Source organism: Miscanthus floridulus, chromosome 2 (genome assembly GCF_019320115.1).
Source record: "Miscanthus floridulus cultivar M001 chromosome 2, ASM1932011v1, whole genome shotgun sequence".
Taxonomy (NCBI): Eukaryota; Viridiplantae; Streptophyta; class Magnoliopsida; order Poales; family Poaceae; genus Miscanthus; species Miscanthus floridulus.
Window position 1 is genome coordinate 16,674,897 of NC_089581.1, and position 143,818 is coordinate 16,818,714.

Sequence of the window (143,818 nt, forward strand, 5' to 3'; positions counted from 1 at the left end):
TCCTTAAAGACCTTTGATGCCTCCCATTCTAATTTCCACCACTTCATTCTAGCAACCCTAGCTTGTTTGTTCCCACATGCTTGCACCAGAAAGCGAAAGTCAACCACCACCAGCTTGTGTTGAGCGACCACACATTCTCCAGGTATCACCTTACAGTTCACGCATGTTCGTTTATCCCTCCTTCTTGTAAGGACAAAGTCAATTTGACTAGAGTACTGACCGCTACTAAATGGAACTGTCTCTTACGGAAGAAAGTGTTAGCTATCATCAGATCAAAAGCTATGGCGAAGTCTAAGATTTTCTCTCCCTCTTGGTTCCTACTACCATATCCGAAACCCCAATGAACCGCCTCGGAACCTGCACTTGATATACCTACATGGCCATTAAGATCACCTCCTATAAAGAGCTTCTCACTACTAGGGACAGCTCTAACCAAGCAATCTAAGTCTTCCCAGAAAAGCCGCTTAGCACTCTCATCATGGCCTACTTGGGGGGCATACGCACTAATTACGTTTAAGACCATATCATTAATGACAAGTTTAACTAAGATGATCCTATCCCCTTGCCTTCTCACCTCCACCACACCATCCTTGAGACTCTAATCAATTAAAACTCCTACTCCGTTTTTATTTGAAGTTGTCCCTATGTACCAGAGCTTGAAGCTGGTATTGTCCACCTCCTTCGCCTTCAACCCCTTTCATTTAACACCATACCCGGGTTTTGACATAGCGTGTCGCTAAGAGGGTTACGCCCCAACAGGATTCTTTTGGGTTTTATCTCCATTAAAGTGGCTAAGTTTTTACATTGGCTCGCCGCGCCTAACACAACCCTCCTCCTTCACCAGTGTTTGGGACCTGCTATGCTGGGACACCAAAGGCGCCCCACCATAGGCGGAGTTAACTTCTAATCAGAATAGAACTTGCAATTTAAGTTTGTTCTTGACTCCTTGGTTCTAGGACTAGCTTTTGTTTGCTCTTAGTTGTCTGTTATTAATTTCTAGACTATGCTTTTGTCTTTCATTGCATTTGTTTGTTAGGAATGATCAGTGATCACCTGTTCTAGGTCACGGATATTTTGGTGCTTATTAACATTTCACCTGGCCTAGGTCACAGATATATCACAGTTGCTATTTAACTACTATAAAACTATAAACTTCGGAGAGGATAATGGTTCTCATTTGACTTCTCCGGTATGAACTTCTACTCTAGCATGTCATCATACTTTTATCTGAATATGTGGCTAAAAGTATGATTTTTATAATCAGAAGAATACAAATACTGGGGAGACAGAGGTTTTAGGATCTACTTGTGAATTGCAAGAATCTCTTTATTTCAGGGGTCCTGGACAGAGAAAAATAAAGCCACCAAGGTGAATGATATTTTTTATTTCTACATCATAACTTTGTCATTGAGAAAAGTTTCCACATTTGAAATAATAAGATGATCAAAGGAAGCACCATTTAGCCATCATGTAGGATGTCAAGAGCACTTTGTACGAGTTCATCTGTGGATGTCACAAATCTTTCCTTTTAATTTATTTTGTTGCAAGAAGACAACATTCTTAGCAATCTTTCAAACATCCATATACTGTACCTGAATATGTTTTCACTGATTTTTTATTGAATATAGAGTTGATGGTTTTATTTATGATGGCAATGAAGTTGATTTAGATGCTTCAAAGGATGCAGACTTCTCGATGGAACCATGCTCTAAATCAAAGAAGAAGTCGTTGAAAAAGGTAGAGATTTTACACATTTATGCTGAAGTTTTGGTTTATTCTTTTACTTTGTAATAAAAGAGAAACCTAGTTGTTTCTTAACAAAAGGAAGAACCAATTATTCCCTCTGTTTTTAAATGGCACCGTTGACTTTTTACATCCCTTTGACTTCTAGAGTATTCGCCTTTCCTTTAAATATTTGTGCAAATAGACAAACATACCAGGCATGCTTAAAGTGATTTGGATGACAGATCTAGTGACACTTTTTTCACTTTCCTTAGCTACTAAGTAATTGAATAAATATTGCCGGTCAAAGTCTGAGAAAAAAATTAAATGGTATCATGTGTTTAAAAATGGAGGGAGTATCATGCTAAAGGTGTTTCGTAGCATAGTACATGACTGTTTTGTGTTTTCTATTTAACATTACTGTGTTTGTGATTCCAGACTGTAAAACCCAGGCATGAAGTAGTTGCTGTAAATGAACGAAACAGCACAGGAAATATTAAAGCATCATTGTCCTCCAATGGAGAAAGCAAATCTCTTCCTCTTATCATGGCAAAACAGTATGCTTGTCGTGCTGCCCATTTGTCTTCCCTTGTAGTTTCATGGTCTCCAGTTGTGTCATCAAGTGATAAAACTTCTTGTTTATTGAGGCATTGGTGCATTCTTGCTGTTGGCTCTAAATCTGGAAATAGCCAGAATATTACACAATAGATGCTGGTGTGGTTACCGGTGATCCAATGCTCATCGGGGTTTTGCAAGCTCACAAATCATGGGTCAGTGTCATAATTTGGCAAGCTCTTTCTGTGGGCTCTTCAAAATCCTCGTTGCTTTTAGCTACTGGATGCTCAGATGGAAGGTAATCGTGATTTATCCGTATTGTCTGTAAATGGTGATGTGCTTTCTTCAGTCGTACTATGTACCGTTTCTTGTTTGCTTACATGAATTTTGTGAGCTCTTCTTTACTCATGACATGGCAAAAGTGATATATGGGGATAATCATAAGCATAGTTTTGCTTCTATGTTTTCTGGAACAAGGTCAAAATTGGTCCATAAGCAGCAGAATGACCTGTATAGGCATGCAATGAGCTTGTCCTACCTCTGCCTTAATAAATAAAAATAAGAAAGCACTCTCGTCCCCCATTTATTTTTCTAATTTCTGTGCTTGATGTTAAACAATCATGCAACTCATTCTCTGCACGTACGAGATATCTGGGCGGTGGTGAAAATACTTTACCCATATGCCTCAAAGATTCTCATTGGTCTTTGCCTCATAATTTACAAACTTTGGTTATTCCTATGGTTATTTATTGCCTTTGGATAGTTATTATTAGTTTTCTGTAAATGTTACATATCTCATGTTGAAGATTTGGTTTGTTTTTCCAGTGTTAAGATATGGTTAGGGAATATTGAAGGGTTAAATCAATGTGCAAGTGGAGAAGAAGTGCCATTTGTGTTAGTTGCTGAGGTATGTAATATATACCTAGTAGAGTTCACACTTGACATGTACAATTTATGTGTGTTTTTTTAGATTGCACAACATCAAATCAATGTAGCATGCTTCTGTACCTTCAAGTTTCATCCTTCTGAACTCTGATGTTCTTCTGACTAAAATTTTCATTCCAAATGTTTATTTGGTCAGGTCGCCACTGATTTATCAGCTATAATGTCGTCAATCTCATTAGCCATACCTGCCCAGTCTCAACATGAGGTTAGTTTGGCAATTGGAAGAGTATCCGGGTCACTAGAAATATGGATATGGAATGCATCTAGCAAAAAAATTGAGATTTCCAGTGCATGCCATGCACATGATCAAGTGGTAATGCTTCACATTAGTTGAGGATATTTTATCTTTAGAAAAATAAAAAAATGTCTAACATTACCATAGGTGACAGGTTTACAATGGGCTATGGATGGCTATTGTTTATTCACTTGCAGTCAGGTTTGTTGACTTTTTTTCATGCCACCTATTTGATTGCTGCGCCTTGATTGTATATTGCATTTTAGCATGAGAACTTGTTCCCGAATATTGGGTTGATTGAAGCCATTGGATTGTTGAAAGTTTGAGAGTCTAAGTAAAACATCGAATAGAGGTGTGGGATGTGTGGTGAAAACCTCTTTGAGATGAAGTATGAGTTGACCTCTTTAGCCAGCTATGCTCAACCACGGATCACTACCTTTTGTTTCTTTCATATTCTTTCCATTCTCTTTTTCTTGTTAGACAATCATTCTTTTTTTTTCTCGAACATGGATGGGAATTGCGCATCATTTCTTTAAGAGAGAAAAAGAAGAACAGTAAAAAGGAGGGAGAAGAACCCCGCTCCCTAAGGGAAACACTAGACCAGAGCAAATAGCCTTAACATGACCTGTGATTGTGAGACACAGGGACAAATAAACTAGTCTAGTACATGCTAAGCGACAAAGAGCACCAACAGAAACTTAGGAGAAATATACCCACAACAAGCGATCCAGCCAGCAGCTCCTGGAGTTCTTTTGCACCAGCAGAGCGCCATAGGATGCATTCATTTGTGATTGTCTGCAGTAATATTGTGATGCTTGGACTTGCACCATTAAAGACGCTCATTCCTGTGCTTCCAAATTTCCCAGGCCACCAGGGTAATGAGTGTATTAAGCCCTTTTTTAGACAATTGTTCTTGACATTAACGTTGTTTCCAATACACCTTACAATGCCCTGTATATTGTGAGTAAAGAAGATTAAAATCATAGTGTTGAAAATTAACTAGTACCATTTTGGTATGATGCTATGTGGGGCAAGCAGTACTCTAGGTGCGCCAAGAGGGCAAACGCGCCAATGGCAGCATGAGGCAGCAGGAACATGCGGTGAGCGTGCCTTGAGTATATCTATCATGTTGTTAGGCTTCGCTTCAGACTTTCAGTTTCTTAGGAAGTTTGTTTGGATAAGTTATATTTCTTAGTCTCGAGTGCACAAGATTAGGAGAGCTGGTGTCATGTGGGGCTACAGCCCCTCTAGGAGGAGAGCCAGGGAACACCGCGCGAGAAGCGGGCAATGGAAGAGCACGCATGCGGACCAGGCAAGATCGGGCACATGCGCAGTTGCGGTCTAGGAGGCAGGCCGCGCCTATTCATGGAAGCAACGCGCCTGGGAAGTGGATGAGCGGCTTCATCAGCCATGCACTGGACAGGCTTGATCAACCGGGAAGGCATGCAGTGGACAGAGGACGCCTTCAACTAATTTTAGGAGTGTGAACTCTTCTTTCCTTTAGCCGGCCGAGTGCCTCTATAAGCTATGTATGAGATACCTTTGAGAATCAAGCAATGAAGAAGTATGCTTATAACAGGGCGCTGAGGAGTAAAACCTCGCCCCAACCCTACGGATCGAGGCTATGAACTACATAGCCGAGATCCAGCTACCGTAGGGCCCAACGCCCATGACAGCTGGCATATAGTATGCTTATAAGATGTACCTGTGTAAGGTTAAGCAATCCATGAACCTTCCCTCTATCTCCATTTTCTACCTCTACCCTTCCCATTTTCCCAACATAGGGCGTTGAGGTGAACAACGTCCTCCCACTCCCATCCAGGATCACGATTACCTCCACCGCCTACCCACACTTGTGAAAAAGCTAAATACTTCTCATGCTTATTTGTTTTATAAGAATATAAAATGCACCGTGGGTCCTCAAACTTGTTTGGGTGTCATCCAGGTTCTAAACTTACTAATCGTGTCACATTAGGTCCAAATCACCATAACTTGAGGTAATCCGCCTGCATAGCACATTGACTTCACAATGACATAGCACCATCGTGTGGGGCTCACATGCTCGGGAGGGAAGAGATGTGACTCACATGTGGGCCCACACGCGTTTCATGTCATCGTGCAGTCAGTGTGTCACGTAGGCAGATTAACTCAAGATATGGTGACTGACCTCACATGACATGCTTAGTAAGTTTAGAGATTTTGTGTGCATTTTCAAAGTTTGGGGGCCTACACCCTCAGCCAAGTTCGGGGACTGATGGTGCATTTTACTCTTTGTTTAACTACTGAAACTTTATGAGCCTCTTTTACTATTGCACTATCTGATGGTCTGGTTTCATTTTGATAAATATAACCTGTAACAACTTGAGTACCAAGGTGCAGCATGGTTAGTAGAACATCCAGTTGAGAGGCTGCCCATGCGATCTTTACCCAGGTGCTCGCGTGTCCTGGTTGCTTGATGTATTCTCCGTGGCAGTTTATTTTTCTTGTTTTTTCATAACCTTTGATGAATTTAAAAGCTGAAATCTTTCTTGATTGTTGATTAATTTACTAGCTCAACTTAATGTACTATACAGTTCACTCTGTTTTTCCTCCTGAGAAGTTGTATCACTCAGATTTTGAAAGTTGCGCCTTTCAGCCTGATGCTTTTCATTTTTTCTTCTTTTAGGATAATTCTGCACGTTGTTGGATCTCTCATGAAAACCACCTTGAAGAAATTTTTGTGCATTCAAAATTTCCAGAGCTAAGGGAGTCAGCAGATGTAAAACTAGTAGATACTTAAATGTTTGTTATCCTTGATGTCCAATTTTTTTCCCCATATAATTGGGTTCTCAATATGCATGCAGCTATCAGAAGTCTCTGATCGATGCTATGGTCTTACACTAGCACCTGGAGAACAGATGATTGCTGTGGTATGCCTTAGGCTTTTGTATCCGACATCTTTTTGTTCAACTGAACTGTTACTGTCGGTGAAGAGATATGCATAAGCTGCAATTGATGGCTGTCGTTTTTCAGGTACACAGTTTGGATCTGAACCTTTTGAACCAGATGTATCAAGTCAGGTAATTTTACTCACTAGTATATTGCCCGTGCTAACGCTACGATAATGTCTAGAAAAAAATAAAACATAAAACCAAAATAAATAGCCTCTTTAGGCTCTTGTGATTCCCTACGACTCGTAAAACATCTGTACCCTATGGATTTTAGGACTAACTACTAAAGCTCTCAATGCCATCATCTTCTAGTAAAACCATAAAGTTTTTGAGCACCAATTGGCCCATATAAGATGTAAAGATCTTGCAACATTATTAAAGAATCTCCAATAGAAACATTGATAATCACATATTTATGAAAACAAAAGGAGTACAATATGTATTAAAAAATATTTGAGTATACAAAGACCAAACTAATATAAAGGAAAAGATTGGAAAAGAAATAAAGTGTAGCATACCTTTATGTTAATCACTTTTATGCTGCTTGGAATTTTCTATATAACAATAGTTATCAATTAGAAGAAATATAATTATATTAACCACACATGAACCTGGGCGTTTGACACTCAACAGGTGCCTAAATCAATATCATGGCATCATCACTAACCACACATGAACCTGGGCATTTGACAATAGAGCATTTAGTCAGCTTTCAATTCAACGGTATGATCACAACGAAATTGCATTTGACACTCAACAGTTACCCAATACCCGTACATGGCCAGCACCAAATTAGCAGCTAAAGCAACCATCAGAGCATGGAATACGCAAAACAAATCAAATAATTGGAACCAGAGAACAACAGTGCTTACGATCCAATTCCTGGTTTCGGTAAGTCCTTGGGCGAGCCCATGGGTGCAGTAGGCAACATCTAATACCAAAGACACGAACGGAAGGAGGCACAGATGTGGAAGGAAGGGATCGACGAAGAGAGGACATCGCACCTTGAACAACATTGCCACCATACAAATGTGCTAGACAATAACCTGTATGAAGATAGAGGAACAAATTCAAGCAAAAATAGTATGCATGCAAGTATGTATGCAGATTCTTGGCGTTGCTATTCCATCTAGAATGTGTGTTATCTCTACTATAAGGGACTAATCAAAATAAGGCTTGGTACACCCAGAATTGCATCCCCGTAGAGATAGTCCATCCACTATGCACCAAAGAAATTGCACACAGGAATTCAACATCATTAAGATCAATGACTTCTAATCCTCCCTCAAAAGCTTCAACACAATCCGATGGCTAGAGTTCTTTGGATCATCCCACCTGGGCTTCAACGCACGCCCCAACCACTACACCCCCCGCCCCGCTTCCGCACGAATGGACGCGTGCGCAACGCCGCGATTGCCCTGCGTGACTCATGCACCCGATCTCCGCTAGCGCTCGCGTTCGCCAGGTCTCGCCGCCCCCTGTAACGATGGCGTGCCCGCTCGCTGCTAGCGCTCGCGAACCAGCTGGCCCTGCCGCGATCGCCCCCTGCCGCCATCGCGATCCCGCTGGCCCTGGCCACGGCTGCTGCTGGCCTGGCTACGGGCGCGCCTCCCCTGGCTAAGGGCGCAGCCGCCGGGGGCCTGCCGGGGGCGTTGCCATCGGGGCACGGCCTGCCCGTCCTCACCATATATTCATCTCACTTTCCCAGCCCACTGACAGCGTGGCCGCTGGCCAAGCAGATGGCCGGACGCGCTCCAGTCGCCCGACGCTGAGGGCACGAAGGCCACTTCTCCTCTAGCGGCGGCGGCAAGACCATCAGCCGCGCCACGAGCAGTCACTTCCCCAGAGTTGTTGATGGCAACTCCCGTCCCTAGCCCATGGTGGATCTGGTGGCGGCGCCGCCCCATTCTCCACTAGCGGTGACCCTAAGGTGACCGTATGCAGCCTCTAGGCGGTGGCACACCGCTCAGTCAGGCGCGACCTGCCAGTGGCACCCAGCGACTGCGTGGACATGTACTTGAGCATTAGTATCTAGATGCAGCAACTTCTTGAACCGGCATGGAGGTGACTGTGTACATGTGCAGATGATTTCATTTTTGTAATTTCCCTCGTGCTATATAACTAATATAGATGAGATCCTTGATGGAGTATGCGATTTATGCTGCCCTCCCTCTCTCAGGCCTCCCTTGATTATGATCTCTGAACCCATGCGAAGTAGCTTTTTATGGATGCATGGTAGTAATTTGGGGCAAAATTTAATAGTATTTGTAATTGGCCTCCCAGATCACTACTGTCTATGATCCCAGGTGTTAGAGGGCGCTTTACTTGATAACACACATTCTAGATGGAATAGCAACGTCGTCAAGAATCTACATAGATACTTGCATACATACTATTTTTGCTTGAATTTGTTCCTCTATCTTCATACAAGTTATTGTCTAGCACATGTGTATGGTGGCAATGTTGTTCAAGGTGCGATGTCCTCTCTTCGTCGATCCCTTCCGTCCACATCTATGCCTCCTTCCGTTCATGTCTTTGGTATTAGGTGTTGCCTACTGCACCCATGGGCTCACCCAAGGACTTACCAAAACCAGGAATTAGATCGTAAGCACTGTTGTTCTCTGGTTCCAATTATTTGATTTGTTTTGCGTATTCCATGCTCTGATGGTTGCTTTAGCTGCTAATTTGGTGCTGGTCATGTACGGGTATTGGGTAACTGTTGAGTGTCAAATGCAATTTCATTGTGATCATACCGTGGAATTGAAAGCTGACTAAATGCTCTATTGTCAAATGCCCAGGTTCATGTGTGGTTAGTGATGATGCCATGATATTGATTTAGGCACCTGTTGAGTGTCAAACGCCCAGGTTCATGTGTGGTTAATTGTAACACCTCTGGTGTTTTAAACCATAAAATATGCCATGTCATCATATGCATTGCACATCATTTTTGTGTTAGTGAAAATTTGGGTATGCATACACTAAAACAAATTTACCTTTGTGATATATGTGTTGACTTGTATGTATGAATCAATTTAAAAATCTTTGTATTGAATTGGAATTTCCGAAAACCCTAATTTTCAGCATTTAAATTCTACCCTGGAAACTTAATTCAAAATCTAAGCACATTTTGGGGGTTGAGCCTAAAAGCAAAAGTGTAGAGCTTGTCAATGTGTACAAAGTTGGTTTTTGGAGTTTTTAAAGTTGTTATATAAAATTTGAAGTAATTTGAAAATGGATAAATTCTTAAAGTGTCCCCTTTTGATTTTAAACTTGCATTTCAAAATATAGACATAATTTGGGTATAGTTATAAAAGCAAAGTTGTAGGAAGCTCTAGCAAGTTCTAGCAGCTGGAGTGCTGCAGCGCCGCCGTGTACTGCTCGGCCGAGCCGCCATGGCCGGCGTCGAGCTCGGACCAGTCCGTTTTCAGTGTAGCTGGTACCACCAATCGACGCGTTGTGTTGTGGGGAACATGGTAGTACCTTGGCGGTGGCCTGAGACCTCGCCGGCGGCGAGAAATCACGGGTCAGAGCCTCGCCATCGCGCTGCTCTCGCTGGCGAGTGGGGTCACTCTGTCAGTGACTGTTTAGTTTGAAAATGAATTTTTCTATTTTTGCAGAATTGTTTAAATAGTGTTGTGTTTTGTTATTTTTGTATAGAATTTAATAGTGCTCCAAAAATTACGAAAATTTTTGTGTGATCTCTCTGAGATGTAAACTATTTAGGAAAAATATTAAATATTACTTTTCAGTACATTTTGAATATGATAAAAATTGCTCAAATTAATTAATAAATAATTTCCATGATTTTTCTAGGCTTAAATAATTATTCAAAAATTATGAAAATTGTTTTGCCACTTAGTTATCATGTGATGAGTCTTCACAAAATTTTTGAGCTCATTTAGAGAAAGTTGATTTATTTTATAATTATTAATTAGTTATTAATTAATAAAAACAAATAGTAACCCTAATGATTTAGGTTTTTGTTCGAATTTTTTTATTGAGTGATGACCTTGGGTCATTAGCGTAAAATGATCCTTGGTACTTAAAGTAAGTATTTGAGTTTATGAAAAGGTTTAATTAGTTGTTGGTTTGCAACTGTACCGCGAAGGAAAGTTGTATTCAAGTTATTAATTTTTGCATCTATCGTCATGTACCATGTTTCATATCTCGCATCATACTAAACATGACATTATTACCACATGTAGTGAATGAAAGTGAGAGCGTGGTAGTCAGTCAAGTTATTGAGGAAGTTAATCCACTTATCGAGGTCGGGTCTGATATCTGTGGAACATCTCCGGAACCTAACTTTTCCGACAATCAAGGCAAGCCCCGGATGCATTTAAACTTACCTTGTGTTTTACAAATTTATATCGCTTTTACTTTCAAGTACTGCATTAAGTGATTAGGAGTTGAGTGAAAACCTAATTGGTGCATTACCAACCTTGTTTTTCTATATCAACCTCGTTACCAGTTTTAATGCCAGAATGCCTATTTATGCTTAGCCATGCTTATACCGATAAAAGTTAGATGATTACCTATCACCTATGAGATATAAATGGATTTCCGGATAAGACTGGTTATTTATGTTATCATGAGGTATAAGCTTGTGGAGTAATAAATCTAGACCGGACGGGCTCGATGTGTGAGAGCCACAAGACATGGAGGTCTTGTGAGCGGGTTCTTTCCGCCTATGTCGTTTAAGGATCGTCCGTTGTTGAACTATGTAAGGTGAGACTTTGTAGTACTAGCCACATACTCTGGTAAGCCTTAACTCGGCTATTCTATTATGAGAATGGCTACTCGCGTACTAGGAGTGGAGAGATGGCAAGAATAGCATGTACCCACGTGGCAATGGGCTGGATTGGTGGAGTACTATATTCTCGAGTGGCGCAGACCCATTCTTGTTTTAGAGGATCTGAGGGTAGGTTGGTATATGTAGGTCCGGGACCTACATATGTCGTGTGGTCGAGAATCCCTAGCTAGGTTATAATCAGTTTGAATCATCGTTGCTCCTCGGTTATGGAGACTCAACTCACTGTTCATCATCGTAGTTAATAAATAAAACTTGAGCAAGAATTGAGAAAGAGTTTGATATGAAGTTCATGATCTCAATACATATCATGATAGATTCATATATGATCTTTATAATGATTTAAATTTTGAAATAAAGAATCTTGTTAGAGCGCTTTTACGCAAAAGAACTTTATTTATTGCTAAAGCCTTACCTTGAATCCCCAAGCCTGTATTCTTGAGTCTTATCAATTTTATTTCGGTTAAGTCTTGTTGAGTACTTTTGTACTCAGGGTTCATTGACCCTTGTTGCAGGTGAGCCTCATGAGCAGGTTAGCTTAGGACCATGCTGCATGACGGTTGTTCAGATAGAAGATGATAAATAAATATGTGGCCCTTGGACAGGCCACTTTAATTGTGTGTTTTGTATTATGTTACTAATACACTCCACTACTATGGTTTGTAATAATAATCATACTTAGTTTGTAAGGTTTGAAACAACTGTTTTATAAACTAAGTTATTGTAATACTTCCGCTATTTCACTCTGATGTATATTAATGAATAAACTGTTGTAATACTGCAATGACTCTGTAATGGGATCCAGCTCGGAAATCGTAGATGATTCGGGGTTCTCCGAGGACACCCGACAGTCTTCTTAAGTTACCGGGAATATATGCATAGTCGTCAGAGGCCATTGGACAGTGATAGATGCATGTGGGCCCTATAACTTAGGAGGTTCTGCCACATTAATATAATTATATTTCTTCTAATTGATAACTATTGTTATATAGAAAATTCCAAGCAGCATAAAAGTGATTAACATAAAGGTATGCTGCACTTTATTTCTTTTCCAATATTTTCCTTTATATTAGTTTGGTCTTTGTATACTCAAATATTTTTTAATACATATTGTACTCCTTTTGTTTTCATAAATATGTGATTATCAATGTTTCTATTGGAGATTCTTTAATAATGTTGCAAGATCTTTACATCTTATATGGGCCAATTGATGCTAAAAAACTTTATGGTTTTACTAGAAGATGATGGCATTGAGAGCTTTAGTAGTTAGTCCTAAAATCCATAGGGTGCAGATGTTTTACGAGTCGTAGGGAATCACAAGAGCCTAAAGAGGCTATTTATTTTGGTTTTATGTTTTATTTGTTTCTAGACATTACCGTAGCGTTAGCACGGGCAATATACTAGTCAAGTAAAGCGTCCTCTAACACTTGGGATCCTAGACAGTAGTGATCTGGGAGGCCAATTACAAATACTATTAAATTTTGCCCCAAATTACTACCATGCATCCATAAAAAGCTACTTCACATGGGTTCAGAGATCATAATCAAGGGAGGCCTGAGAGAGGGAGGGCAGCATAAATCGCATACTCCATCAAGGATCTCATCTATATTAGTTATATAGCACGAGGGAAATTACCAAAATGAAATCATCTGCACCTATACACAGTCACCTCCATGCCGGTTCAAGAAGTTGCTGCATCTAGATACTAATGCTCAAGTACATGTCCACGCAGTCACCGGGCGCCACTGGCAGGCCACACCTGACTGAGCAGCGTGCCACCACCTAGAGGCTGCATATGGTCACCTTAGGGTCACCGCTGGTGGAGAATGGGGCGGCACCGCCACCAGATCCACCATGGGCTGGGGACGGGAGCTGCCATCAACGACTCTAGGGAAGTGACTGCTCGTGGCGTGGCTGATGGTCTCGCCGCCGCCGCTGGAGGAGAAGTGGCCTTCGTGCCCTCGACGTCGGGCGACTAGAGCTCGTCCGGCCTTCTGCTTGGCCGATGGCCACGCTATCAGTGGGCTAATCTCAGAGGTACGACAGCGCTGATGGGAAAGTGAGACGAATATATGGTGAGGACAGGTAGGCCATGCCCCGATGGCAGCGCCCCCGGCGGCTGCGCCCTTAGCCAGGGGAGGCACGCCCGTAGCTAGGCCAGCAGTAGCCGCGGCCAGGGCCAGCGGGATCATGATGGTGGCAGGGGGCAATCGCGGCAGGGCCAACTGGTTCACGAGCGCTAGCAGCGAGCGGGCGCGCCATCGTTACAGGGGGCGGCGAGACCTGGCGAGCGCGAGCGCTAGCGGAGATCGGGCGCGTGAGTCATGCGCGGTAATCGCGGCGTTGCGCACGCGTCTGTTCGTGCAGAAGCGGGCCAGGGGGTGTAGTGGTTGGGGCATGCATTGAAGCCCAGGTGGGATGATCCAAAGAACACTGGCCATTGGATTGTGTTGAAGCTTTTGAGGGAGGATTAGAAGACATTGATCTTAATGATGTTGAATTCCTATGTACAATTTCTTTGGTGTATATTGGATGGACTATCTCTGCGGGACTCACTGTTCATCATCGTAGTTAATAAATGAAACTTGAGCAAGAATTGAGAAAGAGTTTGATATGAAGTTCATGATCTCAATACGGATCATGACAGATTCATATATGATCTTTATAATGATTTAAATGTTGAAATAAAGAATCTTGTTAGAGAGCTTTTACGCAAAAGAACTTTGTTTATTGCTAAAGCCTTACCTTGAATCCCCAAGCATGTATTCCTGAGTCTTATCAGTTTTATTTTGGTTAAGTCTTGTTGAGTACTTTTGTACTCAGGGTTCATTGACCCTTGTTGCAGGTGAGCCTCATGAGCAGGTCTGCTTTGGACCATGCTGCATGATGGTTGTTCAGATAGAAGATGACAAATAAATGTGTGGCCCTTGGGTAGGGCACTTTAATTATGTGTTTTGTATTATGTTACTAATACACTCCACTACTATGGTTTGTAATAATAATCATACTTAGTTTGTAAGGTTTGAAACAACTGTTTTATAAACTAAGTTATTATAAGACTTCCGCTATTTCACTCTGATGTATATTAATGAATAAACTATTGTAATATTGCAATGACTCTGTAATGGGATCCTGCTCAGAAATCGTGGATGATTCGGGGTTCTCTAAGGACACCCGACAATCTTCTTAAGTTACTGGAAACATATGCATAGTTGTTAGAGGTCATTGGATAGTGACAGGTGCATGTGAGCCCTATAACTTAGGAGGTTCTGCCACAGAATGGTATTGGAGCGACCCTTACAAAGGTTTTTGTAGTATTGTTTTACAAAAACTTCAAAACGATTTGGAGCAAATAAATTTAATCTGTTAATTTGATCCAAATTGCTTCCGACTTATCTTAATTCTTTCTCGCCATTCCTTATTTGATTAAAAAGGCTTTATATGGTGGAGTAGTAATCTTATTATGCCCTATATAATATGAACTATTGTTTATGTACCATAGAAGCTTTGATGTTTGAAGTTTCATAAGAACGATTCATGCATCATGATTAATTCACTTGTTACTTACTTTCCCTCTTAGTCCGGGTTGAGTAGTGTAATCCATCCTTGCTACTCTTTGGATTTTTCTCAGATTTTCTTACTATTATTAAATCTTGCTTTCTACAGTATGGCTCATACCAAGGTAACACCCCGTAAGTCCGTCGGACCCAAAGGAGTTCCTCGTCACCAGCTTGCCCCTAGAAGTGATGGTGCTAGCGGTAGCCGCATTAGGCTTGATCCCTAGGCTGAGGTACAGAGGCTTTCAGCAGAATTAGCATAGGCTACTAGAGATAGGGCCTTGGATGCCATCCAGGTGGGCAAGTTATAGGATCAATTGAGGCGTCGTACCACCGCTCATCAGAATTGTGAGCGTATGTTAGTTCGTATGGTGGAAGGAAGAAATGAAGCTTGGCATAGAGAAGATGTAGCTAGAGCCCGAGCTCATGAGTTAGAGTTCTATGTAGAAAACTTAGAGGAATACTATACCAATCTATATGAAGAAGTCCATAGGTTGAACAATCTACTGAATCCAAATCATGAGCCTTAGGCAGATGCAATGGACCCAGGTGTCATCATTGCAGATGATGATGAACTTGAAGAGGAAGAAGAAGAGGATCTAGAAGAATTAGTGATAGTTAATGAAAGTGATAATAAAGGCGGAAACATTTTTGGAATGGATACTGATCACGAGGTTTGATGTGATCGAGGAGAAGAGTAGAGTGTAGTTTAGTGAGTTCTAGTCTAGTTGGGTAGTCTTGCTTAAGTGCAGACTTGTGTATAAATAAGTGAGCCCAGTATAATGCATTTGTAGTAAGCTCTTTTAATAGTTCAATAAATGTTGTGAGTAAAGTTTGGTTTGTCATGAACAGATGCGTCGTACTCGAGCTTCGAATATTCCTAGTTCTTCACAAGACGAGGATGGTATTCCTCATCCACCACCAGTTCTGCCAAATTTGGCTGATGCTATCGCAGCACTAGTCAATGTGACCGTAGATAATGCTAGGTTGCTTCGGGAGTTAGCTCAAAGCAATCAAAATATGATGCAAGGGAATTGTGGTCGTAATTATCAAAGGCGAGAAGCTACATATGTTGACTTCATGGATACATGACCACCAATATTTACCAAGGCTGATGAACCACTTGAAGCTGATGATTGGCTTCGTACCATGGAGCAGAAGTTTGACCTCATTCCATGTACTGAGTTCCAGAAGCCTGTTTTTGCTGTCCAATAGCTTAGAGGTGCAGCAGGTGCTTGGTGGGCAAACCTTGTGGCTATGTAACCAGTCGGTATTCAGTTAACTTGGGCCGAGTTTCACACTACTTTTCGTGCCCATTATATTCCAGAAGGAGTTATGGCCATGAAACTTGATGAGTTTCTTGCTTTAAAGCAAGGTGATCAAATAGTCATGTAGTATGTGGGCAAGTTCAATCACCTTTCACAATATGCACCTGAGCATGTTAACACAGATGTCAAGAAGAAGAAGTGGTTCATGCATGGCCTTAATACCAAACTTCAGACCATGATGACTACCTATACCAATGTCAATTATCATGAGGCAGTTAACATTGCTATTGCTTCAGAGGAGAAATATCGACAGCATAAGGAGATTAAGAAGAAAAAGAGCATGCCATCTGGATCTTTTGGTGGCAATCAAAAGAGACAGAAGATAATCTATCATCCAGTGAATCACTATCATCCTCCTTATCGTCTGCCGTAGTTCCAAGCTAGACAATGATCAAATGTCTGTCCTGCCGTGACTTATCCAAACTCACAACAGACAAATGTTCCTGGTGTTCGTGCTCCAACACCCTAAGGCCACAATTACCCATGCTTTAATAGTGGAAAGTCCGGTCATTTCTCTAGAGAATGTCCATATTCTAAGTAGTATAATCCAATTTTTTAGAAGGCTCCAGGAAATCAACAACAGGGTCAAGCTCAGGACAAGAACAGTAATCAAAATGCCCAGAAGGGCAAAAATGAAAAGAAGACAGGGCGAGTTTTCTATATTCAAGCTAGGGAGATTCCAGAAGGAGAACCCATGATGCTGGGTATGTTTCCTGTCACCGATCATCCTATAGTTATGCTTTTTGATTCTGGTGCATCTCATACATTCATCAATAGAACCTTTGTCATAAAGCATGAAATTCCAATTAGGGCAACAAAGGAAAATTTCTATATATAGTCGCCCGGGGGACGTCTGTGTACTAAGGAAATGGTGTACCAGGTACCCATAAACATGGGTGGGCACATTTTTCCCACCACCATAATTATTCTAAAAGATCAGGATATAGATGTGATCTTAGAAATGAACTAGATGTATCAGCATGAAGCTATTGTAGATACTTTGAATAGGACAATAAGGTTGAGTTTGCCGGATAGTAATTCTCAGCTTCTTATCCAACTTTCAATCTTAAAGAGATCAGTGGAAAAGTTTGTGCAACTTTCGTCAAGGAGATTAGAGATATCCCGGTAGCTTGTGAATTCTCAGATGTTTTTCCTGAAGATTTATCCGGTCTACCACCTCATAGGGATATTCAGTTTGGAATAGATCTAAAACCTAGAATAGCTTCGATCTCTCGTAGAGCTTATAGGATGCCCCCAAGGAATTAGCCGAGTTGAAGACTCAGTTGCAAGAGTTGATTGATAAAGGGTTTATCCAACCTAATTCATCGCCTTGGGGATGTCTTGCAATTTTTGTGAAAAAGAAAGATAAGACCCTGAGATTGTGTGTTGACTATCGTCCATTGAATGAAGTGACAATTAAAAATAAATATCCCTTACCTCAGATAGATTTACTTTTTGATCAACTGGCTGGAGCCAAAGTTTTCTCCAAGATTAATTTGAGGCCAGGTTATCATCAAATCAAAATTAAGCCTGAAGATATTCCCAAAACGGCATTTACCACCAGATATGGATTATATGAATACCTGATAATGTCTTTTGGTTTGACGAATGCACTAGCTCATTTCATGTATCTGATTAATTCAGTATTCATGCCTGAGCTAGACAAGTTTGTCATGATCTTTATTGATGACATCTTAATTTATTCCAAGAATAAGAAAGAACATGCTGAACATCTCAGAAGTGTTCTAACACACTTAAGAGAACATCAGTTATATGCCAAGTTCAGTAAGTGTGACTTCTGGCTAAAGGAAGTATAATTTTTAGGACATGTCTTGTCAGCTGAAGGAGTTGTAGTAGATCCAAGTAAAGTTAAGGATGTACTAGATTGGAAACTGCCAACCACTGTTCATCATGTTTGGAGTTTTCTAGGAATGGCTAGTTATTACCGTCGTTTTATTCTAGATTTCTCTAGAATATCCAAGTCTATCACTGGATTATTGAAGAACCAAGCCAAGTTTGTCTGATCACCTAACTATGAAGAAGCTTTCTAGACTTTGAAGAGATTATTAACCACTGCCCCAGTGTTAGCACAGCCAGATATCGAGAGGCCGTTCGACGTTTATTATGATGCTTCTGGTATTGGTATTGGCCTATTGGGTGTGTATTGATGCAAGAAGGCTGAGTCATTGCCTATGTTTCTAGACAACTTAAGCGACATGAAGAATATTATCCAACTCATGATCTGGAGTTAGCAGCAGTTGTCTATGCTTTGAAGATTTGGTGGCATTACCTGCTTGGTAATACTTGTCATATTTATACAGATCACAAGAGTTTAAAGTATATCTTTACTCAATCAGAATTGAATATACGACAAAGAAGATGGTTGGAACTGATTAAAGATTATGACTTGGAGGTGCATTACCACCCTGGTAAGGCAAATGTGGTTGCCGATGCACTCAGTCGTAAGAGTCATTGCAATTGCTTGACAATAAAAACAATGGATCTGACTTTATGTCAAGAGATGGAAAAGTTGAATATAGAGGTAATTCAACAAGGTAGTTTGACCAATATAACTGTTGAATCAACTATTCGAGACCAGATTATTGCCACTCAAAAAGAAAGCAAGGGTATAGCCCATATCAAAGAAAGAGTCAGGAAGGGAAAAGCAACATGCTTTAGGATAGATGATGCAGATGTTGGTTCAAGGATCGCCTTGTGGTACCAAAGGTTCCTAAGTTGCGACAGTCAATTCTTAAAGAGGCACATACCACCAGGTTGTCTATTCATCCGAGAAGTAATAAGATGTACCATGACTTGAAACAGAGATTCTGATGGACCAAAATGAAGATAGAGATTGCTCGGTATATAGCCAAGTGTGATACTTGTAAAAAAGTAAAAGCTATACATTTGAGGTCCGCTGGAGAGTTACAGCCATTGCCTATTCCAGCTTGGAAGTGGGAGGATATTAGTATGGACTTTATCGTTGGCCTACCCAAGACATCGAAAGGTTGTGACTCAATATGGGTTGTTGTAGATCGACTAACTAAGTCAGCACATTTTCTTCCAGTCAAGAGTACATATCCCACTATCCGATATGCCAAGATGTATTTAGCACAAATCGTGAGCCTACATGGAGTACCAAAGACCATTGTGTCAGATATGGGTACACAGTTTGTCTCTAACTTTTGGAAACAATTGTATTATTCGATGGGTACCAAACTTCTATATAGTATAGCTTATCATCCACAGACTGATGGTCAGACTGAAAGAGTAAATCAAGTACTTGAAGATATGTTAAGGTGTTGTGTCTTTAACTATTCTAATAAGTGGGATGAATGTTTGCCTTTGGCTGAGTTCTCATACAACAATAGTTATCAAGAGAGCATTAAGATGGCTCCGTTTGAAGCACTCTATGGTCGTAGATGTAGAACATTGCTAAATTGATCTGAACCCGGGGAAAAATAGTTATTTGAAGTTGACCTTGTGAAAGAAACAGAAGAGAATGTTAGGCAAATACAAAGTAATTTGAAGATAGCTCAGTTCCGATAAAAGAGTTATGCGGATAAACGACGTAGGCCATTGGTGTTTAACTAGGGAGATTTTTTATATCTGAAGGTATCACCAATGAAGGGAATTACCCGTTTCGGTGTTAAAGGAAAGTTGGCACCTCGTTATATTGGACCATTTCAAATTTTGGAGAGGTGTGGAAATGTGGCATATCGCTTGAAGTTACCAGAATATCTCTCAGCTGTACACGATGTGTTTTATGTTTCCCAATTAAAGAAATATCTTTGAGTGTCTGATCAGAATGTTGAGGTTCAAGGAGTTGAACTTGAACCTGATTTGACCTATTCTGAATATCCTATCCGAGTTCTAGATCAGAAAGACCGTGTCACTCGAAGGCAGTGTTCGTCTAAACGAATTAAACGGTCGTTTAAATGGCCAGTAAACGATAAACGGTGATAAACTGTTTTATTTAGAGGGTAAACAGAAATTAAACGGTTGACCGTTTAAACGGTCAAAAAAACGGGAAAAACGACCTAAATGGCCTAAACGAAACGGAGATAAACGGCATTAAACGGGCTAAACAGCTGTTTAAACGACCGTTTAGGCGAACACGAGGTAAATCTAGTTCAGTTTTGTATGGATAAATTTGTATACTTAAGTTTATTATATTTATAAATGTGTATACTTGATATGTTACATGCATAAATATCTATATTTGATTCTTTTCACATGCATAAATATATATACATATCAAAATAATTGATTTTTACTCGGATAAATATGTATAAATGCTAGAATACTTGATTTTTTACATGCACATATATAATTATATGTATTTTTTTAATAAAAAGTACAAAACCATTTAGACCGTTTAACTCCGTTTAAACACCGTGTAAACAGCCTAAACGCTAAACAAAGGGCGACTGTGTAAAGACCGTTTACCGTTTAGGAAAACATTGCTCGAAGGAGGACAATCAAGTTCTACAAGATACAATGGAATCAACATTCCAAAGAAGAAGCTACTTAGAAATCCAAAGATTACTTACTAGAATAGTTTCCAGAGTTTCTTGTGTCAATATAGAATAATGTTAGTTGTGCTCTGTCGTTACGAATCATGTTTTGTAAAGGGACCTTAGCTATTTTATGGTCAGGTTTTGAATGTTTTTGCTTGACACATTTTCTTTTCCATTACTTACCCTATGACTTTAAATCTCGGGACGAGATTTCTTTTAGGAGAAAAGATTGTAACACCTCTAGTGTTTTAAACCATAAAATATGCCATGTCATCATATGCATTGCACATCATTTTTGTGTTAGTGAAGATTTGGGTATGCATACACTAAAACAAGTTTACCTTTGTGATATATGTGTTGACTTGTATGGATGAATCAATTTAAAAATCTTTGTATTGAATTAGAATTTCTGAAAATCCTAATTTTCAGCATTTAAATTCTACCCTAGAAACTTAATTCAAAATCTAAGCATATTTTGGGGTTGAGCTTAAAAGCAAAAGTGTAGAGCTTGTCAATGTGTACAAAGTTGGTTTTTGGAGTTTTCAAAGTTGTTATATAAAATTTGAAGTAATTTGAAAATGGATAAATTCTTAAAGTGTCCCCTTTTGATTTTAAACTTGCATTTCAAAATATAGACATAATTTGGGTATAGTTATAAAAGCAAAGTTGTAGAACTTTGAATTTGGAACAACTTTTATTTTTGGAGATTTTTGAGTTACCATACAAATTTGGGAGTAATTTGAGAAATTAGACGAGTGGCAAATCGGTAAATATTGTGAACAGTGTCTTCGGGTGACACCTCACCGACGGCGAACTTCCTCTGGCTTCCAGGCGCGCCCGTGGCCACCTTTGGCTCCGCGCTGGCATGGAGAAGCTGCCGCGTGTCGTCTCCGTGTGCCTCGACCACGTTATAAAGACCGGGACTCCGACGAGCTTGTGCCATCGCCGTAGCCCTTTTCTCTACCTCGTTTAAGCTTGTCACTGGTACGCCTACTCCTTGCGAACCCAGCTGACCAATCCTTAAAGCCTGACTCCACCGGGAAAAGCTATGCGTTATCTTTCTTCCTCGCGGCCGGCCGCATCACCGACAACCTCGCTTCATCGTGGCCAGCGCTCTACGGTCTGTCCCTGCCCTTGCGAAGCATACCTTCTGCTTCCCTATGTTGCTATGATGCTCTGTGCCATGTTGATTGGTCTGTTTGTCCGAAAGTCATGCTTGCCGTTGCCGTCGTCGCCATCAACGCCGCCAGACGCGACCTTTGCTGCTCACCGTCAACCGAACACTCTAGCACGAACTAGGTGAGCCACTGATGCTATTCAAGTAGTTGTAGGAAGCTCTAGCGAGTTCTAGCAGCTGGAGCGCTGTAGCGCCACCGTTTACTGCTCGACCGAGCCGCCGTGGCCGGCGTTGAGCTCGGACCAGTCTGTTTTCAGTGTAGCTGGTACCACCAATCGACGCGTTGTGTTGTGGGGAACATGGTAGTACCTTGGTGGTGGCCGGAAACCTCGTCGGCGGCAAGAAATCGCGGGTCAGAGCCTCGCCGTCGCGCTGCTCTCGCTGGCGAGTGGGGTCACTCTATCAGTGACTGTTTAGTTTGAAAATGATTTTTTCTATTTTTGTAGAATTGTTTAAATAGTGTTGTGTTTTGTTATTTTTGTATAGAATTTAATAGAGCTCCAAAAATTACGAAAATTTTTGTGTGATCTCTCTGAGATGTAAACTATTTAGGAAAAAATATTAAATATTACTTTTCAGTATATTTTGAATGTGATAAAAATTGCTCAAATTAATTAATAAATGATTTCCATGATTTTTCTAGGCTTAAATAATTATTCAAAAATTATGAAAATTGTTTTGCCACTTAGTTATCATGTGATGAATCTTCACAAAATTTTTGAGCTCATTTAGAGAAAGTTGATTTATTTCATAATTATTAATTAGTTATTAATTAATAAAAACAAATAGTAACCCTAATGATTTAGGTTTTTGTTTGAATTTTTTTATTGAGTGATGACCTTGGGTCATTAGCGTAAAATGACCCTTGGTACTTAAAGTAAGTATTTGAGTTTATGAAAAGGTTTAATTAGTTGTTGGTTTGCAACTGTACCACGAAGGAAAGTTGTATTGAAGTTATTAATTTTTGCATCCATCGTCATGTATCATGTTTCATATCTCGCATCATATTAAACATGGCATTATTACCACATGTAGTGAACGAAAGTGAGAGCGTGGTAGTCAGTCAAGTTGTTGAGGAAGTTAATCCACCTGTCGAGGTCGGGTCTGATATCTGTGGAACATCTCTAGAACCTGACTTTTCTGACAATCAAGGCAAGCCTCGGATGCATTAAACTTACCTTGTGTTTTACAAATTTATATCGCTTTTGCTTTCAAGTACTGCATTAAGTGATTAGAAGTTGAGTGAAAACCTAATTGGTGCATTACCAACCTTGTTTTTCCATATCAACCTCGTTACCCGTTTTAATGCGAGAATGCATATTTATGCTTAGCCATGCTTAAACCGATAAAAGTCGGGTGATTACCTGTCACCTGCGAGATATAAATGGATTTCCGGATAAGACTAGTTATTTATGTTATCATGAGGTATAAGCTTGTGGAGTAATAAATCTAGACCGGGTGGACTCGGTGTGTGAGAGCCACAAGACATGAAGGTCTTGTGAGCGGGTTCTTTCCGCCTGTGTCGTTTAAGAACCGTCCGTTGTTGAACTGCGTAAGGTAAGACTTTGTAGTACTAGCCACATACTCCGGTAAGCCTTAACTCGGCTATTCTATTAGGAGAATGGCTACTCGCGCACTAGGAGTGGAGAGATAGTGAGAATAGCTTATACCCATGTGGCAATGGGCTGGATTGGTGGAGTACTGTATTCTCGGGTGGCGCGGACCCGTTCTTGTTTTAGAGGATCTGAGGGTAGGTTGGTATATGTAGGTCCGGGACCTGCATATGTCGTGTGGTCGAGAATCCCCAGCTGGGTTATAATCGGTTTGAATCATCGTTGCTCCTCGGTTATGAAGACTCAACTCACTGTTCATCATCGTAGTTAATAAATGAAACTTGAGCAAGAATTGAGAAAGAGTTTGATATAAAGTTCATGATCTCAATACGGATCATGACAGATTCATATATGATCTTTATAATGATTTAAATGTTGAAATAAAGAATTTTGTTAGAGAGCTTTTACGCAAAAGAACTTTATTTATTGCTAAAGCCTTACCTTGAATCTCTAAGCCTGTATTCCTGAGTCTTATCAATTTTATTTCGGTTAAGTCTTGTTGAGTACTTTTGTACTCAGGGTTCATTAACCCTTGTTGTAGGTGAGCCTCATGAGCAGGTCTGCTTTGGACCGTGCTGCATGACGGTTGTTCAGATAGAAGATGACAAATAAATGTGTGGCCCTTAGGCAGGACACTTTAATTGTGTGTTTTGTATTATGTTACTAATACACTCCACTACTATGGTTTGTAATAATAATCATACTTAGTTTGTAAGGTTTGAAACAACTGTTTTGTAAACTAAGTTATTGTAAGACTTCTGCTATTTCACTCTGATGTATATTAATGAATAAACTGTTGTAATACTGCAATGACTCTGTAATGGGATCCTGCTCGGAAATCGTGGATGATTCGAGGTTCTCCGAGGACACCCGACAGTCTTCTTAAGTTACCGGGAACATATGCATAGTCGTCAGAGGTCATTGGACAGTGACAGATGCATGTGAGCCCTATAACTTAGGAGGTTCTGCCACATTAATATAATTATATTTCTTCTAATTGATAACTATTGTTATATAGAAAATTCCAAGCAGCATAAAAGTGATTAACATAAAGGTATGCTGCACTTTATTTCTTTTCCAATATTTTCCTTTATATTAGTTTGGTCTTTGTATACTCAAATATTTTTTAATACATATTGTACTCCTTTTGTTTTCATAAATATGTGATTATCAATGTTTCTATTGGAGATTCTTTAATAATGTTGTAAGATCTTTACATCTTATATGGCCCAATTGGTGCTAAAAAACTTTATGGTTTTACTAGAAGATGATGGCATTGAGAGCTTTAGTAGTTAGTCCTAAAATCCATAGGGTACAGATGTTTTACGAGTCGTAGGGAATCACAAGAGCCTAAAGAGGCTATTTATTTTGGTTTTATGTTTTATTTTTTTTCTAGATATTACCGTAGCGTTAGCACGGGCAATATACTAGTCAAGTAAAGCGTCCTCTAACACCTGGGATCCTAGACAGTAGTGATCTGGGAGGCCAATTACAAATACTATTAAATTTTGCCCCAAATTACTACCATGCATCTATAAAAAGCTACTTCGCATGGGTTCAGAGATCAGAATCAAGGGATGCCTGAGAGAGGGAGGGCAGCATAAATCGCATACTCCATCAAGGATCTCATCTATATTAGTTATATAGCACGAGGGAAATTACCAAAATGAAATCATCTGCACCTGTACACAGTCACCTCCATGCCGGTTCAAGAAGTTGCTGCATCTAGATACTAATGCTCAAGTACATGTCCACGCAGTCGCCGGGCGCCACTGGCAGGCCGCGCCTGACCGAGCGGCGTGCCACCGCCTGGAGGCTACATACGGTCACCTTAGGGTCACCGCTGGTGGAGAATGGGGCGGCGCCGCCACCAGATCCACCATGGGCTGGGGACGGGAGCTGCCATCAACGACTCTGGGGATGTGACTGCTCGTGGCACGGCTGATGGTCTCGCCGCCGCCGCTGGCGGAGAAGTGGCCTTCGTGCCCTCGGCGTCGGGCGACTGGAGCGCGTCCGGCCTTCTACTTGGCCGGCGGCCACGCTGTCAGTGGGCTGATCTCGGAGGTACGGCGGCGCTGATGGGAAAGTGAGACGAATATATGGTGAGGACGGGCAGGCCGCGCCCTGATGGCAGCGCCCCGGCGGCTGCGCCCTCAGCCAGGGGAGGCGCGCCCGCAGCCAGGCCAGCAGCAGCCGCGGCCAGGGCCAGCGGGATCGCGATGGCGGCAGGGGGCGATCGCGGCAGGGCCAGCTGGTTCGCGAGCGCTAGCAGCGAGCAGGCGCACCATCGTTACAGGGGGCGGCGAGACCTGGCGAGTGAGTCACGCGTGGCAATCATGGAGTTGCGCACAAGTCCGTTCGTGCAGAAGCGGGCCGGGGGGTGTAGTGGTTGGGGCGTGCGTTGAAGCCCAGGTGGGATGATCCAAAGAACTCTGGCCGTCGGATTGTGTTGAAGCTTTTGAGGGAGGATTAGAAGACATTGATCTTAATGATGTTGAATTCCTGTGTGCAATTTCTTTGGTGCATATTGGATGGACTATCTCTGCGGGGATGCAATTCTGGGTGTACCAAGCCTTATTTTGATTGGTCCCTTATAGTAGAGATGCGTTGTGAAAAGTACTGGGTTCTTGTGCTACAAATCTTCCTTGCTTTAATATAACATTTATAATTAATTTTGGTAATCAAAACAACAGGACACAAAAGGCGGTGGTTGAGTTCATCTGGATCGGTGGCCAATTTGTTGGTATTCCACTAGACAGGAGCATTGATATTTGCAGTCCACAGTCTGCAGATTTATCCTCAAGTAACCTTATGTGGTGGGGATCCAACATTTTGTGGTCGCTGAAGAAATATGAAAATGTTGAAAAGAGGCTTGTGTTATGGGATGTTGTAACTGCGCTGCAAGAGTTGAAGAAATCTGCACCTGCCTTTCTGGAGACTTTAGTGCATAGTTGGGTCTCAGCTTTATTTTCGGGCGACCCACAGCGTGTTTCTATCAATGCCCCGTCATGTTCAATGCATGACATGATGCCCTATGTCAGCTCGCGGAAGCTACACTTACTGAACGTAACAACAACAACAATATGGCCTTTCAGTCCCAAGCAAGTTAGATAGGCTAAAGTTCAAACCCATCGAGAGCCCAAGTCACAGTTCAGGCACTTCAATAGCTGTTTTCCAAGTACTCATATTCAAACATAGATCTCTAGGTATATCCCAAGCCTTACTGAACATAATTTGCAGAAAAGTAATGCTCAGCAATCATGCACAGCATGGTCCTGGTGTTCAAAACGGTAATGAGGAAACAACTGATTTCTGGAACGCTCTTTTGGTAAGGAGTGAAACAGAACTGCAAGAGAGGCTGGTGGGTTTCACCTTTGCCGCAGTCCTGAAACAGACAGCATGTTTGTTCAATGGTACCTCTACTGAAAATTGCTGGTTTCCTGTCGGGGTTGCTCAGATGGATTCTTGGGTATCCATGAATTACGAAAAAGTGCATAGCCAGCTGCAGTCTATCAGATCGAAGATCAAAGATCTAGGAAGCATGTGCATTTTCCCATCTCAATTGATCAATCATCTGTCATCCAATTTCATCTGTGAAAAGAGATACCGGTTCACTAACATTGGGCACGGAACCTAACTGTTTCCTCCTGCAGGATCGACGGATACTCTGATATAGAAAGCTGCCCCTACTGCTCTTCGCCAGTCCATTTCGAGTCGTCTGATGTAGCCATCTGCGGAGAAAGGCACACCCTATCGCTGTGCAGGGCGTCGATGATCCTGTGCTCCGTTTTGCAGCCAGTGTGGCACTGCGTGTGCTGCGGAGGCACGGTCGACAAGCTGTTGCCGGAGTCGTTCTTCACCATGCAGGCGTCCACCATCCATGATGAAGGATCGCTCGATCTGTCAGCAGCCTCCGTCGCACTCTGCACCTTCTGCGGCATCCTGCTGCAGAGGTCCATGCCAGCGTTCCTGCTCTCCACCTCGCCGGCTTAGAGTCTTTGGATGCTAGTAGTCAGCCTCCAGGTGTAGCATGCAGCGGTAATGTAATAGTAATATTGTACTGTAATTCATTAGAGATTAGTACCAACTACTAAGTTTGTTCTAGTTGATGCTGCTTGCGCTTACCAAGTATTGCTGGCAGTGGCACTGTGACAGTGCCCTTAGTGTGGCTCGAAATGTTTGTGATAGGTTCGGCGATGCTTAGCTCGCCGCCGGTTTCTGGTTAGTCTTTATGGCTTTATTCTCAGGGACATTTTGAATATGAAACTGATGGACTCTTTGGCTCCGTTTGCTGGTCTGAAACTTGGTTGAAACGGGCTGAAAAATACTGTTCCGGCTGAATTGTTGTGAGAGAAAAACACTGTTCTGGCTGAAAAAGAAGTCGAACAAGCCGAATATGAGGTAAGCCGAACATAGCCTTTGGTTTGATTTCTTTTGGACGCTGACGGTGCCTGATTACCAGGCCCAATTCAGCTATCTCGAAGCGGAGTGTCTCTCGATTCATGTTGCGGGCATGGAGTTCCACCAGTTCCAAGTCGCCCTGGGCATTCGGTTAACCGAAACCGATCGGTTCGGTTCTTCGGTTTCTTGACAAATTCGGTTCCTTAAGAAATAGTAACTGATCGGTTCTTTTGAAATCTGGAAACCAACCAAATTCAGTTTCGGTTAATTCGGTTCGGTTCCGATTATGACCGAACTAACCGAGATGCTAGGAACAGAGAAAAAAAATCACAGAATCGCACATCGAGCAACACAAATCACTAATTCCAGCAGTGATGAAGAACAAAGCATCGATTCGATTTCTAGGTTACACATCGAAAAACACATCTCCTTGCTCGCCCACGCCTGCGGCCCTGCGTGGCGCGCACCACCTCGCCTGCGGCCCGCGCCTCGCCCTGCTCGCCGCTGCGCCACTTGCCTAGCTCGCTGTCGCATGGCTTGCCTCGCCCTGCTCGCCGCCGCGCGGCTCCCTATCTCACGTGCTGCCGTCGTATGCAGGACGAAAGAGAGGGAGGCACAGGGCCATGCCGGAGCAGCGGAGCCGCCGGATCTGAGAGTTGAGAGAAGGAGGGGAAGGGAGATTGGCTGCGCCATGGCCAAGCTGCCCGAACGCTTCGCCTCCACGTCCGCGTAACGCGCAGCCGAGGAGCGCTGCCGCCGCGTGATGCGCCGCCGCCGCCACTAGCCTTCGCACCTTCGTGGGCAGGGGAGGGGAGGGGGAGCGGGGGGATTGGGGGCAGCGAGGTAGCGAGGAGCCGAGGAGGGGAGTGGGGAGCGGCGGGGTAGCGAGGGAGCCGAGGAGGGGAGTGGGGAGCGGCGGCCGGCGGGGTAGCAAGGAGCCGAGGAGGGGAGTGGGGAGCGGCGACGGCGGGATTAGGAGTGGGGACTGGGGAAGGATTAGGTTTAGGGGTGAGATGTGAGGGGCAGGCGGGGTGGGATGTGAGGGGCGTGGCCCGCGTGGGCGTGGGGCAGGCGGGGCAGCGACCAACGAGGAGGGGATTAGTTCGGTTATTTCGGTTATTTCGGTTAACCGAGCACCAGAACCGAAATAATCGGTTCTTCAGAACCTGGAACCGAATATTTCGGTTTCAATTACTTCGGTTCTCGATTTTCGGTCATTTTTTTTCCCAGACTTAGTTCCAAGTGCATATATTTTGCTTCAGAGACTTCACATAGCACTAGAGCAGAGCACGGATCGATAGATCTGGCAGCCGGAGAACGTGGACGAGGCAAAGCCGCAAAGCAACAGCGACAAACCAAGCTCCTCTATCTTGAAATCAACGACTGCAAAAATCTCCGATCACTCCCTTGTTGTGCTGTACTACTTTCGCTAACTATGGCCGACTAATTTGTTGCAAGAAAAAAATACTGTTTGTTGGTTAAAAAAATACGGCTTATAAACCCAACGAACAAGACGTTTAGTGGTACTTTTCAACGAACGAACAGTATTTTCCTCTCAATATTTCAGTATAAACATTAACCATACGGCCTGTTCGTTGGTTAATTTCTAAGCTGATAAGCCCAACTAGTACTGATTTGTTGTAAGAGAAAAACATTATTGACTAGCTAACAAATCCTGACTGAAACCAACACATCAACAGACTAATAAGCTAAATTTCAACGAAACGAACTGGCTAGGCCAGGGTTCACGACTTCAGGCTGCGTCGACGGACGTGTTCTCGAAAAAAAAAACTTCGTTGCTCATCTTCTCGTGGTCCGTAGCCCGAGATCGGCGTCTGCCCGTGCTTCATCCATGGCCGCTTCTGCTTCGTCCATGGCCGCTTCTCGTAGAGTCTAGAAACAGATGAGGGAGAAGGAGAAGCTGACGTGTGGGCCCTCACGTTAACGAGTGGAGGGAGAGAGAAACAACAGGATGTTTTGGTGCATAGGAAGATGCGTGCACCTCTACGGCACAGTGGGCCTGGGTATTCGGAAGACGTAGACAATAGCAAGGATCGTGTAAAAGAAAAATTATAATGCAAGTTTGGGAATAAGCGAATTGTAAGGATAAATCTTCAAAGGTGAAGAATTGCAATGGCAGGATAAAAAATAACCATAATTAAAGGGGTGCTCCTCGGGGAACAGAGGAGGCAAAGAGGAAGGAAGCGCAGCGGGAGCGCCAGACAGACGAGCCGAGCACCACCGCCACTAGAAAAGGCAGCCCAAAACCCTAGCTCCCGCGCGCCACCGCGCAGATCCGGGCCACCCGCGCTATGGCGGAGGCGGAAGCGGCGGGGTCGTTGTCGAGGCGGCGGATGGAGGGCGAGGAGGGGGCGGCGGCGATGGAGGCGGATGCGGGGCACAGGGGGAGGGGCGAGGCGGAGGATGAGGAGGTCGAGAGCAGCGACTACACGTCGGAGGACGAGGGCACCGAGGACTACCGCCGTGGCGGATACCACGCCGTCCTCGTCGGAGACTCCTTCAAGCAGGGCACCTACGTTGTGCAGTCCAAGCTCGGATGGGGCCACTTCTCCACCGTCTGGCTTGCCTGGGACACAGCCCACTCCGTGCGTGCCCTAACCCTTTTCTCGAGATCTCTTCGTGTCCAATTCCAATGATTCGTGTTGTCGATCTGGATGCGGTTTATCCAGTTTGCTGCTGCTGTTTGCCTCTGCCCACCAACTGTTCGTTACTTTCCCTGAGAGGATACTAATGCATAGATTCGTTGCGGATAAAATGATAACTACTATTCCATTCGGGATTCCCATTATTCACGAAAATTCCGATTTCTTTATCCCCTGCTATCTAGAGATTCAGGGAGCATCTGTCTTAACGTTTCTGGATTTGTTGATGCACTGTACAGAGATATGTGGCGCTGAAGGTGCAGAAGAGCGCTCAACACTACACAGAAGCAGCCATGGATGAGATCAAGATCTTGAAGCAGATTGCTGATGGTGACCCTGACGACTCAAAATGTGTTGTTAAGCTTCTTGACCACTTCAAGCACTCGGGTCCTAACGGTAACCATGTGTGCATGGTTTTTGAGTTTCTCGGTGATAACCTGTTGACCCTGATAAAGTACACGGACTATCGAGGAATTCCCCTTCCAATGGTTAAGGAGATATGCCGCCATGTGCTCATTGGCCTTGACTACCTCCATTGCACACTTTCTATTATTCACACTGACCTTAAGCCGGAGAATATATTGCTTGTGTCTACCATTGACCCCTCGAAGGACCCTCGGAAATCAGGTTTACCCCTGGTTCTGCCTTCAGCGAGGACAGACGAGCCACCTCCAAAGGTTCCTGCACAATCAGGAAATGGTGGCCTCACCAAGAACCAGAAGAAGAAGATCCGGAAGAAAGCCAAACGTGCAGCTGCTGCAACTTCAGAAGGAAGTACTGCTGTGGCATCTGCTGACACAGATGGGTCAGATGACCGAGGAGATCTGGGTACAACAAATGAGGGTAGCCCTAGCCAGGATGGAGCTAAGAAGAAGGCAACACGAGATAGACGGGGTAGCAAAGGGGCCAAGAAGAAGATGGCAATGGAGGCTGATCTAAAATGCAAGCTGGTGGACTTTGGAAATGCATGTTGGACATACAAGCAGTTCACAAGCGACATTCAAACAAGGCAGTACAGATGTCCTGAGGTTATACTTGGTTCCAAGTATTCTACATCTGCTGACCTGTGGTCCTTTGCATGCATTTGCTTTGAGCTTGCCACTGGGGATGTGCTATTTGATCCACATAGTGGCGATAATTTTGACAGAGATGAGGTATGTCTATTTTTTCTCATTGTCCTGATTTCATCTATTGTACTTTTCATGGAATCATATATCCAAGAAAAAAAGAAAGAGAATCACCCGATTGCAAGTGTACCCTGAACAAAAGGTGGTCTTGATAACCCAAAAAAAGCCTTCCATACTGACTTGGAATGAACACAATGTAATTTGCCCTCTAATCTAATTATTTTATGTGTAGTTATTCTGAAATTCATAACGAGTCATTGAACTAGAAGTGACTAAGTCTGTTCTGAAGAACTCGTTTTATTATTATACAACTTTGCTTTGGTTTCAGCTAACTCTCTTTTGGTTTGGTAGGATCCTCATCCTTACCCAGCTAAGAATAACAAACCAAAAAGGAACATGAACCTGTTTAAACTATGATAATCAGACATGAATCTTGAAATAAATGCAGTGTGCATCTCGTCTTGTCTTTAACTACGAAATCAGCTGGTTCTATTTCTTTTTTTTTCGTTAGTAGTAAATCCATGATGTTTTCAATTTTGTCCCTGCATTTGCCATGTTTTTTTTTTTTTTGCATACATCTTTCATGTACATATCCTTGGTCATATGTGTAATGACACGTTTTTTTTAACTTCACGTCACTGACACTGAACATCTGTGAACTACCCAATGCAAAGGTACTTTGCTTTGCTAGTTGGTGACAATAGGAGACAATGAGCTTAGCCAGTTAGAGAAGGATACAACTTTAGTGGTTGATCTTTACTTTTCCATACCATGTGTTCACAAATCTAAAATGCCAAATAAAATAGAATGGAGGTTCTTTTTTAAAATAACATAAAAAACTGAAAAGTACAGTAACTATCTAGTTTGTCAATATTGGGATGGCACGCACAACCACATAAGTTATTACCCACTTTTACATAATATTTTTCTACAGTTTGAACTGCTGATGTTGAGGAAGTGTCATTTCCATATCTGAATTGCTTTGTTGTAAGAGAAGCAAGTTGATGTCTAAAAAATAGATTACAGAAGAAGAACACGAAGGCTAAGTGGTAGAGCTAGAAACCGTTTTTTTTTTCAACTTCTGCCAACGTTGTTATGCCTTGTTGCTCCCTTTTGGCTCATGGCTTGCTGCACCCTGACTGGGCAGAATGAGTTTTTGTTTGATATTTTCTGTATCCTGGTAACAAGAAACGATGTTGATAGTAAATCATTTTTGATTTGCACATGGCACATGGTCTTGAACCACATGGAAAATTTTATTTGCGTGGATCGAGCAAGTTTGAAGTATTTATCATTTGGGTTTTCTAGTTGATTGGCCTCTGCATTTTGTTGGGGATCAACTGCTGATTACTCTACAAATTAGTCCTTGAACTATGTAAAATTTCTACATCAAGGTTTCTTCATTTTAATAGTATTTTTGCATGTGCCAAGTATGTGTCTCTAGACTGCAGCTTTGCAATTTCTTTTTTTGGGAAAATGATATGACTTGCTCCCTTCCCAAGATGGAGTTATATTCTGAGAAATTCTTCATAATACAGGATCACCTTGCGCTGATGATGGAACTGCTAGGAATGATGCCTCGAAAGGTTAGCAAGGTTTCAATTTTAACTTGCCATAGCTCTTAAGCAAAAGTCCATATTGTTCTTAATTTTGGCATACAAATAATGTTTCCCAGATTGCGTTGGGTGGTCGGTATTCACGTGACTTCTTCAATCGGTATGGGGATTTGAGGCACATCCGACGCTTGCGGTTCTGGCCTCTCAACAAGGTGCTGATGGAGAAGTACGGGTTCACTGAAATAAATGCTATTGGGATGGCGGATTTTCTTGTTCCAATACTTGATTTTGTTCCTGAGAAGCGCCCTACCGCTGCTCAGTTGCTTCAGCATCCATGGCTTGATGTTGGTCCCCTCCGACAGCAACCTAAAACACTGCCAGACTCAGCACAGAGTTCAGGTGATGGTGTTTCAGAGAAGCAAAAGAAGGAGAACGAAGAAAGAGACGCAATGGCTTTAGAGTTGAGGAACATTGCCATAGATGGTGCTGCTTCATCCAGGATGGCAAATGACCCTCAAGCATGCACAAATAAAGCAACTGCTACCCCTTCTAAGAAGTGAGCTGCATTTGATTTCATGAGTTAAGCTGTAAAACTTGTTTTCAGTCGAGAATTGTTCCATGAGTGGGAAACAGATGTTTTTTTAGGTTTGAAATATGTTAGGATAGCAACCGAGGGAAAAGAAGAGTAGGCCAAATATTTGGTGTATGGGGTTGGATGGACAAGGTTAGATTCGTTGGGCTTGCAGTAACCCTAGTCCTTTTTCTTTGAGAAAACATATTCTTTTGTACAATTAGAATCTGCAATTTTTTTAAGGTTAGCAGTGAACAACTGGGAACCTGGGATCAGTTTTACCATGTAATTCTCAATGGGTCTGGTATGAAATTTTCTGCTGGGAACCATATGGAAACAGGATGTGACTCCTTTGATCACTGTAACACTTTACATATTTTTTACCTGGTATATATGCATTTGTTCTGCTGCACTGCTTGAGCAGTCTCTCATAGCATTAGCATAAGTCAAATTTCAGCGAAACGAATGAAACGAACACGACCTATAGATTTAAACATGTGCTGTCTATGCATACAGCTACAGAGGAAAGTAGGGAGTGATTTATGTTTGGTTTATCTCGTTACCGACCAGGGAAGAGGGCCAGTGAGCCAGTGGCGTTGACAGCACTGCAGACGAGGCAATCAAAGTAGATTAGTTGCAATCAGATAAAAGAGCTGACCATAGCTACGATCAGGTGAAACGAGTTGAGTTGTGTCAGGTGGTCGGGCACTTGGGTCGTTAAGCACCAGCTCGAGCGTCACCCGAGCTGCTGGTGCATGGCGTGGTTTGGGTCGCGGTTCGTGCTCTGCTCCGACGGACCTGACCGACGTGCGGCGCGCACCAGAATCTCGGTGTCCTAGCGCGAGCACGGTCTACCGAGCGCGAATCTGGTGAATTTTTTATAACTTGGCCCTTTTTTAAAAGAAAATTTACATTTAGCCTTACAGGAGGCGTAAACTTATCTTTGACCATAGGAGTCGGCGTCAGAACTCATGGCGCCGAGGTAACACGTCTCGGCGCTAAAGATCTTAGCTCCGAGGTACCTAGTCGTGCACAGCAGGGCATCCACAGGTGGCGTTGACGTGGCCGGTACCTCGTGGCGCCGAGCTCGGCGCCACAGATCTTGGCGCCGACCTCAGAGCCATGTATTCTGATGCTGAGCATGGATTAACCGCGTGTGGCCGCAGCTCTCTCTCACGCTCTATCTCTTCCCTCTCACCGCCGCCGCCAGCCAGCCCCGCCATCGCCTGCGCCTCCTCCGGCGGCTGCCGCCCGCTCCACCGCAGCAGGCCACCGCCCGCCGTCCCCCGCGCGTCGGTCGCCTCCCTCGCTCCCCCATCCACTCCCTCAGCCGCCCTCGTCGCCCCAGAGCTTCCTCCGCGCGCACCGGCAGCGAGGGCGGCCCCTGCTTCTCCCCGGCGTCCCCGTCGGCCGGCGGGCCACCGACGGCCGAGTCTGGCGGCGCCCCCGTGCAAACCCCCACCGGCCCCCACCAGCTCCCTCGGCACCCAGTGACGCCACCAGCCCCCAGTGACGCCACCCCCTCCCTCTGGGAGCCATCTCAGGTATTTTTTTTTCTTTAGTTTTTTTAATTGAGTTAGTTTAGATAATGTAGTTATTTATTTTATATAGTTTTGTAGTTTGGTAAAGCTTTTTTAGTTATTTAGTGATGTAATTTAGTTAGCTAATTTAGGTAGATATTTATTTAGCTAATTTAGATAGATAGTTAGATAGTTAGGTAATTTAGTTATATAGGTAGTACTTGTAGTAGATGTAGTTAGATAGATAGGTGGTTTAAATTAGATACTTATTTATATAGGTAGAGAGTAGGAAACTTTTATATGTATGTAATTTAGTTATACCCATATTAGTTAAACCCGTAATAACTTTGGTGTTGGGCATACCAACTAGATGGACAACGTAGTCATCCTGTATCATGGAGGAAGTGTGGAGGAATATGAGTTTGAGAATGTTAGTTTTGTTGGAATGGAAAGGGTGCTAGTGATATTCGATGATCAGTCATTGTTTTCTGAGTTGTTTGGTAGGGCTCGTGATGAGCTTAAATGCAATTCAAATGAAGATGCCATCTTAGTTGAGGGGGTACTTCACCATGACATGTCAGGGACAATTTTGAGACGGTTGGTCCCAATTGCATCAGAGGCTCGATGGGACAAATATGTCAAAACTGTCATAAAGAATGAGTTTCAATATTTGGGTTTGGTTATACGGAAGTTGTCCAATGATCCCACCCCTCATGGGTATTCACCCCCTCATGGGTTGTCGCCAGCACCAGAGAATCCGACACCCTCTGAGCCTCTGTTACCCAACCGTGAGGTGGATGTAGAAGATGTGGTTGTGGTGCCCGATGCTCAATCCGCCCCGAATGAGGTTGGTGTATGTCCTGGTGTCCGTGCAGAATGTGGGACTGATGATGTTGTTGGTGCCCCTCAGGAAATCCCTTTGACCTAGAATCATCCTAGTAAGTGATTTAGTAACACTTTTGCTTTCCTTATTCTTTGTTCATTCCATTCCTTTGTCTCAATGCTATCCATATTTGTGCTTTAAATGCAGGAGACAATCCTGATAATGATGGTTGTGCTCCTATTCCTCCATCAACCAACGTGGACCTAGGGTTTATGGCCTCTAACAGTGTAGATGTTGATATTACGGATGATGAGGAGCCTTATGGCCCAGCAAGGGCCGTTGATTCTGATGATGACCGCCCAGTTGCAGCTTTGAGCGAACAAAAAATTGAGCTCATAAGACGCTTGTGTCCTGATCATAATCCACTAGTTCATGAATTCAGCGACTTTAGTCATTCTCAACATGCTTATGGAGAAGAAAGAGACGACGAGCTGCTAGAGGCTCCTGAGGCCGATGGCAATGTGGAAATTCAGAAGGACATGGTCTTCAAGGGCTTGCCCACCTTAAGAAGGTGGCTACAGGAATATTCTATGAGACGTAAGAGACCATTCAAGGTGAGGCACTCCTATGTGGAGCGTCGTTACACGGTGGTGTGCGAGATGTCATATTGCAATTGGAGGGTCTGTGCTCACAAACAGAAGGCCATAGAAAAATTCAAGATCACCAAAATTGTAGATCCACACACTTGTGCCCAGACAGATCTAAAACAGAAGCATAGACAATTGACCTCTGAAGGGTCGAGATGGCGACTAGAGGGGGGTGAATAGTCTTTTCTAAAACTTAATCGCGTCGGCTAACCGATACAAATGCGGAATTAAAACTATCGGTCTAGCCAAGACTATACCCCACTATATATGTTCACTAGCACCTCGCAAAGATAACAATTATGCAACAAAGGTGCCGGGCTAGCTAGAGCTCTCCTAAACAATTCTAGGAGCAAGGTCACACAAACCTATGCCACTAGTATTTTAAGCAACAAGGGAGCTCCTACACATGCTAGTAAGCAAAAGCACAAAGCTAACTAAGCTCACTAGCAATGCTCAATAACAAGGCAACCAATGCCTAATTAGAGAGCGCAAATACTTAGTTACACAAACTAAGCAATGTGACTAACAAGGTTACTAAAACCAAATTAGCCACGCAAGGGAGCTACTTCTATGCTACACAAGCAAGAAGGTAATTAGCAAGCTACACAAGCTATCTAATTACAAGAGCAACTACACAAGCTTAATATGTATAAAAGTAATGGCAAGCTTGTGTAATGGGGATGCAAACCAACGGGAAGAACAAGGTTGACACGATGATTTTTCTCCCGAGGTTCACGTGTTTGCCAACACGCTAGTCCCCGTTGTGTCGACCGCTCACTTGGTGGTTCGGCGGCTAATTAGCATCACCCGCTAAGCCCGCACGTCGGGCACCGCAAGAACCTATCCCTTGAGTGAGGGTAGCTCAATGACACGCTTTACTAGAGTTGCTCTTCGCGGCTCCCGCGGGGCGAGCACAATGCCCCTCACAAGCACTTCTCCGGAGCGCCGCACAAGCTTCTTGCGCGCTTCGACGGAGACCACTACCAAGCCGTCTAGGAGGTGGCAACCTCCAAGAGTAACAAGCACCACCGGCTTGCAACTCGATCACCTAGTGCCACTCGATGCAACCTCACGATGCAATCGCACTAGAATCGCTCACTCACACAATCGAATGATCACTATTAAGTATATGTGTGATAGAGGGCTCCTAAGCACTCACAAGCATGGACACTAAGTCCCTTGAGGTGCTCCACACCAGCCATGGCCGAAGGCCACTTCTATTTATAGCCCCAAGGGCTAAACTAGCCGTTACCCCTTCACTAGGCAACGGTCGGGCCGACCGGACGCTCCGGTCGTGTTGACCGGACGCTGGACCTCAGCGTCCGGTCGCCCGTAGACGGCCACGTGTCCCAGTTCCAACGGTCACTAACTTGACCGGACGCAGCAGCACTCAACTGACCGGACGTTGAACCCCCAGCGTCCAGTCGTTTCTAGTAAGCTCCCGAGCATGACCAGACGCATCCGGTCGAACGCGATCGGACGCAGCCAGCGTCCGGTCACTCTCCAGCTACTGCATCACCGTACGTCAGCCTGACCGGACGCAGCCTTCTAGCGTCCGGTGCATTTAGATCCAGCGTTCGGTCAGTTGACCGACGCTGGCATCTTCACGACCAACTCGTTTTCACTTCTAACTTCTTCACCCTTGCTCCAAGTGTGCTAACCACAAGAATTTGCATCCGGCACAATAGAAAATAGACATTCCATTTTCCCGAAAGCGCCGAATCCACTAAGTGTAAATGTGCCAACACCACCTACAAACACCACCTCCTTTGTAAATGTGCCAACACCACCAAGTGTACACCACCATGTGTATGTGTGTTAGCATTTTCACAATCATTTCCCAAAGGATGTTAGTCACTCAACTTGCCACGCCACTCGATCCTAGCAACAATGCAAAGTTAGATCACTCGAGTGGCACTAGATGACCGATATGCAAACAAGTTTGCCTCTCTTGATAGTACGGCCATCTATCCTAAACCCAGTCATAAACTTCTCTACACACCTATGACCGGTGAAATGAAATGCCCTAGGTTATACCTTTGCCTTGTGCATTCCATTCCATCTGCTTCAATGTCGATGCAACACATGCACCAACATGATCAACAATGATATGATCCACTTCATATCATCACATGATCATATTGGTTCATCGATCTTGACTCTACTTGCTCTTCACCGTTGCCATCGTCCATCGGCGCCAAGTCTTGCTCAAGCTTCACCGCCACGCGGTCCATCACTCCAAAGCCTTCGACTTGCCCTTCACGCTTGCAACCGGTCCATCAAGCCAAGTCTTGTCTTGATCTTCTCCACCTTGATCACATGACTCAATGTCATGTCTCATGTGCATTTAAGCTCCTTCATCATCACATGTGTGAGCTTTGCAACATCTCCAAGCCATTTTTACCTTTATGGCATATGTTGCTCACACACATGTACCTATGGACTAATCACCTGTGTATCTCACATAAACACAATTAGTCCATCTAAGTTGTCATTCAATTACCAAAACCAAACAAGGACCTTTCAACCTCTACCCTCATTGCTAGAAAGTTATACACAACTTTGAAGGGTCAGCCCAACTTAAAAGTCAGGACAATTATGGAGATGACTAAGGAGATATTTAAGTATGATATAAAGTATGGGAAAGCATGGAGGACAAAGCAACGGGCCTGGAAGATGATATATATGGGGACTAGGAGGATGGGTACGAGCAGTTGCCTGCAATGTTCAATGCAATGAAAGCAGCAAATCCAGGCATGCATTACGTGTATATCCCGAAGCCGAATGAATGGAAGGACGGGAGGTAGATATTCTTTCGTGCATTCTGGTGCTTTCCCTAGTGCATCGAGGCCTTTAGGCACTGTCGTCCAGTGGTATCCATTGATGGTACTTTTTTGTTTAGCAAGTACATGGGCACACTTTTTGTAGCCATTTTGTGTGACGCAGACAACACATTGGTTCCTTTGGCTTTCGCTTTGGTGGAGAGGGAGAACAAAGATAGCTAGGAATGGTTCTTGCGGCTTGTTAGGATACATGTCGTTGGCCCTCATAAGGAGGTTGGTGTCATATCTGATAGACACCAAGGCATACTCAGTGTCATACAGGAGTAGATTCTGGGGTATGCACCTTTGCACCACCGTTGGTGCACTCGACACCTTGCTGAGAATTTACTTCAGAAGGATGGTACGAAGGACAACTTTTGTGACAGAACCGCCTAATTTATAAAAGATCAAGTACGGCTGTCCCCACTTAACACGTTGACACGCACATACTCTCACTTATATAAACCCGGTAGTCCGCCGAGTGTCACGCAGGACCTTGATAAATCAACATCACAACCAAGATCACGTGATTAAGCAAATACACATCACATACATAGAGTTGCAGCGGAAATAATACTACAAATAGGTTCATAAATAATAGTACAAGTTTGGATTTCAAAACCGATTAGTGAAAACAACGTAACTTTCAAATGATTACATTAATATAAATTCCAAATACGTTGCTAGCATAAGTGACGTCCTCAGATAAAAGCATATAGATGAGATATAACATAGAGTCATCGAGCCCACTGGTGGTTAGCCACCATCTTCAGCAGGCCAAAACCTCACCTGCAACATGGTGGGATAAACCCTGAGTACTCGAATGTACTCAGCTAGACTTACCCATCATAACCAGAAATAAAATTGACTCCAAGAAGTATGCAAGGCTTTATAAGTGGAGGTAGCTTGACAATAATTTGCATAAAAAGCGATTAACTCAATTATATAATTATAATTCTGTCATCAAGTTAATTATAACTATCCATCTCTAGATTAGCAATTATCCTGTGCCAAACATGTGGTATATCTTTTTAGAGCATACAATAGTAACCATAGCAGGTATAATAACTCCATGTTTATCTGAACCATCACATTCCATAATCCAATTACTACGTTGTTGGGACTAGCCAAGTTTCTCACTATCCGAGAGAGACGGCGATTCGAATCGATTTCAACCAGCTGGGAATTTATTCCTAACACAAACCCAGGCAGACCCAATCAACGGTCACCTTAGGTCACCTTTGGTACAACTCAATACACATTTCACGGGTCCGTACAACACTGCACAATCTGGGACACCAGATGCCAGGACGTTCAGGCCTAGCCTGCCCTTAGGCTCAGTCTGATCGCCCCCTGCAAGGAGTGCACAACAGAACGGGGTCCGGCCTGAGTTGAGCTACTCAGCTTCGCAGTCGGAACGAGTTATCCGGCCAGCTAAGTGATAGGCATGCATTCAATCTTGTTAGAAGTGCCAACAACGGTACGGTCCTTAATCGACATAGACGGAATCACATGTGTCAACCTACACATAGACTCTGCCCGACCTCGATTTACTGTTACCCTATGGTTCTTTTCCACGATAGCAAATATAGCCAACCGTGCTTCGGTTTCCACCTATCTTTCGCAGGTGATAGGAAATCACCCGACTTCTACCGGTCTAAGCATGGCTAAGCATATGTTCGATCCTGGACCTACACAGGGTTAACGGTGTATATATTTGGACAAGAAATTTATATGCATCAAGTGGTTTCATTCAGTTCTTATAACCTAATGCAACAATCATAAGAACTTGAGTAATATTTTGTAAAATACTGGAAGACTTAGAATGCTCCGGGGCTTGCCTGGGATCCGACACAAGTCAGTTCAGTTAGCTTGCACCGACTTGGTGACATCTTCGGTCCTAGCACTTGCTTAGTCCTTCCATCTTCGGGATAGATCCACCAAACCCAATCTTCGAGTTCGGCTCCACACCACATCCTTCACGTGGTTCATCTAGCGTACCTAAATAAGATGCAAGATGCATGTGTATGAATGTGATGAATGGTAACACAAGATGCCTCACATAAGCATTCAAGACCAACACAAGATTATGCAAAACATAGACACCAATAGCTATTTAACTAACATCACACAACTAACCATAGAGAGCAAGTATATCAAGCATGACACAAGTTTAACAAGGTCACAAGTATCATAACTTGACCATCAAGGGCATAAGCCACACTTATCAACACATGGAGTAAACAACCACAACTAGCATATGTCTATTTCTGGACTGGAAACAACAGCTTCATGTTAGGATCATAACTAGAGTTATACAAATCCAATAGCCATGCAATAAGACATTATGGCAAGCTTATGAAATTTTCTACAATTCATATTTAATCATATTAGCATGATTCTCAAGTTAACTAAGTCAAATATACTCATTTACAGAAACTGGTCCACAATTGACAGAGAGCAGCCATTTCTGACACCCAACTTTAAACAGGCATAACTCACAAACTACTAGGACAAATGATACCAAATTTTAACAGCAGATAGATACATGAATTATATACAACTTCCTTATTATCATCTAAGTGTGATTCAAATCCTAAATAAATCAAACACTAGCATCTTTCAGATCTGCTCCGAATACAATCAAAACTTGACAGAAGACTTAAAAGTCATGTAACTCCTAAACTATCAGGCCTATGGTCTTACAATTTGAACACAAGCAAGATTATGAAATTTTCTACAACTTTTGTATTCACTACAACCATAGCAAACATCATTTACACCATGAAAATGATTGCACAAGCAAAACTACAAATGCAGCCCAACAGCAGTGGTACAGAAAACTGATAGAAACTTCAGAGAAGCATAACTGGAGTTCTAGACCTCCAACAAACATGAACCATAACTTTTTGAAAAGCTTAGGAAGTTACCTACAACTTTCTTATTCTCATATGAAGATGATTCTACAGTTATAAGGGTCAATTAATCCAATAATTGCACCTCTATCCAAAACATAGACAGAAACTGACATGCCACTTTAAACAGATATAAATGGAGTTATACATGTCCAATAAATGTGGTTCTAGACTTTTTAAAAAGCTTAGCAAATTATAAACAACTTTTATATAAACACCTAAAGCTAATTCTACTACTAAGAAGGCCCCACAATAAGAACAAGGAAACCCTTTCTGGTTTTGGGCAGAAACAGCCACAGAGATTTAAGCAAGTATAACTCAAGATCTACTTAGCCAAAAATCATGATATTTAACTTTTTGGAAAGCTTAAGAAAATTACCACAACTCATGTATTTTCACCAAGTCATGATTCATAACTTAACTGGGCCAATTAATTCAAACATGCAGAACTGTTCAGAGTAGAAGCAAAGCAATACAGGGCATTTGTTATTTTTATAACTCTTAAACTATAAATCCTAAACTCCTGAAATTTTTACCAGACAACAACAATCACCTTAGTAGCACTCCACAAAAATTTCACATTTATTTGAGCATAAAAACTTTAGTTATGAAAAAGACAAGACATGGCAAGTATCAAGAACCTAGCTGCATAGATCTATTTTTACAGCAAAATATTTAAACTAAAACATGCCACATTATAGATCTACTGCATAGCCAATTTCACAAGGATTCCAAAAAGTCCTCATTTTTCTATTTTACGATTTTTGTATGAATTACAATGAATTTTCAAAGTGGAGCATTCAAATCTGCAAAAAAATCAGAGAAAGGAAATTTAAATCTTGCATCGAGGTCCCTTCAGTAAACATAAATTAAACTCCAGCGAAAAGGTCCTCATGAGCACTATTCACGTGAGTCACAACTTCTTCACTTAACCCCCTGGAGAACATCAAATTCATGCGCGTGGTCCTTGGTCGGAAACCAGAGCAGAGGATGGCCGGACTCGCGGCTTCGGCCGGCAGGGACGTCACCGGTGCCGGCGGAGAATGGCAGCGAGAATCATGGGAACCACGCGCACCCGTGGGACCGCACGGTGTGGCCGGGGTCTGCCCGTGGTGGCCTGACCATGGGAGCAGGTGGCACCGGCGTCGAAGAAACGAGTAGCCCGGCGGTGACGGCCTTCCAGCGGCGGTGAAGTGGTGGTGCAGTGCCAGGGGGCCCGCGTGCACCTGCTGGTGCCCACGGCTTGCTCTACGATAGCTTGAGGCAGCGCGGCCATGCGTTTAGGCGACAGCCACGATAGGCGCTCCGGCGGCGGCGAGCTGCGGTGCTCGGCGGTTCCGCGGCGGACACGAGAGCGAGAGCTGGAGAGGGAGTGAGTGAGTGCGAGTGACTGAACTGGGCAGCGCGGTGTCTCAGTAAACGCATGCCAGCGCATGGCGTTGAGGGCCCGGCGTCGACCTACTGTGGCCACGCGGCAATGGTGGGAGCGCGCCCTGGTGCATGGCGTCCACGAAGACAAACTGTCGAGCACGTGGCGAGCGCCGGAGTTGACATGGTGGGGAGCCGATTTGGGCCACTTCCAGGCCGAATCAGACCTTGGGCCAAAAATGAAGTTTGTTCACCTCAGCCTGCTCTACATTTTTCATTAAGGCACTCTAGTCATTTGAGCAACATAACAGTGGGTAATTTAATCTCCAAAGTGGCATTGTCAATGCGTTGACGGCGATTAACAAACTCCAAAAATCGATGGTCAAGACAAGGTCCAACGAGTGCCATCTTTATACATGCTCTTCGCCATCATGTACACTCCAACTTTTATCTTTGGACCAAATTGAGTTGCTTAACAAAATTTGGAGAACACGAGACGTCAATGCCGATGGCGATAAATTTCTAGACTTAGAATATTTCTAAGTGCTGAAATCAGCAGCAGGTTCCAACTTTGAGCCACTGCTAGACTTAGTTCTGAGCCGATCCATGGTATACTCCAAAAACAAAGTTTCTTCTACATAACATGAGCTTCAACTTTTATTTAATGTCCAACTTTAAAACAGGTGCAGAAGCTATAGTTCTACTTAGACTAAAGTAGGATCATGATAAAGCTTAAATTATCCTTCGTGGTCCATTGAAGCATTTTCTTGGCATTTGCTCAACATGAACCTTTCATGACTTTTGTTGTAGAGTTCATCTAGAGTCATTTGGGCATGGTTGCAAGATTTGGTTGACGATCGAGAATTCCATTCACTTTATAAAATAATTCAAGCAAGGACATAACTTGTCATTTCATGTGACTTCTTGATTCCAAACTCCATGAAACTTTTCTATGGATCAATATAGAGGGATATTGATGCGAGACACATGAAACAAGTACATCCAACATTTCCCAAGCATACTTTTTTAGAAAAGGGCAGCATGTAAGCAATGGTGAATGGTCCAAGTTTAAGTGGTGGCTCATTTTCATATGTTTGACCTAACATCTCCATCACCACTTAACATGCCATGTTTGAGCTCAAACCCATTGCTTAACTGGTGGTAAACACCTAGGGTGTTACAGCTCTCCCCCCTTAAAAGAATCACGTCCCAAGATTTAGGACGAAAGACTTTTGTGGAAGAGAGACATGCTACCAGTTTCCAATATCAGCGATAGCTTTAGGCTACATAGCTTCAAGCATAAGAGAGGCTAATTTGGTCAAGACACTTTCTGATACTTGTCCTTTGTAGTAAGTTTTGTCTGAAGAATTTCCTTTGTTGGCCTTCATGAAGTATTGTTACTTTGGGAGGAATCCAAGATAGCAATGTCCTACGTACTTCGTCCTCGATGTACGAAGAGCGATACAAACGTAGACTAAATACTTGTGGCATCTACTTCCCTAGTGGATACAGCACATACCATATGGACTTTGCACTAGATCATAATCTTCTAAAGGATACTCGTTGTAATGGTTCCATGTGTGTAGTTCTCTTTCTCTGATAACAATATTGTATGGTCTGAGTCTGCTGAGTGAGTGGTAAACGTAATAGCTGACTCTGTCGGCTCAACGTTCTCGATGATCATTCCTTAGGGAGCCTTTGGATCCAAGTTGCAATAGTGATCTGGGTTGAATCTGATGCAACCTCTTGGGTAAAAACACATATAAGGTACCAAAGGCATGTCAGCATTAGAGAACCATTGACGCAGAAGGATGTTAGCGAGGCTTGGAGGACAACACAAGTTGCATGTAATCACAAAACTAGGGACTAGTTCACTACCAAGCAGGTTGAGTACAATTTGCCTTCGGGGTGCAGTTGCACAGCAAGTTGGGTTGACTTGCATCGTAGCGAAACTAGCTTTCTTAAACTATATTTGACGTCAAGGCTTCCATTCTTAGGCCAATCAATATCTCAAAACCCAAAAATCCAAAAATCTGTGGTTTGACACTTTTCCAATTACTTTTGAATCGTAAGGGCACAATTTGACTTCTAGAACACCTTGACTGCTCATGCATTGTTGATCTAAGAGGGCAAAAGCAAGGCACATAGGGGTGCAATTAGTGTTCTCAAGGGTATGGAGGGTTGTCTAACAGCAATACACCTACAAGTTGTAATTTCTTGGCATGAATTACAAACACAACCTTCTAATGCAAAGGATGATCGCAGTCACAGCAAAATTGCAGATTCTGTACCCTTTGGTTTTCTATTCATATTTCACAAACTAATGCTCCAATATGCACAAATTTTGGTGGGCATGTAGATCCATGGGTCTTCTAACTACTCACCAAAATTCAACTCAACCGGACACCGTTTGACCATCCAAACCATTCATCTACCAAAACTGCTCTGTTCTGAAATGACAGCAAACCGAGCCGACAAGATATCTCTCAAATCCAATGTTTCACTCAACCAATACTCAAACCAACTTAAGACATTGAAGGGTCCTAAGCAAGGAATGAGATCACCAAGTTTGGGGTCAATCCAACTTAGTTTGAGTCACTAATTGCCTGGCTTGAAGATAACCGGTTTAGTGCCACAAAATCTAGACAGATTTCTCGTTCTTCCTTTATAACCGTGGTAGCTTTCTCGCTGAGGATGGAGGCTAGGGTTTTCCTTACATGCCTCTTAGGAAACAACCTCAACCGTTGATTTAGACACCAACTCGACGATGCACAAACATTGGACTTGTGGGCTATTTTCATAGGGCACAAAGCATTACTCTACATGGAGGGCATCCCTATATAGATAAGGAACCGTTTCTGAATATTCTCTGGCACCTCGTCCAATAGAGCCTTGAACAAATCCGTTTGTGGTACCTAGGGGCACAATGATGCTGATCGAAACTAGGGATATGCTTTCTCTAGTTCTTTACTTAGCTGATACAACATCTTGCACTATATACATGATTGTCCAAGATGGAATTGACTTGATAGCACATTTGGAGAAGTAGCACTTGCATTGCAGGGCCAGGTTTGTTGTTTCCTTGATCAACATCGTTTTGTGAGATCTGGTCTTCATAGTTACCAACTAGTCGTTACCTAACTAAAGACTAACTTTTTTACTGGTAACTAATCAGTTGTCCCTCAACACTAAAAAGGTTCCAAATCTTCACTCTTGATAATAAAAATTGTGGTCGAAGCATACAGATGGTCGCCATTGAAGTCAGCAGAAAGGGGTCACACCAAGGAAGGTCGGTTCATCTACATGATCCTTATGCACCTAAAGATTGAGAACTTGGATAGGAACTCATATATACTAGGTGACCTATTATAGCACATAATATCTTGGTCCATTTATCATCCGACTGATAACTTGTTCAACCTTAAGTGTGGTGCACCTTTCTGATCCAACGAGAATGACATAAGTTGCTCACTAGATGACCGACATCATTACAGGGACAGTCATGTCAAGTCACTTGTCTACCATCTCTTGCAGTCTGTTAATGTTTAGGTTAGTGACCTGTTCTTCAAGGTTATCCTTTGGACGACTTCAAAAGGGAGTCCTATTGCATCTAGTTCAACATATAGATCTCTTGACATGATAAGGAGAGATAACCAAGGAAGAGCTCATGTGAAAATAACACATAGGTGCAGTTTTGCAATGGATCATGACTAGAAACCTCGATACCAACGCGTGCCGAGCAGCACAACCTTGTGTGCGCGCCCACAGGAGGCTCTTGGTTTTGTCATGGCACCGTAGATCGCTAATCGTGGCACCATTACTGAACATACAACCCACAAGAAATCTCATGTGGCACAATTTGGGTTGCATAGGAGCAAGCACCATGAGAAGGAGGGATAGCAAATAATGGTAGTCACAAGGTTAGGAGTCAACAAGGAGGCGATCTGAAGATCAAAACACAGCGCAAGAGAACATAGTCTAATTGCCGACGACAACTGAGCAGGCGACTTTTGCTAATTTCCATATATGTCTTGTGTCCACCCAAGTGATTACTAGATAAAGATTAACATGAGATTTGGTCTTGTCGAGTAGCAACATGAGATCAAGACTGATAAATATTCAGAGACTTGAAAGGGTTGGAGACAAAACAAACAAGATTCAAGGGACAGAGCCATTGCACTGACTAGGGATTCAGTTGATAAAGCAATGACAGAATCTACGAGGATAAGGTTCCAAAGCCAGGGTAGATAGCGATTAGCGTTGCACCAGATCATCTGTAGGAGAAGGAGCAATGAAGTCCGACAAGGATTTCGAAGCAAGGTCCTTCCACACAAGAGTAGGACAACCACGACACATGCAAGCATTCAAGGGAACTAAACTTGGGCCTAAGGTCAAGCAAAGGCATGGATAAAGGTCTTCATAGCACAACGTTCAATGGCTAGCAACCATGTGTACAAGCTCAGGCTGCTAAGAGAGAACTTAATTGAAAATGACAACCATGAGATTACCAAAACTTGGACGTTGTTCTAGGATAGCGCTCTTCAACACTCATATGCTTTCCGAGGACAAAAGGAGTGACAGCTACAGCACTACCTAGATTATGAGCATCCACACCTACATCATGGTCTTAAGCAAGCATTTCGAAATACTCAATCTAATTAGCTTAAGCGACTATTACTAAGCACAAAGCTCGCACCTAACAAGTAGTCACCTACAACAACATTGCTACACATCTCATGCAAAACATGGTGGTAAAGTATTGTTATCATTTATTTCCTTTGGAAGCAAACATATAAGGCGAAGCTAATCACACACTATCTTCAAACACAGCTATTCAAGCGGCATGGAACAAGGCATTTAATCTAGCTTCACATAGGGAAGATAGTAACCACACATGGATCACAAGTTACTTAGTATTAGAGCAAAGTGAGGGAAGCATATTTATGCACAAGCACAATCATGATGCATGCTCGTCCTATTCATCCTTACAAAATTGCCAGCCTAAGGTGGCAATCACGTTCTACGTCGATGGCATAACACATACTCTCTCGATATATAGCTAGTCGTCAGCTACATTCAATCTATGCATTCGTGGTTAGCATACGTGTAGGCAAATTCATTGCAGCCCATTCTCATAAGAGATAAATAAGCACACAATGAAAGCGGTAAACTAAGATACTTTCCCTATATACATCCCCAGATATATATACTTCGGTATCCATAGCTACCCGGTAGATATACCCACAATTAAGTACCTTTATATATACTTGTGTGTAACATGTAAATATTCCAGTAACCACAGCTAACTCTCCCCTAGACCGATAGTTGGACGGTCATGCTCTCACAACTCACACTTACCTGGGTGTAGAGGCAATTGATCCATACATTACCATTCAAGCGAATAGCATCCATACAATAGCACGCCGTATGAACGACGAAAGAAAAATTGCAATAAAGTATATCCCTCAAAGTTAGTACTTAGATAGCCACCTAATAGTCCTTAACTGGGCATAAAGGAGGATGTCGCTAGCATAGTTTTACAAATAAGTTTTGACAAATTTGCCTGTAGCTAAAGTTTTAGTTAAAATAGGCTTTTTAAAACCAAAACTTGGTTTTTAAAACTATGTACATGATAGTATTATGCTTAATCTCACTCTGATACCAGCTGTGACAGAACCACCCAATTTATACAAGATCAAGTACGGCTGTCCCCACTTAACACATTGACACGCGCATACTCTCACTTATATAAACCTGGTAGTCCGTCGAGTGTCACGTAGGACCTCGGTAAATCAACATCACAACCAAGATCACGTGATTAAGCAAATACACATCACATACGCAGAGTTGCAGTGGAAATAATATTACAAATAGGTTCATAAATAATAGTACAAGTTTGGATTTCAAAACCGATTAGTGAAAACAACGTAACTTTCAAATGATTACATTAATATAAGTTCCAAATACGTTGCTAGCATAAGTGATGTCCTCAGATAAAAGCATATAGATGAGATATAACATAGAGTCACCAAGCCCACCGGTGGTTAGCCACCATCTTCAGCAGGCCAAAACCTCACCTGCAATATGGTGGGATAAACCCTGAGTACTTGAATGTACTCAGCTAGACTTACCCGTCATAACCAGAAATAAAATTGACTCCAAGGAGTATGTAAGACTTTATAAGTGGAGGTAGCTTGACAATAATTTGCATAAAAAGCGATTAACTCAATTATACAATTATAATTATGTCATCAAGTTAATTATAACTATCCATCTCTAGATTAGCAACTATCATGTGCCAAACATGGGGTACATCTTTTTAGAGCATACAATAGTAACCATAGCAGGTATAATAACTCCATGTTTATCAGAACCATCACATTCCATAATCTAATTACTACGATGTTAGGACTAGCCAAGTTTCTCACTATCCGGGAGAGACGACGATTCAAATCGATTTCAACCAGCTGGGAATTTATTCATAATACAAACCCAGGCAAACCTGATCAACGGTCACCTTAGGTCACCTCTGGTACAACTCAGGTACACATTTTGTAGGTCCGTACCGCGTCGCACAATCTGGGACACCAGATGCCAGGACATTTAGGCCTAGCCTGCCCTTGGGCTCAGTCTGATCACCCCCGCAAGGAGCGCACAACAGAACAGGGCCCGGCCTAAGTTGAGCTACTCAGCTTCACGGTCGGAACGAGTTATCTGGCTAGCTAAGTGATAGGCATACGTTCAATCTTGTCAGAAGCGCCAACAACGGTACGGTCCTTATCACATGAGTCAATTTTTTGGAAAGCTTAAGAAAAGTACCATAACTCATGTATTTTCACCAAGTCATGATTCATAACTTAACTGAGCCAATTAATTTAAACATGCAGAACTGTTCAGAGTAGAAGCAAAGCAATACAGGGCATTTGTTATTTTTATAACTCTTAAACTATAAATCCTAAACTCCTGAAATTTTTACCAGACAACAACAATCACCTTAGTAGCACTCCACAAAAATTTCACATTTATTTGAGCATAAAAACTGTAGTTATGAAAAAGACAAGACATGATAAGTATCAAGAACCTAGCTGCATAGATCTATTTTTACAACAAAATATTTAAACTAAAACATGCCACATTATAGATCTACTGCATAGACAATTTCACAAGGATTCCAAAAAGTCCTCATTTTTCTATTTTACGATTTTTGTATGAATTTTCAAAGTGGAGCATTCAAATCTGCAAAAAAAATCAGAGAAAGGAAATTTAAATCTTGCATCGTGGTCCCTTCAGTAAACACAAATTAAACTCCAACGAAAAGGTCCTCATGAGCACTATTCACGTGAGTCACAACTTCTTCACTTAACCCCCTGGAGAACATCAAATTCATGCGCGTGGTCCTTGGTCGGAAACCAGAGCAGAGGATGGCCGGACTCGCGGCTTCGGCCGGCAGGGACATCACCGGTGCCGGTGGAGAAGGGCAGCGAGAATCACGGGAACCACGCGCACCCGTGGGACCGCACGGCGCGGCCGAGGTCTACCCGTGGCGGCCTGACCATGGGAGCAGGCAGCACCGACATCGAAGAAATGGGCAGCCCGACGGTGACGGCCTTCCAGCGGCGGTGAAGTGGCGGTGCAGTGCTAGGGGGCCCGCGCGCACCTGCTGGTGCCCATGGCTTGCTCTCCGATAGCTTGAGGTAGCGCGGCCACGCGTTCATGCGGCAGCCACGACAGGCGCTCCGGCGGCGGCGAGCTGCGGTGCTCGGCGGTTCCACGGCGGACGCGAGAGCGAGAGCTAGAGAGGGAGTGAGTGAGTGTGAGTGACTGAACTAGGTAGCGCGGTGTCTCTATAAACGCATGCCAGCATGTGGCATTGAGGGCCCGGCGTCGGCCAGCTGCAGCCACGCGGCAATGGTGGGAGCGTGCCTTGGTGCATGGCGTCCACGAAGACAAACTGTCGAGCACGTGGCGAGCGCCGGAGTTGACATGGTGGGGAGCCGATTTGGGCCACTTCCAGGCCGAATCAGACCTTGGGCCAAAAATGAAGTTTATTCACCTCAGCCTGCTCTACATTTTTCATTAAGGCACTCTAGTCATTTGAGCAACATAACAGTGGGTAATTTAATCTCCAAAGTGGCATTGTCAATGCATTGACGGCGATTAACAAACTCCAAAAATCAATGGTCAAGACAAGGTCCAATGAGTGCCATCTTTATACATGCTCTTCGCCATCATGTACACTCCAACTTTTATCTTTGGACCAAATTGAGTTGCTTAACAAAATTTGGAGAACGCGAGACGTCAATGCCGATGGCGATGAATTTCTAGACTTAGAATATTTCTAAGTGCTGAAATCAGCAGCAGGTTCCAACTTTGAGCCACTACTAGACTTAGTTCTGAGCCGATCCATGGTATACTCCAAAAACAAAGTTTCTTCTACATAACATGAGCTTCAACTTTTATTTAATGTCCAACTTTAAAACAGGTGCAGAAGCTATAGTTCTACTTAGACCAAAGTAGGATCACGATAAAGCTTAAATTATCCTTCGTGGTCCATTGAAGCATTTTCTTGGCATTTGCTCAACATGAACCTTTCATGACTTTTGTTGTAGAGTTCATCTAGAGTCATTTGGGCATGGTTGCAAGATTTGGTTGACGATCGAGAATTCCATTCACTTTATAAAATAATTCAAGCAAGGACATAACTTGTCATTTCATGTGACTTCTTGATTCCAAACTTCATGAAACTTTTCCATGGATCAATATAGAGGGATATTGATGCGAGACACATGAAACAAGTACATCCAACATTTCCCAAGCATACTTTTTAGAAAAGGGCAGCATGTAAGCAATGGTGAATGGTCCAAGTTTAAGTGGTGGCTCATTTTCATATGTTTGACCTAACATCTCCATCACCACTTAACATGCCATGTTTGAGCTCAAACCCATTGCTTAACTGGTGGCAAACACCTGGGGTGTTACAGCTTTCCTCTATTTGAGGGGGTTGCTTGCATGCTTGAGGTGTTGTTCTTAGAGGAGAAGTTGGAGCAGCTAAAAACAGCAACAAACGCAGAAGGTAGGCAGTGGTTGAGAGGATTGATGAGAGAACCTAAGAAATAGACAAGAGCCTACGACGATGGTGGATGGAGGTACTGAAAACTCTAGTTTGGTTTTGGTAAATTAATGAAACCCTAAGTGCTAACCTAGTTTATCAAGTGATCATGAGATAGGTAGCACATTCCAAGTGGTGAAGCAAATGAAGATCATGCCATGATAATGGTGATGCCATGGTGATGATCAAGTGCTTGGACTTGAAAAGAAGAAAGAGAAAAATAAAAGACCCAAGGCAAAGGTATAAATGGTAGGAGCTATTTTGTTTTGGTGATCAAGACACTTAGAGAGTGTAATCATATTTAGGTTCGATAGTCGTACTATTAAAAGGGGTGAAACTCGTATCGAAATACGGTTATCAAAGTGCCACTAGATGCTCTAACTCATTGCATATACATTTAGGATCTAGTGGAGTGCTAACTAATGGAGACGGGGATCCCGATCTTCCGTTAGGTAGAGGTAACTATCATTGTGGCGGAGAATGACACACCGATCCGGCTTCAGATCGAAAGATCGAACCCCATAATCTTAACACCACAGCTCCTCTGGTTATCAACTAAGTCATGAACTAGGTTGACCTCATCAAGAAGGCTAATCCCTACCTACGCAATGAAGAACACAAGCAAGAACAAGAAAGAACACAACCAAATTGCAGATGAATGATTAATCTCACGAAGTTGGGGTCTCACAAACCGATGAACAGCAAAACTGTTCTTGACAGAATAATATAAGCAAAACCCAAAACCTAATGACGGTGGCGGCGTATGATTATAAAGGTCTTAGGGTCATCGCCTACCCTGGACGCGCCCCCTAATGGGCCCAAACATGATACACGGTCCAACGGACCAAAACAAGGTGTCGCAGCACCCTGGCAGATTCTGGATGCTGGCTTGTTTCGACAATTCCTATTGATTCTGAAGGTATTTTGACATGAGACCACTTGGATTAGCTTCCTTATCAAATTAGCTTTCCAACCATATGTGGATCGTCGAAAATGGAGTCCGAATGCGTCCTGGGTGACCAGTTTAAGGTAGACTGGTCCTGAAGGCCGAGGTAGACTCAAAATAATTCTGTTGGACGTCCACTTGTTTTATTTTTAGTACGTGCTGCTCCTGGACTCCGAGACGGGCTCGAACTTGAGTTGTTTTGGGCCTCCACCTCAGGGACTCGAACCGAATTAGCCTCGGGCCTCCTTCTTGACTTGGACACCCTTGCTGGCCTCCTACCCCTCCATACCATGTGCCAAACATAGTCGTATGCATGGGTGTCATGTCCTCATCATCCTCCCTTTCTTGACGAAAAGCCATCCTCGGCGTCGATTGTGCTTGAAACTGATCCTGCACAACATAAAGAAGAACGGGGTTGCGAGGACAAAGAAAACTAAAATAATTGTGAGAAAGAACGTGACCATGTTTCCAAGTTTCTAGCATGTCATCTCGCATAAAAATTTCAGCAAGCATGTAGACTCCATGATCCGAATGCACACGATGTATGTCAACGCTATCCTACAAAAGATTAGAACAAACCAAAGACAATGCAGGAATAGATGGTCGAGCAGACATAGGTAGCAACCAACAATGCTCCCCTTCTTGGAAGTGAACTTGTTTCTTTGAGGAACATGAGAAAATGTTTGTATTATTATAGCTGCCCTCTAAACGATCATAATCTTATACAACAAAAGGAGAATTCATATTATTACGAATATATACTTGATGTATCATATATTGTCCCTTGTTGTTATATCTACCAATAACATGATATGTGTGTTTAGAAAACCAAGGCAAATCAGCATATTTAAAAAGGCTCTCCTCCAAACAATCTAGGTTACACAAAACATCAAATTCAATGTAACCCAAAATATGTAAAGAAGACAACTATTTGAACTCATCAGTTTTAGTAGCAATATGAATAACATGTTTATTTTTAGCACAAGTGACTGGTTCTAAAACATGTGAAACTGAAGCATCATCAACCAATTCATCTTTATCACTAGGAACTTCAAGCAAATTATCATGGGACAGAGATAAATTAAGAGAGGGTTCCACTAATAATTGCTCTATGATAGCCTGGTTTGTGGAAAAATTTAGTACATTAAAACAATTCTCACCTTCCGTGAGTGTAGCACCATGGGCATTACATGTGTTCTCAGCAAGAGTAATAGGTGCATTGTGAAGTGATGGTTCTGAATTTGCATATGAGGTTGTGAGCTCCTCATTTTCTTCCATGTCATCCTCTCGCTTATGGACATTATCCTGCAGAAGGTTAGTCATAGCAAGAGGAATAACAATAGACTGTTCCTCTAAATGGTGCACCTTAGCATATTAAGTCAAAACAGGAGGTGGATTAACAAAGGTTTCTCGCATAAAGAGTTTCATATCATTCTAAGTTTGAGGTTTATCAGAAGGATCTAAAGACTCCCACCAAGATAAAGCAGACTATCGCAAAACACTAGTTGCATTATTTACCTTCCTCCTTGGACACATAAAGCGAGTAGAAAATATGTTATCGATGGCAATTTCCCACTCCATGTACTCATCAACACCTATATCATCATAAGTCGGTGGATACGAACAACCTGTTATTGTTAGAAGATAGCAAAAGACAACACAAAAGTATTATCCCTATCAACTACTTAGGTTGTGGTGTCACTTTTCACAGCAAGTGGAAGTGTCTTACCAAGCTCTTACAAAGTTCTTACCAACGCAAGCAGTGGGCGGTACAATCGATGGCTGGTTCGTGATACCTATGAGGTAGTGGCACTGAGATTGCAAGGACCTTTTTCTGTACTGATCTGAAGTATATATGTGGAGCTTAGGAGGCTTAAAATATGGTAGCAAGGAATAGCAATAATTTAATTCAGAAATTGCAAGGTTGAAAAGTAGTCCCAAGCTAGTCTATGTCGCTGGCCTAAACTCGTCGTGGACCTAGTTCAAGCAAGCAATACAATACAACTCAGCACAAGGACTCAAAAGGATGCAAGCACTTCTGATTTTTTTTTCTTGATGCGTCTTTTTTTTTGCACCTTCTGCCTTTTGTTCTTCTCTGATTTTTTTTGTGTGGCTCTCTTTTTTTTGCACTTTGCCTTTTGCTATTATTATTATTTTTTCAATCAGAAAGTGCCGCAATATATGAGCTGATAAGATAGATGATTAGCACTAGGAACCATGGCACAGAGAAAAAAAGGACAAAAAGCAACAGCAGATTGGCACTACCCTCTCAAGTTTTGTTGTCGCAAGCTAGACACAAAGCACAAGATGCTTGAGTAGAAAAATATGGTGTATAGTGCAGGAAACAAGCGGACTAAAGATTGGATTTATTTCTTGTTTGTCTCCCGCACGACCAATCAAAGATGGAATATTTTACTCATATAAACTGAAACATGCCTTTCCTTCCTTCCCTTCACCGTGAAGCTACTTTGCTCTAGACAAGGAAAAACGACCTAGTGAAAAATACCAATCGGGGAGGGATATAGGAACTGACCACTGGCGGCCAACTTTAGGTGCTCGAATAGACTCAAACAAGACCAACGACTCGATTAAACACAGCAACATGATGACCTACGAGGGACAATGGTTCAATAAAGCAAACGAAGTTAAAAATATTGCAATAGCACAACGGGTGATGGGATATGAGAAAAAAACAACGATGAACACAAATATTTTTGTGGGGCAATTTTCTGGATTTATAGGACAAAGACAAAAAAAACTAGGGTAATGATAAACCTGATGGTAATACCTAAAGCTCTGATTACCACGTAATGGAGACGGAGATCCCGATCTTCCGTCAGGTAGAGGTAACTATCATTGTAGCGGAGAATGACACACCGATCCAGCTTCAGATCAAAAGATCGAACCCTGCAATCTTAGCACCACAACTCCTCTGGTTATCAACCAAGTCACAGACTAGGTTGACCTCACCAAGAAGGCTAATCCCTACCTGCACAACGAAGAACACAAGCAAGAACACGAAAGAACACAACCAAATTGTAGATGAATGATTAATCTCACGAAGTTGGGGTCTCACAAACCGATGAACGGCGAAACTGTTCTTGACAGAATAATCTAAGCAAAACCCAAAACCTAATGATGACAGCAGCGTATGATTATAAAGGTCTTAGGGTCGTCGCCTACCCTAGACGCGCCCCCTAATGGGCCCAAACACGATACACGGTCCAACGGACCAAAAGAAGGTGTCGCAGCACCCTGGCAGATTCTGGACGCTGACTTGTTTCGACGATTTCTGTTGATTCTGAAGGGCTTTTGACGTGAGACTACTTGGATTAGCTTCCTTATCAAATTAGCTTTCCAACTATATGTGGATCGTCAAAAACAGAGTCTGAATGCGTCCTGGGTGACTAGTTTAAGGCAGACTGGTCCTGAAGGCTGAGGCAGACTCAAAATCATTCTATTGGATGTTGGACGTCCACTTGTTTTGATGATTACTGTTGACTCCTATTTAATTTTAAGGTGGGACTGGTTCCATTGTAAGCTTCATGAAATTATCTTTCTATCCATATAAAGAACGCCCAAAACGGACACCGTATGCGACCTGGGCATCATTTTTAGTACGTGCTGCTCCTGGACTCCAAGACGGGCTTGAACTTGAGTTGTTTTGGGCCTCCACCTCGGGGACTCGAACTGAATTAGCCTCGGGCCTCCTTCTTGACTTAGACACCCTTGCTGGTCTCCTACCCCTCCATACCATGCGCCAAACATGGTCGTATGCATGGGTGTCATGTCCTCATCACTAACACCCTTGAAAATGTTTGTGAAAATATGCTAACATATGTGCACAAGTGATACACTTGGTGGTTGACACATTTGAGCAAGGGTAAGAAACTTCACCGGTGGAGTGTCCTAAATGCACATGTGTTATATGGTGCCACCGGCGCCATAGATAGAAAAGACGGAGGTCACTGTAAGTGATCGGACGCTGGTCTCGGCTGGACCGGCGCGTCCGATCAGTGGTAGCTGAGGGCGCACAACGTCGGTCTCTGATCGGACGCTGGAGGGTTGCGTCCGGTCCCACTTATGTGGTAGTACACAGAGGAGACGCCGAGTGACCCGACATTGGGAGAGTCCGGTCAAGCATGACCGGACGCGTTCGGTCGTGAAAAATCATTTCTGGATGCTTACTAGAAACAACCAGAAGCTGAGGTCCAGCGTTCGGTCACTTCGCAGCAGTGCGTCCGGTCATCACTTGACCGTTGAGATCGGGCGCTCAGTATTTAAAGAGAGGAGACACGTGGCGTGCATCACACGATCGGATGCTAAGGTCCAGCATCCGGTCAATCTAACCAGAGCGTCCAGTCACCCCGTGTTGTGCCCAGTAAAGGGGTACAACAGCTCTATTTCGTGGAAACTTCTATTTGAGCCCCAAGGCCGGCTCTAGCTCACTCTCTTGGCCATTTGTATTGACATAGCAACCTTGTGAGCTTAGCCAAAGCCCTCCCACTTATCTCCATCATTGATTCATCATCTTTGTGAGATTGGGAGAGAATCCAAGTGCATTGCTTGAGTGTTTGCATCTAGAGGCACTTGGTGTTCGTGTTTCGCTATGGAATGTGCTTGTTACTCTTGGTGGTTGCTGCCACCTAGACACCTTGGAGCAGTGAGGATCGTTGAGCGGAGGGTGGTGATTGTCTCTGGCTCTGATCGTGGTGATTGTGAGGGGTTCTTGACATTTCCCCAGCGGAGAGCCAAAAGGTACTCTAGTGAATTGCTCATGGCTTGTGTGATCCTCATCTTGTGTTGGTTGTGCGGCACCCTATTGAGGGTTTGGCGTGTGATGCCAATTAGCGCATGAACCTCCAAGTGAGTGAATCGCCACAACGAGGAGTAGCTTGCCGGCAAGCAAGTAAACCTCGATAAAAAATCGTTGTGTTCATTATTTGATTCTGAGGTGATTGGTCTTCATTGGTATTCATTCTTGTGATTGTTTGGATCCTTCCTCGACACGGCGGTATAAACATCTTGCTCACTCTCTTTACAGTACCGCAAACTAGTTGTCAAGCTCTTTAGTGTAGCTAGTTGTGAGAGCTTGTTAGTTTGGTTAGTGTGGCTCTTTAGTTAGCTTTTGAGAGCACACTAACTTAGTGTAGTGTCATAGCTATTGTGTGGATAGAAACTATATAAAGTAGAATTGTGGTAGGTGGCTTGCTATTTTAGTAGGCTAGCACAACACTTGCTTCACCTCATAATTGTCTAACCGGTTTGTTAAGTGTTGTTGTAGATTTTTTTAATAGGCTATTCACCCATCCTCTAGCCATTAGGACCTTTCAGGTATGAGTTTCAGACTAGCAATATGGCGGAGTCATTTAATAGTGTACTCAAGGGTATACGTGCCATGCTCGTCAATGCCATTGTATCATTCATCTTTTATAGGCTAGTTGCATGGTTTAACGAGAGACACGCTCAAGCAATGGCACTACAGAGTAATAATCAGAAATGGGCACCTAAACCTAAGAAGCATCTTGACAAGGCAAAGGAAAGGACTGCCACACATGACATCGATTGCTTTGACCACAGCACCAGTAAGTACCAGGTCACAGAAAGGGGTGGTACAACGTCCGATGGTGAGGTCCGGCCATCAAGGAGTTATATTGTGGTACTTAATAATTTCTCATGTGGATGTGGGAAAACTAGGCAGTATCACTTTCCTTGTTCTCATTATGTTGTAGCATCTTAGCATCGCAACTTTGCCTATGAGACCCAGATATCGTGGGAGTTTAGTGTTGTCAGCCTTGTACAGACTTGGTCTCCCTATTTCGAGCCTTTCCTAGATGAGGGTCAGTGGCCACCTTACACTAGGTCAAAATATATTGCGGATCTAGGTACACATTGGGACAAGCGTGGAACCTAGAAGAGGACGAGGCACAAGATGGTCATGGACCAGGTTTCTAGTAGAACAAGGCGAGGGAGAGCAACCCGCTTTCTTACTGACCCCGAGCAGAACCAATGTGACAAATGTGGTAGACTTGGGCATAATTCACGTACATGCCATTGGCCACTTAGTCAGGTGAAAAAAACTAATGTTTCACATGCATGTTTACTAGTACCAAAAAGTTATTTATTTGTTCATATAAAACAAATCTGTACTTTCTCATTATATTTTGTAGGATGGAGCCGTTCCACCTGTTGGAGCCGTACTACGAGGAGAACCACCGAGGACGATTTGGGAAGTATGTAGTTACTTTTTGGTAACTATTTAGGACTGTATGGACATTGTGGACTATTTAGACTATGCAGTACATGTTATGTTGATTGTGATGTTCGATGTGGTTGTATTGTGCTCTTTGGAAGATTAAATGTTTAGATTATATAATGATGTCTCTGTTTATAACTGTGGATGTTACTGAAACAAGGGAAACTCTTACGATTTTTTTCCCGTGAATCATTAATTATACTACACTGCTAAAAAGGAACAAATGTAGTACACAGATTAAATGTAAATTCATTAGAACATGTATAGTCCAATCGTATCGTACAAACGCTTTGCAGATAAATCTAGGCTTTTCAGTAACAATGGACGAATCTAGGCTTTCAGACAATGAAAATAGACTTTTCAGTTACAAGGATGAGGAGTATGATGACATCATGTGTATTCCGAAAGAATTGTACAGAGGAATGGAGGTTTGCTCAAGATAGGAAGGCATGCAAGGAAGCACAACTCCACCCCATCTCCACCATCCATCTTATGATTGTTTGATCCAAGGGCTGAGGTGAAGAGGCACATGGATCGCTGACATGGCACATTGAGAGACCTCCATTCCTCCTCTCAACCTATAAATAACCCCTCACTCCCTCTCATTCACACACACAACAAGGAAGAAGAGCACTCCTCAGTATTTTCTTTCGTTGCAGTACCAATGTCTAGAGGGTCGTCCAGAGGGAGAGGAAAGGGGAAGGAAACTATCATTATGTGGGAGGGTTCTCTTCATCCCAATTTCTTTGAGAGAGCTCTTTATGAGAGGTTTCCAGTTGAGAGCAAAAGTGATTTCATCAAAGAGACACCACTAAGAGGATACGATGAATGGAAAGAACAGTGGCCAAAATGCATGCATGGCGAGGACTGCCTAGTGCAGATGTTCACTGAGGGAATAGATGGAGGTCATCGTTTTTTCAAAAGCCCATGAGCATGGGTAATTTCTATTACTATTTGTTTCTTCAATATGTTCCTCTTCTATACTTCTATACAACTTACATGACATACTTATTGCAGTCTTCCTTGGCCGAAGAAAACTGTGGGTTCACTAGGTGGGTCGATCCTCGACCTATTTATTCGCATGCGGAGTACATCTACTACCTGCAGGACCATATATTCGATCTAGAAAGGGAAGTTAGCTATGGTTATAAGGACGACGAACAGGATGACAACAACAATGGTGCCAGTTCACAGGAGGCACTCTGCAATAATCCATATTGCACCTGCCCTAATCACATGAACAAGGGTCCTCTGCCACCCCCCTCCGCCACCACCACCAACAATGGGAAGATACTGTGGCGAAGGTGCAACACAATTTGCTATGTGGCCACACTACTAGGACAAACCAATCTTTTTAACGGGCCACATCCATGTGTTTGTTTTTTAGTTTAATCACCTAAGGCATGTTAGGGTTAGTCCAAGGAAATATGTACCCTTGTTTGGCACATGTTCTCACATGACATTTCATGTGCATGTTGTTTGCTTCAATTACCTAAGGCATGTTAGGTTTAGTCTAGGACCTCTGTACCCTAGTTTGGTACATGTTATCATATGTCATTTCATGTGTTGTGTGTGTTGAATTAGGTAATCCACTACTTCGTTACGTTTTATTTGCACTACGTGAGCTCGTTTCACTACCTATGTAATATTAAACTCAATATTATGACAATAAATAATAAAACCAACAACACTATGAAATGTCCAATAATAGAGCACATTAATCAACATAACAACATTTGAAGTACATGATGACAAACTAAATAACGCAGAACATACCCTAGGTACGTCCATACTTAAAGTGCATTACATGACAACATAATGCAAAGTCCAAGATTAGACAACATTGTTCATGAATAAACCATAGAACTAGCAAGTCATGAAGACTACTGAGTGCAACGAGGCCACTTTCTCTTCCTCTGGGCATCGGGATTCTCCCCCATCGCTGCCTTCGCTCGGAGCGCATGCTCAAGCTTCCTCTCCCTCTCCTCCATGTACGAAGCAACTCGCCTCCTTTCCTCCTCTTCCTTGTGCTCCTTTTCTAGAGCCTCCTCTTTGTGTCTCTTCTCCATCATCTCCTTGTCCTCTGCCTCCCACCGTAACAGTTTTCTGCATCCACTCCTTGTCTTCTGACTTGATCTCAGTGTCGATCCACTGCTCAAAATCACAGAGCAGTGGAGGGGTCTGCAACAAATGCAATTGTTACAAAACAAATAAATCATGCAAGACTTCATTTGACACAAAATAAATATTAAACAACATCAATTTCTCACCATCTTATTAATGCGGCGCTGACAAAGTGTAGGCTCAAACGCAAAATTGGCACACATCCAATATATCTGCCTATACATGTCCTCTTCATCGGACTTGGCTACTTTGCAAGGATCGTCGTAAAAGCACATGGGCACTGGAACACCACTAGGCAGAGGCAACGGATTGAAGGCATTTCCGGTCATCCGGCCATAACTACAATTGAACCAAATTTGTTCTAAGAACCGAAAGCAATGAACATTAAACCATAAACCTAGGGTTTTTCTATTTGTTGCACATAAATGAAAACATAATATAACACCATGATAAGAGATTACCTTGGCTTACTAGCTTTACCACGTCTTGGCATCCTACCGTTACATAATACAAAAAATAAAAAAAAATCACTTCAAACATTAGGTAATAATGTATCTAGGGTTGCAAAATAGACGTAATATATACCAAATTAATGCGTAAAGATGATAAGGGGAGAGAGGATACCTTGCTCGTGAAGATGTATGGATCAAATCCAAATATCCAAGGTCAAATTCGTCGATTTAAGAGATTGGGCGGGTTAGGAAGAGAAAGAAATCGAGAGGGGGAGGAAGAAATGAGAGTAGCCTCGACAAGGGAAACTTGGCCATGGGTTTTGAATCCATGCTCGGCGCCAGAATACATGGCTCCGAGATCTACGCCAAGATTTGTGGCGCCAAGCTCGGCGCCATGTATTCTGGCACCGAAGTACCGTCACGTCAACGCCACCTAGGATGCCCTGCTGTGCACGGCCAGGCACCTCGGAGCTGAGATCTGTGACGCCGAGACATGTTACCTCGACGCCATGAGTTCTGGCGCCGATCCCAGGGTCCAAAGATGAGTTTACGTCTCCTAGGGGGGCAAACATAAATTTTCTTCAAAAAAAAGGCTAAATTGTAAAAAAAAATGGGGAATTTGGATTAGGGAAGCCCAGCAAGACTAGTGACTGGGCCAAAAGCCCGCGCACAACAGTCGTAACGATTTGGTGCTGTTGGCTGGAGCTCTGCCAGCAGCCACAGCCTGGGAGGGAGGTCAGCATCGTCCGTCGTTGGCTTCATTCGCGCCGTGATTTCCTCCATCGCAAAGCTCTTTTCCTTTCCTCCCTCCACCTGACAAAGCTGTCGGATAGGAGGGGTAGCAGCCTGACCCTGACGTCCGCATGGACCGCGCCAGCTCGGCCGTCGATGACCCCCCGGGCCGCCGGGCGCAACGGAACCCCTTACCAAGGATTGGATTGTCGCCATGCCAGGCCACGACGCCGGTGCCGGTGGCGACCCCTTCATGCAAAAAGAAACCATGGTCGCAAAGCGAATTCTCGGACCAAAACAGGGATTAGGTAACCGATTCCGCACGACGGATCAGGTGCACTATTTCTAGCTCTGCGCATACATCAGTTTATCTTGAGATGAGAATTATCTTACAGAAACGAGAGATGATTCCAGGAATGCGCTAGCGAAAAGATAAAGCTATTAACAAAATAACAACTGGTGTAACATTTACGACCATTTGGTGGCTGCATTCGCCCTCGGAGTTTAAGTTAACGACGAAAAAACAAAAGAAGGGGAACTATCCTCCACATTCTACATGCTGACTTTTCAGCTGCACATCAAGTTAGCTGGCTGGAATTAACGCTTCAGTACTGCACAGGCTGATTCTTCCCAGGCCGACCGACGAGTCAATTGAACCGTCGATTTCTGAGTAAAAACTACAGGGGTGCCCCAGCAACTAATAATCTGCAAAAAACCGCAAGCCTCTTTCTGCCAACGGATGGATGTCATGCAAACTGCTGAGTCAAAACTCAAGAGGTACAAAAACAAATGGAGGCTTCGTCCATGTAAAAGCTTGGGGCCCAGAAAGCTTGCAACCAAATCTTACCATCTGCAACAAAGATTAAAAAAAAAAAAAAAGGTCATGAGACACATGTAATGGTAATGGAATGATACGAACATTTACAGCTATCTTGTGGCACCCAACAAAGATATCTACCACCATCACCCTATACAGCAGAATATTTTAACTAGACTACGAAATAAAACTAGGTGGTTTGTCTCAACATTGTAATATTTACACAATTGTATCAATATCTCAACCAAACATGTAAGCTTTACTTGCACTTACCAAGAATGGGGAGATTGTTGTGAAACAGCACCGTTGCAAGTACCATCAGCATTTTTGCTGTTGTCCCCATGCTCTTTGACCCCTAAACCTAGGGGATCAGCACTTGCATCAGAGCAAAGAGAATCTTCATTGGCTACATCAGGTGATTTCTCGGTTTTGTCTACAGAGGAAACAGCACCAGCTGTATAAATGTCTGATGACCATTATACAGAAGGAAAAGAAAATAATTGGGATATCAACAAGGAATATGGTGTCTGCTCTGACCTCCTTGAGAACTTTGATCTCCGTTAGGTAAGGAATTCAGCAATGGCTTTTGGAGAAGACCTGTACCAGGAAAAACTAACATGCTAATAGATTTCACTTCTTCCTTCTCAGAATCCTCAAGTGGACTAAATCCAAATCTAGATGTCCAGGTGTCCACAAGTTCTGTGATAGCAGGAATGATCAACTTCTCAACATTGAGAGAGCTCAGGATCTGACATAGAAAACAAGGGGCAATAATTAAACACCATCAGAAAAGTGCAACTAAGCAAGATATCAGATCAGTTAATCTAACCTACTATGGTAATCATCAATGTAAGGTGTATAGACAGGACAACTATGCTAGACTGGTAGTTGCAGACATTTCTGAAAATACAAGTAATGCTCCACAGTGGGTTCAACCATGTAAGGCGGCGTAGACTAGTTCAGCAGTACAAGGATTGTACAAATCAGAAAAAGCACACAGAAGCTAAGGAATACCTTTGTAACATGCAAGGGGTTAAGCAATCGAACCCTATATATCGTGCTGGACTCGTACTCCTATATATAACGCCCATGGGGCTACTATTCAATACAAGTGCTACTAATAAAACTAGGGAACTATCACCGAAGGATTAAATGCATTTTCTGCAAATAATTGCTGTCCTACACTAGCAATAGCACCATCAAGCATGCATACCATTTTGATTCCAGCTACAAGTCGGCGGCACATTCCTTGTCGCCTATACATATTCCGGGTACCAATGAACGGCATCTCAGCTAACTTGGTTCCATGTATTCTGTTCCAGGATAAGATATGAAAACAAAAAAATCATATAAGGGCCCAGTAATTCAAGAATAGTAACCTACCTAAAAGTAGAGAGCCTGTCAGTTTATGTTAACTGTTCATCCAATGATGTAACAAGACAGCCACAAAACAGCTACAGAAAGTTCATGTACGAAAAAAAAATACAAGGTATAAACATGCCTTGACAGATGTGTATTAGCAAGCTACAGAAAGTTCACACACATGCATGATTAATTATGCAAACTATATTCGTGAAAACATGAAATGAACCTTCCTAGAAGAAGCATTCAAAACTTCTTAGTTAAGAAAGATAAAGGGAGGTTTGCCTCCATGAGACTGCAAATACCATAGATTATTATTCAGCGCCAAGCCATGACCTGTACAGCAAAATACTAGGCAAGTAGGCATTCCAGTAAGGATGTTCTTTTCTTTCAAACTGGAATATACAATGGTTACAACGATCATGTAAAGTAATTCAAGTGAGTAACGGGTACAGCTCTATACTAAAGTTAGGCACTAAACAAGATCACCAGTACTAGAAATATGCAAAGTCAAGTCACTGTGTTTGAAAATTAGTTAGAAATGAATTGATTCAACTCAAAGAACACCGGACCCCGCCATGGTTGCTTGTTTAGAATATCTTTTGCTGGCACATTGGGACAAACTTTGGCCTGTTCAAGGGTTTTTTAGAGCCTATAGTATGGTTCTTTCTTAACTCCGCCTATGGTGAGGCGCCTTTGGTGTCCCAGCATAGTAGGTCCCAAGCCCTGGTAAAGGAGGAGGGTTGTGTTAGGCGTGGAGAGCCAATGTAAAAACTTAGCCACTTAAATGGAGATGAAACCCGAAAGAAAATCGTTGGGGCGTAACCCTCTTAGCGACGCGCCATATCGGAACCCGGGTATGGTGTTAAATGGGCAAGGGCCGGGTCGTCACCCCCGTGACGCGCCGTGTCGTGATCTGAGCATGGTGTCAAGTAACCAAGGATCGGGTCGTCGCTTCCTTAGTGGCGCGCTACATCAGCGCCCGGGTGTAGTGAAAAATGAGCAAGGGTCTTCACATCAGAGTCAACGGGTGCGAAGGGTAAGAAAGCTAGTCGAACCAACTAGGATCCGTTTAGGTAGTTGGAATGTAGGGTCACTTACAGGTAAGTTAAGAGAATTAGTTGATACCGCGACTAGGAGGCGTGTAAATATATTATGCGTTCAAGAGACTAAATGGAAGGGTCAGAAGGCGAAGGAGATGGACAATATAGGTTTCAAGCTTTGGTACACAGGGACAGTCGCGAATAGAAATGGAGTAGGAGTTTTGATTAATAAGAGCCTCAAGAATGGTGTGGTGGGAGTGAGAAGGCAAGGAGATAGGATTATCTTAGTCAAGCTTGTCGTTGATAATATGGTCTTGAACGTAATTAGTGCGTATGCCCCCCAAGTAGGCCTCGACGAAAGTGCTAAGAGACAATTCTAGGAAGACTTAGATGGCCTGGTTAGAGCTATACCTAGTAGTGAGAAGCTTTTTATAGGAGGAGATCTTAATGGACATGTAGGTACTACAAGCGCAGGTTTCGAGGCAGTTCATGGAGGTTTTGGGTATGGTAGTAGGAATCAGGAGGGGGAGAAAGTTCTGGACTTCGCGGTAGCTTTTGACCTGATGATAGCCAGCACTTTCTTTAGAAAGAGAGAATCTCATCTAGTGACCTTCAGTAGTGGACAACACTGTAGCCAGATTGACTTTGTCCTCGCAAGAAGAAAGGACAAACGAGCATGCTTGGATTGCAAGATGATACCAGGGGAGTGTGTTGTTTCTCAACATAAGCTTTTGGTGGAAGATTTTCGTTTTCAGGTGCATGCCCGTAGGGATAAACAAGCTAAGATTGAAAGAACAAAGTGGTGAAAACTGAAAGGGGAGACGTCAGAGGTATTTAACGAAAGGGTTATCAAAGAGGGCTCTTGGAAGGAAGAAGACGACATAAACAATATGTGGGACAAGATGGCAACCAACATTCGGAAGGTAGCCTCAGAGGTGTGTGGAGTAACCAAAGGAAGAGGACGCGAGGCTAAAGATACTTGGTGGTGGAACGAGGAAGTCCAAAGGGCTATTAAGGAGAAGAAAGAATGCTATAGACGCTTGTACCATGACAGGAGTGTGCACAACATAGAGAAGTACAAGGTGGCAAAGAAGACTGCAAAACGAGCTGTAAGTGTGGCAAAGGGTAGAGCGTACGAGGATCTTTACCAACATTTGAGTACGAAGGAAGGAGAGAAGGACATTTATAGGATGGCTAGGGTTCGTAAGAAAAGACACGGAACTTCAACCAAGTTAAGTGCATTAAGGATGAAAGGGAGCATCTCTTGGTAAAGGAGAATGAGATCCGACATCGATGGCAAAAGTACTTTGACAAATTGTTCAATGGTGAGAATATGGACACAACCTTTCAGTTGGATGACTCTTTTGATGACACCAATAGGCGCTTTGTGCGGAGAATCTAAGAATCTGAGGTCAGAGAGGCGTTGAAAAGGATGAAAGGAGGTAAGGCGATGGGACCGGATGGTATCCCAATCGAGGTGTGGAGATGCCTCTGGGACATAACTGTAGTATGGTTAACCAAGCTGTTCAACCATATTTTTCGATCGAACAAGATGCCTGATGAGTGAAGAAGTATATTAGTACCGATCTACAAGAATAAAGGGGATATTCAAAGTTGTACAAATTACCGGGGAATTAAGTTGATGAGCCATACTATGAAGCTATGGGAGAGAGTTATCGAGCATCGCTTGAGAGCAATAACGCGGGTCTCTATGAACCAATTTGGTTTCGTGCCCGGAAGGTCAACCATGGAAGCCATTTTCTTAATAAGACAAGTTATGGAGCGGTATAGGGAGAAGAAGAAGGATCTACACATGGTTTTTATTGACTTGGAGAAGGCTTATGATAAAATACCAAGGAATGTTATGTGGTGGCCTTTGGACAAATATAAAGTCCCAACGAAGTACGTCGGGCTCATTAAGAACATGTACAGCAATGTTGTGACTAGAGTTCGAACAAGTGATGGAGACACGGATGACTTCCCGATAATGATAGGACTACATCAAGGGTCAGCTTTGAGCCCTTATTTGTTTGCTTTAGTGATGGATGAGGTCACAAGGGACATACAAGGGAACATCCCTTGGTGTATGCTTTTCGCGGACGATGTAGTGCTAGTTGATGAAAGCCAGACAGGAGGGAATCAGAAACTGGAGTTATGGGGGAAGACTTTGGAGTCCAAAGGTTTTAGACCTAGTAGAACTAAAACTGAGTATATGAGATGTGACTTCGGCACTACTCGAAAGGAGGAAGATGTTAGTTTGGAAGGTCAAGTAGTGCCTAGGAAGGATACCTTTCGATATTTAGGATCAATGCTACAGAGGGACGGGGATATTGATGAAGATGTTAGCCTTAGAATCAAAGTAGGGTGGATGAAGTGGCGGCAAGCGTCTGGTGTCCTATGTGACAAAAGGGTACCACAGAAGCTAAAAGGCAAGTTTTATAGGACGGCGATTAGACCTGCTATGTTGTATGGTGCAGAATGTTGGCCTACGAAAAGACGACATATTCAACAGCTAAGTGTCGCGGAAATGCGTATGTTGCGTTGGATTTGCGGTCATACAAGAAGGGATCGAGTTCGAAACGATGATATACGTGAGAGATTAGGGGTAGCGCCAATTGAAGAAAAACTTGTCCAACACCGGTTGAGATGGTTTGGACATGTGCAACGGAGACCTCCAGATGCACCGGTGCGTAGTGGAATCCTAAGTCAGGATAGTAACGTGAAGAGAGGCAGAGGAAGACCGAAGTTGACTTGGGTAGAGACAATAAAAGGAGACTTGAAAGGATGGAATATACCCAAAGACTTAGCCTTAGATAGGAGTGCTTAGAAGACAGCTATTCACGTGCCTGAACCTTGATTGCTTCTGTTGGGTTTCAACTCTAGCCTACCCCAACTTGTTTGGGACTTAAAGGCTTTGTTGTTGTTGTTGTTGTTGTTGTTGTTGTTGTTGTATAGTATGGTTCTTTCTTATCCATTTCACCAAATTGGTATTCAGATCTATATAGCTTGGGTATATATCTCACTGGATACAGCATTCAGTGCCATATAGATGCCTAGACAGTCACAAAACATAGCAAGAAAAAGAAAATAAGAGGAAACAACACACCGGACAGATGCTGCAGCTATTATTTCATCTCCACGTTCTAAAATGAATATATAGAATCCACGGAAATCCAATCGGGCAAAATTTGATCTGCATGCAAGGAAAGACAAAAGGAGCAATTAGTTATCTCCGACAAAAGTTGCCACGGCAGCATGGCATCAACACAGAAACCTGTAACTGTTAAAAGAATACGCCAATTTACACATCAACAAAAAAAAAAATCGTTCCAAGCAATAATGAGACCATTAAATCAACCAGCGACCCATCAAGCGCTTTTTTGATAGATTACATTAATAAATTGGAAATGTGGGAGTTACATTTTGACGGTGCCACTAATCGCATGGCGCATTGCTTCCTTTTGTTATTTGATGTATGTCCAGGTGAAAATTTGGTGCTTACAGCCTTTGCTTCCTTTTTTATTCTATGTATGATGTATATTTGGCATGTATCACATATCATGGTTCCAATAATAATTTTCTAAGTTCGATCCCACATAAGGCCACATACCACTTCCACTTAATGGTACTACCCATTCATACCTATCCCTAGCTAAACTACCATATTAGGAACTTTTCAAAGTTAGGATTGCATCAAGCTGACACCCTGGAACACCTAAAGCATGAAAGGACTGCAAAAGCCGGAACAGAATGGCAGGTTGTGAATGGACTAACGGAAAGGCTGCAGGTCAACAGTGGTTAAAAGCACAGATGGTGTTATGTGCATTGTATGCATTGTCAGGGTTTACTTCAGTATATAGTTGAATTTCAGTATGTAATGGAGCAAATTAGTTTAAATTATCCCTTACATACTACAATATGCCAATGGCCCCCTATACCATAAGGATATGATCTAAGTTGTTACAGATGAAAATAGAGAAAACGATGAAGATTGTTATATTATTAGAATTACCAAAAATGACTCAACATCCAAAATTAACAGGGCTAAAATCTTTACTATCTCCAGAATACTAAAAAGCAGTTAAATTTATGACGAGGAAACCCATTTAATATACGCATGTCAATCTATGAAGAGCTATGCACTTCTCCATTATGCACAGAGATGACAAGTTAACAATGAGCAACAAGTTCAGTAATATTGTCTAATCAGCTCAACCCGATAGCCCCGCCAATACACAGAAGGTGGGTGGGAGAGAGAATAGTGTGGAATGAATTAAAAGGCCATAGTATCAACAGCTTGCACGTTGTACAAAGGATACTTGAAACTGCATGGATTACGGCAACCTTGTAGAAAGATAGATGCATACCCACAGCTATACACAACATTGCGTATCAAGTTGACGCCAGTTCTCTGGTCAACAATCGGAAGGAAGCATTCATCCATTAATGAAAGTGCAACAGCAATCTTGGAGTTACACTCAACTCTTATGTCCAAAGGAAGGACTTCTTCTGGTACATCTTCATGGATGCGTTGAACAACTCTGCATGAATATTCTGGTTCAAGATCCTTCTTGACTGCAAGAAGATTCTGCAATTCCTCAAACAGCTGCATCACAGAAATAGAGATTTTAGATTCTGTAATTATATCATTGGAACTTCTTGGGTCAGTTGGGGCATAGGAGGGTATACATACATTAACAAACGAGAAGATAAATAAAACAACAAATAGATATAGAGCATCTAGACAGGAAGTGTGTTTGATGGTAAAAAAAAACTAGTGGTTAATAGAGCATTTTCGAAAAGACACAACTTCCATGGTGCTTTCGCATTTGACATTTCTTAAGACTAAATACCAATTGTCTAGTTTCAAAACTAGAAATTCAGAAGAAGAGTAGACCTTTTAATAGTTGGACTGAAATGACAAGATTCTCATGTCACTAAATAGGAGTTCAAATACCACACCCATATGTAATCACTTATAGTAATGGAATTCATGTAAATAAAAACCAGTGGCCTGAATATATGTACGTTGCACATGAGATTGGTATTATATCAAGTACAGATACTTGGACACAGAAGGAAATAGCATATATGCATAATCAAGAAAGGAAGCTGACAGAGTAGAGAGATGAAAGATGGTGCATATATTTAATGACTGAGGTCTCAGACATATAACAACAGCAAAGCCTTTTAGTCCCAAACCCAACATGAGCCACTAACAAAAAGGAAACGATGTCTGCCTCAAACATCAAAGTAAAATAGCAAGTGTCACCATTTGAATTATGCTCATGAAAACCACAAGGTAGTATATCCAGAAACAAGGTCAAGGGAAAAAGAACAATAGTCTGACAAGCGTTACCAGTCTGCAGCTTTGTTGGCAGAATAGATTGCCTGTCTGACTGGAAAGGTTAGTTATGGAATCATTCTCAGGAGAGCAGGCTTCATGATCTGCAGACATTATTGTATGAAATACTCAAAGACATGATTGAGCATCAACATAATATAGTAAGATAATAATGAAAATGCGGAATAAAAAGTATCAAAGACTTCAAAATTTGAAAGAACTACTGAAAAAGTATAAACAGGGATCACATACACTGCTCTTCGCACTGGGAACAAGTATGCAATGAAGAATCAACATCAGCAGCGTCTTCAGCACCATCACTAGAATGTTCATGGCAAAACTTACATGAACAGTTTGCACAACACCAATAATCAGAGGGAAGTTCCTGCAAAATTGGAAATTCAATAGATTAGAGAATGATGTGCCGAAAAGTTTTAATGAGTCTTATCAGTACAGAAAACTGGGAGCACTATTATTGGGCATTGCAAGTTTTCGATCATGCCCTAATGCAGTAACAGCTAAATTTGAAAAAAAAGGTACATAAATTAAAATACTGCCATTAGTTGATTCAATCAAAAGAAACGTTACGGTTAATGAAAAACAATTAAGACAACAGCCAATAACAGTACTCGTATGAAAGGCATAAATGCATACCTCCAGTCCTAGACAACTCATGTGAAATGTCGAGGGGCATCCATCACAGCAGATCAAATTGCCTCCATCGCCGCAAATACCACAGGTGTCATCATTGGGGTCATCGCCCTCAATGCTAACAGGAAAGAAATCTTGCCTTTCAGCATCAGACTGCATATTCCATGCATTAATGAGACAATGCAAAAGGTCAATGTCTAGCCCATCCACAAGTATGTTTCTGTATGGCTTATTTACTTCAGAACCAGCATGAGCTACAAATTCAAGCACTGAAAGGACCTCGCTACAGCAGCTGCAGTTAATCCCATCCCTAGTGACAATACCCTCTAGTAAAACCTTTGAGTGGCTTTCATCCATACATTTCAGCTTAGTGTTGACTGATAGAACATCCAGATCAATCAGCCAGGAGAAGATTGTACGTTTCCATTCATATGGAACAAAACCATCAGTGCCGCTGCCAGACTCCTTGTTCGATCCACGAACGAGTAGAGCACAACCACCTCGTTTTTTTCTTTCATTGCCTAAGTGCAGTCTTCTTGAATTCGTAGTGTTCTTCTTCTTTTCCTTTTTGAACCTTTTCTGTCTCAACCTTTGAATTGCTACTTTGGTTGTTCGTTTGTTTACAACAACTCTTTTTAATTTGCTAAGGATATCCTCTGTTAAAGTACAACCTGAAGAACCAGAGACCTGCATTTTGCCAGGGCTACCAACAGATTTTTTTGACAAAGTCTGGTCTTTAGAACTTTCCTTCTGCTCAGATTCCATACTTGCATGAAACGCATAATATGCTTTTGTGACTGACCAGTAAGACCCTTTGCCACTAGGAGGTATATACACGGAATCCATGTAGTCTCTACCATTCCTGGGTCTTAAATCAATTGTCCAGCCAGCATCTAGAAGCATGGCCTTTATCTGATCACTTATTTTTTGCTTTTCTTCACGAAGAGTTCCTGTACCTTCAGGCACCTTCGTTTCCCCTTTTCCTGGCTGCAGTGATAAGGAGCTAGATTCAGATTTGATCAGAGGAGGTCTACCCAAACGACCTGCTTTGGAAGGACCAGAAGTATGCTTCAACTTAGATCCAGCCCTTTGTTTATGCACAGATTTCTTCCTTTTCCGCCGATTCTTTTTCACAACAATAACTTCTTCAGAATCACTGGAGTCCTCTTGTTTTGGCACGACAAGACGGGCAGCACCACGACGACGTCCGCTACGAGTTCTCCTGTAGGAAGTATCACTGCTGATCTCATCATCATCAGATTGATCCTGTGTCTGCTTGATAGCATTTTGATTAGAGTGGTTAGAAGATCTGCTTGATAAATTTGTTTGATTGCGATGCTGCCGTTCCCTCAGAACACGTTTATTGCCCAAATCACAGTTATTCCCAATAAGCTTCTCTCCAGAAGACTTATTTGGTTGGTCTATCTCAGGATCAGAAGACGTATTTCTTGTCTTCTTCATGGCTGGCAAATCAATTGGTGACTTTCCAGTGATTTTATCAAGCCCTGCTTCCAATATCCTCTTCTTGCTGGCAACAATTTTCGCACCAACAGACAGTATTGGTTTCTGCACAGGAGTCTTATTTTCAGATTTAACTCCATCAGAATCAGTATGCTCCATATCATTTCTCTCAGTGATGGCTGAACCAGAGATATTCTGATCCACCGCAGAAACAGCTGCTCCGGTTGTTTTCTTAAGAATGCTGACACTTCCCACAGGTGGTTGTGTCTTCAAATTGATCTCTGTTTCATTTTCTGATTCCTTATTCTCTGTGGCATTCACATGATTATCATTCTCAGTAACACTTGAGTCTCTTCGATCAGCCACCTTTTCTTTCACTGCTTGCTTCTCCATACTGGTATTACGTTCTCCTAGCTCGGCATGGTGACCTTTTGGAGATACTGCACTGCTCACTTTCCTTGTATAATGAGCAACAATATCTCCCTTCCTCCCTCTGCTTCCTAGTGCAGCCTCATTTGTGGTAGTTTTACATGAGCTTCCAGAAACTTCTCTCTGCCTAACTGTAGCTGACCTTGTAACTCGCTTCTCAAACCGCGACTCCTCTCCACATGTCCCCTGCTTTGTCTCACATGATTTTCTACCTCTCCTTGTAAAGACAATGTCATGTGATGAAACATCATTGGCTTCGTTCACGGGGCTTCCCCTCTCCTCCTGCTTAGTGCACCCAGTTAGATCAGTGTGGTTATCTACTGCGCATCTTCCATTCTCAGTCAAAGAAATGTCAGTTTCTGTACAAACATCGTCAATGTGAGAATGCTTCTCAATTTTCGGATCACTACTGTGGAGTATCACTTCCTCGGTATGAACCACATTATTCTCCTGCTTACTATCCTCCTGCTTAACAGATTCTGATCCACTGGTAGGGATGGTTTTGGTTAAATCTGTACTTGTGTTGGCATCATCAGCAATTGCTGAGTCTATGACCTCACCCTGACAAGGTCCATGTCTCACTTTGTTATCTTGGACCTCATCAACACTCAAACTGTTTATTCCAGCTCTGGAGTCATTCTGCTCTGAATGAGTTACAGCGGACACCTTCTCATCTGATTTGACTGTCTTATCATCTGATTCTGAATTGCTACCTTGAGTGCCTAAGCCATCACCTTGAGAAATATATGTTGCAGGAACACCAGGCATTCCCATATTATTCTCAGAACACCTAGCTGACTCTTCCGAGACATCGCTCGCGTCCAAGTTAACCAATCCATTGGCTTCCTCACCATTGCAAGTTACTTCCATCAGCACCCTGCCTTTGCAAGCCTCAGCCTCCACAATAGCCTCACAGTGTTTCGTCTCCAAACTGTCAGTTTTGCTAACCTCCGCACCCACTCCACAGGCTGCCTCAGCCTCAGCACGCAGCTTCATGGCATCGGACCTCAACACCCTTTTTGTCACACCACTCCTGTCCTCATCTGCAGAACCCCTCCGGTCCTTCCTTTTCTTCCCAGTCAAGGCAGGCCCTCCGCCAAGATCCTCATCACCAGAAGACTTGTTTTCCTCCAAGAAGGCGGGATCCTTCTTCAAATCCTTTGCCACACTTCCTTCCATTCCTGGCATTGGAGCTCCCTTAGGAGAGCCTTTATTGCCCATTCCAAGCCCCTGCAGAAGATCAAAAACCTCATCAGATGATCAAACTCCACTATTTCTCTCATCTAGAGTTCACGAGATGGTAAACCAACTAAACAGCACAGCCTGCCCTAAACCCTTGTTTAAACCTATTCCGACATGATTAAGAAATTCCGGACAATGCAAAACATAACGGGCAAAAAAAATGTACCACAAGTAACTATTTTAATTCGTTTCCCAGAAAAAGAAAACAAAAGGTAGTCTGAAGCAAAGACTCCGCCAGCAGCAACCCTACCGGAAAAGGAAGCAAGCAAGCAAAAACATAGCCCCAATAAAGAAGCGTAATTCCTGGGGAAATTTGGGACAGGAAGCAACTCACAGTGGCGTTGGGCATGGGGGTTCGGTTGAACCCCCAAAATTTCTGGGGAATTCGGCAGCACGAAGCCCTGTGGCGTCAACTGCTTCCGTCTGCCGATCTCCAGCGGCGAAGAGCAACCACCTAATCAAACCACCCGAACGGAGGAATAGGTCAGTACGGCACCACTCGGCGCAAAAGTCCGCCGCACCAAACCGAGCAGGAACAGAGGGAGATTTGGATTCCTTCCCCGAACAAAGAGATAGAGGAAAAAAAACAACTCCTTGAACAAGGGAATCCATCCACCCCTCCCCAGCAACAGCCAGGACGAATCACTCACCAGCGGAAACGGGAGCAACCGGCCGACCTCCGCGCTCCCGGCGGCTGGATCTCCGGCCAGGCGCCGCGGCGGGTTGAGCAGGAGCGGCGGGTGGAGGATCAGCGGCGAGTAGTGGGAACTGGGAGACAAGGGACCGGCGGCCTTGTGCTGTGCTCTCTCGCGTTTTCCTGGGGGGGGGGTTTATTTGTTTTGTTTTTGGGATCATCCGGCGCTGCGGCCTGCGGGCGCCTGCGTTGATAGTGTGCCCGTTGGGTGGGTGGGCAGCGGTAACTGACGCGCGGGGCCTGCGCCGCAGCCGCAGACGTGGAAACGCGGGCCGAGGCTGCGTGCCTGCGTTGGGGTGGGTTGCGTTGAGTGGGGTTTGATCTGGTTTCGTGCCTGAGCAGACCCCGGGGAGGGTTGTGGGTACGAGAGGTCAGTGTCACGATTTGGTTTTTGAATGTTTGGGGGTGTGGTTGTGTGGACTGACATTTTCCCTCCATTTTTCAGCTCTGCTCGTTGTCACACTGGAGTCGCCGCTGCCCGGTGCGCACGGGACGGACGGGGAGACAAACAAAGCTGGATTTGAGGTTTGAGGATTCCAGGGAACGGCTAGTTCTTTTGATCGACAATTCAATTCGTCTGCTGGTGTTTAGTGACTTTGTAGACAGTATCTTTTTAGGGTTTTAGCGATGTTCTTATATGCCTAACGGCCGACCACTAACTCAGATCCCAAGGATTAATTGCACGGTGGGCATGCATACATAGGTAATGGAAACCGTTATATGTTACTCATATCAGCTACCTCAACGGTCGGTGACTCACTCGTATGGTTTAGTTAACGACTTTCTGTAGTGGGATCTGCATGGACGAGTAAATCATAAACGATAACATCATATGTTACTTGGAGAAAAAGAATCACATGAGTAAATAATGCTCTTGGATGTACTACTATTACATGAATTGATGGTTTCCTCCGGTTGATATATACGTGGAACTATGTTGAAACTATTAAGTTTGTAAAAAGGGGGGCGGAACAACACTATGGAAAGGTGTGATTGGAGGAAAGAACAAGCAATGGAGAAGGAAAGTTTGGAACCTATATGCTTTCTCCCTTGAGGGGTGTGTTCAATCAATAATAATCTTATACCTTTGCTTGCTGGTAAAATGTGATATATTGAGTGCATGTATCCTTGAGTAGTCAACTGCACCTATTAGGTCAATATTCGCCTTTAGATATTTCTTATATTCTCTAGGACTCTCTAGTGGTTATATCACTAGTAAGCTATCACAACTATCATTTTTGCTTAGCCTTCTTTATCATCACTAACTATGGACATCACTTTCATTGTGGTTTCATGATTTAGTGATTGACAACCCATTTGGTTTGCTCGTGTTTTTTATAACTTGTAGACTACATGGTTTAGGTTTTTAGTCTACTTGGTGTCTAGTGATTTATAGAGAGGGAACATGCATGTAACAGTGAAGAATCACGTTATTCGTTACATGTCTCGTGATGGCTTAACAGTTGAAAGCTAACTCACTCAAAAATTAATGATTTATACGACGAGCATGCATAGGTAGGCACTAGATATTGTATGTTACTCATATCAACTAGCTCAATAGTAGGTGACTCACTTGTGTGTTTTTAATTAAGGAATTTATGTAGTGGGGTGTGCATGAATGGGTAAATCAGTAATGATGGCGTCACATGTTAGCTATGGAAAAAAATAATTCGCACAAGTAAATAATGCTTTTAGATGTACGATTACATGACTAATAATGTTCATAGAATTGATGTATATGCGAGCTGAGTGTCTATATATGTGGAACTATGTTGAACTTAGGTTTGTAAAAAAAGATGCAATGGTGTGATTAGAGAAATGGAGTAGCAATAGAGAGGCAAAACTTTGGAATCTATGCTTCCTCGCTAGAGCGATGCATTCAATCAATAATAACCTTATACTTTTGCTTGCTAATAAAAATATGATATATTAAGTGCATGTATCCTTGAGTAATCAACTGCACTTATAGAAGTTAAAAACATAGGTAAAACATGGCTGATGGAGATTTCAGTTATGCTCCAATTGGCTTACTCCATTGTCAGCATAGATGGCTTATTATTATCATATTTTTTTTTAATCTGGATGTTTTTTATCGAAATCAACAAATCATAGAGCTATATATATTGTCTGATGTATTGTCTATGTCCATTCTTCTAAACTTTAAACTTGATTGATCCACCTGTTACAAATAGAGATACTTATGATCAGAGATAAGAATAAAATTCTAGAACTCAAATTACAACTACAGCAAGAAGTTCATCCTTCTTGATAACTAAATGTATTTTTCAAGCTAACCAGACTAAAGGGCGTACCTAGGCACGACATCACCTTGTGCTTGTGATGTCTTTAATTATCCATCCAGAAAGTGGTAGCAACACATGAGCATAAACCGTAGAATATTAAAAGGTATAATTTGCACTACCATTTAGTTATATTGTTAGATGTTTGAGTTAATCATGAACTTATTTGTTTCATTTTCTTTTCTTTGTCACATCCGGGCATATATGTACTGGACATTTTGCTGTGACAAGTTATTTGAACATGTTTAAAATTCGAAATCTATATATATTTGGTGCCACTAAAATGAATACAAGAACAAAAATGAACTAGAGGGATATGTTTTGATAGAGGAGTAGGTCAAATTTAATTTGAAAGGATAACATGGTTTAACATCTTTGTTTGAGAAGATTTTACTATGGATTGTAGTGCAAATGGCTAATAGCACTTTGTGAATATTTGTCTAGTAAACTCTTTTTGCGCGTGATATGGCTACCATTTGATATCTCAAGTGAGTTGTAGAAGGAATAAAGCAGTCTGATACTAGGGGTTTGCACTAAAAACTTTGTTTTGACGGATATTTCATGGTTAAGTGGGTTACGCTAAACTTTGTTTGATGGAAATTTTTATAGTCAAGACCCAGCATTATCGCATCATGTGCATGAACAGCTTCATCGGGAAGCTCAGCTCTTATAAGTAGATGAGGTTGTTTTTTTAATTAAGACACTCTAGTTCATGTTGTTTTATTTGTAGTTGAACTAGCTCATTGTTTTAACAATGTTCTGTTTTTTAAAACATAAGGATTTAACTACTTTTTATTAGAGAAGACATGTACATGATCCTTGACACTTGTTCTTTTCTAAGAAAATGGTCACAACATCACTTGTGTTAGTTTCTTTTAATATATATGAGAGCCCATAACTCATATGTTGGTGGGGAAAAACAAAAATTTTGATAGAATTCCTCTTTGGTACTACATGTCCATTCCAAGTCGTAATTTACATAGGCGTCATTCCCTTTTCTAGAACTAAATCAAGCATCTATATATTTATTTCACCTGTTACGATATCTATATCTTTATCTATATCTATATCTATATCTATATCTATATCTGTATTTGTATCTCTTATATAAAGCTAATTTTCACTACCAATTCTATCATATCCCATAGTGAACCACGTCATCAACTATTGCTAACTAGATCTATCCATCCGTTGATTGCCATTCGTTGGCTTCCACCTCAGTAACAATCATTACATCGCGTTCCTACTAAATGTCATAGAGAAATGAAGAGACACTGAAAAAATTCTATACACAAAAGAACTAAGAGGTCATCTCATAGTAGTATTTAAAAGAACAAAATAAATTAAAATAGATTTTGATCTATTGCTAGATATAAATTCTCACTAACCCTAACATCTAATGTCCTCGTTCTCGCCTCCTCGACCGCCACCCGAGTCCGCATCCGCTCCCTTCTCCTTTCGACATGCTCCCCTCCCATCTGTGTTCCCCATCTGATGCCGTCGGCCTAGTACTCCGGCCTCTGGTAGTTGGTTACACTCTCTTCCTCGATCACCACTAGCTACTCCCCTACTTCCTTGGTACTTCATGCCTCACTTCTCCAGGTGGACCGGTGTAACACCCTAGTGTTAAGCTTACACTTTGTGCTTGCATTTGCATGAGCATTAGCATATGAAATTTCATTTCATACACTCTATGTTATCACATGTGGTGCTTAATTATACATGTATCTGCTTGTGATCATGCTTGGCTAATGCAAGTGATTGTTGTTTGGTCACTAAAACACCTTAGAAACACTTAGGATGGAAATTGGAACCGTGTTTGTAGTCATGATCTAGCCCAATTATGCTTCTAAGTGTTGGCTTACTTTGAAATGCCTTTTTCATGATGCTAGTTTGACCAAAGTTGAACAATAGTTTAGAGAGCTTGCATGGCTGTGGGACCTTAATAAAAGTTATAGCTTATCTTATGAGGAACAAACTTTGTTTAAGGGCCAAGAGCTAATTCAGTGCCTAACATGGTCAAATAGAGCTCACAAAAATCAACTTGATGATGTTTTGAAACTTGGAATTTTTTTCTAAGTCCTAAACTGGTTTTCAGTTTCAATGAACACTACTTTGGAGCATGTTCATTTGAAAACCATTGGGAATTAGATCAAACTCCTTTAAGCAATTTGGTAGTACTCACATAGCTCTACATAATGGTGTGATTAGTTTGACAAATTACTTCATGGATTAGGAGTAACCAGGGGTCAAAATTGAGTTTCAGTCACTGTTTTAGGCCTGAACCGGCCCTTGATCGTGCGCCATCGTGGCCGATCGGCGCAGGCCACGTGCGCTGCGTGGCGGTCGTACGCCGGCGCCAGCCCACCCTGCTGCGCCAAAAGGGAGAGCACACGGCTCTCCACTCACCCTCACGCTCACTCTTGCTCTCGCTCTCTCTCTCTCTCTCGCCCGCGCGTCGCTCTAGAGCGGAGCAAAGCAGCAGTGTCGCTGTTGTGCCTTCGCCAGCTGAGAACGCCACCACCACAGCACCGTCTTTCAACTCGTCTAGCACGTAGCTCCGCCGTGACCTACTCTACCTCCCCGAGCAACTAGTGCCACCATTCGTGCTCAGGTAAGGCCACATTGTGCCGCTACCATGGCCTCCATGGTCATGGTGCACCACCGAGCTTGAGCTCGCCCGTGGCCAGCCCCAACCAGTGCCTCTCTGACCTCCCTCTCCTTTGGTTTGTTTTCACCATAGGTCCTAGAAGCTATTGCTGCAGCTAGTTGAACCACTACCACCTCGTCGACGCCGAAACACGCGTCCACACTGTGCGCACCCGCTAGGGCCATGAGCATGAGCTCGCCACAGCCAAACCTAACCAATCCCCCTTCTCTCCCTCTTGTGCTCATTTCCACACCTCCTTGAGCCCTAGTATCTTAACCCTAAGACGAGTGCATGTCACCGGTAGTCACCTCATCAGAACGGCAAGCACAGCTACCATGCACTAGGAGCCACCTAGCTCCACGCATGAGGTCGGACCTCACTGCCGCTCCACCATGACTTGATCTGAACCCTAGATCCCTGCTAGGTCACCATGAAGCTGTAGCCACGCTCGTCTGAGCTCGCCATGGCCAGAGATGGCCAGACCACCGCCGTGTAGTGCCATGGTCTGCCATGGTGATGGGGAGCCCCTTGGACAACCAACCCCTCCAGTCGATGCGCATCATGATGGGGAGCACTTTGGTGCTCACCTCATCACCGGAAGCCTTGCTGTCGGTGAGCTATGGTCGGTCAACCGCCGCCTCTGCTTCGTGTGTGTATGACATGTGGGGGCCATTGACCATGGGACCCAGCTATCAGTGCCTCTGGGTGCATTGCACTAGGTGTTAGTGTTTTGAGTCACCACCAACAAATAAATTTCTAATATTGCGTGTCTGGCTTGGATGTTGTGCTTAGAGGACACGAGGTTTATACTGGTTCAGACAGAATGCCCCTATGTCCAGTTTGTTGCTGCTACTCATGTTACTAGCACTAAAAGTTCATAGTAGGGGTTACAAATGGACAAGAGAGGGATGGGTCCCAAGTCTCTAGTGAAAGGAGTGAACGGGTGCTGAGAGAGCTTGGTTGCTGCTCAGCCATGTGTTCAGGGTTCGATGGGTTTGTTCGGACCTGACTTGAATCGATCTGATCCGTCATCAGATGCCCCTTAATGGAGCGCCATGTTTTCCCTTTTATAGGCTAGGGGAAAGCATGGGTTAGAGCAGAGGGAAAGAGGAGAATGAGAGAGAGAGCCAAAGGCCTTCGGGATCGCTGGGTCCTTCTTCTCCTTCATGCGGGTCCCATCGATACTGTATATGTCAACAAGGATGGTTCCACGTCATGGTCTTGTCCATCATTGGCGCCATGCATAGGCATCGTCTGGCGGTCATGGCGCTTCACTCTGTCCTAGTGGACGTTGTGGTGAACCGACATGCCTGTCAGTGTTCGTATGAGGGTTAGGCAGAATCGTACTGGTATGCCCGACGCTGTTCTTGATGTGAATCCTCAGGTATGGCCTGTCATGGCCATGAGTTATATCATGGCGTGCCGGTCTTTTCCTTGGTGTCAAAGTTTTGACCTAGGCCCATATGCTTAGACCCGGAGTGGTTGGCGGCGGTATGGGACCCCATCGAGCGAGGCAGAGCCCACACCCAAGGGGTCGAGTGAGGCGGAGCCTACCCCTAGAGGTCGAGCGAGGCAGAGCCCATGGCCTTAGGGTTGGGTGAGGTAGAGCCTACCCCTAGAGGTTGGGAGAGGCAAAGCCTGTGGCCTTAGGGTCAGGTGAGGCAGAGCCCACACCTGAGGGGTTGGGTGAGGAGGAGCCTACCCCTAGAGGTCAGGTGAGGCAGAGCTCGTAACCATGGGGTGGGGCGAGGCAGAGCCAGCGGCCTTGGGGTCAGGTGAGGTAGGGCCTGCCCCCAGAGATCGGGTGAGGTGGTGCCTACAGCATCAGGGTCAGCGTGAGGCGAAGCCCATGGCCTCCCCCATGGCCACGGGATTGGGTGAGGTGGGGCCTACCCCAGAGGTCAAGCGAGGCGGTGCCCGCGGCCTTAGGGTCGGGCAAGGCAGAGACCATGGCCCTAGGGTCAGGCGAGATAGAGCCCACCTCTAGAGGTCAAGCGAGGCAGAGCCCACGACCTTGGGGTCAGACGAGGCAGAGCCCGTGGCCTTAGGGTCGAGTGAGGCAGAGCTTGCCCCTAGAGGTCAGGCGAGGTGGAGCCTATGGCCTTAGGGTCGGACGTGGTAGAGCCTGTGGCCTCAGGGTCAAGCAAGGTGGAGGCTGCCCCCAGAGGTTGGGCAAGGTAGAGTTTGTGTGCCTGAGGGTCGGTTGGAGTTGTAGTTGTGCTCTTGACTGCTTAGATAAATCAATATTGATGGTCATTAGCCCCTCCTCTTCGGGTACCCTAGTATTGGTCCCCAATAGTAGCCCCGAGCCTGTGGAGGAGTCAAAACTCCTTTGAAGGTTTTTCCAAATGGGAGAACTCTAAGGGCCTTCTTTTGTCGCCCATGGCATGACCCAGAGATGGTGATTCCCTTTCATCGAGGTCGGACCCTTTGGGGGTATGACCATGAGATTTGGTGGGTTTGGAAAGGGTCTTTCCTGAGTTCAACCCCTACAGGGGTCTGTCGTTCTATGGTCATGCGTCCAGTCTCCGTGCAAGCCCAACTTTCCTTGAGCCCCCCACCCATAGCAGGGGTTCGACCGAGGATTGGCTTGTCTTTGCGATTGCCTTCCCTCAAGCATTTTTTCTGATAAAAACGGAGGGGCTAAGCCATGCCATGATTTTCCTCTACGGACGAATCATGGTGCTCGGTGAGATGTTAATGGGCTAGTCCGTGTGGGGCCCCAGCATCTCATTTGCGGGGATCCAGTTTGGGTCAGCTTGGTGACCAACTCCAGATTCTCAGCGGCCAATCCATATAGTTCTTGGGTCCATTCAACCGGACCCAAGGGCTCTATGCCTTTCTTCAAGAAAAAACAATGGATCATATCCGGCCATGACTCGAACATGGGCTGGGATGCCCGTGGTGCTCATGCACCTTGGTTCTAGCCGCTAGCGGGCCCATCCCTTTCCACCCCTCTCTTTAAAAGGCGCCCAAAGTGGTTGTCGAACCCGTTGGTGGGCCAACCTTCAAACTCCTGGGCCTAGATGGGCTGTAGTAGCGTTTTTAGTTCTGTATTCCTCTTACCAGTGATGGGTCATGGCTCGTCCGGAGAGGTGAAATGTCCAGCAAGTTTTTTGAGGGAACAGACATAGGTTGTGTGCATGCGTGCCACGGTGAGATGTGGTGGCAGATCGTGGTAGGCGTAGAGATCTAGGTAGGCAGTTGGTTTCCTCGCACCAGTCTCCCTTATAAAATCAAAAGGTTAGCCCCGGGTTTCATACCTTGCATCCTTGCCTCCATAGCCACGACCTCCACCACCAATCGCTTAGGTTTCCTGCCTTCGCATCTTCGTCACCGTTGAGCCCGCATCCATCCACCCCCACCTCCAATGGATCCGTGGTGACATTTTGATATTACCTTCCAATGCATGGAGGGCCTCGTCCGTCATGGTCTTCTCTGCATGCAGACCTCGGCCGAGGAGTGGATGTTGCCCGGTGAGGAGGACTTGCCATCACCACCTGATGGCTATGTGGTGTCGTTCGCCCACTACCACGAGCGTGGGTTCACGACCCCCACCCACAGATTTCTTCAGGGGCTGCTGCACTACTATAAGATTGAGCTGTAGCATCTCAATCCCAACGGGATCCAGCACATGGCAGCATTTGTCGCCCTACGTGAGGGGTTCCTGGGGATCAGCCCCCACTTCGACTTATGGAGGTACTTCTTCACCATCACCCTCTAGAAGAAGAGGGAGAAAAGCGGTAGGTAGGAGCTGCATATTCCAATGGGGTGCCCCGGCATCCAACTTCGGAACAACCAGGTCGGTGAGTATGTGTCCATGTGGCTCTCGATGTCCAACAAGGGGTGGCACTCATAGTGGTTCTACCTCAAGAATGATGTCGTTGCCCTTCTACCCGAGTTCACCAAGCGCCTCATCGAAGAGGCCCCGGAGCCATGGAGGAAGTGGGGCATCCCGGAGAAGGACAAGAAGAAGACCCGAGACCACATCACCGCCATATATATCCTAAAGGAGAATGGCCTGAAGGGGTTGAGAGTCATCGGGGCCTACCACGCAAGGAGGGTGGCGCCATTGATGACGCGCGTGCTCTCGCTGTATGCGATGGTGCCCGAGGCATCGTTCGATGGGACAACGCTCACTGAGGGAATGCTCCCCAACTCTGAGATCGCGCAACGCATCAAGGAGATGATGGAGCCTTTGCAAGACGACATAGGTGCCCCCTTGATTTTCTCTACCTAGTGTCAGGCATCCTTCAATGTGGCCAGAGCTAGGTCACATCGCCTTCGTAAGTTTTTCCTTCTCTTACCTTCTCTTCAATTGATTTCCCAACCCCTTAACACTAACTTTGAGAGGGGTGAGACCAGCTAAGGGACCTCATCCTCATGGATCACCTAGCGCCATTGCCAAGGTATTTGGCCATGAGGACGATGAATCACGCCGAGGGTGAGCGGCTGAGGAAGGCAAAGGAGGACAAGAAGAGGAAGAAACAATGAAAGTTGTAGGTGCAGGAACGAGGGGAGGACACTGATAGTGATGATGATGAGGAGGAGGAGGAGGTAGCCAATGATATCGAGTGGGACAACCTAGAGAATGAGGATGCGCTAACATGTATCGATTCATCCTTATAGGCATCAGGACCCTTCCTATTCCATGAAGGGGAGGGTACGTCCGAGGAGCCGATGGAGGCGGGCCATACCATTGTCCTACCCTAGGAGTCAACAGGGGCGGGTGGCTCTACTGTCGAGCCCGAGGTGCCGATGGAGGCGGGTGGCTCTACCATCGTGCCCCAAGGGCTAAGGGGAGCGAGCCCCTCTACCTAGGAGTAGGGGGTGGGCTTGAAATGGCCTCATTCCGATGAGGCGAAGTAAAGGTTGGGGGGTACACCCCCCAAATGCATCTACCGCCTAATGGCGCTGAGTGAGTTATCAGTTTCTCTATTTTTCTGTCTTGGTTAGATTTCATCGTGACTCATGCTTTTTGTCCAATTAAGGCGGCAGCCGTCGGCTAGTGTCGGGCCTATTTTGGGCGGGAGCAGCGCTAGTGTGATCGTGTTGCAGGCCAGTCAGGCACTGCATACGGTGGTGCTTGTGCCCTTGGCGGGACAGGCAAACACGGGGGCTCAAGGGGCGCTTTTGGAGGTCGTAGAGCAGCCAGTGACGGCCGTGATACCACTGTCGATGGTGGGACAGATGGGGCTACCAACTACACTCATGGTACCAACCACGGTAGGCATAGCATAGCCAATCATGACCCTATTGACACAGGTGGAGGTGGCCGTGATAGATGGGTCACAACTAGGCGCAATCGCAGCGGCACCTAAGGCACCGGTGCGACCCGTGCCATCAGTGGCCCAAGTGATAGTGCCTGGCATAGGCCGAATGGAGGGGAACACTGCCAAGGGGTCCCTAGGAGTTGTGGTGCTAGGAGAGGGGTTGGTGTCCACATTGCTGACCCCTTCCATCGCCGGGAGGGAGCGTCTCGGTGGGGACGTCATGGCAAGAGGGGTCAGCGGTGCTAGGAGTCGGTAGAGAGTCATCCCTGGCCCTAACATCGATGGGCAGCGGCTCGCCTACGCTGTGCGAGCCCCTACTCTGGTGGACGAATCAGTAGGATCCAGTGTCAACGCTTTTCACCCTTGACAACACCATTGAGATCATGAAGCAGGAGAGCCTCGATGTAGGGATCGTGTCCATGCTCGAGGCCCTGAACCATGCCACGGGCGCATTGCGCGATGTTGTCGTTCCCTCTAGCTGGGTATTGTTTGGTCCTGCTTTTTGCCCTTATCCTCCTTTATATGCTTTTTGTATCCTGACCATCATCTTCCTGCAGTCCCTCATAGCTCGTAGCTAGGGGAAATCTTAGTTCCTTTGTTAGTAGAAGGACACCTAGGACCACCTCATCGAGGAGGCATGGCTACACGGGGAGGTAATAGCTCAGCTTGTCACCGCTCAGCAAAGGGTGGCCGAGCTGACTCCCCTCATCGAGGAGGTAGACAATCTTTGGTCATGGGTGGCCGAGGCCCATCAGGATGCTGATGAGGCTGAGAAGGTGTTCGAGGCCCTATCAACAAGTTCACAGAAGGACAACAAGGAAGTCGCCAGGGTCAGGAAGGAGTGGGATGAGTTTCTCTAGAAGGACGCCGAGACTCGCTAGTGGATCCTTAACCTTCTGGTTGAGGTTGAGAAGGAAAGGGAACTGAAGCTAGGGGCTGAGGAGAAACTCATGACCCTAGAGAAGAGGGCGAGCCTGGAGGTCACAACGGTTGCTCGGCTATGCAAGGTGTGGGATGAACTACTCCAAACCGTAGAGAGGCTCTGCTCAAAACATGGCATGGCTCACGAGGAGTGTGACTAGGCTTTCCAAGAGCATGGCTAGGCCTGCTAAGAGCACGACAACACACAGTAGAAGGTTGGCTCACTCTAGGTCAAGCTTAAAAGCGTGATGACCCAGAAGCTAGAGGCCAAGAGTGTTTCTACCGGGCTGGCTATGGGCCTCGCTGAGGTGAGGAGGAATCTTTAGGTGGAGAGTGATGAGCTCGGTATCCTAAGTGCTGCCCTCGGTGTGGTCTACGATGACCTTCAGGTAGTGCTGTCGGAGGGGACTAGCTCGCTCGTGGCTTGTGCCATTGAGATCACAGCTCAGGTGCGCCAGCTCAAGAGGAGTGCCCTTCGCACTATGGTCAATCAGTCCTTTGCGATTGCTCGTTCTCATTATGGGGACATGATCAATTTGGAGGCAATGAGCCATGGCTACGTGTCGAGCTATGAAGTCCATGAGCTAGAGGAGATGGAGACAGTGGTGGCTCCCCTTTCACAGGACCTGGCAGACAAGATAGAAGACATAGTTCTCTCCCAAAGGGGCTAGTTAGTTAGATAGGTCAAGCGGTCATTCTTGTAACAAGCGGACAAGTTCTGACCCTTATGTATTGTTTAAATAAACTCTGATCATGCTGGTAAGCAAGAGTGTTGTAGCCGCTGGGGCATGGGTTTCTTGTAGTCTGACCAGCCTTACTCAGTCGTTCGTTTCCTCAAGCCTTGCCACTAGGTTTTTTAACATGAGAAAGGGATTAGGCACAATGATTGTTTTAGAAAGAGTATATATGCCCTTATTAGCCCCTCGAGTGAGACCTGACCCCTTACCGTTGCTGGGGTTGGGTGTCACTAAAGATCGAGGAGATGATAGCGAAACTAGTAGAAAAAAGTGTCTCTTGTTTTAGAAACGTTATTCTTAGCTTTCACACGTACCCCCTCCCTAGGATCTGAGCCATTGTTCTATGACCGCGCATTCGGTCTCCTTGCGAGTCCAACTTTCCTTGAGCCCTTACGCGTAGTGGGGGTTGGTCGAGGGTTGGCTCATCTTTGTGATCGTCACCCCATCCGTGGTTTTCTCAACCGGAGGGGTTGAGCTAACGTCACTTGCCTCAATGGCTCGAGTGACACGCCCGGTGAGCTCACTAACGGGCATGTTCGAGTAGAATTTGGGTTCATCATTTGTGACAGGGTTGGCATAGCCCTCATGTGGCATTCCACTGCTCCTTAACCCACCTTCCGGTAGATGCCTGTGTTGCTCTAGAGAGCAACTCAGGTGGCTTGCTGGCCTCTATTTGATAGAGATTCTGTGGGCTCAGCTCAAGGTTAAGATCGAACGAGAAGGTTGAGATGACCTTGTCTACTTCTAAGCAGGTCGGGCAAAGGCCGCTGGGGTTCATCTACATTTTCTTCCCTGGCTCTATTTGATGTGAGGTGGCCTCGAGCCCTTCATGGGCTGGCCTTCAAACCCTAGTCAGTTGGATTCCCGAGTTAGGGTCGGCTAGCTCGAGCCCTCGAGCCCCGTTGGGCTCGGTAGGGGTTGGCTAAATTTCATGCATCACCCCGTCCGTGGTTTCCGCAACTAGAGGGGTTGAGCTAACGACACTTGCCTCGATGGCTCGAGTGTCGCACTTGGCGAGCTCACTAACGGGGATGTTCGAGTGGAATTTGGGTCCATCGTTCGTTGATGGGGTTGGCATAGCCCTCATGTGGCATTCCATTGCTCCTTAACCCACCTCCCGATAGATGCCCATGTCGCTCCATTGAGTGACTCAGGTGGCCCGTTGGCCTCTCCTCGATGGAGATTCTGTGGGCTTGTCTTGAGGTTAGGATCAAATGAGAAGGTTGAGATGACCCAGTCCGCTTCTGAGCGAGGTCAAGCAAGGGCCACTGGGGCTCATCTACATTTTTCTCCCCTGGCTCTGTTTGACATGAGGCGACCTTGAGCCCTTCGCGGGCCAACCTTCAAACCTCGATCGGTCACCGCTCATGTCGAATAAGACGACTACCGCTCCGTGATGCGATGCAAAGTGTTGTGATGCAATAATTGCATATGCGATGCTTGGATGTAAGGGATGAATGTATGGATGAATGTATAAATGAATGTATGAATGCATGCATTAGAATGGATGAATGAATGCTCACGCATTAAAAATGTAAAGTGGGGGTTGGTAAAGTTACCTCGATGGCTTGAGTGACGGGTTCAGGGAGCTCTTATAGGATATGTTCATGTGGGTCCAAGTCCGTCGTTCATGATGGAGTTGGCGTAACCTACATAGGGCATCCCCTTGCTCCTTACCCGTCTCTCAGCAGCGACCCGAGCTGTCCGATCGACTTGGGCAACCTATAGGCCTCTCCACGATGGAGATTCTGTAGGTAGGCCCCTCCAAACCCTTCCTAGGAAGGCGGAGGCTAAAGCTCAGGGTGCAGGGACAAAAACTCTGATCATGCTGGTGAGCAAAAGCATCGTAGCCGCTGGGGCGTAGGTTTCTTACGGTCCGACTAGTTTTACTCAGAGTTTGTTTCCGCACACCTTGCTTCTAGTTTTTTAATGTGAGAAAGGGTAGGCCATAGAGAATGTCTACCAAATAGACACTCTTGCCGGCCCTCGAGTGAGGCCTGACCCCTTGCCATTGCTAGGGTCGGGGGCTCGATAGCCAAGTTAATGAGAAAAAACGTGCATAAATTAAGGGTGACCCACTGGCGCAGGACTTACCTCGATGGCATGAGCGACGGGTTTGGGATGCTCTTACTGGATATGTTTGAGTGGAATCTAGGTCCATCATTCATGATGGAGTCAGAATAACCCGCATGGGGTATCCTATTGCTCCTTACCCATCTCTCAATAGCGGCCAAGCCATCCGATCAACTTGTGTGACCCGCTGACATAGGACTTACCTGTGGAGATAGAGGATGAGATCATCTCCCCTAAGAAATTAGTTAGGCAGATACGCCAGGCGGTGAACTTGTAATAAGTGGACAAGGTCTTAAATTTCATTATGGCCTAACACATTTTTAGCCCTTCTCCCCTTTTCATATAAAAAGGTTAGTGTGTTCTGACCCCTTCCATGATTAAGGCCGTAAAGCCCGGGGTGCGGGTGGACAAACTCTGATTACGTTGGTGAGCAAAGGTGCCATAGCCGCTAGGGCTTAGGTTTCTCATAGTCCAACCAGTTTTACTTAGCATTCATTTCCACAACCCTAGCTTTTAGGTCTCAACGTGAGAGAGGGTCGGGCATGGAGAAAGTCTGCTAGGTGGATATACTCTTAGACTCGTACCGACTCTTTCCATAGCTAAGGCCAAAAAGCCTGGGGAGCAGAAAAACTCTAATCACGCAGGTGAGCAAAGACACCGTAGCCGCTGGGGCATAGGTTTCTCACAGTCCAACTAGTTTTACTCAGCGTTTGTTTTCCGCAAACCTCACTTCTGGGTCTTAACATGAGAAAGGGTCGGGCATAGAGAACATCTACCGGATAGATACGCTCTTATTAGCCCCTGAGTGAGGCCTAACCCCCTACCATTGTTGGGGTCGGGTGTCACTAAAGATCGGGGAGTTTGATAGCAGAAGTGATAAGATAAAGTGTGCGTGTATTAAGGGTAAAAGTGACGTAGCTACTCGATGTTTCAGGCATTGATGAAGACTATGCGATTGATGGTCATGAGCTTGTAGGCGCTTGGTCGAAGCACCTCCACAACAACTTATGGTCCCTCCTGTCGATGTTTTACCACCGATAGCCTGCCACGGGGGTATCCGGGACAGTTGTTCAGGCTTCGGCGAATAGCGGATTTTAGCAGTTACGCAAAGAGACTCACGATTTATACTGGTTCAGGCCCTCGACTTGGTCGAGTAATAACCTTACGTCCAGTTTTGGCGTTAGCATGTTTGCGTTGTATTGCTTTGAGTATCGGGTATGTGTTCTCCTCTTACAATGGATACCCTCACCAGCCCTTTATAGTCCAGGCGCTGAGAGGCATTATTTGTGTCCTATTCGGATACAAGGTCAGAGTCCTAAGCTGGAGGGTCAAAAAATTTGAAAATATGTTTTTCTGTGGTAGGTACTTGTAGCCCCCGAGCCTTCTCTGGGTTCTTTTCTGTTTGAAAAGAGGCCGGAAGAAGGGTCTTGATTTGTACTCCTTTGGTCTTTGTCTTTTGCTGGTCACGGATGGGTTTTGTATAGTCATGAGTGAGCGTCTTCTTTTACTTTTTGTCAGGAATCTTGCTTTTGGGCACTATTCACCTTTGTTGCTTTGCTCTTTTGTTCTTTTCCTCTCTCTTTCTTGTGATCTTTTTTCTGCTTTGCCATAGCTTGTTTCTTCTTGTGATGTAGTAGAGTTGATGGAGTTGATTATACTTTTCTTGGGGTAATCAACCAATTTGTACTGTAGATCGCTCCTTGGGCGAAGTAGTCGATCGTACCGCTCTTTGGGTCAGCGACCGAGTTGTTTGGAGTGTTTGTGCCACTCTTTGGGTGAAGTAGTCGATTGTACCACTCTTGGGGTAGACGATCGAGTTGTTGGAGTGTTTGTGCCCCTCCTTGGGCAACGTAGTCGATCGTGCCGCTCTTGGGATAGGCGACCGAGTTGTTGGAGTGCTTGTGTCCCTCTCTAGGCGAAGTAGTTAATCGTACCACTTTTGTGGTAGGCGACCGAGCTGTTGGAGTGCTTGTGCCGCTTTTTGGGCGAAGTAGTCGATCGTACCACTCTTGGGGTAGGCAACCGAGTTGTTGGAGTGCTTGTGCCGCTTCTTGGGCAAAGTAGTTGATCGTACCACTCTTGGGGTAGGCGACCGAGTTGTTGGAGTGCTTGTGCCGCTTCTTGGGCGAAGTATTTGATCGTACCACTCTTGGGGTAGGCGACTGGATTGTTGGAGTGCTTTTGCCGCTTCTTGGGTGAAGTAGTCGATCATACCACTCTTGGGGTAGGCGACTGAGTTGTCGAAGTGTTTGTGCCATTTCTTGGGCGAAGTAGTCGATCGTATCACTCTTGGGGTAGATGACCGAGTTGTTGGAGTGCTTGTGCCGCTTCTTGGGTGAAGTAGCCGATCATACCACTCTTGGGGTAGGCGACCAAGCTGTTGGAGTGCTTGTGCTACTTCTTGGGTGAAGTAGTCGATCGTACCACTCTTGGGGTAGGCGACCGAGTTGTTGGAGTGCTTGTGCCGCTTCTTGGGCGAAGTAGTCGATCATACCACTCTTGAGGTAGGCGACCGAGCTGTTGGAGTGCTTACGCCGCTTCTTGGGTGAAGTAGTCGATCGTACCACTCTTGGGGTAGGTGACCGAGTTGTTGGAGTGTTTGTGCCGCTTCTTGGGTGAAGTAGTCGATCGTACCACTCTTGGGGTAGGCGACCGAGTTGTTGGAGTGCTTGTGCCGAGCCCTTGGAAATTTTTCTCCAATTTTCTGACTTTTGCATAGTATGCATCCATATTATCTTTTGTACAATCCCAATCCTTGTTGACTTGATTGATTACTATAGCTGAATCACCGTAGATAAGTAGTCTTTTGATCCCAAGCGAGCTTGCAACTCTTAGACTGTGTATTAATGCTTCGTATTCTGCCTCATGGTTAGTTGCCTACCAAAGTATTTGTAGCACATATTTTAACTGTCTCCCTTCTGGTGATATGAATAGTACTACTGCTCCAGCTCCTCCTAACTTTAGGAAACCGTCAAAATACATTTTCCAATGATCAAGTATTGGTTCGGGTTCTTTTTGATTGATTTCTGTCCATTAAGCAATGAAGTCGGATAATGCTTGAGATTTGATTACTGTTCTTGGTTTGAAGTCTAGGTTGAGAGCACCGAGTTCTACTGCCCATTTTGATATCCGACCTGTTGCATCTTTGTTGCGTAGAATGTCTTGAAGTGGAAAATTGGTTACCACTATAATCTTGTGTTCATGGAAAAAATGTCTCAGCTTTCTTGATGATATCAACACTGCATAAAGTAGTTTTTACACATGTGGGTATCTCACTTTTGATTCTGTTAGTACTTCGCTTATGTAATATACTGGTCTTTGCATTTTGTATGCGTGTCTAGGTTCTTCTCTCTCAACCACAATTGCTGTGCTGACAACGTTCTTGGTTGCTGTAATATATAGCATCATGTCCTCTTTATCTTTTGGGGGTGTCATTACTGGTGATGATGCCAAGTATTCTTTTAACTTTTGGAATGCTTCTTCTGCCTCTTCTGTCCATTCAAAATTTCCTGCCTTTTTTAATAATTTGAAGAAAGGTAGCCCTTTTTCTCCTAGTCGAGAGATGAATCTGTTGAGTGCTGTCATGCATCCTGTAAGCTTCTGTATGTCTTTATCTTTCTTTGGAGGTTTCATATCCATGATGGCTTTAACCTGCTTTGTACTTGCTTCAATTCCTCAGTTACTGACTAGAAACCCGAGTAGTTGTCCTGATGGTACCCCAAAAACACACTTTGTGGGGTTTAGCTTCCACTGCCATGCTTTTAGATTCTTGAAAGTCTCCTCAAGGTCTTCTATCAATGATCTGGGTTCTTTTGTCTTGATTACTACATCATCAATGTATGCTTCTGCATTTCTTCCGACTTGACTCCCTAAGCAAGTTTGAATTGCTCTTTGATATATTGCCCCTGCATTTTTTAGCCCAAAAGGCATTGATTTATAGCAATATGCCCCAAAGGGTGTAATGAACGAAGTCTTGCTTTGGTCTTCTTCTCTTAAGAATATTTGATGATAGCCTGAATAGCAATTTAGAAAGGATAACAGAGCTGATTCTACTGTCGAGTCGATGATTTGATCAATCCTTGGTGGGACATATGGATCTTTTGAGCAATGTTTATTGAGGTCTGTGTAGTCGATGCACATGCGCCATTCTTTTGAATTCTTCTTCTCTACTAGGACCGGGTTGGCAAGCCAATCCGGGTTGATTATTTCTCTGATGAATCCTACTACCATGAGCTTGGTGATCTCTTTTTTTATTGCTGCTTTTCTGTCTGGAGTGAATCTTCATAACTTCTGCTTAACGAGTTTGGACCCTTTGTTCACATCAATTATGTGCTCAGCCAACTCCCTTGGGACCCCTGGCATGTCTGCTAGCTTCCAAGCAAAAATATCTTTGTTGTCCCGAAGAAAGTTGGTGAGCGTGAGTTCCTATTTGGGGTTGAGATTTGTACTGATGATTGCCGTCTTCTCTGGATCAACAGTCAGTAGGTCAATAGTCTTGGTAGCGGCTTCTTTTGGTGGTGCGAAGTTGCTTGGCTTCTTAGCCGGTATCTTAATCTCATCTGGGTTCATTTCGTTGGCCAGCATTGCAATCTCCTTTCCTTCCTTTATATCTTGTAATCTTTCGGATATTTGTACTACTTGTACATCGCAATCATGTGCTTTCTTTAGATCTCCTTTCAATGATAATACGCCCTTTGTTGTTAGCATCTTGAGCAGTAGGTATGGAAAATGTGGTACTGCCATGTATTTTGTTAAAGCTGGTCTCCCAAGTATTGCGTGGTAGCATGATTCAAAGTCTGCAACTTCGAATTTGATGAATTCCGTCCGGTATTTGTCTGGTGTGCCAAAGGTGGTGGGTAGGGTTATCTGTCCGAGGGGCATAGCTACTCTGCTAGGTACTATTCCATAGAATGGTGTGCTTGTGGGTGTCATTAGACCTTCACAATCTAGATTCATCCTTTTGAGAGTATCTGCGAAAATTATATTAAGCCCGGCTTCTCCATCGATGAGTACTTTAGTTACTGCTACTCCTACGATAGTCGGACCTAGTACCAGCGGGTAGCATCCTACGTTTGCTGCACTGGTCCATTGGTCTTCTCTTGTGAAGTGGATGGGGTACTCTGACCAATCTAGATATCTTGGGATGGCTGGTTCAGCTGCCATGATGGCTCTATGAGCTAGTTTCTCTTATCTTTTGCTTCATGTGTTAGGAACACCTAAAAATATCACCGCTAATTGGCGTTGGGGTTCTTGATAATCTCCTTCAGCTCTCTTTTCCTCCTTCTTGGATTCTTCTTGCTTTGGCTCCGAGTTGTTTTGATTCCTGTTTTCTCTCTTCATGAATTGCCGCTGAAAAGTGCTGCATTCAACTAACTTGTGTCTGGCCCCTGGGTGTATGTGACACGGCATGTTTTCTATGTCTTTCGGCGCTCTTCCTTGGTAGTTGTTACTCTGATAGTTGCTATTACTACTGTAACCACTGTTGTTACGGTTGTTGATATTATTGTAGTTGCCATTGTGATTGCTACCATTGCTATCATTGCCGTTGCCATTGTATCTTTTGTTGTATGTGGTTGCCACCATATTGTCCTGTCTTGGTCTTTTGTCTTGCTGTCTGTAATCGGGTCTTCTATTCTCTGGGTTGTCCCTAGCAAATCTATGCCAAGTTCTTTCTTCTGACGAAATTAGCTTCTCAACAACCCTCTTGAAGTCTTCATTTGTTCTTGGGTTCTCATTGAAATAGTCCTTGTATTGCCAGTTTGCCTAGATTCCTTTTGCAAAGGCCTCTATCACCTCCCTATCAGTAATGTCGTGGACTTCAGCCCTAAATTCTCCAAATCTTCTATAGTATTCCCTTAGACTTTCTCCTCTCCTTTGCTTTACTCCTTTCAATTCGGCTGCAGTCATTGGATGGGTAATAATGCCTGCGAAGTTGTTGCAGAAAGCTTCTTGCAAGTCTTCCCAATACCTGATTGATCTTGGCCTCAATTTGTCAAACCATTGTAGCGGCATTACTTTGAGGGCCATTGGAAAGAATAGAGCCTTGATGTCATCGTCTCCTCCAGCTAATTCAATAGATTGGGAGTAAACCCTTAGCCATTGTCTTGGTTCAACTTTGCCATCATACTTGGAATGATTTGCTGGTTTAAACTTGTGCGGTAGCTTTAAAGTTTGTAGTCTTTCTACGAAACAAGGGAATCTGTCGTATGGTTCCGTTCTTCCATAATCTGGCGATCTTGCCCTTCTGTAATAAGACATGTCTTCTTTTAACTCAGACTCTCTATAGTCATCTTCTTTGTCAAATCTTCTTGATATTTCTTGGTAGCGTTGGCTCAATTCTAGTTTGTCGCTTTCTTGTTGCTTTGAGTAGTGTTCCTTCCTTCCATTGATATCAGCACTTTCTACTGGTCCTATCCTTTGAAAATTTGATTTTTTGGGTGGCTGCTCCCTTTGTGGCTCCTGTGGAATTTCTTCGCCGGGTTGTTTTTCTAATCCCTCGACTTCTTTCTTCTGGTCTTCCTTTGCTTTCCCGTTATTTGTGAGGGTATACAACTCCTTTGTTAATTCTTCAATTCTTTCCCTTTTTGTATTTTTTGTGGCTTCTTTTTCCGCCTTCTTTCTGTTGTATTCCATTAGCCCTGCTTTGTATTTATTCTAGACTTGCTTCCTTTGTTTAGCCCGGTTCCTCCTTCCAGCTTTCAATTTGTTCTTCTTTAGCCTTGCTAGTCTTTGCTCATCATTTTCGTTGCTATCGCTTTTCTCATCTGGTGAGATGTTGCCTTCTGATTCGTCTGAAGATTTTATATCTGGTATCTATGGTGGTTCCAAAGGTTGTTCTAACTGCTCCGCCATGTATACAGTATACCTCTTCTGAGCTCTTCTTGTAAGGTATTCCATCCTTCGTTTGGTTGAGCTGTCTGTAGCTTCTGAACTAGATTTGAGTTCTTTTCCCTCTTGATAAGGTAGTTCTTCAACGCGCGTGCCAGTCTGGACTTTGCTTGAGATGAAAGAACTTGGCCAATGCACCACACAATCTTGTGGGGTCACTATCATGATCATCCCTTCTTGTGCTCCCTCTAGGAGTATTCTTCTTGCTGAGTTCATCTTATTTTGGGTAAAGTGTTGATAGACTGATGCCACATTGCGCAGTCCATAAGTTCCCAAGTTCTTTGAGTCGTATGGGTCGTATCCCTTCATGATCGTTGTTGTGTCTCTGAGTCCAATTAGGCTTGGCTCTTGTGCCATGAAGATTATCTTGGAATCGGGTTGTATCTCTTTTTCAGTTGGTTTCGTATTCGCTTTCTTCCTTATTCCGAGTTGTATCCGAAGTTGAGAGTTTCGTCATCTTCTCGGCGAGTTTGTATTGAACTTCGTCATCGAATTCTTTTTCTTCTCGGAGATAGGTACAAAGCTTGTCGTCGCCGTCAGCCTTGCAGATCTAGGATCCGAAGACAAAGGTTGTTCCCGCTGAAAAGGTCATCTTGAGGTTGAGGTCCACCGAACTCTCGAGAAAAAATTCATCGAAAGCCCCTACCTAGCGTGCTAGCTGTCGATGTTTTACCACCAATAGCCTGCCACGGGGGTACCTAAGACAGTTGTTCGGGCTTCGACGAATAGCGGAATTCGGCGGTTACGCAAAAAGACTCACGATTTATACTAGTTTAGGCCCTCGACTTGGTCGAGTAATAACCTTACGTCCAGTTTTGGCGTTAGCCTATTTGCGTTGTATTGCTTTGAGTATCGGGTATGCGTTCTCCTCTTACAATGGATACCCTCACTAGCCCTTTATAGTCTAGGCGCTGAGAGGCATTGTTTGTGTCCTATTTGGATACAAGGTCAGAGTCCTATGCTACGCTTTGGGCGCCTTTCCTTGTATAGTTTGAGTTGAAGTTTCAGTTTTGCACATTGCTTTGCTCCACGTTCTTCTTGGCGATTGGGCTATAGGCCTTGTTACCAAGGTCTACCTCCCTGCAGTATGGTCTATGGGGGGCCATAGGGTTCCCCATCGACACCTCCCATGGTGGAGAGAGCTTGTGGTGGTTCTTGTTGCTCTAGACAAGGTGGAGCACCAGGTCCCTAACATTGAAGGCCCAACCCCGCACTCAACGGCTGTGGTACCGGCGTAACGTTTGCTGGTATTTGGCCGAGCAGAGGAGGGCAATGTTGTGCACTTTATCTAGCTGGTCCATGGCATCTTTGAATGACACCTTGGCTCCCTATTCGTCATATGCCCTAATCCTTGGCGCTCCATAGTTGAGGTCGGTCGGAAGGATAGCCTTAGAACCATAGACCATGAAGAATGGTGTGTAGTTGATGGCCCAGTTAGGGGTCATCCTCAGACTCCAGAGCACCAAGAGAAGTTCCACGACCCATCATCCGCCAAACTTATTCAATCGGTTGAAGATCCTAGGCTTGAGGCCTTGTTGGACCATGCCGTTCGCGCACTCGACCTGTCTGTTCATGCGGGGGTGCGTCATGGTGGCCCAATCGATGCGGATGTGGTATTCATCGTAGAATCGGAGGAACTTTTTTCTGGTGAACTGCATGTCGTTGTTCGTGATTATGGAGTTTGGGACTCCAAAGCGATGGACGATGTCAAGGAAGAATAGCACGGCTTGCTCAGACTTGATCACGGAGATCGGTCGAGCCTCTACCCACTTCATAAACTTGTCTATGGTGACAAGCAAGTGTGTATAGCCCCCGGGTGCCCTCTTGAGAGGTCCCACCAGATCGAGCCCCAGACCTTGAACTACCACATTATGGGGATCGTCTAGAGTGCTTGGGCTAGTAGGTGGGTCTGCCGAGCGTAGTATTAGCACCCTTCGTAGGTGCGCACGATCTGTTCAGCATCGGCTACTGTGGTTGGCTAGTAGAAGCCTTGTTGGAACGCATTTCTTACTAGGGTTCTAGGTGCGGCATGGTGACCGTAGACCCCACCGTGGATATCATTTAGCAACCGCTTCCCTTGTTCAATGGGGATGCAGCGTCGTAGGATCCTGGTGTGGCTTCTTCTATAGAGTTCGCCATCGATAATGACAAATGACTTAGTGCGATGTGTGAGCCACTGAGCCCCCATTTTGTCCGTTGGTAGCGTCTCACGGAGGAGGTAGTCGAGGTAGGGCGTCCTCCAATTGGCCAGATGGTCAGGCTCTGTCACTGGATCCTCCTCAAGCTCCATGACTTTGGTGTTGGATGGAGCCACCGGCTGGTCAGCCCCCGAGGCCAGGGTGGGCGGCCCATCACTAGATTGTTTTGGCTCCTCATAGCAGACCGAGGGCTTGTGCTGATCACTAGCGAAGATGCCCATTGGCACCGGCTCTTGGCTGGATGTCGTCTTTGCCAGTGCGTCGGCTGCCTCATTGAGATGCCTTAGGATGTGATTGAGCTTGAGACCGTCGAACTTGTCCTCTAGCTGGCGGACTTCTCAGCAATATGTAGCCATCTTGGTGTTGTGGCAGCTAGACTCCTTCATGACTTGGTCGATGACCAGCTGGGAGTCACCCCAAACGTCGAGGCGTCAGATACCCAACTCGATGGCGATGCGTAGGCCATTGATGAGCGCCTCATACTCGGCCACATTGTTGGAGGAGGGGAAATGGAGGCGAACCACATACCTCATGCGTACCCCAAGGGGCAAAACAAAGACCAGTCCCATGTCGGCACCTTTCTTCATAAATGATCCATTGAAGTACATCATCCAGTACTCTTGGTCGATGACCGCTGGTGGCATTTGGACCTTGGTCCACTCTGCAATGAAGTCAGCCAGCACTTGGGACTTGATGACCATCCGGGGGGCATACGAAATGCCTTGACCCATCAGCTCAAGTGCCCACTTCACGATTCTTCCCGTGGCATCCTGGTTTTGGATGACCTCACCGAGAGGGAAGGACGTCACGACCATCACCAGATGTGACTCGAAGTAGTGATGCAACTTCCTTTTGGCGATAAGGATGGCATACAGGAGCTTTTAGATCTAGGGGTAGCAGGTCTTGGAGTCATACAAGACCTCGCTAATGAAGTACATAGGATGCTGCACTTTGAGGGCATGTCCCTCTTCTTCTCACTCTACCACTAGGGCAGCGCTGATCACTTGCGTGGTGGTCGCAATATAGAGCAGAAGCGGTTCCCCGATGGTCGAGGGACCAGGATCGAGGCCTTTGTCAAAAGCTGCTTGACCATGTCAAGTGCCTCCTAGGCCTCAGGCGTCCATTCGAAATGGTTGGCCTTCTTCAGGAGCCGATAGAGGGGGAGACCTCGTTCATCGAGGCATGAGATAAAGCGGTTGAGCATGGTGAGCCACCCTGTAACTCATTATACCCCCTTTATGTTCTGAATTGAACCCATCCTCATGACGGCTGAGATCTTCTCTGGGTTGGATTCGATGCCACGCTCAAAAACGATAAAACCCAGTAGCATGCCCCTTGGGACCTCGAAAATGCACTTCTTGGGGTTGAGCTTAGTGCCATTTGCTTGGAGTTTTGCGAAGGTCTGCTCAAGGTCGGCTATGACCTAGTTCGACCATTTGGACTTGACCACGAAGTCATCCTCGTAGGCCTCAATGGTTCACCCGATGAGGTCCCCGAAATACTTGAGCATACAACGCCAGTACGTAGCCCCTGCCTTTTTAGACCGAACAACATTGTGACATAGTAGAACAAATCCAAATGGGGTGATGATAGATGTCACGAGCTGGTCAGACTCTTTCATCACGATCTGATGGTACCCAGAGTACGCATCAAGGAAGCAAAGGGTTTTGCACCCTAAGGTCGAGTCGACTACTTGGTCTATATATGGCAAAGGAAACGGATCCTTTGGACATGCTTTGTTGAGACCAATGTAGTCAACACACATTCTCTATTTCCCACTCTTCTTTCATACAAGAACGGGATTGGCTAACCACTCGGGGTGGTATACTTCCCTGATGAATCCGACTGCCAAAAGCTTTGCAATCCCTCGCCGATGGCCCTACGCTTCCCTTTGTCAAATTTATGTAGGCGCTACTTCACCATCTTGGAGCCCGACCTAATCTTCAAGGCATGCTCGATGACTTCTCTCAGAATACCTGGCATGCCCGAGGGTTTCCATACAAAGATATCTCTATTGGCGTAGAGGAAGTCAACGAGCGTGCTCTCCTATTCGGAGGAAAGCATGGTGCCAATGCGCACCACTTTGCTCTTGGAGCCACTAGGGTCTATGAGGACCTCCTTGGTGCCCTCCACTGGCTCAAAAGACCTGAGCGACTGCTTAGGGTCAGGTGCTTCTTCGGTGACCTCCTTAATGACGGCCACAAGCTCCTTGGAGGCGACGATTGCTGTGGCATGTTCACAACGCTCGACCTCATACTCATATGCACGCTGGAAGGAGGTGCCAAGGGTGATGACCTCGCATGGTCCTGGCGTCTTTAGCTTTAGATAGGTGTAGTTGGCGATGGCCATGAACTTCATGTAGCATGGACGTCCTAGTATGGCATGGTAGGTTCCATGGAATCTGACCACCTTGAAGGTAAGGGTCTCCGTCCTATAATTGGATGGATCCCCAAAGGTGACGGGCAGATCGATCTATCCGAGTGGCACGGCCTGCTTTCTAGGCACAATGCCATGGAAAGGCACCACAGTCAGTCGGATGCGCGCTCGATCGATGCCCATGGCATCAAGCATTTCCACATATGTGATCGATGCCCATCGAGGGCGTGGGCCTCTAGTGCGTGCAGCTGCAGTCCTCAAGCACCTCAGCGATCGCTTAGAGGCCGGTAGAGTGGAGAGATTGGACGATGACGGGAGTCCGCACCAACTCTCCATTCATATTGACGATGAAGTCTAGGTTTCCGAAGCGCATGTGCATGCCTGGGACCTAGCTAACGTTGTGACTAGCCATCCGAGGCCTGGTGTGGATGTCGAGACGCACAAAAGGCCCCTACCTAACATGCCAACTGTCGATGTTTCGAGTCACCACCAACAAGTAAATTTCTAATATTACACGTCTGGCTCGGATGGTGTGCTTAGAGGACACAAGGTTTATACTGGTTCGGGCAGAATATCCCTACATCCAGTTTGTTGCTGCTGCTCGTGTTACTAGCACTGAAAGTTTGTAGTAGGGGTTACAAACGGGCTAGAGAGGGACGGGTCCCAAGTCTCTGGTGAAAGGAGTGAACGGGTGCTGAGAGAGCTCGGTTGCTGCTCAGCCGTGTGTTTGGGGTTCGATGGGTTTGTTCGGACTTGACTTGATCTAATCCGTCATCAGATGCCCCTTAATGGAGTGCCCTGCTTTCCCTTTTATAGGCCAGGGGAAAGCACGGGTTGCAGTGAAGGGAAAGAAGAGAATGAGAGAGAGAGCCGAAGGTCTTTGGGGTCGCTGGGTCCTTCTTCTCCTTCATGCGGGTCCCATCGACACTGTAGATGTTAATAGGGATGGCGCCATGCACAGGCATCGTCTGCTGGTCATGGCGCTCCACTCCATCCTGGTGGACGATATGGTGAACCGACGTGCATGTTAGTGTTCATACGAGGGTTAGGTAGAATAGTACTAGTACGCCCGACACTGTTCTTGATGTGAATTATCAGGTATGGCCCGTCATGGCCATGGGTTACATTAGGGCATGGCGGTCTTTTTCTTGGTATCAGAGTTTTGACCCAGGCCCATATGTTTGGACCCGGAATGGTTGGCGGCGGTATGGGACCCCATCGGGCAAGGCAGAGCCCGCACCCGAGGGGTCAGGCGAGGCGGAGCCTACCCCTAGAGGTCAGGCGACGCGGAGCCCGCGGCCTCGGGGTTAGGCAAGGTGGAGCCTGCCCCTAGAGGTCAGGCGAGGCAGAGCCCGTGGTCTTAGGGTCGGGTGAGGCGGAGCCCACGGCCTCCCCACGGCCTTGGGATCGGGCGAGGAGGGGCCTGCCCCTAGAGGTTGGATGAGGCGGAGCCCATGGCCCCAGGGTCAGGTGAGGTGGAGACCACGGCCCTAGGGTCGGGCGAGATGGAGCCCACCTCTAGAGGTCGGGCGAGGCGAAGCTCGTGACCTCGAGGTCGGACGAGGCAGACCCCGTGGCCTCGGGGTCGCGTGAGGTGGAGCTCATGGCCTAGGGATGGGGCGAGGTGGAGCCCGCCTCCATAGGTCAGGTGAGGCGGAGCCCACGGCCTCGGGGGCGAGCGAGGCGGAGCCCACCCCCAGAGGTCGGGCGAGGCTGAGTTTGCGTGCCTGAGAGTCGGTTGGAGCTGTAGTCATGGTCTTGACTGCTCGGATGAATCAATATTAATAGTCATTAGCTCCTCCTCTCCGGGTATCCTAGTATTGATCCCCGACACTGGGTGCGCGTAGCGATTTCGGATTTGAATGTTTTTCTTTATTTGTTTTTAAAAATTGAATACAAACTTTAAAAATTCATATCTAGAGCTAGGAGTATCCAAATTGAGTGAACCAAAATTTGTTGGATTCATCTTGTTGAGTACTACCTGTTAAAAATATGAAACTTGTATGTGATATAGTTTTATATCCTGTTTAAATTATCTTATTTATTCCTATTAATCTTAAAAAATGCATAACTTGAGTTTGGGAGATGCTAAAAATGTGATCCCAATTTTGATAGTCTTGTTTTCTCATGCTGGAGCTAGAAAAATGTTAAACCTACAACTAACATTCTTGGGAAATGAATTCTTATTTTGGCTTAATTAAATGCTAGTTCTTGTGAAATTAATTGTGGTAGATTTATGTAACTTATGGGCATGCGATAATTTCTACAATGTTCTGGTATTATAAGGAATGTAAGAAAAATAATAAATCTATTGCTTGACACTTTTCACTATGCTAAGTATATTTAAGTGGCTATAAAGCATATAACTTGTTATTTTTGTAGAGATTGTTATACTTGTCCAAATAGCATGAAGTTTTAACAGCAGTCCCTTGTGAGCATGTATGAGCTGCTGTAATTTTTCCTGAATTTTCTGTGCACCATAAGTAGCAGTTCCAATTTTCATCTAAATTAAATAAATTAATAAACGCTTATATACAATTGATTTAGGTCTAACCATTATACCTTTCAGCATGTTGGTGATGTATATAATCTTTTGGTACAGTTGGTTGTGACACATTTTGATTGGGTGTATGCCATTATATATATTTATTGCTCTATAATTCAATTACATCTAGTTCTTGAGTTGTTTGCTTTGTATGAGCATGATGCTTGTTGAATTAGATGGTTAGGCTAATTAAGATAATTTGCTAGCTGCAGGTGATAGACATCTTAATGATGATGAACAACTCTATCTTAGGTTGCTAAAACAAGGTGAGTGTATGTTGCTTTACTAGAGAAGAGATATGCACCTACTTAGTAAACTAAAAGTTATCTACTAGATAAGAGATATGCGCTTACTCAAATAAAGCAAAGTAATCTTGCCATCATCTTGTTATGTTGTTGCTAAAATGCATGTGCATTTCATCATACCATACTTGCACTTTATCCCTTGAGCATTCGCTATATTTATCTATACCTTCATACATATAGGGTCGCCGAAGGGAATAACACTTCTGGAATTCGAGGCCATGGGAGAGGAGGACCAGCAGGAGACCTAGCCACAGGAAGTTCCAGAAGGTGAAGAACAAATCCTTGAAGATTTACCTGAGTGCCCAGACCATAAGCCTTCATCTTACTTGAAAGGCAAGCTCCGGAGCATTTTAAGCCTCCTATATTTTTATAAATATCACTTGAGTCCTTTATGTTTGATGCATTAGGTTATAAGAGTTGATTGGAAACACTTGATGCATAAGAACTACCTTGTCTAAAAATATACCTTAAACCCTATGTAGGTCCAGGATCGAACATATGCTTAGCAGTGCTTAGCTCGGTAGAAGCCGGGTGATTTTCTGTCACCTGCGAGATATAGGTGGATACCGAAGCACGATTGGCTATATTTGCTATCATAAAAATAAACAGGGGGTGTTATCTAAATGGAGACCAGGCGGGATTTATATGCAAATGGTGTTGGGTTGGCTATGTTAATCCCGTCTATGTCGATTAAGGACCGTACCGTTGTTGGCACTTCTGTGCGGGGAGCCAGACGTGAGCCCAAGGGCGGGCTAGGCCTGACCGTCCTGGCAGTTGGTTGTCCCTGATTGTGCGGCGCTGATCGAACCCGCGACATGTGTACTTGAGTTGTACCAAATGTGACCTAAGGCTACCGTGGTTGGTGGGCCTAGGTTTGTGTTAGGAATACTGCCCAGTTGGTTGCAACCGATTCGAATCGCCGTCTGTCCCAGATAGTGAGAAACTCGGCTAGCTACAACATCGTAGTAACTGGATTATGGAATTTGATGGTTATGAACATGGAAATGTTACGCCGGCTATGGTTATTATTGTTATGCTACATAATTACATATCACATGTTTGGCACAGGTTAGATGCTAATCTAGAGATGAATAGCTACAATTAACTTGGGACTGAATTAAAAAAATGTATAGCTCAACTAGTGGCTTTTATGCAAAAGGTTATCAAGCTAGCTCCACTTATAAAGCCTTACATGATCCTTGGTGTCACTTTATTTTTAGTTTATGACGAGTAAGTCTAGCTGAGTATCTTCTCGTACTCAGGTTTTATTTTTCACTTGTTGCAGATGGTATTGTATACCATGGTACTGCAAAAATTGCTTCTCTCCCACCGTGGAGGAGGAGTAAGGCCGCGGGCAAGGCTCGTCTATGTTGTCTTACCTATGATGCTTTTGTTGGACTCGATCACAAACTGGCATGTATTTGAACAAGTGTGTGTGATGTTAGTTTTAAAACTATATTGCTTCCGCTACTATATTTGAACTTGAGTTGTAATAACTCTTTTCGTACTCCGATGTATGTTGAACTACTTGTGAACTTATGTAACATGTGGCTTGTATGTTGAATCATGTAGGATCTTGGTTGTATGTTGGATTATTCGAGATCCTTCGTGATACTCGACGGACTTTCGGGTTTATATGGACTCAAGTATAACAGTACGACTGTAGTTGCCATTGTACTTGTGCTCTTATAAATTGATCGGTTTAGCCACAACCGGTGCCCCTCCACCGACAGAAAGTCAGCAACAGGCGGCGACGGTGAGCATCGGTGAACGAGTTAATTTGTGATTCCCCAATCCCCAATCCCCACGCTTGAGTTCCGTTGATTTGTGACTAAGATGTTGATCCGTGAATATGTACTTGTGATCGATTTTGAGGATTTGTAATCTTGTTTTTTTCATTGTCACAGACCTATTAAATGGCTTGGTGTTCTAGATGGTTGTCATGATTATATTAGGAGAGCACGTGCGCGTAGGTCTGTCGTCATACCCATCGTGCTGGCACAACATGCCTCAGCACGATAAGCGACACGATTATTTTCAATCTCCACCAAACATAAAATCCTCAGCGGTAACAACTAGACAGAACAAGTTGCAATGTGAATTAAAATCGTGCAGTGCTGTCAGATCATGTTCAATCCACGTTGACAAACCATAAAAGTGATTGCCCAAACAGCACCTGAGATATCGTGCAAAGGTATATGTTTACAACTTTACATATAGCATAAAATTACTAACTCGCTTAGGCTGATCGATAAAGCTTATAAACTTCACTTCAATAGCCAAATAAACTATTCACTCCAATAGATAAGGGCCGGGTCCATGTATGGCTCCCAGCTTAGATAGATGATGATCAGTTGTCGCCGGCATCGTCCTCGTCGTCGGTGACCTCGGCCTCGCGCTCGACGCATCCAAGGGTCTTAAGCTCCTCCCGGACGTACTGCTGCTCCCGCTTGATCTGCTCCTGCGACTTGTAGTACACGTCCGCCCACCCCATGTACCTCGCGCGCTCCGACGCCCGACGCCCGACGCCTGGCGTTGGTGCAGGGTGCGAAGCTATATATATTCGGAACGACTCCGAGCCTCCGACTCACGGTCTTCTGCGACGCGGCGACGTATGTCGTCGGTCGGCTGGGCGCGTGGCGTGGGGCGTGGGGCGTGGCTCAGCCTCGGTGCCGACGCGGATCCGGACTCTGGCCTGCGGGCCGACAACCATGAGCACCGCCTTCGACACAATAACTGGCCTTTTTTGAACTTTCTGCTATGGGCCAAAAGTCTGAAGAGCAAACGAGCGAAATTCTACGTACCTTCTGCATCTGCTTGAGCAACAAAGACAATCACGAATAGACACAAACAAATATGAGCCAATTCTCTATATGTCATTACAATTTTGTTCGTTCCCTACATTTCACTGAAAAGTTTGATTTCCCTTTATTGCCGTTAGTTCAAAAAATTTATACCTCCAATGCCATTTTGTTGCGGAGTAGTGTATCCTACGTGATACTATTACACAGAGTACACTCTTTATTGTGCAGCCGCCCTAAACTACTGTCACGCGTAATGTGACATGTTGCGCTCCACGTCTCCACGTGTCATTCCTTCTCCACCGCTGAACTGCTACGTCCTATATATACGACGATATAAACGCGGTGGCACAGCCCACCGCCGACGACGACACACACACAGCGAAATCATCCCGGGCCTTCAACTTCGGCGATGGAAGCACGACCCAGCAGGATAGAGTGCTCGGAACTCCCCGAGCAGCCTGAGCCGAAGAAGCCCGGCCGGGTGTTCCACACCGAGCGCGTCGCCCCGAGGGACGCCATGGAGTCGGTAACCGAGCAGCTGGCGCGCGGCGGTAGCGGCGACGGCGTGATCGACGAGACGTACGACACCAGGGTCAAGATCCGAGAGGCACTGGAAGGGTCGGCCAGGGCCATCGGGGACAAGCCCGTGGAGGCGATACGCGTCGCGGCGGCGATGCGGAGCGCGGGGCGATCCCGGGCGGGGTCGCCGAGCGCGCGCAGGCCGCGGCCGTGGCCAACGCCTGCGCCGCGCGCGACGAGGACAAAGTCACCATGACCGACGTGCTGACGGTAAGCTGGTGACCAACTGACCACGCCCTTCGCACGGCCGGGCTGATCCAGGCGTGTCGGCCGGTTGATTTTGATTTTTTTGTGGCGTGCCGACGTCGTGTCTGTCTTTTCAGTGGGAGGCGACGATGAAGCTGCCGACGGGCAAGGCGGTGACTAGCGAGGTCGCTGCGGCGGCGGCAGAGGCGGAGGCGGCGAACGACCCCCGAGCGGAGACGAACCCCCGTGGGGTGAGCGCGGCGCTCGACATGGCGGCGAAGCACAATCTGAACACGAGCGCGCCTCTGGAATAGGGCACCACGGCCTTTCCGGATTAAGCAGCTACGCAGGATTAATCTTGATCATAGTCCAAACTCTGTCCATGGACTTCCTCGATGCTTGAATGGAAGTGTTACTGAATTAATCGTTGCGCTATATGCTCGTGGCGTGGAAAATCAATGTTCTCGGTTCTTGCTGCCATGCATAGAACTTGCACAGCAAATTTGTCGCACTGATTGTACCACAGCTTTGCTGAATAATAACGACTTATTCAGTCTGCTCGATAATAGAGTAAAAACTACAGTACGTTCACAATTCACAACTGCCCGGACACAAACGCAACACGCTGAGTCTGTAGCTAGCGCGTACGCCTAGGGGTAAACATGATGAGGTCGATCCAATGGCCGGCCAAAACGGCAACGCCGCACCGCACCGCGCCGCGCTTATGCAGTGTACTGCCCGCGACACGACGATACGAGACGAGGGTCCGCGGTCACACCTCGAGCGCATGCCTCCACCGCGAGCGTTCCGTAAGGTTCCGCGTGGATGGCACCTGTCGGAGCAAGGGAACCACGGGCAAGTCGTGGAAAGCGGCCACCGAAAACCAAAACAAACGGAACTATATAATACCTGTGTGTTTTAGGTCTCCGACACACATGAATTCCTTTTTTTCCGTGGAACCGCTCGTCCGCCGGTGCACGCGCCGCTGCCGCGCCTGCGCCACCATGCCAGCGCCCTCGCCCGCATCCGCACCAGCGCCCGTGCTGCCACGCCTGCACCCGCACCCGCCTGTCCTCGGCCCGCGTCACCGCCGCCGCTGCGTCCGGCATCGGAAACCAACTCCGCGAGCTTCTTCTTCCCCAACTCCGGCAACACCCTCAATTTTTGTTTCTGTCTTTTCATAGAAAAAAATTATTACTTATAATATATGATTTGTTACTTGTGATCTGTGATTTGTGTCAAGAAATAGGAGGAAGACGAAACCGTGTGGAAAAAATTAAGGTGTAACCGGATGCTAAAACACACGGTTGTTAGGTGGCCAGACTCGACGGCGCCTACGAATTCAGCTCCACGCCCCCACGTAGCCCCGCCGGCTCCCTTGCGTGTCCCCGCTTCGCGCCTCCCTACCCGCCGCTCTAGCACGCGGTCAACGCGCGCGCGGGCCACGTGGGCATGGCCCAGATCACGGGCCCCGTCGTCGAGGCCGAGCTCGGAGGCCGCCGCGTTGTCACCGAGTCCATCGGCGGGCAGGTGGTGGCGAAGATGGTGACCCCGGCGCCCGTGGCGATGACGGACCCACCGGGCGCGCTGGACAAGGACGCCGTCACGATCGGCCGCACGCCGGAGGCCGTGGTCGCCATGGCTGGAGACAGGCCGGTCGACCAGAGCGACGCGGCGGCCATCCAGGTCGCGGAGACGTGCGACACCGGGTCCCACGCCACCATCCCCGGAGGTGTGGCCGCGGCGGCACAGTCAGCGGCTGACCAGAACGCCCGCGCCTTGCGCGACGAGGACAAGGTCAAGCTCCGGAACGTCCTCTCAGTGCGTGCGCTCGCTACTCCGCTTTTGTCATTTTCTCGGTTCGCAACTGTAGCCTGTAGGCGAAGTGTTTTGAACTGTCAGTGGTAACCGTGAGTTGCGTGACCGTATGTACGTGCAGAACGCGAGGGAGAGGCTGCAGGCGGACAAGGGGGTGACACGGGAGGACGCCGAGAGGGTGGTGTCCGCGGAGATACGGAACAAAGCTGGACATGACGACCACGCCGGGCGGCGTGGCGGACGCGGTGACTACGGCGGCCCGGCTCAACCAGGAGCGCCCAAGGCCATAGGTCGTGTGGCCTTGTCCCATGTGGAGCACAGGAACAGTGAAAGCATGTCATGAGAAGCCTGCGTGCAGAAGAGCGTGCTTAGCGCAACTGCTCGTGCAGTTGTTATGACTTGCCACTACGAGTAATCAAAACCACGTCCGCTTGCAGAACTTTCTTGTAAAAAAACGCGAATGACACTGTCCGCAGTGTATATAGCAATAAAAAAGTTGTGAATCAAGTTCTGTAAACTGTGTCTCCGTTTCAGCGCCTACGTGAAACAGGAACGAGAAAAAATTCGGCAAAAGGGGGTCGAAAACAGGTCGGATCCCTTATTTCATCGGGGAATTCCTACTTTCTCCTGTAATTTTTCCCTACGCACTCTATCTCGCTCCTCCGAGACAACCGCTACATGTACCTCTCGACCCTCGTCCCCATCTGCTGCTGCTGCTCGCTTGCAGCCACATCTTGCAGCATGTAGCTCAGCCCACTTGTGCAGCTCATGCTGAGGATGATGAGAGCAGCGGCAACTGCAGGTCCACAGCTGGCAAGCTCGTGCTGTTGCATCTCCGTACTGGAGTCCTGAGCTCGGCCCTCTGCCGCTCAAGTTTCCTGGACGAGGGCACGAGGCTATGGGCGGACGGAGATCCACCGCTGGGGCTCACCAGTAAACCGCGCTCGAATGGGTTCTTGACTTAGGGCAGCAAGGAACGGAGGAAGAAGAAGGCCGTAACATAAGACAATGGGAAAGAAAATGGCGGCGGACTACTCGCCGCGCCGCTTCCAGCCACCGCCGTGCTTCAACGCGCGCTTCGCCGTGTCCAAGGTGATTATGTGAAGCCGTGAAGGTGGTGTTCTCGCTGCTACGACTTAGGCCCTCGTCTCGTGAGCCATACTACAATATTTTTCTTTCGCAACTAATCAGTGAACAAATGAAAAATACTTTTAACCATGGCTTTTCAACGGAAGGAACGTCGCCTAAGATGGTATGCCCATCGGGATGCACGGCGTAGGACTGTAGGAGGCGCGACGTGCTCGCGCTCCCCGCCCTCGTCGCCGTAGTCAGGCGGCAGCGTCCGAGGGTAGAGCAGCTCGAAGGAACCGGCGGCGTGAGCAAGGGCCTGCCGCCGATGGGGATGTAGATGGGGTCGGCACTCGGCAGGGTCCGGCTGAGACCGAGGGCCAAAGCAGCAGCTCCGCATGCGGGCGCGGCGCGACGGGGACAACCAGCTGCCCAGGCAGTCGAAATCAGAGTCGCCTGGGGTTGCACTGTTGCTGCTCCTGGAGAGTGGAGCCTGGAGGCCAACCAAACCGAAGATGGCAGATGGCAGGTGCCGTCGCTTTGCTGCACGACTGCCGCGATCATCGGACCGCCGCTGGCCCGCTTCGGCATCCTTCTTCGCCTACTCGGCGGATCTGATTTCTTCCACGTGGAGGCCCGCAATTCGGATCTGTTGTAAAGGCAAATCAAACAGATCCCCAATCGTATTCCGGTTGCAATTTAACTCGTCAGTCTGAATCGGGGCCAAAAGGAGAACGAAAGAAAACGAAATTACAGGTCCGTCCCAGAAAGAGGGCCGCTGGATCGAGGATAAACAGATCAGATTAACCTAATCACCTGACTATAACGAAGGTGCCTCGCGCTTCGTCGAGTGTGAACAGACAAGTTTTTTTTTATTCAAGCCATTACAGCTCTTTAACTTTGGAGATATATCATTACGATTCACGTATTCTGAAATTTATCATTACAATTCTGGTTCTACCTTATATATGTCATTTTCTATGATATCTTTTGTATGACCAAAACACTCTGCTGCTCCATTCACATCGCTCGCTGACGTGTGGAACCCACACGTCAGATTGTCCTTTAACCTCCGGCCATCCTGGAAGGACGGCGTCCGACGAGATGGGAGGGGCAGGCGGACACCGCAGGAGGCGGTCGCGAGCCCGACCTCCCGCACGGGAGCTCCATCCAGGCCTCTCCTTGACGCCAGCAGGCATGGCCCACGGCCGCTCGAAACGACCACGACAGCACGCTGTTCGACCTGTCCGCCATGACGCCGAGCACCTCTGTGCTTCGCCTCGTCACGAGGTCTCGCGCCTTCAATGCCACACGCAAGTGGGCGCCCAAGCCGTGCCTAGAAGCTTGCCGAAGCCCGGCCAAGCCGTTGTCTGCTCCACGCCGCGTGACTATAAAATGCTGTCGCCGCCATCGTTGCTGACTTTCACTCCGCGACCAAATTCGTCCCAACTGCGCCAACCTTTTTCAATTCCTCGCACACATGGCTGCGCGTAGCTAGCCCCTGGACGTGATCTCATCGCAAACCATCAAGGGTAAGCCACGAATTTTGAGTTCTCGCCGACGTCGCCGCCATGGCCGCCGGAGCAGAGCTCCTGCTCGCTAGCCCGGGCGCCTGCTGCAGAAGCTCACGAGCCCGGCCTCCCACACCGACGCCATGCCCGCACGCTGTAGCCGCTCGCGAGGCCGACGTCCCGTACCGTCGCCATGGCCGCGCGCAGACGAGCCGCCGCCACCGCCGCGGCCTCGCGGGCGCACGAGCTGGTGAGCAGCCGCCGCCGCCACGCGGCCGCACGAGCATGCAGCAGCAGCCCCACGCGGGCACGCAGGCCTGCAGCAGTCGCCGCCCCTCAGGCACTCCCCCTCGTTGGACAGCGGAGGGAGAGGAGATTGAAGGAGGAAGACGTCTGGACGTTGAAGGAGAAGCTGACGTGTGGGTGTGGGTGTGGGTGTGGGCCCCACACGTCAACAAGTGGTGTGAGAGAGAAGCAGCAGGGGTGTTTTGGTCCATACAGAAGATGCGTATATGTATATGGTCTAACAATGGGTCCAGACAATAGGAAGACGTAGAAAATGGCATAGAAGTAGAAGAATAGATGAATTGTAATGGCATATCTCTAAAGTTGAACCGTAGTGTGATCCTGTTTGCTTGAGCTTATCAGTCAAAATCAGCCCTACTTTTTCAGCTATGGAACAATATTTTTCTCTCATAACAAATTAGTTCTATAAATCAACTGCAGCAGCAATAAATCCTACCGAACATGGCCAAATGTTGCCTGCATTGGTGAATTGGAAATCTCGAGATAATACATCACATTCAAGATGAGTACATGACTGATGAAGAACACACAACTGCTCCAACTAAATCACCGATTCAATTATTAAAAACGCAGAGCACTAGTTTAGAGGAGGACAAGTTACTGTATATACACCATATGCTGTGCAACTTGATTTTGCCGTCTTACTCTTTACACGCTAACCAAGAAGAACCCCGGTCTCCCTCCAAACTGTTACAAAAAATTGAAGAACTTTCAGCTGAGGTTTCTAACAACAGTTTGTGAAATTCCTTCTCTTACATTTACATTAACATTGGGGAGGTAGCTTTAACTCTTCGATAACTTGTCTAGGAATACATCAAAAGCTCGCTGAATCGCCTAAACATCTGTCAGAATTATGGATGATACAATCATGACATAGGCCAGGAAGAAGAACATGACAATCTGGATGAAGAACTTTGGGTTGTCCCTCAAACTTGGGCCCGCCACTGATCTACTGCTTGATAAAATAAGAATAAACTTTCAGTCATGTACGCTCAGCGGCAAGTAAGAACAATGCAACAGATACATGGCTTTATCATACCTGGCGATCCGCTGTGAGAGTCGATGGAATGGCAGACTCTGAATGAAAACAACACCTGGTCCCGTGAGAGATGCTGTTAGCTGGTTATCACCCTGCACAAGCGATGTTTCTTAGGGATTGTGAGCATGAACAACTAACAAGGGGACATGAAGGAATGATACTGACCCCAAAGACTGCTCTTCTAAGCTGGTTAGGGTTCTTCAACTGGAAGTTAATGGTGGTTGTCATAGCCACAATACAAGCAGCATCAACGGTAATAACCTCTCGGGGAGAAAGGATTTTCTGCATGACTGAAAATTGAATAGCAAAATATTCCCAGTCACATCCCATCCACATGTTACCAGTCAAGAATAACCAGCTAAAGTGAAAAGAATTATATGAGATCACGTCTTGTTCATGGAAAACAAACTGAGGTGCCGAGTGGCCGGTCTGCTATATTTAAATTATTGTAGTTGCCTAATGATGTACACATAAACTAAATTGTATATCACTGTAAGTGTTTGCCTTGTTAACAACATCTGTATCTGTTAATGCATAATGCGCCAACCTAATGTTGCACTGCAAATCATATAATCTTTCAGTGTATCCTAAATGCCTAAACCATTTACAGCAATGAAGCTCATCTTTTAAGCCCAATACTTTGCATCCGTCCAATTCGCATTGCTACAGTGTAGATGGCATTGCATTCTCATATACTGATATCTATCTCACTATGTGACAAGTGCAAAACAGTCTGTACCTGATCCACCGCCAACAAGAAAAGCCATCCCCTGGCCCCTAAGCTTTTGTTTAAGGATCATCTGGAGAAAAAAAATTTGTAGAGCTTCAAATTCCAGAATGCAACTTAGCAAGAAACCATTGACACAAGAACAAAAAAGGTACAGATCACATCATATCCAAAGCAATAATATCCAAACTAATAATATAACTCAACAAAGTTAACCAACCTCTGCACCAATCTCAATATTCCGTGGTCTTGGCTCAACTGTACTAGAGACTGACACATCATTGACCGAACATAGAAAAGCATCTGCCTGTGATAATAATTAAGCATATGAAGTTCTCTTATTTGTCAAGCAAAGTTCTCTTGATTTTCAAACAAATGAGACAGTAACTAACCTGGCAAAGAAGTTCTCCACCAAAGTTTGCTAGATCTACCTGTAACAGACGCAAGCAACTACGATCAGACTAAGATACAATTCTAGTACTATATCAATGCACAATTATAATGCCAATCCTCTAATACTGAGCACATTCCATAGCTACGTTACACGGATATGTCGCTGGACTCGTATCGCGTATCGGATACGTATCCGACACGGATACACGTCCGATATGTCACTGATACGTATCCTCAGAGTATCCGATTTTTTCCTATTTTCGTGAAAATTGGATACGTGAGCTGATACGTATCTGCCTTGCCGATACGCCCAGCCCCCAACAAGAAGGCCGGTGCCTTATCCTCTGTCCCCGACGCTCGCAGTCGCACGCCCGTGCCTCGTGCCGCATCCCCGTTCCGCGCTCGGTGACGCTGCATCGCCGCTCGCCGGCCGCTGGCCACAGGCGACGAGGCTCCGCCTCCGCCTGGACACACATCAAAGCCAGCCGCCGGCCTAGGCGTCGTTGCGCGCCCGTACGCGCGAGCGCCACCGAGGCGCCGACGCCGCCCGCACCCTGCAATCCCGCACGGACGCCTCACGTCCGGGCGCACAGCGGCATGAGCACCACCGCCCCATGCGCCAGTGCGTGCCTGCACTCGCAAGCGCCAACGACACAGCCCAGACAACGCCTCCCAGTTTGTTTCTTGTTTTTTTGTCTTCCCCGTGTGGAAATTGGAAGGGTGGGAACGAGAACGACTGGGGGAATGAGCGGTGGAGAGTGACTCTGATTTTTTTAAGGTGTCGGTGGGGATAAGTGGTGGACATCAGAGATCTACGTTTGTTATTATTATATTATACTACTACAGTAAGTAGTCTCTGATCAGCTGCTAATAATTTTAAAGTATCTTGTTTTTTTTTGTAAAAAAATAAAACGTATTCGCGTATCGGGATTTTTTGAAAAATGGCGTATCCATATCCGTCCGATACCGATACACGTATCTGTATCCGTGCTGCATAGTTCCATAGCTGCAGGCATGCTTGACATAAATCTGGTAAGAGGTAGCTAAATGGCCAATTGCGATGTATTCTTAACACTTCGTAATCATATGTATACGATCATAAAGTTAGGTTAGCAAAGGTTGGTGTCTAATCTAATGAAAAATGTATTCAAGTGGATGGTTAAAGTTCAACAAGAGGATTAACAAATTCTCACCTGACATATAATCAATTTCAAAGTTGTAGAGGAATAAACAAAATCAACAGCTAAGTAGCTAACAAATACAGTCTTAAATTTGTTAGCATAAGAGGACAATATAGTGATTTATTTCACATTAGAAAATTATCGCATTGTTAGGCAGGGGAGCGAGGTAGGGGTAGCAGCTCATAGCTACATTGCACAAGAAAGAAAAGGTGATACTAAGAGAAAAGTTAAAACATAGAAGAGAAGCAAAATACTAACCGGCAGTATCCTCCCAGGAAATGGTGCAGCAATCCCAACATATCCATCATCAGATCCAGAATTAAAGAAAACAGTGCTGCTTACACTTTTCCCAAAAATCCACTGCCACACGCCTCCATCATTTTCAGGCAAGTAATTGTTGTCCATCTGCATGTTCCCAGACATGTAGCACATTGTACCTAAAGAAAACAACAATGATTGACTGATGAAATAATCGCTATTCACATGCTAACAATTTCTAGGGCTATATGCCTGTATGACACAATTTTTTGTTAGACGATACATATGTAGGTTATCATTAACTACCTACCAGAAGGTTATCATTATCAGTAACTACCTACCAGAAGGTTAATCCGTTGTGAGTTACAGGCAGGGTTACAACCAAAAGGAAAAGTAGACACTAGAGCTGCATACTTTTGTACGAAGAGATAAAAAACATACAATTTGTCAATTCCTGCCACATAATGACTAGTTAGCACCCTATTTACTAAGTTTAGTTCAGCTTGAAGGTCACAAACAAAGATACTTAGTTGAGCAGGCAAGCTACAGAGCATAAGGACTGAATCCAGTTACCTGGTTTTGCAGTCAGCTTCTCCTGAGACTTCAGCATCACCTAATAAAAATAATTTGCCCGCAACAATTGCAGGAGATTACGTGCAATTCATGTGAAGAAAGGATCTACAAGTGTGCAGAACAGATTTGAGCACCAGAAACTACCTGCAGGACCTGCACATCTCCACCGGATATCTGAAACGCCGTCACAGATCCTTGCTGGCTCTGAAACCATCCCGCACAGTTCAAATCGAATCAGACGTGACAAACACAATCGGAGCCCACAAGCAGCGGATCGGATGGATCCAGCCCCGCGAGCTCGAATCCAACCCTAACATCCTACGCGGAGATGAGGCCATCATCACTCGAGAAAAAAAGGATCAGATCGTCCAGGGAAGGGCAGGAGCGCGGACCTGGTAGACGTAGGGCTGGAAGGGAGTGGAAAAGAAGGGCGCGGCCATGGCGGTGACCCTCTGGAAGCTTCTGGAAGGGTCACTGGGCGCCGGCTCGGTGAGTCGTCGTGGGGTTCGGGGAAGTTGCCATTCGGCGGAGCCGGCGAGCTGCTCTTTTGGGTTCTCTGAGCTTCTTAATTACGAGGAGAATTTTTTTGTTGTTCTATTTTTTTTTTGTAGCCACGTTGGTTTATCCAAGCCGTTGATTGTACGATGGTGGTGCTTGATGCGCGGAAGGTGGTACGGTGCCACGGTGGTGCTCCCGTGGCCTGTCCACGCAGGCTACCTGTGAACGTGGCGGCACGCCATTGGTCTGAGTAACTTGCCACGACGTGTCCAATGTACAAACTGCTGCGTTTTCATGACAAATTTGTGGATCTTTAGTCTTTTCTCGCTTTTTATTCGTTCTGTACGTTATATTTGTCTCGATTATTGCCTCGATAAAATATAAAATATATAAAATATAAACGTAGTGGTACATAATGCAAAGAATTTCGTTTCAAAAAAATACAAAAGGAAACAAGCACCCTTCAGCCTCAACGAGTCAATAAAAAACTCACGTTCTATTTGGGTCCATGCAGCTAATAACAACTCCCTTCGTTCCAAATTATAAATCGTTTTATTTTTTTATTTAAATTTTGCTATGTATTTAGACATATGTTATATCTAGATACATAATAAAATTGATGTCAAAACGGCTTATAATTTAGAACGAAGAGAATTTTTTTTGCAGGGGTTAGTAATAATTAGTTCCTTTAAATTTAAACAGGTCCAGCTAATAATTTAGCTAATTGTTATCTAATACCCAACTAACAAATATCTTCCTAGTTCAACCAAATTAGTTAATAGTAGCTAACAGTTAGCTAGCTAATGTTAGCTATGAGCTATGAGCTATTAACTAATTAACTATTAGCAGCTAATGGATTTAAATAGGACCTTAAATGTCCCCATCATCTTAAGGCCGTTAGCTCTATTTTTTTATGACTTGTTCTACTACTCATTTGGCCGTTCATATTTGATAAGATGCAAGAGGATTGTCCACGAGTCCGCAAATACTCACCATGCTGTTTAAAAGTTGCTCGCAGATAAATCTACCTCATCCACATATATTCAATGTTATGTGCACACCAGAATATATGGACTTAAAACCATATTTGGTGGAGCTCCATTTGTAGATTTTTTTTTATGGGTATTTGTAGTTCCAGGAAATCATAGATCTTGAGCGGGAAGCATGTAAGTTCATGTAACTCGTCTTGTTAATAGATTAAATATATAAATATTTAAACCACTTTATTTTAGCCTATAAATTGTAGATCTAGCATGAATGTTGGAGCTAAAGCTATGCCAAACGAACCCTTAGTGTCATCTATTTACATCACGACCACAACAAAAAGGTTGACATTTTAATAGAGTTAATTACTTAAGTCCTTGTATCAACTATATATGTTGCTACGGTTGAACCAGAGCATCCACCAATCACAATATACAAAATACAGATGACTTAAACTTACACCATCGGAGTAACATGAGTCACACTAATGTGTATGATAAATATAGTGTATGTTTTTATATAGTTTTATTTTTATCCGAGTTCATATGAAAATTTATGACTTTTATGGGATGTGCAGAAATGGTAAATTACGTCAATTCAAATGGTGAAAGAGAAATCCCACCGATTGAGTTGGAGAAACTAAACCTCACTGTTTTAATGGGGAGGAGTATGTTTTATGCATTTTTTTCAGGCAATTCCTTTTAGAAGACAAATTAAAAATGCATTTAAAAAAAACTATTCTTCTTAACAAACATCACACTCAAGACATGCTATGTACTTCGTATCATTTAAGCAGCTTGAACCTTTATAGTAAGAGCCCATAAACACGTGAAGAAGAATATACATTCCATTAGGCTCATATAGTGAGGACAAGTTAGTAGCAACCGACACTGCACTGCTCCCCGGTTGCCAGTGTCATTTCCAATGCCGACAAGCTCCTCTGATGAAGCTCCCAATTCAAAAGTGGGTTTTTCTCCAGGTAATATCATTGAACGTTTCGTAAGAGAAATTGATTTGCTCCAAGCTATGTCATCAACTGTGGAACGATGATTTTGTTGTGGACGTGCTGTCAATTGTTCCACAAACAAAATTCAATCGTACCAGCACGAATAGAGAGAACCACACAATAAGAAAAAAAAAGTAAACTTTGCCATAGGGATGAAACTGAAACTGAAAATTTGTGTCTATAGGCTCATATCCATAAAAAGCAATATATTTTGTAATCATTTTTTATCAGCATCTTACATAGAATGCGATTATTGTAATTGCCACTAAATAGTCAAATTAATAAAACTATTTTTTCGATCAACTATCAATCGTTCTTATCCTTGCTTTGCAGCGAAGAGCGGCTGTACCAGCATAGAGAAAAAGTGCAACCGTAACGATGCGAAGAAATTAGAGAAAGAAGGAGAAAAAAGTTATATTTACCCCCATCAACTATATGAGTTTCCTTAACTATTGAAACCGCATAAACCCTTACCTTATTTAGAAGTGGGTTTTCTCTGACGTGGCGTTAATATGTCAATGATTTTGCGATGTAGGGACGTTGACAAAGATGTGTCATTGCAACCAACCAACAAATAGAAGAAGAAGAAAAATGATCGGACATCACTTCCTTATCAACACATGGCAAAAACCACTTACATATTTACACCATGTTAAAGAAAAAACCACTTCTAAATAAACGAGGTACCTGGTTGTTTGTACAATTTTCATCTGGTTTTATCGTTGATTTTTTAGGGGACCTGGTTTTATCGTTGATGAAGGAGGAAATTTAGATTAGGGGTAGTTTGAATGAGATAAATCAGATTTTTTTTGCGTGGAAGAAAAAGGCGGCCTATTGGCCTATTGGGCTGTGCTCGAGGAAGCAAAAAAGAAAAAGGACAGACCGAGAGCCGGAGAGGCTTCGCCGACGGCCTTTTCTCGCCTACGCGGACAGCCGGACACACGGTGAATAAGTTATCGGTGCATCACCGTCCCTTTTCCATATATAGAACCTAGGGCAGTAGGGCCCTACGCCCCTACCAAACAACAACGGGGGGATTCCTTGTGTGCCATTCAAAAAGATCGCCATGTCATGTGTGCCTCTGAAAAAGTTCAGCGGTCTTCAGCGCCACTGCTCTAACTTTTTTGTGCCCTCTATGCTACTACCGTCAGTTTGAGCTCTAACGCCGTCAAACTGCAGGTGTGAAAAGTCGAAAATACCCTTATGTCTAAATATGTCATTAATTTTTTTTAGCATCTTAACGACTTCAAATGAAAAAAACTCAAAACTAGAAAGTTGTAGATCTCGTCGAGATCTATAATTTTCATATAAAAATTATCTTCATTTAATTTCGTAAAAAAAATTATCTTAGAAAAATCATATTTTTTTGCGTATTTAAATGAAAATAATTTTTATATGAAAATTATAGATCTCGGCGAGATCTACAACTTTCTAGTTTTGAGTTTTTTCATTTGAAGTCGTTAAGATGCTAAAAAAATTAATGACATATTTAGACATAAGATATTTTCGACTTTTCACACCTGCAGTTTAACGACGTTAGAGTCTAAGCTGATGGTAGTGGCATGGAGGGTAAAAAAAAATTAGAGCGGTAACGCTGAAGGGCGCTAAACTTTTTCAGTGGCGTGGCATTGCATTTTTTTTTTTACGGCACACGAGGAATTCCCCCCAACAACAACAACTGACGCTCCCGAGTCTCGCCCGGTCGCCCCCAACTCCGCCGACGCCGAGCACCACCTTGTCTCCGGCTGGTCCTACACCGGCCGCTCCTCAGTCAGTCCCGGATTCTCCCTCGGTTCTGAAGTGGAATGTTGGTTAATCAGGCGATAGGGTGATTTCCTCTTTAACTGGTGAGTAATCGTAGGTTTAGCTGGGCGGATTGCTCCGGGGACGAGTTGGTTTCGAATTCTCCATCCGATTAGTTGTGGAATTGTGTGCCCACTCACTCTCTACTAATCAGTCGATTTATCTGTGATCTGGTTAGGATTTTCTTCCTCGGGTAGGATCAGCACAGCCGGAGCTCAAAGGCTCCTGTGAAGTTTATTAAAGAATTTTAGGTTCAACGGAATCCCCATGTCCCCCAATAAACCCGGCCACGCTTCAGGCCGGGACGCGGTTTTCTGGTCGGGAGAAATGAACGCATATCTTATTGATTCGCTGCTTTACCAGCAAGACCTTGGGAACAGGGGTGAGTCCAAATTCTCATCGGTGGCATATGATAGCATCATCAATGGTGTCGGTGATAAGTTCGGGGTGGCAATTGACCGGAGCAATATAAAAAATCGCCTAAAGTATATCAAGGAATCGTTCCATGAGTGTAGGAACCTCCTTGGTGAAGATACTCGGTTTAGGTGGTGCTCAGAGAGCCGAAAATTCAATGCGGATCCAAATGTTTGGAGGGAGTTGATCGAGGTTCGTGTGTGCTATCAGTCAGTCAAGAATAGACGTTGACTTATCTGTTCAAGAGGAGAAAGACATTGAAAGCCCCTGACCCACTATAAATCATCTGCTTTGTTTTGTAGAGAAAACCGGAAGCAAAGAAATGGATGATGAAGACGATTGACCATTATGATAGGTTAATGGTGCTATTTGGTAAGGATAGGGAGAAACGTCCAGATGTCGAGAATTCAAAAGGTACTGCGAAGAAAAAGGCGCGAACAGAACCACCAAAGGAGAGACTTCATCGTACTCCATTAAATGGCAAGGAGTCAGCTGTTGCCAAAAGTTCAGATAAGAAGGTGGACAAAATTAAGGTATCGATATTTGGACTTTATGAATTATTAACCATGTTTAAGTTTATTTTACTTGTTCTCACTGGTTGAGCAAGGAAAATGCTTTGGTAATATTGATCCAGGATGCCTAGTTTTGCCACCTTTAAATTTTGGCGTGCCATGCTTTCTTTGGCAAATGTTTACTTGATTATCAAAATTATGGCCCGCCATGCTTCCTTAACCTTAGGATTCACTTGCTACAAACTGAGTTTTTTTACCAAGTATGCTACAACTGTGTTGTTGTGGCAGACCATACAGTTTTGCCACACTTGGCTTACTTTATTTGCAACAAGGTTCGCTATGAGCCAAATGTCGATGCAAGTCCTTTTGCTCACTGGATGCTTGTCTGAAGACCAAAGCATGTAGACTTATAATAACATCATGTATCTGTTCTTGCACCATCGCGGTACTGGTACATAACAAAGCGCTTACTATTTTGTACATGACAACTTGTCTAGTTCACTTTTATGCACTACTTATTTTGGATGGTTTGTGTCTTTTATATACATAAAAGGTAGCACGGCTATTAGTGGTAAGTTAGATACCCTTTTATGATGCTTACAATTTGTTGATGTATGCATTATCGCTAGTTTTACTATAAACACTAGTTCTGTAATTCTGTTCAAACAGATAAGTTATATTAACCACTACCTATATGCCACCTGTTGTTATCTTTGCAAAATTTTCCGTTAACAATTTCATTGATATATTCTATATATTAATTGTTCTGTTGATTTCATTCGCTCAACCAATGAAGGATTGATTAAATGCTTCTGTAATTTGTGAAAAGATATTTGTTTTCTCGAATACAGTAGCTTTGGAAAGATCATTATGAACCATTGTAGTTACACTTGGTGACTGAAATGAATTAGGGTTCATTGGTGACTGAAATGAGTTTAAAGTGTGTTTGGTTTGCGTCACTGCATGGTCCAGAATCCAAAAACCTAAGCTAGCCACGCTGTTTGGTTTGCATCACCTAATAGACCCATCCATCACCGACTAATCCCTCATAAGCTGGTAAACATGTCAATTTCTGTGACCATCCGGCTCCTCGGAAATCAACGGACGACCACTTCCTCCAAATCAAAGGTCTGTCCAATCCTTGCTAAGGTGAATCCATGAGGGATCAACTCATTCCGCACTAGATGGTTCCTTGAACAAAACGCGCTGTTAGGGTTCACTTGGTGACTGAGATAAGTTTCCTTTTATCCAGACTGGTATTATACGTGTAGGATTTTCTAGCGAGATATTGACATCATGGGTTTATTTGTTGTATGAGGCTGTTTCGTTTTAAGCATTTGTGTCCTGTAATAATTTTGGCCTCATTCCTCACTTGTGGGGATGAAGCCGGATGCTTTCTTCCATTATCTAAAAAAAGTATCACCATGTTGGCTGAATTTAGTGCAATTTTTACCTTGCTCTGATTGAGACTCTTTCTTTGTCCAGATCCCTGATGAGATAATAACAAATGTGGAACTTGATTTGTCAGAATCGTGCAGAATTGATAATGGCATTGTTGCCATACCTGTTCGTGCCAATTCATACGGTAAAGGTTTGCCCTATGCTCCTGAAAATTGGCCACGCTCTGGAGACATATGGCACTGGAAAGTTGGAAGCAGGGCTTCTGGAGCAGGCCATTGGGCTGACAGGTGATGCTCCTATATGTCCGGATATGTTTGATATGAATTTAAGTAGCACTATGTAAAGAGTAAAAATGAATAGAATGTATCAATTCCTTATTTTTGCATTAGGACAAGCTAAGATTTGCGGTCAATTTATTCGTTCTATATTGATTGTACCACAAAAAAAAGGAAGTTTGTGTCTGCTGTTGACTATTTGGATGGATCCAACTGTGAACAGGTATCTTACGCCGCCATCCCGTTTTCGTGACGCTGCTCCTAAGAAGTTAGGATTTGCAAGTAGAGTACAAGTTGAAGAATTTGTTAAGAGAGAATTTCCGGATGTCGATCCTAGCACATTCTTTTCTATGTTTATCTGGAAGATCCCTGCTGAAGGATACAGGATCCAAAAAGGTTAAACCTTTCTGTTGCATTTTTATGTTGTTCAGTTGTCATGTAATTAGTGCTTTAGATATTAGTTCATTGAGGTTCTGAAAGCTGTTATTATAAATAGCTGTTTTAGTGAGCATGTACAGTTGTGGGGTTTATAGCAGCACCTGCGGACACTTCTTTGGAAGCCAATTGTTTCATAATTATTTCTTTATACATCTGCGCAATATTAGGTATAGTAAAGGGTGTGTAGGTATGTTGGATCTTGTATCTGATTTTTCTAGCACCAGTTAATATGTAACACTGCTTTCTGAATATGCCCATGGACCTTCCACTACTTTCATTTGTTGTAGTGGCCTTAGTATGTTAGATCTTATGTTTGTAGGTATATATGTACGTCTTAGTGAACTTTGTCTTCCTACAACTGTAGCTACTGTGCTGCACCTAATACATCACCAATTCACCATAACTCCACCTTACGCATCTGCAGTTAAAAAATATCTTTTTAACTGTACAACATGACATGGTCCTTTTGAAGCATACCCTTGTATTCTTAACTGTAGTTCCCCCCTGACCATATAACTCAATTCCCCAAGCAACGTGACCCATTTTGCCAAGTTGAGCATTTGATTTTACGAAGATAAAAAGCAGGGGTTGCATATCCAATTGTGCGCGGTAAATAATAAAGTTTATGAGGAAGTGGCCACACAGTCATGTATGTAGTATAACGTTTCTTTGCGATGCCGCTATTCTCTCACCCTTTCCACATCTGCAGTTGTTGCGAATGGAATCTCCTTTTACAATTACCTTTATTGGTGGATACAATTTAGTGTCCTTGCAACATTTTTATTTAAAATCATGTCTGACTTTGGTCCGTTCAGAAAGCTTTCTGTGTTCACATCTTAATTGGGAAGTATTTTGATATTTAAATCGTTTTTAGATGTGGGCTTGTTTGGGCCCCTGTCATTGTATAAGTTTTGGGCCCATCCTGTATTCTCCATATCTTGCATGTTTTCGACACTTTTTTTTTGCATGTATAAGTTTTAAGCCCATACAACATTCCAGTGACCTTGTACTCTATATATGGTTGGTCTAGAAAGCCCTCCCTTACATCTCCCAATCCTCAAACCCTAGCCGCCAATCCTTCCACCTGGTGCTTCCAACCAACTCTTGCTGCCGATGACGCCCTTCTACCTAGTACCGCGCTCCGAAGTGAAGCGGCACTATCTCCTTCCCCAGCACAGGAGATCACATTTTGCCTGTAATGAAATATCTGATCTGATTTTCTATTTTTTTCCCTTCGTACATCTAGACTAGAAATTGCTTGATGTTACGGCCCTGTTTGGAACTGCGATCTGTGACCGCGCGGTGCGGTATCCCATCCGTGGCTCCGAGGCCGCGATACGGGAAATCGGCGGTGTAGTTCATTTCCCGATTTTTCCCCTCACAGGTGGTCGCTAGAATCACGGCCATCGCGAGGCGTTTGGTGGGATTTTCCTGATTCTCGCGGTGGGGCGCCCAGGAATCCGATTACAATCGGTTCCAAACAGGGCCTACATCTGGTGAATGGTGATTTGTGTTTGTGTGCGCGCGCACACGCGCGTGGGGTGGGGGTTAATGGATTACAAGATACATCATGTACACAGTTGTTTCTGTATGGTTACTACTATTCTTTTTCAGATTGCTTCCTTTTTTTTGTGAATTTCAGATTGCTTCCTTTGTGCTGCTCGTTAATACCTAAGTATTTTCAGGCACCCAGCAAGTGAGGCGCAATGAACCTGAACCTGAACCTGTGGTGGCTGATCCAGGTGGTCTCTGCAAGGCTAGGAATAGCTTGTGCAATCTTGAAAGAGAAGGTTTTGTTGAATCATCACCAGCACGGGCTTGTAATATCTGCTGCAAAGAGCCTGGTTTCTGTCGTGAGTGCTGCTGCCTTCTCTGTAACAAAACCATTGACTATTCTTTTGGAGGTTACAGCTTCATAAAATGTGAGGCAGTTGTGGAAGAGAACTTAATATGTGGGCATTCTGCACACATTAATTGTGCTCTTCGAAGTTACATGGCTGGAACTGTTGGGGGAGTTTTTGCCTTGGATGTCCAATATTTATGCAGGCTCTGTGATAACAAAATCAACTTAATGACGCATGTGGAGAAACTCATGGAAACGTGCCAATCTCTTGAATCAAGGGATGAAATCGAACCTATGCTGAATTTGGGCTTATGCCTCTTGCGTGGCTCAAAACAAATGAGAGCAAGAAGCTTGGAAAACCATATGAGATCAGCAATGGAAAAGGTACACTTTGATGTTGTGATCTATTTGATCATCTGTTAATAGCATGTTGCCTATTGTCATAATTTAGTGCTCCTTTGATTGTTGATGAACTGGTGATACTACACACAGTCCATTTTGGTCCTAAAATACCCTAATAATTTAAAGTCATGGATTGATGGTTTATTGCTTAATGCAGCTGGAATGTGGATTTGACCTTGTTGAAGTCTGGAAATTGGAAGGTGACGAGGGCAGGGCAACACTCAGTGCAGGTAAACTTATTTTAGGAGTGCAACTAACTGTAGGAAGATTGAACTCTATTTAGCCCAACCATTTCTAGGACTTAATGCCCGTCCAAAAATCTCAGCTAGTTGCGATACTTTGGCCTTTGGTGTTTAATGTAATTCTTAGAAATTTCAACTATAGGACTGAAAGCTGGGGGATGGCCTCTCTCGCTCCCACCCCTCCCCTCCCCGGCGCCCTCCCATACAGCAGCCCCACGTCGGTGCCTGCTCATGGCCCGACGGCCACCCTCCCAGTCGAGCCCCTTCAGCCCTCCTCCTCCCTGGCAACCCAGGTAGGTCGCTCCAAAGGTGAAAGGTGGCGCGACGCCAGTCCGTCCTCATCTGCGGGCGGCTCCTCTCCTGTTCCTTCGTTCAAGGAGGTGCTCCTTTCTGGTGGCGCTTCTTCGTCAGCCTTGCCGCAGCCGGTGGTGGCTGAAGTTCGCCGGCCTCCGAGAATCGTTCTCCGGTCGCGGGCCCCTCAGGCGTCCGCCGGAGAGGGCCCTGACGGGGCCGGGTGGCATTGGTACGAGGGTCGTCGTGCTCGCAAGCGGCGGCTGCGGGGGCTGCGCGAACCTCGTCGCTCGGTGCCGGCGGACCTCAGGGGGAGGTGTTTCAATTGTTTCTCCCCGTCTCACCGTGCGGCCTCCTGCTTGAAGGGGCCTCGCTGCTTCAGGTGCCGGGCGATTGGCCACCGTGCGTCCATCTGTGGTGGCCGTGGCCAGGCTCTGCACGCGGCGGCTCCTCGGGCTCTCCTCGTGTGGCGTCCTAAGTCCACGCTGGGAGACTCGAAATCTGTGAAGATGGTGTCCTCAACAGCTGCGCCTGACGATGGGGGCTCCGGGGCGGCGGGGGCGGCGGCTGTTCCAGGCACGCGGACGAGACGTCATCGCCGAGTCAGGAAGCGGCGGCGTTCGAAGGCTGCTGGCTCGGGCGGTCCGTCTGGCCAGGAAGATGAAGAGAATAACGTGTCTGCTGCTTGCGATCATGCTCCGACCGTCTCCGGTGATGCTCCTGCCCGGCCTCGTCGTGTCATTGATCGTTCAGCTAAGATGTCCAGGGCTGAAGATGAACTTCGCAATGCGCTCTCGGTCTCGATTGTTGGAGACACCGCGACTCTTTCGGTTGACGTTCTGGTTGATGAGTTAGCTCGCCGCCATGAACTCCCGATCGAGTCGCTGGAGTTTCACAGTCTGAGCCGTGAAGATGGTCTGCTGATCCTCCCCGATGAAGCTTCTGCTGTCCGAGTCTACAATGAAGGAAGGCCTCTTCACTTGCCTCTGTTCACCCTGTTCTTCCGGCGCTGGTCTCGGTTCAAGGGTGCGTCTGCAGTGGTGTTGCCCTCGCTTGTTGACATTGAGCTGAGGGGTATACCTGCACATGCATGGGAACTGGAGACGGCGGAACATCTTCTGGACGAGTGGGGCTGGGTGCGCGAGCTCCATCCTGCTACGATTGATCGCAAGGACTATTCGGTTTTCCGCTTGAAGGCTTGGTGTTCTCAGCCGGAACTCATCCCGGCGACTTTGGACTTGGACATTGTTGAGCCCCCGATACAAGTTGAAGAATTTCCGCCGGTGAAGCGTGCGTTAAGGTATGAAATCAAGATTGCAGTTTCTGCGTCGACTTCGTTTGGGATGGAAGACGATCCGCCTTCGCCTCCGCTGCACGACGACTCCGACCAAGGGAGGCGTCGACGCCGGCGGCAAGCCCCTGCCTCGCCGGAGTCCGTCGCCCTTGGTTCTGGTGCCTCCGGTGGTGCCCCGCGGGTCCCTGTGCATCGGCGATTGGGCGCTGGCCCGGTGGTTGTAGACCAAGGGGCGGAAGTCGAGGATCCGATTGATGGCGCTAACTCAGCTGCGCCCGAGGCGACGCAGGCGGCGGCTTCACAGCCCGTGGAGCCCGAGGCGACGCGGGCGCCTTCAAGTCTCTCGCCTGCCTCGTCCCTGCCGGTGGCCATTGATGATCCGGCGGCACTGGTCATTTTGCCTGGATTGGCGAACGAAGATTTGATCCCTCAGACGCCGGGATTTCCGTTCTGGTTGTCGGAGGCTGGTCCTGCCTCGTCGGTTCGGCTAGATGAAAATCTCAGCAACGACACATGGTGGGCTAAGGATGGCACTACGGCCTAGTCTCCAGGGGACCGGCCTGCCGGCCCACTGCTATCAGGCCCACATTCCTCGAGGGGTCCTGACCAGCCGGGCCTGACGTCTCAGGTCATTAGTGGAGCGGGGCTCCTTGCTTCTCCATCTCTGGATGAAGCTCCAACCCAGGCTCCGGTGCTGGCGGCAATGAGCTCTTTGCCGGATCTTACCACTGCTGACTCAGCGCCTACAGATGCCCAGGGCGTCTTGGCGGGCAGGGGGGTCACTTCTCCTGTGAAGACCTATTCCAGAAGGCGGCGACGTATGGCTGGGGGGGACGGCGTGGCCGCGGCTCCGCTTCCAGAACCTCTCCTGGCAAGCGTGGAAGCCTTGGCCGGGCCGGCGGGCGTTGATGTGCTGGCCGTGACTCCGCACCGGACCTCTGCCCTTGGTCCTGGGTGTGTTGAGGTCATGGCTGAAACTCCGCCTGCTGCCACACGCAGGTCTCCCAACGGCAAGGCCATCCTTGAGTCTCCGTCGAGGCGCAGATCAAGGTTCATGAAGAAAATCTCTAAACGGATTGAAAAAATCCTTCCTACTCCGCACGCCCCGAAGCCAAGAGCCCGGTCTCACACGTCTGCTGCCCCACCACGAAGAAGTAGAAGAATTGCGGGTGTTGGGCCAGAGTCACCATCCGGAGCTGTTCCCACCAGGTACAGGAAAAGAGTTATGACAGTCCTGAACGTCGTCAATGAAAATGATGGTATTCATCAAGATGTTCTGGATGCTTATGGCAAGTTGTTCGGTCAACCTCTCCCAGAATCTCATGTTCAGGCCTTAGCGGCTCTTTTTGGTTGGGCAACCCCGGATGTGGGGGAAGTAGAGAGCATTCCTGATAGTGGGGAGGCTGTGTTGCCAGTTGTTATCTGATTTTGTTCTCTCTCGTCTGGTCGATTTCCCTTCTTCATAACATAATGAATCCTTCAAACATCCTCTGCTGGAATGTTCGCGGCCTCAATTCGAGGGCTCGCCAAGATGCAGTGCGCACGCTAGTGAATTCCTGTCGTGTTGACTTTGTTTGCTTACAAGAGACAAAAATGCCGGTAATTTCTCAGGGCGTCATTCTTTCAATGTTGGGCTCGGTTTTTTCTCATTGGGTCGTTTTGCCGGCTGTTGGTGCAAGTGGAGGAATCCTTCTGGCATGGAGGCAGGATCTAGGCCCGGCCACTGCCAGTCGTGCAGGATCTAGGCCCGGCCACTGCCAGTCGTGTTGATGAACACAGTATTTCTGTGCAGTTTCCCCCTGCTGGCCTGCAACCTTGGTGGCTTACTTGTGTATATGGGCCTCAAGGTGATGAGAGGAAAATACTCTTTTTACAAGAATTAAGAAATGTGAGATCTGCTTGTCAAGGACCCTGGTCTGTTCTTGGGGATTTTAATCTCATCACAAATGCTGAAGACAAAAACAATGGGATTCTTAATAGAGCAATGATGGGTAGATTTCACAGTCTAATCAATGAATTGGAGTTAAAAGAGCTGCCCTTGCAAGGTCGAAAATTTACATGGTCAAATCAGCAAGAATCCCCTACGCTTGTCAAGCTAGATAGAGTGTTTTGTTCCTCAGAGTGGGAAAACCTGTTTCCAAACTGTCTTCTGCAGAGCGGCGCCTCCGATGGCTCTGATCATTGCCCCCTCCTTCTGGGTTTGCATGATGTTCAACCTCGCAAGGCAAGATTTCATTTTGAATCCTTCTGGTGCAAACTTGAGGGGTTTCAGGATGCAGTGGAGACTGCTTGGACTTCAGTGGACGCCTCCTGCTGCCCATTCGACACCCTGGCAAGAAAATTCAGAGCTACTGTCAGAAGATTACAAAGTTGGAGCCAGAAAAAAGTGGGGCATGTCAACACTCAATTGGGGCTGGCCAGAGAGATTTTGCACCAGCTTGAAATTGCTCAAGACCATCGAGCCCTCTCTGGCCTGGAGCTCTGGTTGCGTAACAAACTCAAGCTGCACTCTCTGGCACTCTCGTCACTGCAGCGCACCATTGCGCGCTGCCGATCTCGCATCTCATGGCTCTGTGAGGGCGATGCCAACACAGCCATGTTTCACTCCCATGCTAGGCATCGGATGAGGAAAAATTTCATATACAAGCTCACAACTGATGACGGTTTGGTTCTCACAAAACATGAGGAGAAGGAGCAGAATATCTTCAATTTCTATAGTACTCTCTTGGGTGAAAATCTGGATCGGGGTGTTACAGTAAACTTGGAAGCACTAAATGCACCAAATCTTGACCTATCCGAGCTAGATGATCCTTTCTCTGAGGAGGAAGTTTGGAAAACTATCAGTTCCTTGCCTCCTGACAAGGCCCCAGGCCCCGACGGTTTCACCGGAAAGTTTTACAAAGTCTGCTGGCCTATAATTAAGCAAGATATTATGGCAGCAGCTTCAGCTGTTTGGAGCAGGAATTTCAACAATTTTGAGCTTCTCAACTCTGCCTTCATCACTCTCTTACCAAAAAAAGATGATGTCACGAGCATCAGGGACTACAGACCAATAAGCTTGGTGCATTCCTTTGCCAAACTCATAACAAAGTTGCTCGCTAATAGGCTTGCTGGTCGTTTGGATCGCTTGATCACACCAAACCAAAGTGCTTTTATCAAGGGTAGATTCATCTTGGATAACTTCATGTTGGTTCAGCACACTACAAAGTATCTACATCAGCAAAAACAGGCTCGCATTCTCCTAAAGTTGGACATCACTAAAGCTTTCGATTCAGTTTCCTGGCCTTTTATTTTGGAAGTGTTGCAGCACGTGGGTTTTGGGTCTATTTGGTGTGACATCATCAGTGGGCTGTTAGCCTCTTCATCCACTCAGATCCTGTTGAATGGCTCTCCTGGGGAGAGAATTAAACATCGCCAGGGCTTAAGACAAGGAGACCCGCTCTCCCCAATGCTCTTTATATTGGCCATGGATGTTCTCTGTCTTTTGTTTCAGAAAGCAGCTGAAGAAGAACTTCTCCAACCCCTGGCTAGAAGGAATATACAACACCGGATCTCCTTATATGCTGATGACGTGGTCATTTTCCTTCGACCCTCGGTGAGTGACATCAGAATCACCCTAGATTTGCTGCAGCTTTTTGGGGAGGCTTCTGGACTCCGAACCAATATACAGAAAAGTAATGTCCTTCCCATTCAGTGTTCGGAAGAGGACCGTGCAGTCCTTCTTGCGCATCTCCCCTGCCAGATTTCTGAATTTCCTTGCAAATATCTGGGAGTGCCTCTCTCTCCACACAAGCTGACAAGAGCCCAAGTCCACCCTATCATTGATAAAATTGCTGACAGATTGCCAGGATGGAAAGCTGACCTGCTCACTAAAGCTGGTAGGAAAATTTTGGTACAATTTGTTCTCACCTCTATGTTGATATATCTGGCAATGGCCCTGGATCTTCCTTCCTGGGCTTTGAAAGCAGTTGATAAGATCAGAAGGGGTTTCTTGTGGAAGGGAAGAAAAGATGTGAGGGGTGGTCACTGTTTGGTTGCCTGGCCCAAGGTAACCCGTCCTCTGGAATTGGGGGGGCTTGGTATTTCACAATTACAACAGCTAGGGTGGGCACTCAGAATGAGGTGGCTCTGGTTGCTCAAAACTGAGCCTGACAAACCATGGAATTTTTTTCCCATTCAAGTGCATCACTCTGTCAGAACCTTTTTCTCAGCAGCCATATCTTCTGAGGTCGGCAATGGTAAGAATACACTTTTTTGGACTGATAAATGGCTACATGGACAGAGTCTTGAAATGCTTGCTCCACTCTTGTTCAACTCTGTCTCTAGCCGTGCAAAGAAAAGAACAGTGTATGACGCTCTTACTGATGGTAGATGGGTTGCAGACATAAGAGGTGCCCTCACTGTGGGTGTTTTGACTGAATTTCTCGATCTTTGGGACTTGCTGGCTGAGGTGGTGCTACAGCCGGAAGTGGATGATTCTCACATTTGGAGGTTCTCTTCCACAGGAAAGTACTCAGCTGAGTCGGCTTATGAAGCAATGTTCATAGGGGCCACTCATTTCAAACCCTGGGAAAGAATCTGGAGGAGCTGGGCGCCTGGAAAGTGCCGGTTCTTTATGTGGCTGGTTGCCCATAACAAATGCTGGACGGCTGATAGACTTGCTAGGAAGGGATTGCCGCATCCAGAGCAATGTCCATTATGTGATCAAGAGGAGGAGACGATTAATCACCTGCTTGTTTCCTGTGTGTTCTCGCGCCAGGTTTGGTTCATTGTCTTCCAGCAATTTGGACTGCAGTGTCTTGCCCCACAACCTGGGGACCTGCTATTTGATGAGTGGTGGGAACAGGTGAACACTAGGGTGACTGATCTTGTAAAGCAAGGCCTGAACTCCTTGGTTATCTTGGTGGCTTGGGCCATCTGGAATCACAGGAACCGCTGTGTGTTTGATGGACAGCAACCTGAGCTGTATGGGTTGCTCCGTTCTATCAGGGTTGATCTATACATGTGGGATATGGCTGGGGCTCGAGGCATTTCTCAACTCCTCGCCCTGCAGCCTCCTAGTTGATCTTTTTTTTCCTGGTCATGGGTAGTTCCTGGATGTAATAGGTGATCTAGAGTGTGTGTATTTGTTGGAGTTTTTTTGTCTGGTTTTCTCTCCTTTCAAAAAAAAAAACAGTGTACTACCTGGGTGCTTTACCCTTTTTTCTTCTTAATATATTGATACGCAGCTCTCCTGCGTGTTCGAGAAAAAAAAAAGAAATTTCAACTATAGATGGTACAGAACTTTGGGATCATATATGCCATACCTGTCTGAAAATGTCCTGTAGATCTCCTATTAGAAGTTGCCATGTATAGCCCCTTTGGTTGACACCTATGCTAGTCTCAGTGCTGTAGAAATGACTAATATTTGCTATTAATTTAAGTTATGACATAAAGTTGGATAACTAGTGTATTGGCATTGGGATATGTTGTTCAATTTCTTCTTTGTTCATAATTGGGTTATTTTCTTGATATGTAATGCAGGAGAGAATTCCCCACCTACCAGTGGTGTGACTGTGCTTGGGGCTCAGCAAGTTCCTGAAGCGGGTGCACTTACAGGGCATCCTGATCTGATAGATCCACTGGGTGATAATGACTTTGAAACAGATATAGAAAATCTTCCAGTGTTCATTACTGGAGATCCGAATGTTGCGTCTGCCAAATTTGAGGATGAGATAGATCTTGCTCTTCAAGAACTGAAGAAATCTCAGGAAATGGAATATAACTTGGCAGAGCAGAAGCTTTACGCTCAGAAAGACCGCATCCTCTGTCTGTACAGGCAACTTGATACTGAAAGGGCTCAGCTTGCAGATCCCATGCCCTTGTCTGATGCTTCAAATTATGGCGCAATGCTCGCTAATGTTCTACGCCATGTGGACCAAATCAAGCGCGAGGAGGAGAAATTTAAGTCCATGCTGAAAGTTGCTGGTGGATTTGCGAAAGCACCACAAAGCGTCATCAAGGAGCTGTTCGGGTTACCTGCTGATAAGTAGTTCTAATATCAGACTTGCTTGGAACTTAACTATGGGTAGTTTACCATAGAATCAAACTTGGCTGTGCTGTTGTAGCTGTTGTAGTTGTATGGGTTGTACATCCTACCAACGGGTTACCCATAAGTCTGGTTTGGACTTAACCAGTAAGTGCTGTGGATGCGCAGGTTTTCTATGAACCTGCTTGTATTAAGAGTCGTTAAATGTGACATTCTGAATGGACCGAATCTGAACCATATAATCTGCTGTGGATTCAGGCGATAATTATGTTAGACTTGTCTAACCTGTGTTTTGTCGACCATATAATTTATAAAATGTGCATTAACAGGTTGCTGCAATACTTCCTCAGAGCAAATGCCTGAGCTGGATACTTATGATTTAGGCTCTCTTTTAGAATGTATGAATTTCATAAGAACTATACAGGAATTTCATAGGAAAAACTTAGGAAACATGAAAAAAAATCCCCCAATCCAAAGAAGCCTTAGTGATGTTTGGAATTGTTGGATTATGGAATGTGCGAATTGTTAATAGAAATTGTCAATAGAAACATTTTCGGTGTTAGCTTGAGCTAAAGGCAGCAGCCAGCAGCTGTTGCTGCAGCTGCTCTTTTTTCCTCTCTGCAAAACACCGTAGGTGCAGCAGCAACAGCTTGCTGCCGAACCACCCCCACCAATTTCGATCGTACAGTTTTTTGTGGTTGAGACGTCAGTGGAAACATTGTGATCGTGCAGTAACCCAGACGAATAGTTAACAAATTCGATTATTCCTGCTAACTGGGACTGAAAAAGCTAGACGAATGGTTAACAAATTCGATTATTTCTGCTACCTGGGGACTCGACACAAGCTAGACACTTTGACAGGAACGATTTAATTCCTGAAGGACTAGGGAGAATCGCACACTTTGACAGGAACGATTTAATTCCTGAAGGACTAGGGAGAATCGCACAGGGGTATTAGGGCCCTGCGCCAAATGATGTTATTTGCTCTGCCAGAACTCTGGTTCAACACAGATGATAGGCGCGCGAACAAAAAAACATAACAGGAAATGATTCCGTTCCTGCAAGACGTGGGGGGAACCTAGACCCCCTTGCACGAAACGCTGTTGTGCCATAACTTTGTTTATGATCCTAATAACAGGATTAAAATAATTCCAGCGTCCGCCTACATTTCGCTGCAACCATACAAAAGAACATAAAAACCATGATCAATCTCACAGGAAATGAGATGAACCTACTAGTGCTAGCTACAAGCCATCCTAGAGAGCAATTTGATCTCCAGCAAGAGAGCAATTTGATCTCCGTCGAGCCCGATTCAGGTCGGATTCGCCTGCACACCACCGAAAAGCCGCCGCCTACCCTGCAGCCTGCGCCGCGCTCGCCGCGCCATCGTCGAGCACCTGGACGCGATCAGCTCCGCGGCGGACGGTAGCAGGCGTGTGCCCTCGAACAGCGCGCTCCTCTGGTACTCCAGCACCCACGTCTCCGGTTCCAGCCGCACCGCCGCCGCGCTGTGCCTCCGGTGGGCCCAGGAGCTGCCGTTGCTCGCCCGCACCGTTGGCCACACCCTCCCGTCGGACCACTGCACGCAAAAGAGAGACAACGCAGGGGGAGTTTCAGCGAGCTGGCACAGTGCTTAGTTACGGCGAGGAAGGGGCAGGTTCTTGGCGGTTAGTTACCTCAGTGATCTCGCCGGAGAGGAGGGTGAGGTGCCGCGCCGAGAGCGCTCTTGGGAGGAGACCGGAGGTGCGTAGAGGGCTCCCCCAGACGCTGACCTCCTCCGCCACGGACTTGTACATAGTGCAGCGCCAGTGGAACACCTGCTGATCATTCTGCATAGACAGATTGCAAAAAAAATAGTCGTTGATGAACATCTGTGCGCCCTAATCAAGAACGAACGAGAAAAGGGCAAGAACCGCAAGAATGGCGAACCTGGTGGAATCGCCAGACGGAGTCTCGCGAGCTGCAATTGGCGATCCCCTCACCACCGACAAGCTGGCGGGCCCTGCGCTCCAGGACGCGCAGCTTATGTTCCAGGCCGCCAGGCGCGAGGCGCGCATCGGCCCCAACCTGCGCCACGGCTTCCGGCGATAGCTTGGGCCCGAACCCCCTGGCCGCGGCCTCCGGGACGAGCCCCGTGTCCACCCACAGCAGGAGCAAGAACCCAAGAACCGTGGCCGCGTACAGCGGCCAGTCGTGCGACCAAGCGCCGCCCCTCGCCTCGCGGGCCCCGGCCGGGGCCGGCTCCCGCCCCGGCGCCCGCCTGGACTTGGCCGTAGACCGCATCGGCGGCGTCCACGGCGGCTCGGTGGAGTCGGACCCCGTCCCCGCCCCCGCGAGGGCGCGGTCGCGGAAGAAGAGCGCTGGCCTCCGGTCCCTGGAGGCGGCGGCGGCGGCGAAGAACCTGCGCGCGGAGGCCGCCTCGGGCGCGCGCACCAGATCCCGCGTGGCGTCGATGCTGGCGAGGCATATCTCGCAGGCGCAGTTGGCGTCCTTGCGGCACCCGGGGTAGTAGCAGCTGTCCCCCGCGCCCGCGCGCGCCGCCCACTGCACGACGGCAGACGGCGGCGTCCCCGTGGAAGCGGAGGCGGAGGCGGAGGCGGAAGCGGACGTGTTGGAGTTGGAGGAGCACGAGGAAGGCATGCTGGAGCCGCGCGACACGGTGGGCGTCCCGCTGGCGGTGGCCGCCCTCCTGGGCGCCCCCGCCGCCGGATCCATCTCCCTCCTGTCGTCCATGGGCTCGTCGGCTGCTGGTTGGGTGGCTTCGTGGGTTGGGATCGGTGTTATACGGTGGCCCGACGAGGGGTTCGAAATTTGAAGCGGCGTGCCGGCGCAACGGCTTCTTCGGAGCAACGGTCGACTCGGCTCGGTTTCTCATTTTTCTTGTGTGGTGTGTGTCAGGCACGGCAGATCTGATCCGGGTCCGGAACTGGATGAACCCGCGTGTTGGATTTAATGGATCCAACGGGGCCGCCGACTTGAGCGAGCGACGCTAACGTGGCCCAGTAATTGAGCTGGCCCTTTGATCCACTTAGATCTTTATCGTTCTAGCCGGCCCGCCCCTGCACGTGTTGATGGCCGCCGGAAACAAGGGTTCTTTGGGCCTCTTTGGCAGGGGTCCGGGGGCTCCAGCTCCAGCATGTCGGCCGCCCAGCGGTCGACATTTGGTTACTGTTCATCAGAGCTATTTTTCTCTCTCCTCCTTTCCTCTCGCACTGACACAACCGGAGCCGGCGAAGCTCGTTTTTCTAGCTCCGCGGCTCCGGCTCCTGCAGGCACCTGTCGGCCGCCTAGTGGCCGACACCCGGCTACAGTGAAGGAGCCGGAGCCGGCGGGAGCCCGACCAAAGAGGCCCTTTGTTTTAAGGAGGGCGCCAACTGCACCTGCTCACATGCCCGCCTGCACGTCTGCGCCAACTTCACGTGGAGGCCCACGTCGCTAAGTTTCTCGCGCATGCGCGTGCCCACGCGGGGCCGTGGTTGGATCTACGTCCGCTCTCATTTCCCGCGCCTGCCCCTCCGCTCCCACGGGCATGCATGCGAGCCTAGCAGCTGCAAAAGCAGGTGGCTAGGCAGAACTACAACATTTAAACACCAGATCTATTTTTGCAACATCCAATTACAACATTCAAATACCAGATCCACTTTTGCAACATCCAAATAAAACATTTGCAACATACGTCTAAAACAGATGAAATATTTGTGACATATAGTTGAAACACCATTGCAACATGTGCAATATCTCAATCTACTTTTGAAACATTCAGATGCAACACTTAAAACATAAAAAAGAACACAGATGAAACACTTGAGACATGCGTCTGAAACACTTGTAACACACATGTACAAGACATAGATGAAACATTGGGATAGACGCTTGCAACATACATGTATAACTATTGCAACGTCCTGATCCACTTTTGCAACGTCCGCATCAAAACAATTGAAACATACATTTAAAACAACTGAAACACTTGAAACATATGCTTGCAACATGTTAGAAAAACGTCCAGAAACACTTAAAACATAGCATCGTCGTACGACCATGACCTACCTGGTGGTGAACTGTGGTAGATCGGCGAGGAGGACAGGGAGCGGATGGAGGCCGCCCTGGCAGAGGTGCTGTGGTGGTGAACCGCGAGGCCCAACTGAGCAGGGGGCCAAGGAGCGCCGTCTCCCAGGCGACCCCTGACGCCGTGGGCTGCTCTAACACCCTCGCCACCGCCAACAGCACGTACCCCATGGGAGTCATCCGCCGGGGCTGCGACGGGTGGGGGGACGGACACAGTAGTGTATGTGTGGGGGGAGGAGATGAGGCGCGGTGCGGCGCAGGACGGAGCACGGCCTGGGAATAGGGAGCCAGCGTCGTGGGAGGGAGCGGGCGACAGGGAAAGACGGCGGCAGTGAGGTGGAGTGCGGGCGCAGCGACGATTCAAGAATAGGTGCAGCAATGACGTCTGGAGAGGAAGTGAGCGAAGAATTTGTTATTGTTTTAGCAACACAAGCGACCGTGCCATTGATAATGGGCCGTTCGGGTGGGCAAGGTCCATGTGGGGGATATATCCCCGGTACCCATAAGACAAGACATGGGCCACACTCCAAAGATAGCCCAGCCCACAAGATCAAGGCGTGCACCGCAATGCTACAAGAAAATGTGATTTATTGTATAATACCAAATAGAATATTTTTTTTGTAACCCTATCCCTCCAGAGCATACAAGGAGAGGCAGAGATCTCCTAGTGGGCATCTACACATATCTCAGTGCAATACATCGGAATACAGGATGTAGGTATTACATCATATTGACGACCGAACCTGTCTAAATCTTGTGTCTCGGTGCTTGTATTACCATCTAATTCGTATCTCGCGCACCTCCACCGATTCATCTACTACCATGGACATACCCCTCGGTAGACTGTCGACCAGATTTCATCGACAGTCCACCAACGTGGGTGTTCGAATGATCAGACGTCTTACCCACAACATTACCGTTTGTTTTATGTTTATATAATCAAAACTCTCGGAGAAAAAAAAAACGTGAGACTCTCACTAAACACTTCGAGTATTTTTTTATTTTTCTGATCTCCACTTTAGAACTTTAAATTAGCACAATTAAGAATTAAGAATAAAAATTTCTCTCTATAAGGATGATTATAAGCAGAAACAACCACTTGGGCTAGTTTGGATTGGGATTGTGATAGGAAATAGGAAATGGATTGGAATAACATGAAGAGGTATGGAATGAGCATGCTAGTCTTTGTGCCTGTTTAGTTCCCAAAATTTTGCAAAATTTTTTAAGATTCTCCGTCACATCGAATTTTTGGACGCATGTACGAAGCATTAAATATAAATAAAAAATAAAACTAATTACACAGTTTAGACGAAATTCACGAGACGAATCTTTTAAGCCTAATTAGACTATGATTGGACACTAATTGCCAAATAACAACGAAAGTACTACAGTACCATTTCCTAAAAAAATTTCGCCAACTAAATGAGGCCTTTATTTCCCTATTCCTATTCATTCCTCGTTATCTAATCATGGGATCAAATCTATCCCATCCTTTATTTCTCTGTCCTACTCTACATTTCCCAATATTCAAACGGCACGTTGATTAGAAGAGCATGGTTGCTCAGACTCCAATCACGTTCATCTACCGGTGAAAAATCTAAAAAAATGCACCGATCGCGACGTGCGCACAGCGGGCGGACGCTTCCCACAGTCTGCGACGGCACGACGGTAACGGGCCGCGAACGCGACAAGGCACACGCGTCGGCTCTGGACGCGCGCGTGCAGCCGCGCAGGCTCTCTAGCTAGCTAGGCAGGCAAAACATGATCTGCCTGCGTGTGTCTGCGCGTCCGCACGTGTGCGCCGAAGCGGAGCACGCGCGACCGGCTGGCTGTCCAGACCCGTCCCTCGGCCGCTCGGCGACGTGCACGCGACCAGGGCCATAGAGGCCTCGCATCGCATGGGACACGAGCTGGCCCCCGGCCCTTGTGTCTTCCGCCGTGCCTCAGTGACGTCGCGGCGCACGGGATTGAACAGAACAGAACAGCGCCTGGGCGGCGGACCGCGTCTGGCTACCTGCACCCGCACGTACGTGTGGCGCTCCAGATGACTTGACGGAGGGTGACGCCGACCACGGCATGTCATTGTCAGCCCAATATCCTAAGATCTCTCCTCCGTCCCGTGCCAAAGCGCCGGCTCCTAGGTTACGAGCAAGTGTCGGGCTGTCAGCGGAGATAATCCCTGGTTTTCTTAATCTTTGGAGCATCGGTTTGGTTCGCTCCATCACATCGGAAGCTTCTGCATTCCTTTGTAATAATGTGGCTTCCCAAACAAGAGTCTTCTGTTGCTGTCAGTGAGGCACGGTGCAGCTTTTGCTATGCATCAGTTTGACTGGGATCGGATCACATAATAGTCACATACTTTGCTCTGAAGGAAGCGATGACTCAAGACTCAGGAAATGGTTCGGGCTAAAAAAATGTCGACGTGTTACGTGTGCACGACCGCGACCTGCTCACTGTCTGCACTCCTTTCAGCTCCATTATCTAATTCTGCTACGCTTGCGACTGCAGGCTACATATAGGCTCGGTTTGCTTGAGTTTTTTTTAAGGTATGGAACAGTGTTTACTCTCACAATAAATCAGCCGTAGCAGCGAGAAGTCCTGCCGAGCAGAGATTGTTCAGACAGTCTGTTTCGTATCGCCAATTACAGGTGCTTGGAGGATGGCTTTTCCAAGTAAAGGTAACACTAGCTGGTACTATTATTTTTGTGAGTGCTGCAGCTTCTTGTCAAAGAACATTGTAGGCTCGATCAGGAGGGTATGCCTGAGGTATGCAGCCTGTTCGTTTCGGCTAAAAGGATCGTGAATTATTACTGCTGGCTGGTTTGGTGTGAGAGATAAATATTGTTCTGGCTTATAATCCACGAACGAACAGACTGATGATCTGTAAGTACTGGGGAGCCGTCAAAACTCAAAAGCATGCGTGCACTTTCTTCAGGCTATTACAGAAAAGCATGCCTTGAGTCTTCAGGATCAGACAGGCTTGCCGCACACACATTATCACCTCGGAACCTGATCAGCCTTTTGGAAATCCACACATTTATCCGATGATGAGTTCAGACGGTGGTAGTGTAATAGATAGCGCTACAGTGTGTGTGAAGTGCAGGAATTCAGAACCAGCACAGTGTTAGTCCCAAGTGTATGGTCAAATTCAGAAGCAGCACAGTCACGTTGTCGACGTCAAGACGTAACTTTAGAGAGCGCTTAGTTTCCTCGTTGTTAATATCAGTCTTGACTGTCACTACTATGCTTTTATGTCGTAGTGTGAGTCATAATCAATTGCCCATACCACTCCCACTCCATCAACTGGGTTGATTAACAAACAGCAACCCGTCGAAAAAAGTATGTTCAGACGTTCTCTTAGAAATGACCAAGGCATATTTTTCCCATGAAAATGTGGCCACCTTTCCTTGTCTAGTCCATGGCTAGCCAGGTGTAGGAAAGCAGTTGCCACTCATAGCAATATGTTGTCCCTAGTACGTCGTCTAGCTATTTCATTTTCCAAACAATGGAGATGCATGGGTGAGGTGTCATGGCCGCGCGCGGACTGGCGGTGGTTGAGAACCGCTAGTCGAGGATAAACCTGTGGAACTTCAATTTCTTTCAAAAAGATCCAGGAGCATAAAAAATGGAAAAAAAGAGAGAAAGAGATTGGGATCTCAGTCTATGGCTCTATATATGCGTGCGTGTCTCTACGCCTCTCCGAGAACGACGGATCACATATATTTCTGCATGTGCGCTGAGAGCGAGAACTGTTGGATATAATATGAGTTTGGCCCATATAATATTTAATAAATTAAATAAAACTCTATGGTATCTAACATTAAGTGTTGTACTCCCTCCGTTTTGAGGTTGTCTCAAGTCAAACATTTTAAACTTTGACTATAAATAACTTTTTTGGGGTTGAGTTTGAAAATATAAAAGTGATGTAAGTAGATTCATCTCGAAATATAGTTTCATAAAAGTATATATTAACTATATTTTATAAATATTTTATAGCAAAAAGTTACAGTCAAAGTCGTTTTCTTAAAAACCGCGTCGATGTCCAAAACGACTTGTTTTAGAGAATCGGAGGGAGTATGGCTTAATACCATACGGGATTTTGACTTAACGCTGACTCAGCTTATATGGTTGAAAATTATTCATCTAAATTGAGAAGCTGAGAAAAGGATAAAGGCGTGTCCCGCGCGCGCGCGCCGCCGCCGCCCGGGCTGGGGTGTGGCAGGCGGCGAGCGGGCGTGGCCAGTCTTTTGCCACTTAAATCCACATTATCACGGGAGTTTCTCCCCTTGATGGTGGAGGCGAACTAATGGCGGCAATTACCGTCCTTTCCACTTCCGTCTCTCCGTCTCCGTCTCCTAGGATTCTCCGCTGTCTCTCTCCTCCCCGTCACACCCATATATCCGAGTCCTACGTCAGTCCAGATCAAGTCCTTCTGGCAACCACCACTCCCGAGAGAACCACAGATCAACAGTTTCCTGGCTTTCCCGTCCCATAACTCTGCGCGCACGGAATAGCGGAAGAGCAAGTGCCTCCGGAACTCTCGTTCGCCTGAGAACCCTGCACGGGGTGAGCGACGATTAGGTTTTTGAGGAGCGATCCGTGACTGCTCGTCCACGTACATCTTCTTCCCAGTGATTGCCTATGAAACGTCAAGACGTCTTCTTCCTGGTGATCTGTTCGTAGGACTGCACTGCGAACATCTTCCTGCATCGACTGTGGTCCACGACTTCGAGCAACGCACTATGTCGACTAGTGCGAATGGAGCCTCCGATGTCCTCGGCATGGGACCCTCCGCTGGATACAGTCTAATCTCTATGATTTCTGTACTTTGTGTTTATACTATATTCACTAGTATGTCATCTCTATATGCTGTAGTGTTCATAAGAAATATACACATGCACATATATGTTGTCATAAACCTGCTGATGTTATTTTTCTGGATTAAACTGATAATGAAATTGCCTAAATTCCTAACAATCCAAAAACCTAATGTTAGGCAATTTTCTGTCAGTGGTTTTGCTGCTGCTTTGAAGCCAAATAATTTTGATGGCAGGAATTTTATGATATGGCGTGCCAAGATGGTATTGTGGTTGACTGCGATGAACTACTTTCACGTTGCACAGGGGAAGCCTGAACAGTTTAC

The 143,818-nt window shown here is 45.3% G+C and overlaps 5 protein-coding genes and 4 pseudogenes across 7 annotated transcripts; 6 read left to right on the forward strand and 3 right to left on the reverse strand.

Moving 5' to 3' along the window:
• The first annotated feature begins 644 nt into the window (after positions 1-644).
• On the forward strand, positions 645-27,385 carry LOC136536147 (uncharacterized; annotated as a pseudogene).
• Positions 27,386-29,832: 2,447 nt separating this feature from the next.
• LOC136538046 (uncharacterized) lies at positions 29,833-34,069 on the forward strand. Its single transcript, XM_066530031.1, has 4 exons — positions 29,833-30,399; positions 30,696-31,610; positions 33,122-33,169; positions 33,259-34,069. Exons 1-4 carry the CDS (start codon positions 30,106-30,108, stop codon positions 33,697-33,699), a joined length of 1,698 nt encoding a protein of 565 aa, XP_066386128.1. The 5' UTR covers positions 29,833-30,105; the 3' UTR covers positions 33,700-34,069.
• Positions 34,070-35,600: 1,531 nt separating this feature from the next.
• Positions 35,601-60,559, forward strand: LOC136536148 (uncharacterized; annotated as a pseudogene).
• A 3,287-nt stretch (positions 60,560-63,846) lies between these two features.
• On the reverse strand, positions 63,847-76,616 carry LOC136518369 (uncharacterized). 2 transcript variants are annotated; one of them, XM_066512019.1, is made up of 11 exons: positions 76,424-76,616; positions 76,108-76,227; positions 72,645-75,761; positions 72,243-72,375; positions 72,006-72,094; positions 71,014-71,252; positions 69,753-69,839; positions 65,455-65,554; positions 64,779-64,989; positions 64,515-64,674; positions 63,847-64,274 (listed from the first exon to the last, which is right to left on the reverse strand). In XM_066512019.1, coding segments are annotated over exons 2-11 (4,152 nt in total). In that variant the 5' UTR covers positions 76,123-76,227; positions 76,424-76,616; the 3' UTR covers positions 63,847-64,273. The 2 variants fall into 2 exon arrangements, with proteins under 2 accessions (XP_066368116.1, XP_066368122.1); XM_066512025.1 differs by lacking the exons at positions 63,847-64,274; positions 64,515-64,674; positions 64,779-64,989; positions 65,455-65,554 and adding an exon at positions 65,563-66,329.
• Positions 76,617-107,946: 31,330 nt separating this feature from the next.
• Positions 107,947-108,616, forward strand: LOC136536150 (late embryogenesis abundant protein D-34-like; annotated as a pseudogene).
• Positions 108,617-108,981: 365 nt separating this feature from the next.
• Positions 108,982-110,410, forward strand: LOC136536151 (late embryogenesis abundant protein D-34-like; annotated as a pseudogene).
• A 3,128-nt stretch (positions 110,411-113,538) lies between these two features.
• Positions 113,539-117,753, reverse strand: LOC136518402 (uncharacterized). Of its 2 annotated transcripts, none has more exons than XM_066512056.1 (10): positions 117,569-117,753; positions 117,321-117,380; positions 117,177-117,216; positions 116,604-116,782; positions 115,164-115,202; positions 114,992-115,078; positions 114,784-114,844; positions 114,210-114,334; positions 114,045-114,136; positions 113,539-113,960 (listed from the first exon to the last, which is right to left on the reverse strand). In XM_066512056.1, the coding sequence occupies exons 1-10, from the start codon at positions 117,614-117,616 to the stop codon at positions 113,840-113,842; spliced, it is 852 nt and encodes a 283-aa protein (XP_066368153.1). In that variant the 5' UTR covers positions 117,617-117,753; the 3' UTR covers positions 113,539-113,839. The 2 variants fall into 2 exon arrangements, with proteins under 2 accessions (XP_066368153.1, XP_066368160.1); XM_066512063.1 differs by having other exon boundaries at positions 113,539-113,957; positions 117,569-117,752.
• Positions 117,754-121,315: 3,562 nt separating this feature from the next.
• On the forward strand, positions 121,316-134,884 carry LOC136518384 (uncharacterized). The gene is made up of 8 exons (XM_066512034.1): positions 121,316-121,511; positions 121,646-122,073; positions 122,184-122,414; positions 123,879-124,081; positions 124,293-124,465; positions 126,193-126,734; positions 126,910-126,982; positions 134,103-134,884. The coding sequence occupies exons 2-8, from the start codon at positions 121,735-121,737 to the stop codon at positions 134,609-134,611; spliced, it is 2,070 nt and encodes a 689-aa protein (XP_066368131.1). The 5' UTR covers positions 121,316-121,511; positions 121,646-121,734; the 3' UTR covers positions 134,612-134,884.
• Positions 134,885-135,573: 689 nt separating this feature from the next.
• Positions 135,574-137,372, reverse strand: LOC136518392 (uncharacterized). The gene is made up of 3 exons (XM_066512045.1): positions 136,537-137,372; positions 136,284-136,436; positions 135,574-136,186 (listed from the first exon to the last, which is right to left on the reverse strand). The coding sequence occupies exons 1-3, from the start codon at positions 137,338-137,340 to the stop codon at positions 135,920-135,922; spliced, it is 1,224 nt and encodes a 407-aa protein (XP_066368142.1). The 5' UTR covers positions 137,341-137,372; the 3' UTR covers positions 135,574-135,919.
• Positions 137,373-143,818: the final 6,446 nt, after the last annotated feature.

What these genes read in the sequence shown, in the direction of transcription:
- LOC136518369 (XM_066512019.1), bottom strand. An exon ending in TGAGTTGTCTAGGACTGGAG is followed by an intron (nt 72,376 to 72,644) that starts GTATGCATTTAT and finishes CCAATTTTGCAG; the next exon opens with GAACTTCCCTCTGATTATTG. An exon ending in TTGTAGCTGGAATCAAAATG is followed by an intron (nt 64,990 to 65,454) that starts GTATGCATGCTT and finishes TTTCTATGTCAG; the next exon opens with ATCCTGAGCTCTCTCAATGT.
- LOC136518402 (XM_066512056.1), bottom strand. Translation starts at nt 117,616, where the DNA reads ATGGCCGCGCCCTTCTTTTCCACTCCCTTCCAGCCCTACGTCTACCAG. An exon ending in GAGATGTGCAGGTCCTGCAG is followed by an intron (nt 117,217 to 117,320) that starts GTAGTTTCTGGT and finishes TATTTTTATTAG; the next exon opens with GTGATGCTGAAGTCTCAGGA. An exon ending in TCTTGTTGGCGGTGGATCAG is followed by an intron (nt 114,335 to 114,783) that starts GTACAGACTGTT and finishes TTCAATTTTCAG; the next exon opens with TCATGCAGAAAATCCTTTCT.
- LOC136538046 (XM_066530031.1), top strand. Translation starts at nt 30,106, where the DNA reads ATGGCGGAGGCGGAAGCGGCGGGGTCGTTGTCGAGGCGGCGGATGGAG. An exon ending in ATAATTTTGACAGAGATGAG is followed by an intron (nt 31,611 to 33,121) that starts GTATGTCTATTT and finishes TTCATAATACAG; the next exon opens with GATCACCTTGCGCTGATGAT. An exon ending in TAGGAATGATGCCTCGAAAG is followed by an intron (nt 33,170 to 33,258) that starts GTTAGCAAGGTT and finishes AATGTTTCCCAG; the next exon opens with ATTGCGTTGGGTGGTCGGTA.
- LOC136518392 (XM_066512045.1), bottom strand. Translation starts at nt 137,340, where the DNA reads ATGGACGACAGGAGGGAGATGGATCCGGCGGCGGGGGCGCCCAGGAGG. An exon ending in CCGTCTGGCGATTCCACCAG is followed by an intron (nt 136,437 to 136,536) that starts GTTCGCCATTCT and finishes CTGTCTATGCAG; the next exon opens with AATGATCAGCAGGTGTTCCA. An exon ending in TCTCCGGCGAGATCACTGAG is followed by an intron (nt 136,187 to 136,283) that starts GTAACTAACCGC and finishes TTTTGCGTGCAG; the next exon opens with TGGTCCGACGGGAGGGTGTG.
- LOC136518384 (XM_066512034.1), top strand. Translation starts at nt 121,735, where the DNA reads ATGTCCCCCAATAAACCCGGCCACGCTTCAGGCCGGGACGCGGTTTTC. An exon ending in TGAGATCAGCAATGGAAAAG is followed by an intron (nt 126,735 to 126,909) that starts GTACACTTTGAT and finishes TGCTTAATGCAG; the next exon opens with CTGGAATGTGGATTTGACCT. An exon ending in CAGGGCAACACTCAGTGCAG is followed by an intron (nt 126,983 to 134,102) that starts GTAAACTTATTT and finishes TATGTAATGCAG; the next exon opens with GAGAGAATTCCCCACCTACC.